Raw genomic sequence first — 144,179 nt, forward strand, 5'->3', positions numbered from 1 at the left:
ATAAAAAATGCAATGCATTTTATTACTATATGCATAGCAAAATACATTCCTGTAGATGGTGCACTGTAAACGCTAAGGCTGAGTCCATCCAACAAAGAGTAACTGCCAGAGAGATAGAAAACATCTTAATAAAAGGACAAGATTGTGTGTCTATGTATCTGTGTGTCCCTCTGGCTGCTGGAGCTACGAAGAAAAATGTAAAAATAAGGAAAGCATGCATAAGGAGGGTCAAAAATCCAAAATGATAAAAATACCAAATAAGGATATACAAATTAAAAATTGGGCATCTTGGCCTATTGTACTGTCTGACATGATATGCAACATGGCAACAACTTACTTGCACCTGCTCAAGCCACATGAACGAGGTCCGTAGCTTAATGCTAATGACTGACAACTTTACGTGAAAGGCATTGGGTGATTGAAAGCAGCGATAAATTGATGTGCGTGTTGGTAAACCAAAGCCTTGACGTTACTAGGCTAGAGTTGCTAAACCAGGAGACCACCGGCACATTTTCCCAGCAAAACACTTGAACTATAAGAGTGGTCAGTTTGATGCCAAAGGGAAGTGGTGAAAACAGGTGGCTCTGCCTGAAGAAGAAAAAGCCGCAGCGAGCGAAGGGAGCTGGGTGTGTGTTATTATACCAGACCAAAGGGACAGCCCGCGTATCACATAAAAACCAAGAGGCGTACGTTTATTACTAAGAATTCAGTCCATCTAAGATGAGTAGCACAGCTAGTCTTTGATAAAGTAACTGACATTACTTGTGCTGACCCACATTAAAGCAGCACAGCACTCAAGTTCTCACGATCCCTAGGATGGAGTATTTCCCAAATTGCCTCCTTTGCATTCAAAGTTTTGTTCCACCTTAGTGCATATATTAGAATTTACTTCTAAATATGTGACTGAAACATGTCATTACATTCATGTACAATATTTTGATCCCCTTTGCAAGTTAGTTATTTCAAAATAGGAACAGTGATGTTTTAAGATAAGGTAGAACTATTCACTTATCAAGGCACTGGATTAGCACATACAAGTAAGAGTGTTACTGTACTTTGTACATTATCTGTAAGAAATTATCAAATTATTATCATTTAAGTATTATTAAAATTATCAAATTATTATTATTAAATTATCTGTACTGTATCTGGACCCTATAAAGCACCTTTTATGGTTAAGAGAACAGCTTTAAAAATATGTAAAAAATGTTAGTATGTGCTGCATGAGACAAATAAGTGTAGTGCCTTGAACGTAAATCATATTTTTCCTTCTTAAACACCCAATTTCTGGACAGTAAGACATCATGTTAGAGGCATGAGCAACTGGAACCTCACTGGGTGTGAGGCAGGAATCATCCTGGGACAAGGACGTATGTCAGGCCCGCCTAACCTGCGTGAGGATGGCTACAGTCAAAGGCCATTGCAGTATGGCTGGGCATTCTGACCCCTGAGGTGCCAGGAGAAGCTGGTTCTGTCATTAGTGTCTGGTGCACAAGCCAAACCACCGACCATATCACAAGTAGTGCAGTAACAACTTACACCTGAGAAGCACAAATCTTTTAATGTTACTTGGACACAACAAATTAGATTTTTGGCAATATGTTGGCAGAATTTAAAATCACTAATGATTTGTGATATTGCAATTAAAAATGACAAAAAATGGGTACCTGAAAGAAATCTTGCAGAAGAGTTTGTGTTGAACAAATGTTAAAGTTTATCTACTTGAAATCATGATGAATAAATAGAGAAGTGAAACCACTTCCCAAACTTGCTGTTTGTTTCTGTTCATTCATACTATCATTTCCGACAGAATGCATTGAAGACGAAGTCACTTTTTCCTTTCTTTTGCCCTTTGACCCTTGTCAAAAGACAATCGAACATCTGACTTTCTTGTGCTTTCTTCTTCCGACTTCTGCTCTTCCAGTTTTGAGAGACTGCTAGGTAGGGCGTGCAGTTTGGGCAGGCACTGAGAACATCTTATAGCAGTCTGGATCTTATCGAGGAGGGTGTGGATCTTGAGAGTTTTCTGCTGTAACACCTTACGTATGACATCAGACCCAGTTACTCGCTCCTGCTTGGGTTCTTTTAGCTGGACGGAAAAAGTAAAGGCAAATTGTAGTTAGCTTTTGTTTCCTTTCATTATGTTGACATTATTTTAATTAAATGGATATTAATATGACTTTGCAATCTCAGATAACAAATCACTCCAGTGGTCCCATACATTTTTTCTTCACCCCTTAGTGACTCTTCCAAATGAATGCACTCAAAAAGTTATACATTGCTGAGTGCTGGTCACTACAAATCAACAGGAGTTGTGTTAATACAGTCATAGGCCTGCTCTTTTCTAACTTCATAACAAAGCTGTATTGTATGAAATAGATCGTATTCACAGTTTAGATATTTAAATTTCACTAACAGGTGCATGCCTGATTGACACTAATATTTTTATCGCATTTCAATATAAAAACAACAGTCATGAAAAACAATTTAATACTGAATAATTCCTGTTATTTTTATTTTAATTGCAGTTTGAAAGGGGCATGATGGTGTCCTGATTAACTTTACAATACATCCATCCTTTCATCCATCCTTTATCCAACCCGCTATATCCTAACTACAGGGTCACGGGGGTCTGCTAGAGCCAATCCCAGCCAACACAGGGCAGGAAACAAACCCCGGGCAGGGCGCCAGCCCACCGCAGGGCACACACACCAAGCACACACTAGGGACAATTTAGGATCGCCATTGTACCTAACCTGCATGTGTTTGGACTGTGGGAGGAAACCGGAGCACCCGGAGGAAACCCATGCAGACACGAGGAGAACTTGCAAACTCTGCGCAGGGTGGACCCGGGAAGTGAACCCGGGTCTCCTAACTGCGAGGCAGCAGCGTTACCCACTGCGCCACTGTGCCACCACTTTACAGTACATAGTTGTCTTAAAAGTTCTACCCATTATTTGATACCTTTTAACTCCCATTACATTCCTCTCTCAGCTTTCCCACTAGACGTTACAAAAAGTCCATTCTTCTCATTGTTCCACCACACCGTATGTAATGTTTTTCTCAGTCAAAGGTAATTGCAACTTAGAAACGGGACTAAGGAGTGTTAACTGCATTTGCCTTTTTCTTTTGACTGTTTTCCTCACAGGGTTTCAGGATGCAAGAGTGTAGAAATGGAGTATGGAGACCATCAGGTAACACAAAGTGAGTTTTTATGAAATAAAATGAAGTTCTGTGTTTTAATGTATTCTTGTCTACCATGGTGCTGAGGAATGGCAGTGTGTTTGCATGTTGGTTGGACATGTGTAGTGTTGTGGATTTAAAATTTTGAACAATGAACAATATCAATTGCTAGATTTTATTTTTTGCCCACACAAAGATGAACTTAATTTTACAAGGAGGTAATTAACATCAAAGCATCTCCTCTTTCCAAATTGTACCTCACTTTCAAAACATCTGTGCAAACAAAATAAAAAAGACCAGGGTGATACCTCAGGCTTTAATGGTTACCCCTAAGATTAGGAATGGCCAGCTTCAGAAAAGTAGAAATGCCAGACATACTTAAAAGATCAAAGACAGTAAGCTAGTCATTTTTCACAATGGTCAGCCAGCCAATCAAATGCGCATAACATCAGAACCCCACGTGGAATTTTAAAATATGCCTTGTCTGAGAGTGACGTCAGAATAAGAAACAGCATAAGAAATGACCAAAGAGCAACGTCAGGAGAAGGCAAGAGACTTGCAACTGTTTTCATCTGATTGTCAGCTAAAGCATCTCATGAACAATATCAATCGCTATATCAAAAGGTGCCCAAGGACACTCATCTTTGACAATTTTTTGTAAGCTTTTTCTAAAGACTATATATACTGTACATCCAGACTTTGCTATTTACATTTTCTTTTGTACTGTCCTCTACTGGTATTATTGTTTTTTTAAATAAATACCAAGTTGCTTTTAACTTTCTATACTTTGTATTTATATCTAGAGTGACTGAAGCAATAAGGTAAATATTTAGAGTACCAGGAGCAGTAAGGGAGTGCCGTATGATCTGAACTGCAAAGTTTATCGGCTGAGGATGAAGAGCTTTGTCCAATAATAAACAGTGCGTTAAAGTAAGATATCAGCGGTTGACAAATGGCCTATAGCCAAGGATATTCAGCTTTTGTATGTTTAAATAAGTAATATATGGTGTGAGATATATCTAAAACATTGTATTTTGTTTGTGCCTATGATAAGTAATTCTATTGAAGTGCTAGCGAGTAACGGGCTATGTATACATCAATCATATTGTACTTTTGTGGTTAGGGTCAGTGTGTATATGTGTATCTGTGTGTGTGTGTGTGTGTGTGTGTGTGCGTGCGTGTGTGTGTGTGTGTGTGTGTGTTAATCTTACAGTGCGAGAGTAGACCAACCTGGTAACAAATCTGATAAGTTCATGTATCCCTAGAGAAAGGAAGGAAGGGGAAGAAGCGGGGAACACCATGATAATACAACGTGCAAGTAAGAATCTCCCTGCACTCTGTACACATGACAATATGGCTTTTACTATCACTACCATCCATCCTTTTATTTTCCTGTTCTCCAAAGCTTATGCCAGCATCAGTGGTCTCAAGGCAGACAACAACCATGAAATGTTTGCCAGGCCGTCACAAGGCAAATAAAACAAGCTTTCTTGTAGGAGGGGGGTACTTGAGTTTAAGTCATGGAAAAACTAAACCCAGTTTCTTAATTAAGAGCCAATCTTTGTTGATAATAGAATTTAATTCAAATTGAGTGTTTTAATAATTTCCTATGATCATTGTTAAATTGTTGATTGGATATATTCCAAAAGATTTGTGGACTAGAGCAGATTAGTAATTCTCTTTCATCTCTTACCAAATATTTTCTTGAAAAAGACGCTTTGTGATCAACATACAGAGAGGGTCAGTGGGACCATGTTAGATGGTTAGCTGCTGGGTCCCTTATCATTTGAATTTCATTGTTAATTGGCAGATGGTTAAGAGAGCAAGAAGCCATGAATGCCAGAGAAAGCAGCTGTTTGAAGACTAAAAGGGTTGGAAATCTTAATACAATTGATTTTCCAGATTATGCTTATTCATGAGCTGGCTGTGAACAATTTAATCTACTAGGGGGCTCTCTTTGCTCGCCCACCAACCATGCACATACTTGTACTCGCTAGCTTTCCCTACCAGAAACCCATTTAGAATCCTTCTCAACCCTCGCCATTCTCGTGCTTGTGGTCACTTGCTCACTTCTCCTTTCTTACCTGCCCCGCTCCTTTTTATACATTGTGCGCTTGCCACACCGCTACACGGCATTCAGCTCATTAAAGCGAGTACACATGCATGCCAATGCCAATTACACAACAAGTTAACACTATGTAATGAATTATTATTATTATTATTGTTGTTAATTACTATTGTTGACTCTGCATGTCGTGGAGTACAAAAGAAACAGCAACATGTGGGGACTGGCAAGATCGGGGAAAAAAAACATGCAGTGTTATGCGAATGAATATGAATAATGTAGCATCTGTGCCACAATGTTTTCCGAAATTTACTATACATGTCATAAAATGAATAATTCCAAATATCATATATACCTGTCTGTTTTTTTTTTTTGTTTTTTTTACATCATAGACCATAAGGTGCACACTAATTCAGCGTAAGCAGGAACACTCAATAAAACTGAATAAAAAAAAAATCAAGTGACGGTGAGATATGAAGAAGGCAAATTCACCAGCGTTTGTGTGTCAGCTTTTATCCCTCCAGTTCAGAGAATGTCCAGTTCCATTGCCTCTAAACACCACTCACATCTACAGTTACTCCCAGTTTCAAATAAAAACTAACAGCGTCAGATCCCTAGGGCGGTAGTATGTATCGTGATCGTGAGTGAGAGAATAAAAGTGAAAAAAAAAACGTTAACTTTCACACGTCTTATAAATGTACACCGTGTGTTACAGACGCAAACCAAATGTATGTGTGAACTGTATAATATTAACAAAAGGAGCAGCTCACTGCTGAAAACGGCAAATATAGGAGGCTTTCGGGATCGAACCGGGGACTCTTGATTACAAGTCAGCAGATCTTACCACTACACCACGGAAGCTGTTGTTTTATCCTTGAACCTTTTGTGAAAGTGTTTATTTGATCTTTGGACTTCAGACTTCCCACATTATATAGGTTATGCCAACATTTTGTCATTTACTACTAAAATATGACAAACAGTTCTGTTTTAACAATGCGTTTACACAGATTATTATAGAAACGGAACACACATGAAATGCATGTGTTCCAAATAACGATCTATTATTTCCACTCTAAAACTCCAGCACTTCACTCCCAGATAATCAATCAAAGCATGAGCTGGGAGAAGTTTGTGAACGTTCTGCGGCAGTGGGGGATGGAATAGCAGGCCGCTTGCTGCTTGTCTTAATTGGCACATTTACAGGACAAAAGACGCTGACGGAGAGGTGCGAACGGATTTAAGGTGGGCCAGATCTACGAGTTTTTTTTGTAGGCTCTGGTAATTCTAGTGTTAAGAAAAAAAAAATAAAATCTTAAAAGTAAGTAAGTAAGTAAAAGTAAGTAAGTTAAACCACAAAAATGTCCTGCCATGACGCACTCCATCAGAGCTAGAGGGGAAGAAGTGTTTTTCGCAAATTTTCTGTCCCTAACTCTTGCAAATGTGTGTGTGAATTAACTAAAATGAAACACACAAAAGTGTTGCTAGAGCAATAATTGGCTTGTTATTATGAAATTGGGTTGGGACAAAAACTTGCAGCCACTGCGGCTCACTAAGACCAAGCTGAAAGACTCTGCTATAAGGTGATCATCATATACAGATTAAAGTTCAACAAGTTAAAGCAACATTTCATATCAGTTTTTACTGAATGTAATAAAATTGGAAAGGATTTTTACCAAACTGCTATTGATTATTTATTGATGGTCCCTTTGAGTATGGGAAACTAACATAGTGAAGCACCCAGTGAGACAGAGCTGTTGGAGTCTTTGTATGGATGTAATTCAAGAAAGTAATCCATATTCTAATATTTGCTGTCATCATGTGAATACAGAAGTTTAAATAAGCCAATTAGAGTAGAGAGGCTTTAAAAGCCTTCACCTTTCTGAAAAAGTGTCAAAATTACTACATTCTCGAGTTACAAAATAAGGAAAGCATCTTTACTGTGCTACACGGCCCCAGAGCTTTGCATTTGCCAAGTCCTTATCAATCTTTCATTTTTCGCCTCATTTAATTGCCGCTCACAAATCCCTGCAGTAAACAAACACGGTCAGAGCTTTTTTTAAAGTCAAACAACTGGGGTGATCACTCTTTATTCGCCCCAAAATGAAGAATTACTTTGATGACTTGCCAAGGACTACAAGCCGTTCCGAGTGCAGGATCAATCTTTGCCGAACTTTGTTATTTTGCACTGACTCGGCTCGGCACTGCCGCTCTCTGGGACAGAACTCTAATTAAATCCCATGCATACGTTGCGAGGTGAGCTTTATCTTTTCAAGACAGCAAGGTATTTCACACCAGGAGGTTGTGGCTTCTTTACATTGGATAACTAATACTTTCCCCTGTGTAGTTTTGTATTTATTCATGAGTTTGGACAGTTTTTATTCAGCACGGTGCAAAATATGTTTTCAATTAACTGACATTCACACATCGGTAATGGTGCTAAATCTGCTTGCATCTAAGCTTATTTCCTTTTTATGTGATTTCAATTGAACGTAATGTATGCTGCTCAATATGCATGCACATAGAAGGCTGTTTTAAGAAATGCTGCCTATTAACAAAACCAATGCTTTTGACAGTCTGGTTACCCAGACAACAAGCTCCATCTTCCTAGTCCCTCACCGATTTCTCGCTATATTCGCATTAGCACTCAGTCTTTGAAACAATACGGTGAGTGGCACATATGTGACAGTGGTGGAAGAAAAAAGAAATCTATTAGCCATCAAACAACAAACGCTAATTTAAAGAAGCAACACACTTAAACGAATCCTGTCTTATAGATGAAATGTCTATTTTTTGAGGAAAAAAAAAATCCTTTCTAAATAACTAAGCTATGCAGTTCAGTGCACACAGCAGTGATCACAATACAGTATTTATCAAATTGCCTCATTTTAAATGCTCCTGTATCATTATTGAAACTGACCAACAAACTTCAGGGACCAACAGCATTACAATTTGAGAAACAGTAAGTACACTCGCATGACATCTTCAAATGATGCTTTTAATTATTATCATAAAAGTGTTCAAATGAATATGAATGGCCTGCAAGGATTATGCTTTCTTTTTTATTTTTAGTTCTTTCATTCTGTCCTGAAAATTGTATACAGAATTCAGGAGATAAAACTGTTACAAGCACACTCCCCATAGGTGACGATGCACACACACTAGAAGTCATTTGTAGTGTGGCACTGAATCCCAGTTCTGAGATGTATGAATGTATTTGTCCATGATGCAGACATTTCTCTCTTCATTTATAAACAAGTGTTAAAAAACAAATCTGCTGAATATTTAATTGGGCAGATCTGTGCTCTTTGCCAACTGTAGAAGGTCATTTTTCACATTTCTGTCTTTTGTTATGGCTGGCCCTTTGACTTCCACTGAACTGCATATGTGGGCACATTCATGCAGATATCTGCTTTAGTTTGCCTTTTGTTTGTTTTTCCAGGTGATGCTTCTTCCTGAAGCTCTAAAGTCTCAGTCTGCTCATCAACTTTCCTGATGCAGCACATCCTGCATGTTTTTTTCAAGGTACTCTGGTTTTCCTTAAATATTTCAAAGAGAAGGACATTTCTTTAACTGGTGATTCTAAACTGTGTGTGTGTAAGCTGGCTGGGATGGTTCCCATCTTGTGCCTAATGCTCCCTGGATGTGCACCGATTCCTGTCACTCTGGAATGGGTAAAGGGGTTCCAGTAACGTATAGATGGATGGGTACTTCAGTTTCGAGCTTCTTGATTGAAACCTGAACTCCATCCCAACGTGTCCAAATCCCGATTACTGTACCCATCCCATCTTTATTTGTAGCATTCTGTGGTTTGTAGCTGTCTTCAAATTTCACTGTTTTTCCAAAGCTGCATACTGCTCCATGTCTGTTTAACCTCCGCAAATTATTGGCCCACTCTGCTTGGGTTCAAAAGCAGCAACCTTCAGCAACAACGGTTCAGTTTTTAGAGTATTCATGCTTGATAGAAGCCAACCAGAAATGGGCATGCATGCAACATTACACACACATTGCCTAACTTCCACTTGCCTGAATCCGAGACAATTTAGATGATTACGATGGATGAACTTGTTGGGATGAATGGCCTGTTCTTGTCACAGTTGTTCCAATGTCTGCATCATGTATACCCCAGCAATCGGATTGAGTTGCCAGTGCATCAGATAAGCTGGTTTGTGTTTTTATTAGTTACTAGGGGGCGTCACCCCCTGTGCTCGTTTAGTTCGACAAAAGGCTTGTGCTGTGCGCCGTTGTGGAAAGGGGGGCTGAACCAAGGAGACGCGGTCGCTCCTCTGGAACCCCCTCTTAAACGGTGATACAATGGGAAACAAGTAGTTTCTTTGATCGATTAGCTGCTGGCTTACTGCTGCTGTCGTGCCACGTAATCTGCATCTTGCTCCCGAGGCACATCCCTATGAAGAGGAAGATTTTCTATTCTTTTAATTGAGAGACGGAACTGTACCCTCCGACTGCACACGGAGCTCGATTCACTCCTGAAAAAGACTTATGTTTGTTTGAAGTGTTCGAATAACATTTCTATCTCTAAAATCTCCTGTGTATCTGTGCAGCTCTGTGACCCAAGTGTGAATGCGTATGTGGATTTCACTTTCACCAAACAACAAATCTTTTAATTCTCATGGATACGCCTCTTCATTGGGAAGAAACACTATTTGATCTCTTTTCGCTGTTCCGTTATTTCACCGAGTAATAATTTCCGTTTGTTTGCGCCAATGTGATCTTTACTTTCAATTTTTTTGAGACTTTCGAATTTTCCTACTTCCATTACAGTATCTCTAACCTGCTGTGCATGTGTATCGCGCCATCGTTTTTGAATTCTTTACGATGTTCTACTTTGTCATCTACTCTTTGTCTTTTATTTCCGGCCCCGGGCGTGGTTAAATCTCTTGGCACAAAGTCTCGTCTCGCGGGACGTGAAAGTGTCTCTCTGAGAAAGTCATGTCTCGTCTCTCTGAACAGGTCTCGTCTCATCCCAAGATTTTTTTTATATAATAGAGAGACACTAAAGTTCTTGTTTATCATGGTGACATGTTGCACTTTGCTCAAACATGCAAGTAAGAATTTCACAGTGCTGGATACGTGAGACAGTACAATTATTACTACTGCTAAGACTACTAAAGGTCCTGAAATGCACAATTAGGAATTTTATCAGCAAGTGCACATCCTAAAAGCATCCCTTACTCTTCCCAACTTCTCTAACTTAGAGAGCCCCATCTGCTTACATTTGGAATTTGTTGAGATCTTACAAAACATCGTCTTCAATACGTCAAATATCATGGAGTTACATGACTCGAAGCTCTACTTCATTGTGATCCCATCCACTCATTGTCATATTATGGACTGTTGTGCCATTGCAGTTTATTATTAATATATTTTGATTCTTAAAAAAAAAAAAAAATGTAACTGTTGCTAGAAATTTGTTTACCTGAGCTTAGAGTTTGATTTTACCTAAAAGGAAGAGTCTACCCCTGAAAACATGCACTCTTAATTTGGGAAGGGTGAAGGGAATAATGCAATAATATCGATAGGCACAAAATGTGTGGGCAGTGCTGCCATGTCTGTAACCCCAAACCTTCGCTATTTTTGTGGTAAAAACAAACACTCCGATGACTCCTGCACTCTTGGATCAAAACTCCCAACCTACTCTCCTCAGCCCCAATCAAGCAACACCCTTGTGATAGATAGATTTTGAATTTCCCCTTGGGATTAATAAAGTATCTATCTATCTATCTATCTATCTATCTATCTATCTATCTATCTATCTATCTATCTATCTATCTATCTATCTATCTATCTATCTAGAATCTCTGTTTGATTTTGTCGAACAAAGTTGTGAACTAATTAGGACATTACAGGCTTCATGGGAGTGCACCACCAACTGCCTCCAACTCGCTAAGATTATTTAAATGAAGACCATGACTGGAAATTGTTGGAAAAGTCGTCAAATGTGACATGGCCTTTAAGGTGTTTTCAAAGTACCATTTCATGTTGGATTTAGACATGTGCTCATCCAAAGTTTTCAAGTTATGTCTTGTTTAGGCAGCATATTTAATAAAGAAACTCTTATTAACGTGTGCAGATTTTTTTTAATTACATTCAGAACTGTCTGTGAATATTCTATAACTTTTCAGGACTAGTTCCCTGGAAATTTCGTAGCAGTCAGTGATGAGAATGTCAAATGGTTTCATCTGGACATTTCTACAATGGAAAAGTGATACCAAAGCAAGCAGAGTCTCTGTACGCTTGCTGACTACTGCTGGACCCATAAGAGGGAAATTCCTGAGGCCAAGTGCAGAAGCAAATCGTACACTTCTGCCTTCTAGTTGAGATGCTTCCTGGATCTGAAACAAACTACTAAGACATGTAGGTGAAGCAGAAACCTTGACAACCCTTAAGAAGTGTTTGGATGAGATACTGGGACAGCTTAGCTAAACAGGTGAGCTCGATTGATTCAATTGTCTCCTCTCGTTTGTCAAATTTCTTATGTATTTGTAGTGTAAATATACATTTATAGTAAATTTTACTCATGTGTAACAAAGAATTCCTGCATGATAGAGAATTGTCTGATTAGATACTTAAATTCAGCACAAAATATACTGTAAGATTCACTGAAACTGATTAATTTGACAAAAAAAGTCAACTTTTGTTACCCAGTGTTGTGAACCAAGCAAAAGTGCACCAAATCTCTCTATTATAAAAAAAAAATCATGGAAGGAGACAGGACGCGATTGTCTCAGAGACACTTTCACGTCCTGCGAGACGAGTCTTCGTGCCAAGCAATGTAACAACGCCTGGGGCCAGAAGCCCCGCGAGATAAGAGCTTAAGCAAAGAGATTTGGAAAAGTCCTGCATGGTTACGTCAGACACATTTCATGTAGAGAGAAAGAAATGATATTCACTCACAGGCAGTTACACGTTTTGTTGTCACGATGTAATTCCAAACACGGAATCAATATTCAATGCGCTATTGATGAAAAGGTAAAAGCGAAAAGAGATTGAATATATGGACATAGGTGATATGACAGAAGTGCGCCACGCAAAATGCAGATCACACGACATGGCAGCAGCAGCAGCAGCAAGCCAGTGGCTGAGGAGGTAAAAAATAACTATGTGTTTCCCATTGTATCACCGTTTAAGATCGGGTGTCGGAAGAGCAGATCGCGTCTCCTTGTGGTGCTTTCAGTCCCCCTCTTCACAACGCGTACAGCAGAGATGCAAAGTGGTTGGTGTGTAGCACACGCCCCCGGCTTTCAAAAAGTAGGATTTGTTTAGGGCAGTGAAAGGCATATTTTAGTACATTCCCAACTTGAGGAGGCGTTCACTTGTAGAGTTAAAATGCATTCATACACAACATACATTCTCAAACCTGTTTATTCTAACTCAGTGTCTTCGCAGCACTGGACGCAGGGCATGAAACACCCCTGTGTAGGCCGGCAGGCCATCACAGTCACAGGGCCCACTGATGCACACACGCAAGGCCAGTTTAGAGTGGCTAGCTAACCTAACACGCATATCTTTCAGGATGAGAGAGGCCAAGTGTAAGCTCTACAAAGATGGTGAGAGGTTAGGATATGGGTGGAAGCAGCACTAATGGCAGGGTGCCACCCCAATTAAAATTTTAAATGTAATGCCATCCATCAAAGTTGATGCTCTGAACCAAGGGCTGGACTGGCACTGTAGGTTAAAGCGTACAAAATTTGCTCTATATGAAGTGTTCAGGTTGCTCCCTCTAACACATTAATGCTCTTATTCCTTTTGTACTCAAACATGTACGTTTTACTGCTGCTGCTTTAGATTTTACATTTAAATGAAGATTCTTGGAAAGTAGTAATTTTCACAGTTTGCAAAATTTCCTCAACAAGTTTTTAAAGGATTGACAATATCCAGTCTCGTAATACTCGATTCAGCAGAGAAAAAAAGAAAGCCTGCACTTAATGTCACATTAAACAACAAAAGAGCTCAAAATAACTGCTTGAGTTGGTGAGCCCCCTGTCAAAATGTCTATAGAATTAACATTTCAAAGGAATTGCGTTGATGAAGTGGCCATAATGTCATTGTTAACATTTATAAGAAAACCTGACAGTATATTTTTGACAAGGTTTCACACTGGTCAATCAAGAAATTATATAAGGTAAAACACATACAAAAAAGAGGGAATTGGGGAAATACAAAAATGTTAACTGCCTTAATCCTGCAGATACATTATTTACAGGACCACCCATTGCTTCTGGCAGATAGGCTCCAGCCCCCAGGAGCTGCAATTGGATTAAGTGAGTTTGAGAACGTTATTGTTTACACTGACATTATATTTTTTCACTTATTTTTCTGTAATTTCAAAGATTATAATACCCTCCCATTTTTCTAAATGTGCCTGTCTCTGCAGGCTAAGACCTCAAGTAGACTTACGCCAAGACATTTTAGAATTGACAGTCATCCTATCGGCATGTCGTGAGAATGATGGAGGCAACTCCCGATGACACAGGAAGAACATTCAGACTTCACAATAGAAAACCCCAGCTGGTGAGCAGCAGAATCCACAACTCTCAATGTGACTCATTATAAAATCATGTCGCGGGTCTCTTTTGAACTTTAAATAGTGGCTGCACTTTAATATTGATTTTTTTTTTCTTTCACTTTGTTTCTGGGATGTAGTATTTTAGACCACTGGCAAATGATTTTGGCAGCAATTGCTTTAGATTTATTTATTTATTTTATTTGTCATGGGATTGCCGAGGTCTCTTTTTGAATTTACCCTTCCCAGTTTCTCCTCCAGCTGCTTCTGCCCCTCATAGCTTTAGTCCACGTTCATTTTTATTTGTGATATTTCAAAAGTAAGCACTTTGAATATAGAAAAGTTGCTATCTAAATACAGTGCATCTGGAAAGTATTTACACCGCATCACTTTTTCCACATTTTGTTATGTTACAGCCTTATTCCAAAATGGATTAAATTCATTTTTTTCATCAGAATTCTACACACAACACCCCATAATGACAACGTGAAAAAAGTTTACTTGAGGTTTTTGCAAATTTATTAAAAATAAAAAACTGAGAAATCCCATGTACATAAGTATTCACAGCCTTTTCTCAATACTTTGTCGATGCACCTTTGGCAGCAATTACAGCCTCAAGTCTTTTTGAATATGATGCCACAAGCTTGGTACACCTATCCTTGGCCAGTTTCGCCCATTCCTCTTTGCAGCACCTCTCAAGCTCCATCAGGTTGGATGGGAAGTGTCAGTGCACAGCCAATATCAGATCTCTCCAGAGATGTTCAATCGGATTCAAGTCTGGGCTCTGGCTGGGCCACTCAAGGACATTCACAGAGTTGTCCTGAAGCCACTCCTTTTGTTATCTTGGCTGTGTGCTTAGGGTCGTTGTCCTGCTGAAAGATGAACCGTCGCCCCAGTCTGAGGTCAAGAGTGCTCTGGAGCAGGTCTTCATCCAGGATGTCTCTGTACATTGCTGCAGTAATTTTTCCATTTATCCTGACTAGTCTTCCAGTTCCTGCCGCTGAAAAACATCCCCACAGCATGATGCTGCCACCACCATGCTTCACTATAGGGATGGTATTGGCCTGGTGATGAACGGTGCCTGGTTTCCTCCAAACGTGACGCCTGGCATTCACACCAAAGAGTTCAATCTTTGTCTCATCAGACCAGAGAGTTTTCTTTCTCATGGTCTGAGAGTCCTTCAGGTGCCTTTTGGCAAACTCCAGGTGGGCTGCCATGTGCCTTTTACTTTTACTAAGGAGTGGCTTCCGTTGCTGCAGAGATGGTTGTCCTTCTGGAAGGTCCTCCTCTCTCCACAGAGGACCTCTGGAGCTCTGACAGAGTGACCATCGGGTTCTTGGTCTCCTTCCTGACTAAGGCCCTTCTCCCCCGATTGCTCAGTTTAGATGGCCAGCCAGCTCTAGGAAGAGTCCTGGTGGTTTCGAACTTTTTCCACTTACAGATGATGGAGGCCACTGTGCTCATTGGGACCTTCAAAGCAGCAGAAATTTTTCTGTAACCTTCCCCAGATTTGTGCCTCGAGACAATCCTGTCTCGGAGGTCTACAGACAATTCCTTTGACTTCATGCTTGGTTTGTGCTCTGACATGAACTGTCAACTGTGAACCTTATATAGACAGGTGTGTGCCTTTCCAAATCATGTCCAATCAACTGAATTTACCACAGGTGGACTCCAATTAAGCTGCAGAAACATCTCAAGGATGATCAGGGGAAACAGGATGCACCTGAGCTCAATTTTGAGCTTCATGGCAAAGACTGTGAATACTTATGTACATGTGCTTTCTCAATTTTTCTATTTTTAATAAATTTGCAAAAACCTCAAGTAAACTTTTTTCACGTTGTCATTATGGGGTGTTGCGTGTAGAATTCTGAGGATAAAAATGAATTTAATCGATTTTGGAATAAGGCTGTAACATAACAAAATGTGGAAAAAGTGATGCGCTGTGAATACTTTCCGGATGCACTGTAATGTAGGTTATTATTTTATTATTATTTAGTCGCACTGAAGTGTCATCATCCCAGTGGAGTGTCCACGTTTAAGCAGCAGCAGTCAGTGCATCACAAGTACTAGAAGAAACCTTAACTGTAACTGTGAGGAGTGTGATGAGTCCAAAACTAGCAGTTAATGTTCCACCTACTCATTTTGTAACATCATTGTTTTCGGGGATCAGTTTTGTTTTGAAGCTACCATATTTATTTAGTAGTGTCTCTCTCTGCCAGGCCAGCAGGAATGCTTACATTAACTGCCCTTTATAGCCAGAATACATTTGTTGCTATCCTTAGCCATAAGAAAATTGTAGAAACAGATTGACATTTATAACTTTGGTATTGGAATAAAATGCATATAATACACCCCACTTTGCAATTGCCATATAAAATATTGATCACTTTGTTTCATTTTTCTGTGACAAACCATTGAAACAACAATATTATGAGCTAAAGCATTACCACAATAGTGTTGTCCAGCACCACACATCCACACGAATGCAGATGAACTCATATTTAGTTATTTTAAACTATCAAGGAGAATTACCACATAATTTTTTTAAGTGGAATTGTTCATGCTTACTCATAAATTTGTATATGATAAATTGGAATACTATTTTCTTGATAGAGTCATACATTAAAGCAATTTAATAAGAAAAGATGAAATTATGCCTTGAAAGCTGGCTACTCATTTTAATCACCTCTCTGATTAGTCTGGTATTTTAGACTTGCTTTCAAAGTAGTAAAATAAATCTCTTCATTCATGGAAATAAATAGCCAAGAATAAATTATATGTTTTGATTTATTCTTTTAGGAATTCATGGTGCAATTGGTCTTGGATTCCTGTGGGACAATCATTATAAAAAAGTGACAATAATTTAAGGGGGTATGTGGTACAGGAAAATTCTAAAAAATGTACTAGATTGGTGGTATACACAGTAGCCCATAATATGGACGTTTACAGGGAGGATGGGACACAGTTTGTCCACATGAGATTTGATCAGCCTTTGCTTTTGACATAGACATATTGCAGATTTTTGAGTACAGAAGCATCCACACATGCTGTGTTGGGGTTCCTAACTGGTGAGTGAGAAGGCAGTGAGTGACATGTGGATAACTCAAGGTGGTGATGCAAATCAAAGCACTGGGTCTCTGTGGATATGCCTATTCACAGTATACAGTAGAACTGCGCTTAGATAAAGTGATCTCCCCCACACCCCTAGTATTTAGTCTTAACTGAACCTTATGGCCAGTTAAGTACAGTGGAGACATACCAGAGAGATGTCTCCCACTCCACAACAGAACTGTCAAGTTCTGGAGTAAAGCACTTGCTGTCTGCATATCCAATTGTGTTGGATTTTAGGGGTAACATAGCAGTCATCTTAAAGAAATAGCATAAAGGCTTAAAAAATTTCAGAAACCTGTTCAGGCACACCAGGAAACCAGATGAAGGTCAAGTGAACAACAAAATGTACACTGAAATGTAAGAATTGGTTTAGGAAAAATACTGAGATGGTCAAGTAAATAAAGAATGTAAAGATTGATGTAATATACAAAATGTACTGAAGGATGACTAAGAAATCAGCAGATGTCCTATAAACGAGAATGGACAGTTGTTATATGCACAGAAATTTCAAGGGTGGTGGCACAACTCAAAGGTATAAGAAGAACCAGAATATAATATAACAGACTTTTATTTTATATAAATTATTTAGGTGTAAACCAATGAACCTACCAGAGTAAAATGTATGCATTGATTGACACTGTATGTAAATTCAACAGTTTATAAAATTAACCTCTATCCTTTGTTTCTCGGACTATGCTGTGACAGACTGTTTTTGCAGACTGCTCCCTCCAAGGCATTTTGCTGAGGAGTAATTAAAAGATACAATGAACAGCTTTTGTCCTGTTAGGGGATGTTTTCTTTCTTTAATCAGATGTTAAATTTCTACCACATTTGTGATCACAGTTTTTGTTCATTTTATTTCTCTTTAAAAATGTTAAAATAGTTTGTCATGGTAATTTCTTCATGGCACTTCTTTGTATTTTGGTATGGCCCTGTTGTTAATGGTCACTGCACACTATTACTACTATATCATTGTTTGGACATCTTAGGTTTGTATGCCACCTTATTTTAGGTGGACGGTGTGCCGTTTCAGGTAGGGCACATATTGAATCAAAGATATATAGTAACTTATTTCTACAAATATTTTTTGCATTAGGCGATAAGGAATAGCTGTTAGACCAGGGACTGGGGAATTTTTAACACTAGAATTCCTGAAGCCTACGATAAAACTTGTAATCCTGGCCCTCCTTAAATCCCTTCATACCTCTCCATCAGTGTCTTTTGTTTTGTAAATATGTTGATCAGCACAAGCAGCCTGCTGTCCCATCCCCTGCCTTGATGGAGCTCAGCTTGTGGGCAAAATGTTCTCCCAGCTCAAGCCAAGGCTCCTTATCTGTGTGTGATGTGCCTGGAGTTGTATTTTCTTTGGTTTTTGAGCCCTACCTGTTATTTGACTAATCTTTTTATCGTCACTTGAAAGAGTTTCCATTTTTCAGTTCTTTCATTTTTAGTTTTCTCTGCATTAAATCATAACATAGTGCATCCACTACCGCTGTTCTAGCACTACTGTACAGTACACTCCCAACAGTCCTAGAGCACCCACGAATTGTGAAAAACCGTGAATTTTAGATGTGGTTAAAAAAATGCCTATTTTTATAGTTTAAACCCTAAATATGCCCCCAAAACACTTTAATTTCAAACTCAGCTTAATACATTACCTAAAAAAAGAATGTAAAGGTAAACCTGCATACTGTACAGTACTGTACTGATATGTCACCCGCAGTGCTAGAATGTGAAATACCAATGTTACTGCTATATGTACTGTAATTCATGCAAGTGTGTTTTCATTGCCAGAAGCCTTAGAAGGTGCAGGGTGTTTCGGCGGCATCTTGGGGCTTCAACTCTTAAACTGCCACATACTTGGGGGTTAATGCATCCCTGGACGCCAAATACTTTTTTGCTGCACTTTAAGTAAACGTCACAATTCACAAAGAAAATAGAACACATTTTTTTCATGCAAAGAGCATCACAATTACTGTAACACTGATCATTTTACACACCGCTAATGAACTGTAAAAACTATTTAAAAAAACTACTGGAACAATATGTACAAGATGCAACTGACGCCATGGATGAAATTCAGTAAATAACCGAGCCAACTGCGCTTGAACTGGCTGCACTCCAGCACAAAGAGGTAAGTGCTGACACTGGCAGGTTAGTCTTAGTGCAGCGGCTCAATCCCAGAGACAGTGAGGCTGCAGGGTGTCAGGCTTGGGTTACAGAATTGCACAGAAACACAGGAGATTGTAGAGACAGGAACTTTATTCAAACACTTCAAACAAACATGTCTCTTTCAGAAGTAAAACAAGCTCAGTATATAGTTAGTTATCGATTTAAAAGAATAGGCAAACATCATAGGAGAGCATAACGGGAGCGGGACCCGCAACAGGAGCAGAGGATGTCTGGAGGAGGAGAGAGAAACAAAGCAATCAGCCAAAAAGGACAGGTGCTGTTCAGGCTTTTAAGTATGTGTAGCGTCTCGCAAGAAGCATATCATGCGACAGAGCAGCCGCAAGTAAGGGAGCAATGTGAAAGCTATCAGCGTTTTTTAAGAGTGATTTTTTGAGGAGCTTCTGTGTCTTCTAGGGGTGCGTTCAGCCCCCCTGCTCACAAGGGGTTGGCAGTGGTCATGAACTGGCTGCTCAACGAATGTACAGCACTGCCTGATCAGCTCCTGCACACTCACAAATGGCACTGGGAAACGACTATAGCTGGTTGTGGTGGTTTAAGGGTTAAGAGGAACAAAACGGAAAACACAAGAACACTCAGCTGGAGATGCATCACAGTCCATCAGCAGCAAGGAGAAATGAATAACGCTGTAGCGGTCCGGTGCCGCTAAGATTCACACCATCGAGAAGACAGCAATTTATTTATTTTTATGGGGGAGATTCCAGGGAGGCACCCAGCCTTGGCCCGACCCGCACGCACACACAAACAGAGGCGAAAACAAAGCAAACCGGTAATCAAACCGCAAATAAAGAATGTAATAAAAACAAATGAAATAAATAAAAACAACGATACCACCCCTGTTCCCCTTATGGCTATTACACATTAAATACAACAAAGCACCAACAAAACACACACAATAAATCATGAAAAACATTCATGAAAAACAGCAACGGATGAAATGTAATGATGAAAATAGATAGTCCAGAGTTCTGCACGTTGAATGGGAATGTAAAGATAGTCCTACCGCTAGTTCCTGAAATGGTGAAGACGGGTGAACAGGTTCAGGAGCGCTTTTTTCTTTGCAGGATGGCCATGAATCCACTTACAGTCCTCATGTACACAGGCAGACGGCAGACAATTCAGACGCCAAACACGAAACGATCCAGGACAAAACGAACAAGTACAGGTAACCCAACAGAAGGCAGGCAGACAGGAACTTGAAACACAAATTACAAAAACTTTTTTTTTTTTGCTTTTGGGCACCGGTCCGCTTTTTAAAAGCCGCGCTGACATCCTTTGACACCAACAGCCCCAGCACCCTCAGCAGAAGACCAATCAGAGCCACTGCAGGGACTACTGGGAGTTGCAGTTTCAAATTCTATTGGCTACTTTCACCATCCCAAGCCGCGTTTCCTCTACAGTTGCTTCCTGGTCTCTCTACAGTGCAGTATTGCCACGAAAAAAGACATAAAAATTGTGGAGGATATTTGTGGTTTCTGCTAACAATTATTAGATAGGTTCTAAGGAAAAATCCGCCAATGACTGCGGCCACGAACTCTGAAGCACGACTTCGCAGGGGTCTACTGTACTCACAAACTTGGATTTTCCACATTTAAGGAAAGATTTGAGCCCTGCAACATTACTATGCAATTAGAATCTTAGAACAACCTTAATGAGAACAGATCATTCAGCCCAACAAGCTAATGAATCTTGTCCTCTAATTTCTCCAAAATAACCTTCCCAATGATCTGGAATTAGATTACATCAACATATGAAGGTCCCCAAAGTCCTACTTGGTAATTTGTTCAGTGTTTATCATTTTTTTTGTTGGGAGAAAATTCTTTCTAATGAATGAAATTAAATTTACCCTTAACAAGTTTCCAACTGTGTCCCCAGGTTCTTGTTTGAAAAACTGTTCTGCAAAAACCTTGTGTATTTTTCAATGAACTTGGCTTCTTGCTGCCTAGACTGACATTTACATGCTATTACAGTGGATTGTCACTCTAACCAGGATTGATTCCTGTCTTGCCTCAAGCGTAGTCAGCCCCTCACAAGCCTTGGATGTTGCAGGTTTGTTTGTGATTTGCTGTCTTGTGCAGCATTGCGTGTGTAGTTACTACAACTGACATAGAATGTTAATATGGAGTGTAGAGGGAAGGAGATGACCTAAAACACTGGCCTTGGTAAACTGTCTTTGCAATTGATGGTCACAACTAATATGTCCCAATAGTCTGCCTTCTTCCCAAATCACTGACTGAGGTCTCAAAATGGATATGTGAAAATGGAATGAATATATACGAGGGACATTCAAAAAGTTTCCACACTTTTTTTTTTTTTCTAAACTCTCTTTATTAAAAATTTCAAAAACAAATTACATCACTCTTCTACATACTGTAGTTACCTTCCTTTGCGATGCAATTTTTCCAGTTTTAATGCCCAATTTCTACTCCTCCTGCCTTCACCATTTCCAATCAAAATATAAAAGTGCAGAAACTTTGTCCCTCGTACAATTAGAACGACAATGAAGGAATTTGGAATGGGTAAACAGAAAACTACAAGGATTAACCTAAATAAGACTCAAGCTTAAAGAGGCGAGTTGTGAAAAAGCTATGTATTTACCAAGAGAGATTGCTCTGCGGCATTGGACTGGGGACACTGAATGTTAGGTTACTTAGAGATAATTACTGTGACATAGAGGAGTGTGGTGATCAGTATATGTAAAAATGTGGCAGACCACTTGAGGTCAGAAGGGTCTGAACAATGGAGGGAACTGAAAATTAAAATGAAGTTGAAAATTCAGCTATGACCCCTTGCAAGAGTTGATGTGCAAGCATGTTCACAGAATCTGGTAAGGATTCTAACAACAGAGTTCAATATGTGCTGTAGTCTATCAAGACCTCAGATTGTCACATCCAGGAAATTAGCATTAGAGTGGCCCTGTCACAAAAAGTTAGGGCTTCTAGGAAAAATGAGCTCATTTAGTGACAGGGTTTTAAGTGAGACTCCAGTGCAAGTGTGTGAAGGTATGAGAGAGAGGGAGTGTGACGGTATGAGTATTTAACATTTGTTGAGGGCAACCTACATCAGTTTTTTCATTGAGGTGCTTAAAATTGTATTTAGAAATCTAATGAGACCAACACGAGAAGTTTGGATATTTATATGTAGTTATCTGTATAACAACGCAGTTTAATCCCAAGATGATGGGTAATTTGTGCCCCTTTTATTAGTAACTAACAGACCCGGTGCTGTTTGGGGTAGAATAAAGTGCAGGTGTGGTCATTAAATAAATTCACGGGGGGGGGTGTGGAAATGTTAGGCCCCAAACCGAAAATATCACTGACTAAACTGACCATGGGGAGCAACTTCGAATACCTGCGGCAAGTCCCAGAAATGCCTCCTAGGGGGACTTGAATAATAAAGTGTGGTTATGGTCACTAAATAAGGGTCCACATGGAGAAAAATATAGTTAAGAAACATAGCCTGAACAAATGGGAAATGTGTGCAAAATTTAGTGGAGATACAGTAGGTTCAATGATGTGGATTTGCCTACTGGACAAACTCGCATTCAGTTCTACGTATATATTAGACAGAGTCGGCAGTGAATCCTGAGGAACATCATGGACTAGTAGGGCAGACGTTTAACTCAAAGTGCCTGATGTTTGCATGTTAATTGTGTAGTTAACTAACTAATCATAACTGTGTGGATTCTCCTGTTTTATTGTAATTTGAGACCTTCATTTACTTAAACATTTATGCAGGTAGTGCCAAAAAAGGTACAATTAGCCTTGTGTTTTTCTCAGTGTGCTGCTCCTCCTGGTGGGCTGGTGCCATGTAGTCTCCTAGTGGAGTCTCCCAAACTAGATGCTGGACAGGATGAGTACCAGAGGCCTGATCACAATAACCCACTGGATCCGAAGGGTGGAGGTTGGACACAAAGCTGACAATCCTGTCCTGTGTAACTTTTCTTGTTACGTTAACAGCAACAGAGGAAATGGCCACAACTGTGTGTGTGGGGGGGCTTTCCAGAGTCATTGCAAAATGCCTGTATGACTGGAAGTGGTAAAAGCCTAAAGGAAGACTCTGATCCTGTGTGGAGATGCAAGTTGTAAATTCCAAGAGCAAGAGCAGAATAGGTTTAACTTGAAATCCTGAACCAAAGCTGGCCCAAGACGGACAGAAGTGGAAGGCCTTTGTTTCTGCCTGACATGCCAGTGGGCACTATGGGCAGTAAGTTAGGATGCTGCGTAGTGTGTCAAGTGCTGTGTTTTTCTGATAATTGCCCTCAGTAAACATGGAGGCTTAAGCCTTGTCTGGGGCGGAGTGGTGGCTCTAAGGCTAAGGATCTGCGCTGGTATCCCGAAGGTTGCTGGTTCGAATCCCCGTCACTGCCAAAAGAGATCCTGCTCTGCTGGGCCCTTGAGCAAGGCCCTTAACCTGTAATTGCTCCAGGGGGTGCTGTACAATGGCTGACCCTGCGCTCTGACCCCAAGGGGTATGCGAAAAAAACTAACAAACACTGTTGTAAGTCGCTCTGGATAAGAGCGTCTGCTAAATGATGTAAATGTAAAAAAATATTCTGTTTAATTTTCTCAGTATATGGGTTTTTAAAAATGTTCTTGATTTTTTTTTTATTACAATTTTGCATTCTTGAAGTCTTAATTTAATCTGCATCACTTCTATAAAAAAATGACCTCTCTCTCTCTCTAATAGACTCAGCAGAAAGTCAGTCATATGAGATGTTAAAATGTGTAATAATACTGTACTTAAAGCAATCTGCCTTAACTGATTATTATATTTTACTCACTGTATTGTGTTAGCATTTACTTCTAATATTTCATGCTGATATAAAGGAAAAAAATAACACTTCAGAGTTCATTTAAACCAGTAAATGAAACCATAAAAATTTCAAATAGATAATCTCTGCCACAGTTTTAAAAGCAATATTATATATATAGCTATATTATTATATAGCTCATTATTTTCTTAATTCATTATCAGAAGGGCTACTCTGTAGACTGAAAACAGAATGAAATACCTAAAATATCTGTCAAAGAGCATAAAAAACATGGACACAGCCTATCGGAAACTGTCAAGCTGAAAAGATGGGAATGGTTTAACATTGCCAGGCCAGTTGATGAAGGTCAACATATTTCAATTTGCTGGGACAATGAGCTTTTGCCCAGGAAGAGTTATTTTTTCTTGGATAATTGACTCCGTCAAATTTTGTGGAAGTTGTGACTTGACAATTCGTGATGTATTTTATAATGAGACATAGTGTTTTCTGAATTTTGTAGCGTTTCTGGATTTACTTGATTACATTTCTGCCCCAAAACATCAAAACTATTGTGTCCGTGTCAAAATGCTTCATACTAGATTAATTCTAGATTGTATAATTACTGTATATAAAAATAATACCAAAAAGGGAGTTTTCTGGTGCATGATGGATATCTTTACAAGCTACACAATTGTGGATACAACATGTAATATTTGTGCATTGATATTACAACTGCAGGCCACAGTAACTAGCTGCAGAAGCTGAATGTTCTGGCAGTCTTTCTTCTTCTTCTTCTTCTTCTTCTTTCAGTCCAGTTTATGAACTGCGGCTGCATATCTGAAGATCTTGATGAGGAAACAGAACACAATAAGTAAGAACAGCTGATGCCATTGCTGTTTTTTGACCATTCTTTGTATTTGAATCTGAAGAACTTCCACTGATACTCCATTATAAGCAGAACTGTGACCATGACAGTTTCCTCCTGCCACTGACTGGCTTATAGCATGTGTGAGCAGAATGGGGACATTTTCACAGGGTTTTGGCATAGATGATCCTGTTATCCACTGTATAAGTCTAGCTAGGTAGTATAACACTTGGTCAGTGGTGTTAATATAAGTGGGTTTAATGGACTGATATATACAGTATAGTGCCTGAATGTGTGCACTCTTTCATTTATTTTGATAATTTGACACTTAGGTAGCGCATGCTGACTGTTATCTGTGAGTCTTGGAAAGCTATGATCAATCCAAGATGGTGTCTGGTGTAGACGTCATCAAACTGGTGTGGGGGATAGGGGCTATGCAGGCTGTAATGGGGGTTATTAGTATACAATAACTACTATGTGATGCTTAGCTCTTTTGTTTTGTTTTTGTTTTTTTTTTCTAATTGTCAGATTCAGATTAGGCTGCCAGTTTATCCTAAAATTTTAAATTTGGGGTATTGTTTTCCACAGCTTCTTTATATTAGGTAGCGTAACTGAATCACTGAAAACCATGGTATATGGTCCCTCATGTAGGCTGATTTGTCTTTTCTATTAAATAAAAAGTTGCAAGGTATTTTGATGTATTCCTGTTCATAGTGCCAGACAGACATGCAAATAAGAATTCAACTGTACCCTGTGCATGAGATAGTGCGACGACGACGACTACTAACACCATAATGCATGTCTTACATCTACATTTTCGCTTGCATGGCTTTGTACTGCTTGATACCTTGATATGCCGTACACAGAAAGAAAACGGCAGTCATATGTCTTTGCCACGTTCCATAGTATATCTTGGTGTCTGGCTTATAGTCAGTATTATTAACTGAGGTATCTTTAATTTTATCCTAAAGCTGTGCATTGTTTAAAAAACTGAGATCTCATGGAAGGATACTGACTTCTTGAGTGAAGCTAGTACCATGCAGGTGGTATGGAAGGCCTGCATGGTACTAGTTTTGCCTTTTAGCCATACATAAAACCAGACTCCTACCCTTTGAATCAACAGTACATCCTGTAGTTGTGGAGCAGTAGCCATGGCTTCTCAACTTTCAAGTTTATGTCAGGAACCTGGGCTATCTCTTGAAACAGAGCCTTGCTGAAGCCAGATGTATATTTGTTGGGAGACAACTGTGAGTGAGTTTTACTTAAAACTGGATGGAACCCATTAAAAGGCTCATTTGAGTGAGTGAGTGACATATGCTGTTTTTAATATCTGGAAAACATTTGGGGTTAAATTGCTTAGAGATCTTTATATAGACAACATCTTTGCATTCTATGAACAATTACATTCCAAATTTAATTTTCCAGCAACACATTTCTTTCACTATCTTCAAATTAGAAACTTTGTCAAACAGAACCTGCCCGATTTTCCTCATCTCCCACCTTCCTCTATGCTGGAAAAAATATTCTTGAGGACTCTGCCAGCATTTCTGCAATATATAAAAATATTTTACAGTCCCTCTCTTTGAAAGATCCAAGAGGACAATGGGAAAAGGATCTCTCACTCAACATATCAGAAAAGGAGTGTAAGGTAGCAATGCAGAGAATTCATTCGAGCTCCATATGCACAAAGCATATAATTATTCAGCTCAAAATGATATATCAAGCACATTTGTCTCGCTTGAAATTGTCCAAAATGTTTCCAGAGCAAGATCCAACCTGCAAATGTTGCAATCAAGTTCCAGCCTCACTGGGTCACATGTTTTGGGCCTGTTCCAAATTAACATCATTCTGGACAAAAAATTTTTAAGTGCCTCTCAGACAGCCTTGGTGTCACAATCCCTCCTAATCCACTGACAGCTGTGTTTGGTGTTCTTCCAGATGGGCTTAAAGTGGAGAAGGATAAACAAACTGTGATTGCCTTCACTACAGTATTGGCACGCAGACTTATTTTGCTAAACTGGAAGAATCCTAACTCTCTCCTCTTTTAAGTCAGTGGGTAACTGATGTTTTATATTATTTGAAATTGTAAAAAATCAAATTCTCACTTGGAGGATCTGTGCCGAACGTTTTCAAAACCTGGCAGGATCTAATTACAGGGGATCCTTGGGTTACAACGTCTCGATATACGACGTTTCGAGTTTACAACACTCACTCCCATAAAAACCTAAAAAAATTGAGATGTGAGAAGGAATAAAGGTAAAGATTTTTTTTTACATTCATTTTATCTACAGTACAGTGTACAGTACAGTATATGTCCTTTTCCCTTTTCTGTGGCTTAGTTGTGTTTTAATGTTCTAGATTATGATTTTGCAAATGTGTTAGGATAGGTAAGTGACTTAGGGTAGGGTGTGTTTCGACTTACACCAAAATTCAGGTTACATCACTGTGGTAGGAACGGAACTGTGTCGTAACCCGAGGACCCCCTGTAATAATATTTTAGAATAAGCTCTTAAAGGACTGAGGAAGTAGATTCTCTCCCAATTTCTTTTTCTTCTCCGTTTATCTGTATCCGTCTCTTAGACTCATCAATTTATTTTATTTTACTATTTTTAAGTTTTATTCTGGTGGCCATGCTCTCTTTCTCAGGGGTGGGGGTTGATTTGTTTTCAATCCTATTTTTTTTTTGTAAAAATTGATCTATTTGTATGGAATGATTACAATAAAATCAATAAAATTTATAAAAAAAAAACCCAGGCTAATTCAGTGTCACATTCCTAAACCAATCCAACTCCTCATGAAGCAGACAGAGGTACTTCTGAAACATGTGGAGCCCAGTAGCTGCGGTGGTCTATTTGTATGTGTGTATCTGTCACTCTCCATTGTCGCTGTGCTCATTACAACGTGCAACTTAATTATTAAGCTTAAATTACCTTGTTCTATTGATGCCCTGAATGGAAACAGCAATTTTAGCTTTTTATTTTCTCTCAGTGTCATTTGTTCAGTATCTCTTGCTGTCTCCCTGAAACCCCGGCAGTGGTTTAAAATGCACGGGCTAGATAAATTCGTTCTACTATTCATTGCACACTTTTTAACAGGTTGTCCCCAGACATGTATTCTCACTTGAGAATCTTGTCTGGCCCCGCGAGTCTCCTTGAAATCTAACCTAAATGAGAAAAAGCAGGAGAGAGCTGCCTGAAACAGGTGCACATTGAGCTGAAATTGTGAGGCAGTAAATAAAACCACTCCAACAAAGAGGAAGGATGGCCACACACTAGAAGAACAACAAATTAAGGAATGAGCAAAAGAGAAAAATGGACAAACATCTAGGTTTGTGGTACATACTGTAAAAGGGGCTCTTGTACCTGAGTAATGTACATAGTACAGTACTGCACTGCTTTGTATTTGCAAAGATATTTATTTTTTATACAGGCACCCTTTCAGGCTTAACTCCTGCCTTGTGCCCAGTGCTGCTAGGAGAGGCATAGGCCCTGCATGACAGTAAACTGGATAAAAAAATAAATGCAAGAATAAATGGATTTTTTTTTAAATTTTAGTTTTCTTTAAAACATGTCCGCTTTAAAATGAATCATTGGGAAAACAGGTGCGGACTGACAACTGAAAACTGTGGCCACTATATAAATACTTGCACTGCTGGATTCATGTCCATCATCTGACAGCTGGTTGCTAAGCAACAGAAAGGGGCTATTTTCTGGCACTACAGTTCTGATCAGCTGACTGTTATTTTGAAAATACTGTATGTAAGTGGCACTTCTATTTATGAATTCATCTCTTTCCTTGGTATGCTCAGAAATAGGAGTTTTTCAGTAGAATAATTTATTACCATATTAAAGAATTATTGCAAACATTGCTTCATGTCATTTCTCAGTGATGCAGTGAATGACACCTAGTACCAGAACTGTTTGTCATCCAACAAAAAGTGTATTACTAGAAAGGTCCAAAATTGGGTACTCTGTAAGTTTGGTATTTTTCAAGTCAATGTTATTTGTTAAAAATCATAGTAGATATTCATTTGCCACAAGAAATTGCATTCTAAAGTGAAGGATGTTTTAAAAAATTATACATTAGACTGCTCTTGTGTTTAAATAAAAAGACTAATGGGTACTATGGTCCTGTTTTGAAAAACAGAAAGCCTTAAAACTTACAGAATATGTCCACTTTGAAGCAGCAAGGGGTTTGATTCAAGAACACTTGCCTTGTTCATTTCTGAGGGTTGCTTATGACAACAAAACTGGAAATAATTAAATTTGTTCCAGATTCTTGGTACTGTTTTCGGGTACTTAATGATACATTTCTTGCTCATTTTTGCGGGTGTTGTGGTGGAGTTATGACAAACAGTCGCCAAGCTCTGTTCTGATTATTATCCTACTTTTATTACTGCATTCTGTTTCTTCAGCAGTTCTCTTTTGTCCTGGCTTGTATTACCAGACAGATGTGCGGTAAAATCACATGACTATTTTTCCTAAACAGTGCCTTATTTTAACCTATTTCGTGCTGTGTTTGTTATTTTACACAGCCTACACAGTGAGATTCACGCCTTGTGGCAGCATACTGAAAAAGGAAACATGAGTTTTATTGTAATTTGGGCAAATAACAATGCACCTAAATTGAACTTATTACACTTTATTGCATTTTTAATAAAATCCTTATATTTTTTTGAAAGGGCAAAGCCACATGCGCAGCATACTTTCTGTGGCACGCTGAACATACACACAAAATAAATATTTTCAGAAAATGGAAGAGGCAGCGTGTGTGACAGAGCAAAGTGAAGCACAACAAATCAGTTACTGAATTTTTTAATGCCTGATGAGGCACTCTTGCTGTAAGTATTGTAATAAAAGAACTGAGGACAGCTTAATAAATTTCAACCTGATTAAACTTAGATGAATTAGCATTGCTAAACTGACTCTAGTGTGTGTTTGGGTGTGTGTCTTCATCCTATGATGGGCTGGCACCCTCACCAGGGATTGTACCCAGTGTTTGCTGGGATAGACTGTAACTGCCCAATGACCCTGCCTTGGATAAGTGGGACAGAAGAATGGATGGATGCCTGTTATGTCTGTCCAGTTCGTGTGAGTTGCATGGCCAATATTCTACCTTACTGAAGCACACTTGTGTAATATTAATATAGCAGCAGCAGGCAGTATGTTCATGAAATCATAAAATAGGCTTTCTTATAATGAAAAAGTGTGATTGATCATTGTGGAAGAAAAAAAATCCACATAGGGGTTACAGAGTCTTTTAGGATATTATTAAAGTGTTTTGATATGCTTTCCATATTAAAATACAGCATCCATCTTAGAAGTATAAAAGGGTTAATAAATGTCAGAAACCTGATCAAGCATATCAAGAAACTGGATAAAAGTCAAGTGGAGAACAGGATGATGTAGTACACCAAATGTATGATTAAGAGATCAGCAGATATCTTGTAAACAATACAACGGGACAGTTGTCACATACACAAAGATTTCAAGGGTAATATCTAAACTAAGAGATATTAAAGAACAAGGATATACTGGAGACTTTTATTTAGGCTGATTGTGCTCTGTGCTGAACGCCTCGTGTCTTTTTAACCAATCAGAATATGAACTGTATGTATTGATTGGCACTGTATGTAAATTCAATAGTTTCTAAAAGAAACCTGCATCCTTTGTTTCTCTGACCTTTCTCATCATGCTGTATCCTCAGCTTGGTGCTTGCAGCGGGTGCAATAAATGACGCTTTTCTCCTGCCTGATTACTGACTAAAAAGGTTTTATCAGACTTGTCTTGTTAGAAGATAAGTTTCTTTCTTTAATTAAGATGTCGATTTCTACCACATCATACAAGTATGACTTTTTTCAGTTATTATTGTCTGGTTGTCTACAGAACAGAGACAGCAATTCACATCTCAGCATCAGTGTTCAGTGTCAATAATAGCGCTTGGTGATGACTTTCCAAGGTAAATTTACCCTGAAGGGTGCCACAGAAGAAGACGAGTGGTGAAGTGAAGTGCTCAGCTGGCCTCCATTTAAACATGGCTGAATCTCACAGTAATGGTTCATTTCTTGCAATGTGTTCTTTTGCAATATGTGTATAATTTCAAGACATGGATCAATATTCTGTAACATTTGTAGCTTGACAAATGGATGTATTTGTTACGTTTTAAGGCTTTTTTCACTGCAGAAGCCCAGCGAGCCATAAGCTCCATTGTGAAACACAAGAATAGGCTAGTTAGTTTTTAAACCTTTAAAATATGCTTCACTTTAGAACACAATTTCCTATGGCAAACTAATATATACAGTACTATGAGTATGAATAAATAACTTCAACTTGAAAAATACCAAAGTTATCCTTTATCTCCTTAGATATTAAGGTTTCTAGAGGTGCACTGCTAACTGACTTGAGTGCCCTGGGTTTAAATCCTGTGCCCAGTCACTATCTGTGTAAAATGTGCATATGGCCTCTGCATTCTCATGGATATTTTTCCAATTAACTTGGTTTTCCTCTTGTATCCCCAAAGATGTGTATGTCAGGCTGATGGGCATTTCTGGTTTGGCTCTGTGTCTGAGCAAGTGTGGGTGAGGCCTGCAGTAGACTGGCAGCTCATTCAGAGTCAGTTTGTCTCGTGCCCAGTGTTGCAAGGACAGATTTCAGTGCCCTGCAAACGTGAGTTGGATTAAGCAAGGCTGACAATGCAATTTGATGTTATGAATGTTTATAAATAGCTGGCTTCCATCTGTTTACTTTTACTTTTCAGTTGAAACTTTGCCATATGTTTATATTAATGTTTATGTAATAACAGAGAATTGTAATCAAAGCATTTTTTATACAATGTTTGAGGTAAATGTATATATTTTGGCAGTGGTATAAGGTCATAGCCCTCTTTTACAGTGTGCTGACCATCTCTCCATCCACCGGAGGTAAACTACATGATGAGTACCACTGCTTTGTGATTTAGTTTCTTTTACACGTTAACCCTATAAATTGGTTACCTCTCTTAGTTATGTATAAATGTAACAGTATCTTCTTTCTTTTGTTGCTAAAGTATAGACGGCCTGTAATAATCAAATAACTTTTTTGACATGGTGAGAGCAGGCCTGCTCATGGCAGTGGTCCTTGTGAGGCCGTTCTGCTTGTCGAAGCCCTTTATTAGCATGCCTGGCTACTAGATGGCAGGTATATGGAGTGCTAGACCAGCTTTTGGTCATCTTAGAGAAAATGTCTCATTGATGCAGTGTGTGCTGGAAAAAAAAATTCTGGCCTCTGTGCGGTTTGCCCGAGTGTCTACTTCACGTGCACACTACTTCACATGAAACAGCAGTTTTATTAATCCCATTATGATTATTGTTTATTTGCAACTCTGGACATATTTCATTTGTTTTTCAAGGTGTTACTTTTTTTTTTTTTTTGTGCCATCACAGTGACACAATTGTGCGGATTATGTTTGGGTTCACACACACCACCCTTTTAGCTGCTGCCACATGGCCATGGCTGCTTCTTTGCTGCCACATGTTTGTAGATGTGCACCACGTGATAGCCTTATGAAAACATGTGTTTATCCTTAGTGGTTCTGTTGACTTCAGGGTTCAGAATTTGTTTCATAAAGACAAGGAGCTTTAAATAACTATTTTGGACTTCTGGGTACTTTGGTATTTGATAGTACTCAGTAAAAAAGACAAAGTGTTTTAGTAAATGTATTGGGTGGTGCAGTGTTAGTGTCGCTGCCTTTGCAGTAAGGAGACCACGGTTCACGTCTCGAGTCCTCCCCGTGTGGAGTTTGCATGTTCTTTCCGTGTTGTGTTGGTTTCCTCCAGGTGTTCAGTTTCCCCCCACAGTCCAAATATATGCAGGTTAGGTAGACTGGCGATGCAGAACTGGCCTCAGTGTATGTGTGGTGTTGGCATTTTCTTTTATAGTATTTGACTGACTGCTGGTATTCACCTCTGCCCTTTTTTGACTGTTTTTTAATTCCTTCTCTACTGATTCTGTGCTTATTTAAAACATTTCTCTACCCTTTTCTAGTCTGACAGAACAAATCACTTTAACTATTACACTTTGACACTCACAAGACTTTTCAGAAACTTTCGGTCAATTATTAAAATTATATATTAAATCCTATTTATGTCACCTTTTCTTAGTGTGAAAAAATATTTTTATGTATAGACATTCATTTTACATATGTTTCTATTCATAAAAATATATATACATTTTTACATAAATAATGTTGACTGTTTTGATTGTTGTGAGGAATTTCTATAGGGATCAGTTTTGAGCATATGCTAATGCTTTATGTGAGCCATACAATAGCATAGTATTGTGCTGTGCTTGTAAAGTCCTCCGTAATCGTCCATCCCCACATCATTTTGTAATAAACTGCTGTCACTTCACCTCAGTTTTGAGATGCAACACTAGGTCACAGCTGTTCACAGACCACAAATGATAAAAACAATTTACAATGATTCATGTAACGTTCTGCAATGAGTTATCTACTGGTGTGTGGAGTGTGGGGGAGAAAAGGCTCAGTTAATGGAACCGTTATAACGGTGTTAGAGGGTGGAAAAGCAATACCTGAGGAAAAAAAATATAAAGCATAGCAATACATATGTGTGTCTGTGTAGCACATGTATAAAACATCACACTACCTGTCCCAGCAATCATCCAAAAATACAATAAATGAATATTTGTAAAACAGAAAGGCATGCCAATCTTTTCCAAAACATTAGTTTTTGTATTTGTTGCCTTCTTGACTTTTAAGAGGTTTAAATAAGTGTAGGATAAAGTTCTGTTCAAGCTTGCAAATTCATTCTTTACACAGCAGTAAAGTCATTACTGTTACGGTGCCGTTCTACTTGTATTCAGCGGGGTTCTTCACTTCTTATTGGCAAGGTCTAGGAGGTGTGATTTTTACTGAGGCATTTACTAATCCCACACTGTGATAAAAAGTCAACATTCAGTCCTTGATATTTTAAAGGAAATAGCTCCAAATCATCCTGCTTGCTGACCTGGTTTTTGATGCACTTTTTACTTTTTTAGTATCTACGAGCTGTATATACCCGGCGTTGCCCGGGGCAGAAGTAACCTAATCGGTCAAACACTTACATATATACCAAAGTAAACCTAATCGGTCAAACAGTTACATATATAAAAAAACCGAACCTAATCGGACAAACAGCTTCATATATACAGAAGCGAACCTAATCGGACAAACAGCTAATCTATATACATAAGCAAACCTAATTGGTCAAACAGTTACATAAATACAAAAGCAAACCTAATCGATCAAACAGCTTCATATATACAGAAGCGAACCTAATTGGTCAAACAGTTATGCATGTGCAGAATGATTTTACAAACATTATGCGTGTTAACAATCATTAAAAAGAAATATATAGCAAAATACCCGCGCTTCGCAGCGGAGAAGTAGTGTGTTAAAGAGGTTATGAAAAAAAAAGGAAACATTTTAAAAATAACGTAACATGATTGTCAATGTAATTGTGTTGTCATTGTTATAACTGTTGCTGTCTTTTATATATATATATATAATATACACACACACATAAACATTTATATACATATACATATATATACATATCTACATATACACATGTACATATATATACACACACATACATAAACACACACATAAGACTTACTGAGTGAAACGGGCTTTCATTGACAATCATGTTACGTTATTTTTAAAATGTTTCTTTTTTTTCATAACCTCTTTAACACACTACTTCTCCGCTGCGAAGCGCGGGTATTTTGCTAGTATATATATATATATATATATATATACATATACACACATACATGCAGTTTTAATAACACAGAAATCAATATAAACATTAACATCATTATCATATGAGAATATGAAGTAATATATAAGAAGCACATTTCATATAAATATAAATTATTAAACAGTAAAATCTTCTTCTGTAATTTGCTACCGTGGCAATTTGTGTGTCTGTCCAGGATTTTAAATGACCTGTAGCTCGCAAACCGTTGCACCTATACACTTGAAATGTGGTACACATATAGTACGTCACGTCTACTATCCGCTTTATGGGTGATGATTGTTTTAGTCTTTTTATCTTTATTTTATTTTATTGTACAATCAAGTCCTATCTGCACACAGCAGGGCAGCCGTGGGCGGATGCGTATGGTGTATTCACTCGATGTTATCGTGCATTGCGCTGTCAGTGGTATTTTGATAAAAGAATTTGAACAACATATAAGAAGCGTATAAATTATTAAACAGTAAAACATTAACATTTAAGAAGTAAAGTTACATTAAGTACTACTGCAGTGCCTTTGGGTATACCTCATTTTTTGTTTGCCCATTACATGCTTAAATGTATACATTTTTTGGTGCACCTACCCGAGAACACGCGACATATAACCGAGCGTGGGAGAAGCATGGATTTTAAACATGCGTTGAGTTGATGTGCTTGTCTCCCTCGTGAAATAACTGGTAATGTTTGACTAAAATCTACAGCGAGTAAAACGACATTAGCTCCTATTTTTTTTTTTTACGATCTCTGAGATGTTGCTTTTTTCGGTTCAAGGCTTCATAAGCTCTTTTATGTTGTATGGTGTACTTATCCCAAACCATCATCTTTGAATGTTGCAAGACTTTCGCCTTGTATGTAGATCGGGGTAATTACATTCATTGCATTCCTAGTCTGAATCACAATCTGATTGTATGGGTGGTTACCTGGCACTGTAGGGTTGCCACCCGTCCTTTAAAATACGGAATCGTGCCGCGTTTGAGAATGAAATTGCACGTCCCGTTTTGAATCAATACTGGATGGGATTTATCCCGTATTTTTTTTATCATTTTTTTTTTAAAGCAGCGTCTCATGCAAATCATCCCACACGCATTTTATGAAGATGCCTCCTTTCCTACTTTTGATTGGGTAATACTTGATGTCATCGTTAGTTTGATTGGTGTTTTTAACTGTCCAGTGAGTAGGGCGTGTCTTTCAACCGTAAGCAGATTTTTTGCACTGGTATCACTGACCTCGACGACGGCGACGTTATACGTCAAAAATAAATTACGATAAATGACGATTTTAGCGATACTTTATTACGACGGCGGCTACATAGACATGATCAAATAAAAACAAAAAAATCAAATAATCATTCTACATTTTCAAAACGTCGAAAAAACGACGGAATGAAAAAAAGGCCCACCCGACGACCCACCCATTCCATTTTTATATATATAGATATACATCTGAAAAAGCACAGTAAATTAATGTCATAGGGACTGTGATGTACAGTAGATAGAGAGGATCTCACAAATGAAGCCCACTACATTATTAGGGCATTTAGCTGCATCACTAGTTAAAGAGGCCAAGAAACTTGTAACCATTGATGTTTTGTAAGTTTTTTTTCTTTTTTAATCATGCAGTACCATTCTACTATAAAGAGATTTGGTAAATTACTTAAATCTAGTCCTCAGTAAGTATGAAAATTACTTGTAAGATTCTGTGATCATCCACTACCCAGTTAACTTGCACTAGAATACAAGCTACAGGTCAATGTTGAGGGTGTCTCGAAAGATTTAAAAATTGAGTTTTTTCAGTTTTGAGATTTATATTAATCTATTAATTGTGTGAGTTTTAAGCCTGACCTATCAAAAGAGACCCCAGCAAAACTAAACAAGTTTTTTTTTTCCCCCAACATAATCGCCATGAACACTTTCTATACTCTTCCCAAAGCATTTGTATGTCACTCAAATACAATGTTTTGTTTTGCTTCTGTGAAATCTCTTCTGAAGTTGACTTCATGTCTGCATCACTGGCACAGTACAGTCCACGAGACAAGCTCTTCAGATTGTGAAACACATGGTAGTCATCCAGGGCCAGGTCTGAAGAACAGGATGGGTGTAACATTTCATCAAGTTTTACACAGCAGCCTTTGCAAACCATGCAGTGTGATGGGTGGTGGTGTGAAGCAGAAGAGATTTGGTCCATGACATTTTTTTTTTTTTTTTTTTTACAGCTTTTCCCTGATGGACTGCTGCAAAATGGCAAGTAAACTGGGGGTAATACTGACTGGTTACGTGGGCCTTTTGTGGTGTAAAATTAATATGGATTACTAACCTTGACTTCGTACAAAAAAATCATACACCCGGGGCCTCATGTATAAACGGTGCCTACGCAAAAAAATGTTGCGTAAGCCCGTTTCCATGCTCAAATTGCGATGTATAAAACTTACACTTGGCGTAAAGCCATCTTACATTTTCACAGTAGCTCAAACCCTGGTGTACGCAAGTTCTCCACTCGGTTTTGCAAACTGGTGGCACCCAGCGTCAAAACACACTGTTCCAGTGTGGTTTCCCTTTCTTTTTCAAATCCACATCCCTGATGTGGCTTTATCAAATACACTGAAATTAACTGCATATTGTTTATTAGTTTAATGCATCTGATTGTAATTAACCTGTAACAATATAATGGTCCACAGAATGGCCAAACTATTCCAAATACCATAGCTGCTTTAGTGTTGTTACTCTCACTCACAGGTGGGTAGTAACGAATTATATTTACTCCGTTACATTTACTTGAGTAACTTTTTAAAAAAATTGTACTTCTAAGAGTAGTTTTACTGCACCATTCTTTTTACGTTTACTTGAATACATTTGTGAAGATGAAACGCTACTCTTACTCCGCTACATTGGGCAACACTCGAATCGTTACTTTTTTCCATTATATACGCTATATTTTTGCCAGAGAGAAGTCGCCAGTGGATCTACTGCATAACTGTTTCACCAATCAGACGTAGCAACAATAATCACATGACTCCGTTTCACCAATCAGACGTAGCCATGCTGTCACATGACCACACACAAACTTCCTGCATCTGCAGCCTGTGAGAGACTTTTATTCATGCGGGGCTCCTGTTCACTGCTAAACGGTCACAGCTTCACTGCAAGAACTTTGAGAGTCAACTCCTGCTGAAGCTTAACCATCACTTCACTGAAGAACAAGCATGTTTTAACCAAACATGCACAGACACAGACAGTCATGGTAAAGTGAGACTTCTTGTATGTGCACAAGCTGCCTTGTTAGTCTGTTATTTTCTATCAGCTGTGCTATTTGGAGGGCAAGTGTGTGACGACGCTGGTTCCCTACAGAGTCTTTTCTTTTCTACTTTGTTTCCCCCGTCTTTTTTTTGTGCCGACCCATATATATACACTCCCGTCTCCATGGGCCTTAATCAAACGCCGCAGAAAGCCAATGAAGCAATTTAGAACGGTCACGCAGTTGTGCAATTGCACCTACAGACACAGCTTTATGGATTTGAAACTGGCCTTTTTTCTTTTTTTTTTTGAAGCTGCAGACCTGCTACACCACAAACTGCATATACAGTATTATATTGTCAGTGTACAGTATATCTTGTCACTGTAAGTAGTTTGCACTGTTCAAACATACATGTTGCCTACTGTAGGTTTTGGCTTCAAAAGCTTTGTTGTAAAAAATTGAGATTTGGAACTTCGTGTTATTTGTGCATCTTTATTTTGTAAAGATGTTATTTATTTTTACTCATTTTTTATTTTATTATTTGGAAATAGCAGAATTTGCACATTATTTTATATTTTTGTCTGTCTTATTACAACATTTCTAAAAAATAAATCATTTATTATGTTCAAACAGTTACTCAGTACTTGAGTAGTCTTTTCACCAAATACTTTTTTACTCTTACTTGAGTAATTTTTTGGATGACTACTTTTTACTTCTACTTGAGTAGTATTATTTTGAAGTAACGCTACTCTTACTAGAGTACAATTTTTGGCTACTCTTCCCACCTCTGTTCTTACTGCACCACTCGGAGCAGCTGATTGGAAAGAGAATTCTCGGTATACAGAATCAAGCACACACTGCCTCAGCCATTCGCTATTTGAACTGCTCGCATGCGGCAAACGTTTCAGAGCTTTTCCTGTATGGACCTCGCAGCTCAGAAACAGTTATATCCCAAGAACTATAAAGGCACACAATCAGTCCATCAAGTGCTCCTTGTAGAACTGTTTGTACTTATAAGTACAATTACCTCACTGTAAACTTGCGATACAGTTATAATACTGCACAACCTGAGCCACTTTATAAAGCGTGTATTTACATATGATGACGATATCATTTTTAAGATGAAATGCAGCAAAATATGTTTATTACATTATACAGATAAAATGTTAACGTCATTTAAATAATCTACATTGTTAATTAAACATGTGAGGACATGGTGTCGGAGTGCTAGCGACGAGCTGGCGCCCCGATTATTCTTGCCACGCACTGTATTCTTGCTGGGGCTGGCGCGACACTGCGGAAAGATAGATGAATAGAATAATTAAACATGTACTACGAAGATATTTCAATGTTCCTTAAAAGTTTTGAAGAATCTGCGTTCTAAGCTTACAGATGGCTTAACGTCTATTACAGAGCTGATTGTGTGGCGATTGGTTACATGGAGAAAGAAAAGGAAAGGCAGGAATTGGGGGTTAGTACGTTTGAAAGAGACAGTACTGCCGCAATAAATTATTTCATCGGAGGTCGCGCACAGCACAGCAAGCATCTTGCAGGAGGCAGGAACAATCTCTGGATGGGGCGCCACCGTGTTCCCATGTTTAATAACATGCTTTAACTCCTATCATCATGAAAATGATATCACGTATACATCTCAGTATTTTAATTATTCTGTAATATTATGAATGTAATGGATTCTGTGTCCTGTCGGAGGAAGAGAAAGCCAGTTTAAGAAGCAGGTAGTGCACATACTGTAGAGCACATAGAAGATTAAATACAAAACAAAGCATTTAATGTGCTACTTTAGTTATGATGGGATTTGAGAAACTACTAAATTAAACAATTTTAAGATGAAGTTTATGATGTTCTACTTTAATGACAAAATAAACTACGTGATTAAAGTGGAAATTTCGAGATTAAAGACATTTTGTGCTTTTTTCCCCACTGTGTGCCTTTTTTTTTCTCTGTACCCTAATAAGCTTTCATATGACACACAGACAATGGGTTACAACTCGCCTTTTCATGGCGACTTTGATATCTGACCGCATCTTTTTCATTTTGGGCACTGTGCGACTTTGTGAACTTGAACTTTTGAGTTTCTCCGACACTCTATGTCACTCGATCAACTTCCTTTTGTTGATTATATCACTGTTTAAACCAACAAATAGTAAGTTTTTCATTGCCTCCACTTAGCATTCACTGAAATTCTTCTGTTTTCCCCCGTGCTTTTGCCATTGTCTTTTCACAGAAGGCTGAGCTTAAGGGCTATTTACATTGATTTACATATTCAAAGAGGCAGAATTCTGGGAGGAGTTGGGGCGGGACAGCAGGTGCGTGCACGTGTCTTACTTTTCACACTGACCAGGATTAATGTAGCAGAAGAACATGAAAGTTGGCGTTCTCACAGATTTATGCATCTGGATTTTTTTTGTGTGTACGCACATTTCCGCTTTTGTTCGTACGCCATGTTATAGTGTGAATTCTACACACGGCGTTATACATGAGGCCCCTGATCTTTCCAGCATGGTCTTTACCTGAGCCACAACCAGTCCTGAATATGTCTGCTACTTCACGTATCAACACCTTTTGATTCTGTATTGTGATTCACTCCATATTAGCAACTTGTTATTTTGTTGTCAGCCTTGAAAGCTTGCCAGACCTTGGGTTAACTTTAAGCAATGTCTGAATGATGGATTCTATGTCCCATTGTTTGGACAGTGGTGAATGAAATGGTGCAAGTTGACTAAACAAGAGTGAAACTCCAGTAATTAATCTGTGACAGAACTGATTTTGCGGTTTTTGGCATTCATGTTGATTTGGTTCTAAAAGAAGTAACATACTTTACACCTGAAATGCTAGTCTTTGGCTACTAACTAAATCAAGCTTGTAGAATCTCCTTTTCAAGTTCGGGCCCAAACTGTTTTCATCACCAGTTATAGATGGTGTTTGTGTTGTAGTGACCATTCAGAAGGATCATATTTCTTATTTAATAAACATTTGATTTTTTCAGTTAATTAAAAAAGATTTCCTCGAAAATAAAACACAGTAATGTTATATTGTCGCCTCTAATGAACAAATTGCCTAAAAGAAAAGATAGTTAGGCACATCTTTGTTGCAGTTTGGATAAATGGCATCCTTTGCAGATCTTCACATCTTCATTAAATGGCATCTGGGGGAAATGTGATCTTTGTTGTGTAAATCCTCCAAATGCTTCCTTGCAAAATAATTTAATTCAATTTATTTTTGTTAAACTCTCCCTCTGAGTGCTCTGAGCACTGTACAGTTTAGGGGTAAATTTACATTTCAAAACATAATACACATAAATACAAATGCAGATTAGTTTAAACATACAGTAAAGCAATGTCACATTGATTCTCACAAATGGATCCTAACATTAGATATCCATTAATATTTTAATTGAGATATGGACACAAAATCAAAAAAGTCCGATACTGGCCCAGAATTGGAGACCAAGGCTAGCTGGCTGCCAACCTCTCCTTGGCCTTCAACAGTACAAGTCAATTTCATTCAATTTCTAATGTAAAGTTACTGAAATATTCTCATCTCTAAAACCTAACCACACCACAATATATATATATATATATATATATATATATATATATATATATATATATATATAATATACAGTACTGTGCAAAAGTTTTAGGCAGGTGTGAAAAAAATGCTGTAAACAAAGAATGCTTTCAGAAATATAAATAATGATTGTTTATTGTTATCAATTAACAAAATGCAAAGTGAGCGAACAAAAGAAAAATCTAAATCAAATCAATATTTGGTGTTACTACCTTTTGCCTTCAAACCAGCATCAATTCTTATAGGTACACTTGCACAAAGTCTGGGATTTTGTAGGATTATAGTCAGGTGTGTGATCAACCAATTATACCAAACAGGTGCTAATGATCATCAATGTCACACGTAGGTTGAAACACAGTCATTAACTGAAACAGAAACAGCTGTGTAGGAGGCATAAAACTGGGTGAGGAACAGCCAAACTCTGCTACCAAGGTGAGGTTGTGGAAGACAGTTTCATGTCATGGCAAGATTGAGCACAGCAACAAGACACAAGGTAGTTATACTGCATCAGCATGGTCTCTCCCAGACAAAGATTTCAAAGCAGACTGGGGTTTCAAGATGTGCTGTTCAAGGTCTTTTGAAGAAGCACAAAGAAACGGGCAACATTGAGGATTGTAGACGCAGTGGTCAGCCAAGGAAACTTAGTGCAGCAGATGAAAGACACATCAAGCTTATTACCCTTCGAAATCGGAAGATGTCCAGCAGTGCCATCAGCTCACAACTGGCAGAAACCAGTGGGACCCAGGTACACCCATCTACTGTCCGGAGAAGTCTGGCCAGAAGTGGTCTTCATGGAAGAGCTGCAGCCAAAAAGCCATACCTCCAACGTAGAAACAAGGCCAAGCGACTCAAGTATGCACGAAAACATAGGAACTGGGGTGCAGAAAAATGGCAGCAGGTGCTCTGGACTGATGAGTCAAAATTTGAAATATTTGGCTGTAGCAGAAGGCAGTTTGTTCTTGAAGGGCTGGAGAGCGGTACAATAATGAGTGTCTGCAGGCAACAGTGAAGCATGGTGGAGGTTCCTTGAACGTTTGGGGCTGCATTTCTGCAAATGGAGTTGGAGATTTGGTCAGGATTAATGGTGTTCTCAATGCTGAGAAATACAGGCAGATACTTCTTCATCATGCAATACCACCAGGGAGGTGTATGATTGGCCCCAAATTTATTCTGCAGCAGGACAACGACCCCAAACATACAGCCAAAGTCATTAAGAACTATCTTTAGCGTAAAGTAGAACAAGAAGTCCTGGAAGTGATGGTATGGCCCCCACAGAGCCCTGATCTCAACATCATTGAGTGTGTCTGGGATTACATGAAGAGACAGAAGGATGTGAGGAAGCCTACATCCACAGAAGATATGTGGTTAGTTCTCCAAGATGTTTGGAACAACCTACCCGCCGAGTTCCTTCAAAAACTGTGTGCAAGTGTACCTAGAAGAATTGATGCTATTTTGAAGGCAAAGGGTGGTCACACCAAATACTGATTTGATTTAGATTTCTCTTTTGTTCATTCACTGCATTTTATTGATTGACGAAAATAAATGATTAACACTTCCATTTTTGAAAGCATTCTTTGTTTACAGCATTTTTTCACACCTGCCTAAAACTTTTGCACAGTACTGTGTGTATATATATATATATATATATATATATATATATATATATATATATATATATATATATATATATATATATTTGTTGTGTTAGCCCGGTGACCTTGTTCATTGAATAATTTCCTGACAAATTGCTGTGCTGCCAACTTAGAGGAACTTTTTTTCCCAGCACCTCATGATGCTTTGTGAGGATAGCATGTGATTAGTAGAGCCTGTAGGTGTTTTATTGAATTAATGTATTAGTGATTTTAACGGGTTTTGGTGTATTTCCCGTGTGCCTTACTCCTGTGTTCAGTTAATCATAGGAGAAGAGGTACAGTGTAATTATCTGGAGTCAGCAGGGTTGGCCATGATATACAGTAAGAAAGGAGTGTTTGTGCTTAGGACGGGATAAAAAACAAGAAGGAAAGAGCGATTGCTCGTGAGAAGATCGGTTTGGCTGAGAGGTATTCAAAGGCAAAAGGACAGACGGTGTAGGCTGTGTTGCCGAACATGACTGATGACTGAGGCAGAGGTTTTCGGGTGCAGCTTTGTTCAAATCTGGTCAGTTTAGTTAAGCGAGCAGAAGAGAATGGACAGCCACTACAGAAGAAAGCAGCCAGGAGGATACTCAGCATAGCAGCATTCATGGCGAGGGGCAAGCTGCCATGGCGAGTTGTGAGTTACTGATGGAGATGGCAGTTTTGGACTGTGGGTTACCAGTTAAGGTGGGAGATTGGAATGCAGCGGGTTATGAGAAGTGAGACCTGTTTTGTCCTGAAGAGAGAAAAGTATACATTCAGTGGACTGTTTGAATTTTATGAGTGTTTCATTTATGTATTTTTCTCAAGAGCACTCAGACACCGGTTTTAATGGACATGATTTGTTTTAAGAAAACTTATTTATTGGAGCCCTGATGCACTGTATCTCTTTAATTCTACATCGTGAATAAACTTATGCTACACTTTATCAATGAAAGTATTTGGTCCATCTCAGCACATGACTACTGATGTCCCAGTAAAATGATGACAGCCATGGCTGTGGGCATGGGACATCACAGATCTGCAGTAGTGGAATAAAAATTGGTGAAAAACTTGCAAATACATGTAAACAGAAAGCATGCATGCAGAAGGATACTGGAAGGGTCAGTGTATTCATTCATGTCTCAAAGGTTATGTTTTTTGTATGTAATAGGTGAACCTGTCCCTTTAATCATATTACTGTGAGTGCTGTGCAGTTGATGGAAGGAATGAAGAATTCCCATGCTTTAGTGGTACCAGCAGCAGTGAACAAGCACAAGTGTCCTGGGGGGACTGTACTGTTTGTAACTGCTATTGAACATCAGACTTGTATGTTTCTACATATAACGATTGATTATTCCAGTCAGTTTAATTGCTCTTCATGCACCCTACAGTTAATTCAAAATTTGGCAGCAAGTCATAACAGGAGCATGTTAATCCAATGCCCGGCCCTTATGCCAGTTCACTGGATTCTAGTTAACATTAATGCACAAACTAAATGTTGAACTTATCATTAAATTGTTGGACCCAGAAGCATTTAAAGTTTATACTCAGTTATTATAGCATGTGAGTTATAACTGGGAAGAAAAGCAAATTTATTGTAAATTTTAGAGCCTCAACATTAAGGGCTCATAGGTTAGCTGGCATTCTGCTTCAAACACTGAGGGTTATCCCCCCTGGAATCTATATTTTAACTTAGGCTCTATAGCTATTAGCTTCCTCCTTCTTGAATTACTGGAGCAGCTAGTCATTTTATTTTATTACTTGTCAGTGTGCTTGCCATATCTACCGACCTTTCCTGAACTTATTCTCTGCTTGGTCTCGTGGGTGTCTCTGCACAACTTTGTGTCCTCATCCAAGAAACCTCTTGACAGCCTCAAGCTCACGGGAGAAGCCATCCTCACCATAAACTGACACCGGTGATTGACCAGCTTTACACATCATCACCTCAGTCATGGGCATTTCACTCAGCAGTTTCTGAACTGTATAATGTTAAGAGTTCCCCCGGAGGGAGGTCTGTCCACCAGTTATTTGGGGTTGGTCTGTAGAAGTGGCACTTTCTAACTGGACCTTAGAGAGTTATTGTCTCTAAATTCTCAACTTTGAATTTCTTTCTTTATCCTCTTTACTTTCAGGCCTCCTGCATACTTTACATGTTTTTTAGTTTATTGCTTTTCTGTTCTTTTTTTTTATATGCTGAGCCAACCTGCTGTTAAGAGTGATGCATTCAAATTAAATTTGATTCCATTTTGCTCTGAATGAGATTATTCAGAATACTAAGAAACACGGGTCAGCACAATCTGTTGGAGTCTTTGGGGGCATATACTGTAAGTGCATTTAAAAGAACCGAGGAGACAAAGCAGGACATAGTGGATGGAACAAAGCTTAATCTCTATATATAATCTTCATTTGGATCTTGATCTTTGTTTGTCCGCGAATGAATTAGAAGAAGAAGCACTAGATGGCAGTAGAGAGACAGCTAAAACATAGGCATTGCATTAAGAATCTCCTCCAGGCTTATACTACTGAAGACTGTAGTACTCCAGTCACACCTCAAAACACAGACATTCAAACTAAACAAATTGTTGTGCTTTAAATTAACTAATCTTAATATATAATCTTCATTTGGATCTTGATCTTTGTTTGTCCGCGAATTCCACGCATGCGTAGACCACCTTTCAGTTTAGTACGTTGTTGTTACTCACGGATGTCAACAATGTGCCGGAATAACGAAAGGGGTGGTGGACAGTGTTACGCTGGTTAGCTCCTGAGGCCTGGTTAGAGAATGAGATTGCCGAAGTTAAAAGGTACGTGCCTACGTAACATATGAATGAAAGAAAGACAGTGGGTAAAATGAATGGCAACGTAACAGCACGTTCTGGAAATTATTATTGTTACGTTGTAGCCGGCGAGTGCTACGCGTCTCTCAGTTGCACTGTGGCTTGCGCACATGTCAGTGAAGTGATCCCTATTTATGCTTTAAAGAGCCTGGATACCTATGTGTCCCCCTTTTATAACCATTGCTCCGTGTATATTGCCTTACTCTTTGGATTGCCACAAAGCAACCAGCAAGATTGGAGAAAGGTTGAGAAGAGATCATGAGAGGAAACGACAGCGTCGTGAAAACGAGACGGACTGTGAACGGAGAGAAGCAGAAATGCTCCTACACCACCACATAATTACTATTCGGACAGTGATTCCGAGTAGGCCGTTCCTATCGAATCAATGTCCAAGGGTTTTCTTTTGTAATTTTGTTTCCCTTATAAAAAATCATAATGCTGTGCGACGAAGGGCCCAGTTCACGACTGGCAGCCGCGTTTAAACAGGGAGCCCTTCACAGACAACTTTAACACGCGCAACGTAGTTGGGCGCACATGGCTAGTAATAATAATAAAAGTCACATTCTAGGATGAAAAAGAACGTATATCAAGAGAAAGGGTGCTTGATGGCATTTGCAACCTGGATATTTACTACACCTCCTTTAAGAACTGAGTGAGCAATGAGCATATTTATTTTTATGACGGTTATTATATAATCCTAATTAGTGCTTTGAAACGTCTTTTGCTATCCATGCATTTACCTGGAAAGCCAAAGTCTGTACTTTTTCAAACAGATACTTCCAGCATGCCATAAAGCATATATCAGCTCTAGCTGATTTCATGAAGATGACACTGACTTCAGCTTACATTAATGGCCTGCATAGCCTGTGGATTTCATTCCAATACAGCACCTTTGGGGGAGTTGCTAGGGGAGGTTTCCAGAAATGGAGTGACACTGTTGAATCAGCATGGACTTAAATTCTTAAGGAATGTCTTTGAATCCATATCTTAGGAGGTTTATATTTGTGTGTATAGGCACACACACACATACATAAATATAAAAAATGATATATGTACTGTATATTTACACAGCAAATATTGCCAACTCACCTCAAAGTACAGATCTTGTGGCCATAGTCTCATACTATGTCTTCTGACTCTTAGCAGTGAAGATATGCATCTGAGATGATATTCTAGAACAGGGGTGGTGAACTCTGGAGGGCTGCAGTGGCTACAGGTTTTCATTCTAACCCTTTTCCTAATCAGTGACCAGTTTTCACTGCTAATTAACTTTTTCCCCATCACTTTAATAGCCCTGTTAGAAGAGTTCAGTCCTCTGAATTGATTCCTTTCTTCATTAAATGACAGCCAAGCAGAAATGAGATGTGAAACAAACTAACAGATGACCAGCTAAACTGGGGCTTCAAACTCCAACCAATTTCACTCCAATCACTTTCTTAATGAGAAGCCAATTCTTGCTGTTAATTAAACCCGTTATTTAATTCCATGGCTTGTTGCTGCTCTCATTCTGCCACAGCACACATTTCGAAACCTGTTGTTTTTCTGTTCTTTCTAAGAGCACCATCAAAATGTTCTGGTGACTTGAGAGAACCTTACCAAGACCATCACCTCTCTTTAATTTCAGATATTCTGTAATGGGCACAGGGGAGCTGGTCATGTGGTGGCTTGTTTTGTGTCTCATTATTGTTTGGCTGCTAATTAAAGAAAAAGAAACAAGTTAAGTCAAGTTAATTAAAAGAAGTAATCAGCGGCAAAAACTGGTCACTAATTAAGAAGATGGTAAGAATGAAAACCTGCAGCCACTGCGGCACTCGAGGCCTGGAGTTAGCCATCCCTGTTCTAGAACATTCTCAAACCCACTAAACCTAACTCTAGATCATAAAAGGCTTCAACCCATCATGGCAGAACTTGTTGCAGGGCTGCTATTGGACCCACTCATGTTCATTCACACCCATACTGAAACTCGTACTTGGATCTATTTGTAGCTGTCATTTAACCTAGCATGAATATTTTGGGGATGTGTGAGGAAAACCTGGGTACCCATAGGAAATCTTGTGCAAACACAGGGAGAACATGTAAACTCAACATGGACAATGACTGGGTGTAGGATTCCAACACATGATATTGGACCTTTAAAGTGAGCGTTATCAACTTGGGACTCTCACAATTAAAAAAAAAAATATCAGCCATGTTAACTGTTGAAGACAGCTAATACAGTAAATGTAAAAATAATTTGCTATCTCTTGCAATATATGTACCTTCAACATCTTTCCTCTGTATCCTAGTGTGTCTGAACCTCTCAAGCATGTTGCCATAAAGCCTGCTTCTCGGATTTTGTAATTTTGAGGTGCCTTGCTGACCTCCTATTATATTTGACATATGTGAGGACACAACTGTGAGAAAATCTGCACAGTAACAGAGGAATATCCAGACTCCACTTAGATGGAGACTGGACAAGGATTTTAGGTTAACAAGGAGTTGTGAAGCAGATAATGTAACACTGTATTGATATTCTATGCTCTTCCGAGCCCACTTATCCAGAGCAGGGATGTAGAGCAGCTGGAGCCTATCCTAGCAAGCAATAGGTGCAAGGCAGGAACAATCCCTGGATGAAGTACCAGCTCTTTGTGGGGTGAACACACACACACACGGGCTAAGTTATTGTAGCAACACAAAATCCATCTAACCTGCATGTCTTTGGATTGTGGGAAGAACCCTGAGCACTTGAGGAGACCCACTTGAACTCAGGCAGAACATGCAAACTCCACATAAGTGTACCCAGGACACGATCCCCCAGTCTCCTTACTGTGGGGCAGCAGCACTATCATTGCACCACTGTGCCACCCTAATAAGAAACCATAATATAAACACTTTGAAATATTATGTAACAATAAATTATAGTGTTAATAGTAAGAAACTTTCAAAAATTATTATTTTGAATGTTGTCTGCCTAAATGCATACTAAATGAGCAGTGGCATCTTTGTATGAAGGGCAAGTCAGCAATGACATCATCCTCCAGCAGTTGCTGCTGTGCCAAAACTGACCATGTAGTTTACTTGCCTTAATAATGTGACATCAAATGAGTAATCATAATCAAGTTTTTCTAATTTTCCATGACAGGTTCAATGCAATTACTTCTCTAGAAAAGTCTTTCTTTTTGGAGTATGTGAAATATTCTTTGTGCCTGGCACTGTTAGCCTGATACTGGGTTGCTCGGGCAAGCCTTTGGACCCTGTAGTGTTTTAATCACACCTTTGCTTAGGTGTGCGCATGTGCAGCTTGAACCTTTTAGTTCTACCTTGGAACTTAAAGGCGAAAGCCATTTTTAAGCAACCAATTGATTTGATTTTTTTGTTATGTGGTTTAAAGGGTGTGTGATCTCGTACCTCCCGCTGTTAAGTAGTTGTCATCTTTATCTTGAATCATGTTGCTTACTTAGGTACAACACTACTTTTCCCATTAAATAAAAAAATGGCATTCATCAATATTAATTAGCATTTGAGTTTTCAGTATTGAGCATTTGATGCTGAGGTATCTTTTAATGCTGTCCTTTTATGGTTGGTTATACTATGTCAAAATAATGTTTCATTTTCTGTGTTTTTTAACAGAATTATCTGCCTGACATTGTATCATCACTTGTGGCGGCACCTTATTACATTGTGAAACAGAACGCCTCTCCTCGTGTGAGATTTACTGGAGGCTGCCTCCTTTCCACCATCACTGCTGCCACTTCAGTCTTTCCATAGCTCCTTCTATCCAGCTTCAATGATGCTCACTCACCTGGGGTCTGAGGCAACACCATATGCACCCTGTGAACCAGTTCAAGTCCGGATTCTTCCTGAGACTTCTTGCCAGCCACATACCCAGGCTGATTAATTTAAGCACAGGAGCGGGTTTCGTGAGTGCTGCTCTTTAAGTGCTTGACCACCTCCCCGACTCTGTTTCAAACGCACACACCATCATCTACATGAGCTTTTTATGATGGCTGTACCATTACTGGTGGTCGGCAGACACCTTTGTAGAGCATCTCTCCCTCTACACTGTGTGGCCCCATCTTAATTTATATTCCAAAAACACCAATAACCATGGACTGTAAATTTTTGTGCAAAATCTTATTGTTTTCTGATTATTATAAAGAAGCTACAAAAATAAGACCAGGCTGTGTTTTAGTGCTTTTGTGTTCTTGGAGTTTTGGGCTGTGCTTTCTGTATTATTACCACCTATGTGGAGGTCTCATGCCCTTCCTGTGTACTTGTGGATTTTCTCATTGCACTGATTTCCAGAAACACAGATATTAAGGAAAATGGAATTTCTAAAGTGGCCTGGCATGTGTGATCACACACTGTGTTGGATTGGGGCTCGACCCGGGGTTGGTTCCTTTCTTGTGCCAAATACTCCGAAATAAAGTAGGTTCAGACATTGGACAGTTACATAATATAACCTTATAAAACTCAGCTGTATAGAAAGTTAGCATTATTAAACAAAAATATTCTTACCCTTAACTTGGAGCCCATGTTGAACCTCACACTGTTTCTTTTATGGGAGAATGTTACATAGACTTCCTGTTGAGAGAGGATACGAATTCCAGTTTGTGGGTTTAGGCCCAGGCAAATAGGTTGAATTGGAGGAGCATGAATGTGCCCGTTGTGGAAATGCCATGCCCATCTCTTTTTCAGTGTTCCTTTTTCCTCATAATGACACCCACCAAAGCCATCCAGATTCACCCTGCAAAAGTAAAATGCTTTTTTTTGTCATTTTTAGTGGTACAATTTACAGATCTTATTACATTTTATGTAATGGAACAGTCAAAATGAATGCTTTTAAAACCAGGCAATTTCTGTAAAATGTGTACATACATTGTCTGGTAAATGTTACAACTTTACTGAAAGAAATAAAATACTTATATAATACTACTTAGGCTGCAAAATGTGGCGTGTTTGCATAAGTTCAGTAAATAGCAGATGCGTTTTGCATCATTGCCATAAATCCAAAACACTAATCAGTTTTAGCTCAGTGATGAAAACAGTGAGAGTGCATATAATTTTAATTTAAGAGCCACTTATCTAGCATAGAAGAAGTAAGTGGTATAATGTGGGATGACTGAATTTATCTTTTTTTTTTGGAACAGAAAGTTTAAAGTCTTGCTGATGAACCATTCTAAAGACTTAATTCTTTCAACTGCTGTATACTTTAGAATTACAAAACAACATAACGCTTTCAATCCTTTTCATCCAATTTAGGGTTTTAGTTTGCTACATGCAGCTTTAGCCTCAAGGCAGGAAACAGCCTTGCACAGGGCACCAGGCCACCACAGGTCCCTTCACAATCATATGGTGACAATTAACCACACACACGCATGACTTTGGGGGAGAAACTCTCAGACTTTAGCCCAAAGGAAAAAAAAAACATGGTGTCTCATTTAAAATGCCAGAAAATGCACGAGTGAGAATCCACTTTATTCCCTCCTGTGACGCATTACATAACACGTGAGGAGAGATCAGAATTTATCTTCATGCTCACAGTAGTTGTACATTGAGATATTTCAGTTAAGTCCATCCTCTTTTATGCACATCATTTTTTCTTTTCAGTGCTTCAGCATGTTTCAACTTTCTTTGTGTGTGCCTTTATTTTTTTTCTCTCTTGCTGTAGTGTAAGTACTTTAAGTTTGATTTCAACCAAAAAAGCTCTGGATACTTGTTCATTTTCAGTCATTGCTGGCAGGGCATAATTGCTGTCTGGCTGTAAACCATGAAAATACATTTGATTAATGGAAAGAGGTTCTGAAATAGTACAAACAGAAACATCTTTTTATTTTTAAATAAAATCGCTTTTGATGAAATGGTATCGTTTAATGAAATGATTTATTGTACACACTACTTGTGTATAACTGGGCTTTGCAGATAAAGTGAACAGAAACAATATCCAGCCCATTAAGTTTCAGATTAACATACTTTACATGATCACTTTTTTCTTACTATATACTGTATAACGAAAAAATTATAGCTAGAAATACATAACATCTGTGTACAATACAGTACGTACACTCAACGGCCACTTTATTTGGTATAACTTGCTAGTATTGGGTTGGACCCCCTTTTGCCTTCAGAACTACTGTAATTTTTCATGGCATAGATTCTGCAAGGTGTTGGAATCATTCCTCAGGGAGTTTGGTCCATATTGACATGATAGTATCATGCAGTTATTGCAGATTTGTCAGCTGGCACATCCATGATCTGAATGTCCTGTTCCACCACATCCCAAAAGTGTTCTGTTGGATTGAGATCTGATGACTGTGAAGGTCATCTGAGTACAGTGAACTCATCGTCTTGTTCAAGAAACCAGTTTGAGATAATTTGTGCCTTGTGACATGGTGAATTATCCTGCTAGGACCATCAGAAGTTGGGTACACTACTCTTATAAAGGGATGAACATGGCCAGCAGCAATAGTCAGGTAGGCTGTGGCATTTAAGTAATGCTTAATTGGTACTAAGGGGCCCAAAGTGTACCAAGATAATATTCCACTCACCATTACACCACCACCACAAGCCTGAACTTTTGATATAAGGCAAGATGGATTCATGCTTTCATGTTGTTGACACCAAATTCTGACCCCACCATCCGAATGTCACAGCAGAAATCGAGACTCGCCAAACCAGGCAACATTTTTCCAATCTTTAATTGTGCAATTCTGGTGAACTGTAGCCTCAGTTTCCTGTTCTTAGCTGATAGGAGTGGCACCCGGTGTGGTCTCCTGTTGCTGTAGTCCATGAGCGATTATTTGAGTTACTGTTGCCTTCCTATCAGCTCAAACCAGTCTGGCCATTCTCCTCAGACTTCTGGCATCAACAAGGCATTTTCACCCAGAGAACTGCCGCTGACTGGATACTTTTTCAGACCATTCTCTGTGAACCCCAGAGATGGTTGTGCGTGAAAATCTCAGTAGATCAGCAGTTTCTAAAATACCCAGACCTCGCACCAACAACCATGCCATGCTCAAAGTCACTTAAATCACCTTTCTTCACCATTCTGATGCTCAGTTTGAACTTAAGCAAGTTGTCTTGACAATGTCTACATGCGTAAATGCATTTAGTTGTTGCCATGTGATTGGCTGATTAGATAATTGTGTTAAGAACCAGTTGAACTGGTGTATCTAATAAAGTGGCCAGTGAGTGTGTGTGTGTGTGTGTGTGTATATATATATATATATATATATATATATATGTATATATATATATATGTATGTATATATTGTAAGAGATGGCCGGCAGCTCAGCCTGGCCAGGACACCACGGATATGGAAAGATGGAGGAAGGCAGCTTTTCTTTTTTAGGGCACTGCCTCCCCCAAGATGCTAGAGGACAGCGCCTGGTTGACTTCACTATATATATATATATATATATATAGTGGCACACAGCTGGGGTTCATACCCGGCCGGGATGCCCAGGAAGACAGGAGGGGGGCTCATGCCTCCTCCATCCACGGGGGGGCGACCGCCCTGGTTGTATTGGGGGCCACGGGTACAGGGCTTGGAAGGTCAACCCTGTAGGGGCCTGTGGTCACTGCCAGGGGGTGTCCCCATGCCTGAAGGACCCTGGACCCCAGCACTTCCGCCACACCAGGAAGTGCTGGGGGGAAGAAGAGAGGGGACACCTGGAGTGCTTCCAGGGAGACAGCCGGCACTTCCGCCACACTGGGGCGTGTCCGTGGGAGATTGCCGGTGCACACCTGGAGCACATCCGGGTGGAGATAAAAGGGGCCGCCTCCTTTCATTCGAGGCTGGAGTCGGGTGGAAGAAGGACAAGGTCAGAGAAGAAAGAGAAGGAGGCGGTCCGAAGAAGTGGCATAGTGTGGTTGGCCTGGACTTTGGGGGAGATTGGGGTTTGTAGCACAAGAATTGTAAATAGGACTGTGTAAATAGACGTGTGGTGGTGCTTAAAAACATGTCTGCCTGTATGTGTCTGGGGCTCGTTCCACAATATTATATATACTATATATACTAGAGGGCATTGCCCCCTGCCGCCCGCGTTGTCAAGGGGTGGGGCTGAATGCATGCTGAGGAGATGCAGTCTGATCAGCTGTGTGTTCTGCTGCACGTCAATCATTTAAAAGCCTGTCCAGCAGCTGTCCTTTTGTCTCACTGCCTTGCCTCGCGGAACGTCTAATTGTCTTCTGAGAAGATCACGTATTGTCTCCTTCCAAACCTTCCAAGATTTTTATAACAGATATATATATATATATACTAGGGGGCTTTGCCCCCTGCGTGCTTAGCTCGCCAAACCCCCTGCCTACGCTACACCCCAGCAACGTCACGTCTCTGCCGCAAACAACTTTTAATTCTCAAAGATAGGCATCTTCATGGGGAGGAAACACTACTTTTCCCTGATGGCAACATGAATTAGACAATCTACAAGTCTCCGACTTAAACTTTAAAGCCAAACAATATCTACATACTTCTTTCATATCACCTATGTCCATATATTTGATCTCTTTTCACGTTTACCTTTTCGTCAGTATCGCATTGAATTTTGATTCCGTGTTTGGAATTACAACGTGACAATGTATAACTGCCTGTGACTGAATATCGTTTCATTCTCTCTACATGAACTGTGTCTGACAATAGCATTCAAACAAATGAGAAATGATTGAACCGTGTGCGTGGTTGTAAATGTTTTAGATGTGGGCAGGACTTTTCCAAATCTCTTTGCATAAAATTTTGTCTTGCGGGACTTGAAATTTTCTCTTGCAGGATTTCACATTCACTAAACAACAAATCTTTTCATTTTCGCGGATACGCCTCTTCATTGGGAAGAAACACTACTTATACCTGATGGAAATACGAATGAGACAATCTACAAGTCTATGACTTAAAGGTTAAATCCGAACAATATATTCGATCTGTTTTCGCTGTTCTGTTATTTCACCGAGTAATAATTTCCATTTGTTTGCGCTAATGCGATCTTTACTATCATTTTTTTGAGACTTTGGAATTTTAGTACTTTCATAATCTCTAATCTGCTCTGCATGTGTATCACGCCAACATTTTTGAATTCTTTACGGCGTTCTATTTTGTCATCTACTCTTTGTCTTTTATTTCCGGCCCCAGGTTTGGTTAAATCTCTTGGCACAAAGTTTCGTCTCACGGGATGTGAAAGTGTCTCTTTGAGAAAGTCATGTCTCGGCTCTCTTCCCAAAATGTTTTTATTATAATATATATATATATATATATATAATACATAAGCCACTACTACAAAAGAATAACTCGCTTCATGACACCTGCACCTGCCTATTTATGAAGAATGCCCTTGCTGGGAGCCACAGGATGTGGTGAGGATGGACATTTTGTGTGGCATTGATGGCCATGTGCAGCAAAAAAAAAAAAAAATCTGAGAGGCCTTTTGCACATGAGTGATACGTGAGATTAAGCAACAACGGGTCTATAATGCCCTTAGATGTCCAGGGCTGCACACACACTACAGTGAATTGATCAGCGTGTGTCTACCCGATGCAGAGAGGTGTGGATAACCCATTGGGCTTCCAAAATCTTAAAACTTTTATTTTCAGTCATTTAGTGCATTTTGTGTGTGTGTGCGTGTGTGTGTGTGCATGGGCACACACACTTGTAGCAAAATGCCTTGATCTGTATTGTGTTTCACCTCAAACGTACATGGCTGTAAGTTCCAAAATTCAATTTTTATCCATGTTTTCATCCATCTTCAATATAACATTACAAATTTGTGAAAATGCTATTCAATCCATGCTTCATTCAGTCAACTTGTCTTTGTTGTACACTAACAGAACAATGGCACCTACCAGATTGCCCCGCTGGGGTAGTAGCATGTTGATCGGCCTTTGGACGTAAAGATGGCTTGAATTTGTGGCCTTATTCCACTGTCTTCCAGAATGAGGTATGTAAAGTCAGCTGGATGCACAAAGGAAATCATGATGGCAATTCTCCCTGTTGGATAGCTGGCATTGTATTAAGGATATGATTATTTACTTATTACCAATTGTTTCCAAAAGTGTGGTTGACAGGAGGGTTTACATTTTTTTTTTGTTTTGCCAGAGTACAAAAGATTGCTGTGTAGTCAGCTTTAGAAATAGCTTTTCATTTATCCCACTCTTGGGTTAAAATGACATTATGTTCACTTTCATTTTTTTTGATTAGTCAGCAGTAGAGGCAGTCATTAACATATGGTGAACTCGTGGACATTTTTGGCCTTCTCTGCCGTACAACTTGGTGTCCTTCACAGTGTTTCACTGGCTTAAAAGTGACTTCCTTTAGCAATTTCATTTTCCATTTCTGCTTTGTCTAAACAGTCAGAAATAATATTTATATTACTTCCACTGCCTCATAATCATTATATCCAGCATTTAATGACCTAATGATTCTATTAAAATCATTCTTGATCTTCATTTTCTTGACTGAAATTAATCTCCTGACTGAAGATCCAAAAAGAGCCCTCTTTGTATCTGTGCTTCATTTCAGTGTGGTACAGGCCAGTTACTGCACACAGGCAGAGGCCATTCAGTCCCTCCAGTTAACTGTATACTGCGGCATTTTGTTTACATGAAATCATTTGGCTTTGTCAATGCAAAGATAGTATGCTCATGAATGGTTAAGATGTTTACCTATATTTGTTTGTTAACATCCCGACTTGTTTCACTGATCACAATTCAGACTGCACTCTAAGCTGTGAATAATACTTGTCTAAAAGGATTCAGTCAACATACTGCATTGCATACTTTTGCAAAGAACTCTGCAGTATATTGTATATCCACACTAATGAAGCTGCTTTGTGTACAAGGCAATATGTTGAGTATAATTATAGTATAAATTTGCCAAATCACTTATTTCTATTGAAGTGGTAAGCAGTAGTGCTACACATATTTCTGGGTCCAGTTAATGGCAATAACTTTTATTGCAAGTCAGTTTTATTCTTTGACAGGTAAACATTTAAACTTCAATTCAGCTTGCCTGTTTTGTTTTTAAATATTGTAAGGTACAGTAGACCCAAAATTTTGAGAAGTCACTTTTGAAATTTTATTTCTGGTCAGTGTAATGCAACTTCATTTATTAAGTATGTTTCCTTAGAGGAAATAAAGAATGCAGATCAGTTTCTGAGCATTCCACATGTACAGTGAATATTGGTGCATGACAAACTGAAGTGAAGAACAGTTGTGCTACTTGGCATTTCAGTTCTACCTCTGTTCCTCAGTATTAAAATATAAACAAGAATAACCAGAATCATTCAGAAGGATACAAAACTTGGCCTGAGCCATCTTTAAAAATGGTAAGAAAGGTCTTTCCATTTGGATAATATTTCCTAATAACTTCATGATATCTCTGTGAAGAAAAGAAATAACATTTAATGTTAATGCAGTCAACAGTATAGAATAAAACGTAAATGGAAAAAAGTAAATTCTCTATATTCTCAGCATGATAAAACAGTTAAGATCTTATTGAAGTTTCTGTATATTTTTCTCAGAAGCTGGGATATAAATCCTGTAAAAGTTTAAAATGGCTTTTTCACCTAAGTGCTTTGCACTGCCTCTCAGTAAGGAGATCATGGGTTGGCATCCTGGGTACTCCCTTTGTGGAGAGTACTTTAAGTAGTGAGAAAAGCGCTATATAAATGTAAAGGAATATTATTATTAGTAGTAGTATTGTTAGGGGCTGGGATATCCAGTAAAATAAACAGTGTTAAGATAGCAAAGTTCAAGCAGTTTGAAACTTGGCTAAATTCCGAGAAAGGTTAACAACTTTTGTGCCATAACAAGAATGGCGGTAGCATTGCAGATGATAGGCACTGTAACACAGTGGTTATTGCTGATCGTCGTATCAGTCCAGTGCCAGTGCCATGACTTTGAATCTCATGCCTGTTTGTTACCTGTGTCAAGTCTACACATTCAAAGATATGTGGAATGGCAGAGTTGGTGATTCCACATTAGCCTTGTGTGAGTTTGAGTTTGTGTGTCAGAGGGAGCCCATGATGGACTGGTGCCCTGTCCTGTGCTGCTTACTGCTTTGTGCCCAAAATTCTGAGACAGGCCATGGCTCCCCGTGAATTGGAACTAAGCAGGTTTGGGGCTGTTGTGTTATGTTGAGATGATCAAGGAGGTATAGAAGGGGATTACTGTAACTTAATCTTTGCCCAGATAATCCAAACTCCCTGCTTATCCATAAATTTGGAAATATGAAAACAGTGGCCTTAGACTTTCTTTTCTAGTTATCTACTGGCCCAGTGGGCATATTTTTGTATGACTAATTTATTTACCATCACTAAAATAAAAAAATAGCTATATAGCTTATAGGTAAAATTAAGCTGAAAGGCCACAGAATGAAGTAAATGTACAAAGAAATTAGTAAATAAACTTGTGATTAAGGTAAACAAATTTACTGCATTCATCATAGGTTGCAAATAAATGGAAACAACAAATAAAATTTGTTTTTCTTCATCCATGAAGAATGTGGGCACTAGCCCTAAAGTACACTGTACATTGTTTGTCTGATTATTTTTCTATTATTGAAAGCTTTTTGCAGTATACAATACAGTATTACATCTTTAGCCAAATCTTATATATAAACGTCTTTGCGTGGAATTCTGTGTGTCCTTCTGTCTGGCCCAGAAGTACGAGGCTACAGCATGAAGCTGAAAGAAAGTGACTCCGTCACCAAAGTGAAACAGCCAACAAAAAACAAACTTGCTTAGCCACTAATACACAAGCGAGGGGAGCACATTGGCAAAACAAAACCTCTGAGGAGAGAGGAACTCGCTTAGCCACCGATAGACAAGGAGGGCGAGCATGTACGAAAAACTAAACCGCCAACTCTGCATTTTAATTTTTTTCTGACAATTTCAATAGTTCCTAAGAGCCCAGGATTTTTATAGCACAGGCTTACACAGCTAGTATTACAGTATATAAGAGCAAATCTGCAACGACAAATGATCATAAATATAGATATTTGTGGTATACTGAAAAAGTTTTATGCCCCAACACATTTTTCATTTTTTTTGGTCTTAAATTTGGAATTTGTCCCATGACTCTGAATTGTTAGAAATGAATGAATGAATGGGAAGCTGAAGTTAAAATTATTCAGGGATTTTGCACTTAGCATACAAATTAAATGAAAAATGTCAAAAAATATTAACAATGTACCCAAAATAAAAAGCAGAAATACTATTCATCCCCTTAAACTATGTCCACACTACCATGTTTTCATTTAAAAGTGGAATTTTTAAATGGAAGCAAACACTGTCCACGCTAGTGTTTTCACATCACCTAAACAAGTATCTGAAAAAGCAAAATGACGTAGCCCTTCGCCTACACTGGGCATACATGCATCAACGGAAAAGGGAAGGGGAAGTGTCGACGCCGGCTAGACATTCATTTACTACACTTTGACCCCAAAGGTCATGCAAAAAGACAATTTACCCTTGGGGATTAATATAGTATATCAAATCAAAAAAATCAAAAGCTTGCATTTTCACATGGAGAACAGCAATGGAGATTATAAACACAATACAATACATTGTTTTGTTTGGACAGAATATGAGATAGAATTGTTATTGAGAGACACAGGAGTGTACAGCAAGTAAAGATGCTGCGAATACCAGCTGGGAGTCATGACAGTTCAGAGCATTATCTGTCCACTTCCAATCAGGGAAGGGCCACGTAATAAGCATGAACCAATCGGAGGGTGATTTAAATCACCATTCTCAAAACACCCCATTTTCACCCATTAGCAATGCTCAGCTGTTGTTTTAAAAAATGCACAGCTCTGTAGAGGGTTTCCAAAAGTCTCCAATGTCGGGGATTAAAAGCATTAGGGTAGTGTGGCCAAAAGGTGAATGTGGAGACTAATGTCTGCAATTTTACACAAAAAAACATGGTAGCCTCATTTTACTCAGATTAAGTTACAGTTATGACAAATAAGTTATGGATGTTGGAAATTAGTAGAGTGTGTGCTTTAAGTTATTCTGTGAGGATAAAATGATTTTCTATGTAATCTTTTAAAAGCTTTCTAAGCAAACCCCACACCTGACTTTTTGAAAACTGTTCTTGGTTTTAAAGGCATTGAACAACATTCAAGGTGCATTTGGCAAAGAATGTGTTCTTATTAGTAAGCAGTGGGTTCCTTCTTGCATGGATCTTTCTTATGGTGGAATCATGAAGCTTGAGTATGTCTGAGGCAAGAAAAAAGCTTGATTTAACTTTTTTGATCCTTTTTGCACCTTAGTAGTGAAAAGATTTTGGCAGGATGGCACAAGAAGATCAACTACTGTCTAAAACTTTTATTATTTGGAAATTATGGCTGGAACTCTGCTCCAGTGGTGCCCCAGAGCCTTAGAAATGCCTTCAGAGACCATTCCAGACTGATAGATTTTTCTTAAAAATGATTGTGGCATGATGCATTTTTAGAATCTGTATGCTGACAACTTGACTGTCACATTAAAAGCCAGAGTTTTTACTGCATGGGGCCAAATCATGCCTGATTGTCAACCAAAATACCCACAGTGCTGGTACAGCTAGATGTTTAATTGTGTCAGGGAAGTAACTATGCAGAAATGTGCAGAATTAGGCTGAGGCAAACACCTTTTCTTTGGCTATGAAAGATTGGTGAGACAAGCCAGGTGAAGGTTTAATACTTCATCTATCAAGTGAGTGCATGCCAACAAAATTAATCATACACCTGGTATTGAGATAATAAAAAACATGTTCACAGCACAGCCCAAGCAACTAAATTAAGATATACATGTACTACATATCAAGAATCCTTCTTTGTAAAGCACCTATCAGCATTAAAAATTAAAAATTATTGGCAAAAAAACTCCAGCAAAACTAACCTGCTACGTAGAAATGTACAGTGCATCTGGAAAGAATTCACAGCGCATCACTTTTTCCACATTTTGTTATGTTACAGCCTTATTCCAAAATGGATTAAATTCATTTTTTTCCTCAGAATTCTACACACAACTCCCCATAATGACAACGTGAAAAAAGTTTACTTGAGATTTTTGCAAATTTATTAAAAATAAAAAAATTGAGAAAGCACATGTACATAAGTATTCACAGCCTTTGCCATGAAGCTCAAAATTGAGCTCAGGTGCATCCTGTTTCCCCTGATCATCCTTGAGATGTTTCTGCAGCTTAATTGGAGTCCACTTGTGGTAAATTCAGTTGATTGGACATGATTTGGAAAGGCACACACCTGTCTATATAAGGTCCCACAGTTGACAGTTCATGTCAGAGCACAAACCAAGCATGAAGTCAAAGGAATTGTCTGTAGACCTCCGTGACAGGATTGTCTCGAGGCACAAATCTGGGGAAGGTTACAGAAAAATTTCTGCTGCCTTGAAGGTCTCAATGAGCATAGTGGCCTCCATCATCCGTAAGTAGAAGAAGTTCCAAACCACCAGGACTCTTCCTAGAGCTGGCCGGCCATCTAAACTGAGCGATCGGGGGAGAAGGGCCTTAGTCAGGTAGGTAACCAAGAACCCGATGGTCACTCTGTCAGAGGTCCTCTGTGGAGAGCGGAGAACCTTCCAGAAGGACAACCATCTCTGCAGCAATCCACCAATCAGGCCTATATGGCAGAGTGGCCAGACGGAAGCCACTCCTTAGTAAAAGGCACATGGCAGCCCGCCTGGAGTTTGCCAAAAGGCACCTGAAGGACTCTCAGACCATGAGAAAGAAAATTCTCTGGTCTGATGAGACAAAGATTGAACTCTTTGGTGTGAATGCCAGGCGTCACGTTTGGAGGAAACCAGGCACCGCTCATCACCAGGCCAATACCATCCCTACAGTGAAGCATGGTGGTGGCAGCATCATGCTGTGGAGATGTTTTTCAGCGGCAGGGACTAGGAGACTAGTCAGGATTAAGGGAAAGATGACTGCAGCAATGTACAGAGACATCCTGGATGAAAACCTGCTCCAGAGCGCTCTTGACCTCAGACTGGGGCAACGGTTCATCTTTCAGCAAGACAACGACCCTAAGCACACAGCCAAGATATCAAAGGAATGGCTTCAGGACAACTCTGTGAATGTCCTTGAGTGGCCCAGCCAGAGCCCAGACTTGAATCCAATTGAACATCTCTGGAGAGATCTTAAAATGGCTGTGCACCGACGCTTCCCATCCAACCTAATGGAGCTTGAGAGGTGCTGCAAAGAGGAATGGGCGAAACTGGCCAAGGATAGGTGTGCCAAGCTTGCGGCATCATATTCAAAAAGACTTGAGGCTGTAATTGCTGCCAAAGGTGCATCGACAAAGTATTGAGCAAAGGCTGTGAATACTTATGTACATGTGATTTCTCAGTTTTTTTATTTTTAATAAATTTGCAAAAACCTCAAGTAAACTTTTTTCACATTGTCATTACTGGGTGTTGTGTGTAGAATTCTGAGGAAAAAAATGAATTTTGGAATAAGGCTGTAACATAACAAAATGTGGAAAAAGTGATGCGCAGTGAATACTTTCCAGATGCACTGTAAGACAGCAATATTAAAAATACACAGCTCTTATATAGAGCAATCCTATCGTTAGTTTTCTAATTGAAAAAGGTGGCCTGTATTAGAAGAACTGAGCAAGTATCTTATACAGGAAAGAACAAAAATGTGAAGCATTTGGAGAGCCTGCTGACTTCATAGCACTGTAAGTGCCACAGAAACAAACAACCTCTCCTTTAGAATAAACAATGCAGACCCCCAGCTTTTGTATCATAATCTTGAATGTATGGCAGAATATAGAATGGGAGGTTAAGGTAGACACGTATTCAAAGGTCCTGAGAATTTTAAAACTAGCAAGACTCTGGTAATACCTATGAATCAGGTTTGTTATTTTAGTGCTTAATTTGCATTCCTATAGCACATTCTGGACTAGCCACACACTACTCAGATTCACAATCAGATTACCGAGTAGTGTTGCAGAGAGCAGGACTTTAGGGATCTTCAAATCCCCACTTGATGTTATTTTGGAGAATTGAAGTAAACAGGATGAATGAGCTTGTTGGTCTTAATAGCATGCTCTCATCACAATCGTTCTAATGAAATAAAATGAAGCCCAATGTAAATTTCATCCTGCTTTTCTGAAATAAATCTGTATTAATTTCATCTCTACACATTTCTGCCATTTCACCCAGACAGATTGCTATTCAGTTCACACTTAACTGTTAACACCGGGCACACAGACAGGCACCCTAACATGGCACTTCCCCAAGCCACTTGAGGATGCTCTCTCTAAACGATCAAATGTCTTCGATATATTGTGAGCCATTTATGTTTGTACATTTCTAGGACATTTTTCTTGTGGCCAGAGTAAAATTCTTTTGGTTGTAATGCCCTCTTCCTGTATTTCCTTCCCTTTTCAACCTCATTTATGATCAGTTATCAATATAGTCAAAGGTGCATAGGTGGCACTTAATATACCTTGAATCCATCAAATAGCCATCAAAAAAAGCCCATCTAGAAAAAGCACCTGCTTAATACATAAAGATTCCCAGAAACATGTAATAATTGTATAAAATGTGCCTAAAATAAATAAAAAGGTGTAAACACTAGAGTGTTGAAATGATCTCATGGTCGATTTACAACAAAGCACTGTTGTATCTTTACATTGGTCTGTACTTTCAATACAATGTAGTCCCTTGATGATGATAAGAGGTGACTGATTTTGTTTTTTTGTTTTTTTAAACACAAAGCACTAGAGAGTGCACATACAGTACATTGATGCAGACATAATGAAGATTAATATCTGACATTTCCAGCTACCCAATATTGGCCATTTATATGCTGTGAAATAATGCATAGCCATTCTGATCATCCTTTTCAATACTCAACTGGTAAGAGCATGAAAACACAGAAAATATCTATTATGAGAGGGATAGGCATTGGTCTGAATATAAGACCAGTGATTCTGAGATAGGTTTATTGGCTAAAAGTGAAGACATAACTGTATTTTATTTTCTCTTTGTCCTTGAATAGATATTTATGTGTCATAGGAGATTGCAGTTATGTGCTCTATGGACTTACTACTGTTAATGCCATTATTCTGGTATAAGGTGTTACCAGAATATGGAGGTCTGGTCTGTTGCTGCATGCCATACAATTCTTGTATTTGCGAGATACGTTCACATACATGACCATTTAGTGTGAGTGCTGGACCTTGCCCAAAGTGCATCTCGTCTCCTCTCCTGTTTGACATTTTCATGGACAGAATATCAATGTGCACTTGAGGTGTGAAGGGTATACAGTTAGAGAACATAAAATTTGAACTTGTGCAGTGTGAATTCGATATTGTCCCCTTGACTTCATCAGACAGTGATCTGTTGTGCATACTGGAATGGCTTGCAGTAGAGTGAGATATGGTTGGGTTAACTATTTGCACTTTCACAGTGTTCTTCTGGGAAAATTGTGGCATGTTACTTGTGGGTATTTAGAATTCTGCTGCCCCAAGAGGAGAAGGTCAAATACCTCAGGGCCCTGTCCATGAGTCAGGGTAGAGGTAATAATCAGATTCCCTAAGAAGTTGGTCCCATGGCAGCAGTTTTTAGATGTGGTAACCAAAACATGATGATGAAGAGAGAGCGGAGTCCCTGGAGAAAGCTTTTAATTTACTAGTTGGTCCATCTCATTATTTTAATTTATGGTAATAAGCTATGGGAAATAATGTAAAACGTGAGATCACAGTTACCTACGGCTGAACCAGTATTCCTGTGTGGCACTGCTGGGCTCACTCTCCATGATAGGATGAGGAGCTCAGAGCAGAACCACTCTGAACCGCTAAAAGAAATGGATGACCTCGAGGTTAGGATGCCTCTTGTGTCCTCCCATTTAAGGATTCAGTTTATAATGAGAAATTGTGAAGAACACTGAAGGGATGACACCTCTCATAGACAGCCTAGGAATTTTCCAGGAGAAGATGGATTAAAAGTTAAGAGAACTGATGATGCTGAAGATCTTTTTCAAATGGTGACTATATATTTCAATCTAGGCAAAGATAGGCAGCTTTATAATGACTTGACTTAGCGTTCCACGACCATTCAAACCCACTGGGTTACATCATGTAAGTTGGATGCAAGATGTGTGTTTGTCTTTGCAAGTGAGGTAGCTGTGTGAAAGTGACCATCAAGCAGGTTTAGACCCATAAACCATGAAGTGCAGCAGTACATTATTCAGGTACGTGAGTTAAGTCTTCATGTCTACAAGGAGAGAATTTCACAAGGCAGTCTTGTTTCACTGATAATTGCACATGGAGAAGGTCACATAACATCATAGCTTTTATTGTTCATGCCAGTATGGAATGATGAGTCATAGTGTGGATGCATCTTTTGAAAATCCCAACTAAGTTCAAAAATCTTAACAGGTTTACTAACTGCTCTAAAGTATCCATGCTAGATGACATGAAGATGGAGTAGGACCATTATAGTAGTGTGGGAAAAGCATGAAAATAATTTCTATGGAAACTGAAATGTTCTTAATGACTTGGGGGAGACAGAATGGGCATTGCAGTATGTGGTCAGCACAGGCACAGAAACATGAATTATATCATAATAAAAAGCTCACTGAGCTACTCGTGCCTGTGTCCTCTCTCCTGCAAAAACAGAATAAATAACGAATGCCTCCGTGAAGGGAGGACGTTTGTAATACTGTATATCAATGGAACACACTTTAGCAAAATAATAAATGTAATTCATTGCTCTTTGTGCAGTAGGCCAAATAAATAAATACAATTCTTTGCAAAAGGTTCTTTGTAATACAAAGATTTCCTGACATAAAGGGCAAAGGGTAATCTTGATATAACAAAGAGAGACACAAAATCTCTGTGGTAATTTAAGCTGTGTTTTGTTGTGTGTACATCCACAGCTTTAATGCTGCAACAGACTGCAAACAAAACATTCTGATACATCAAAGCTTGTGAAAAAGCTGTGTCACTGAGACTGTAGAGTTTGATGAAAAAAAATACAAGGGAAACGGAAGACACAATCTAATACACAAGACTTGTAGAATTTTGCATTTTAAAATCATCCATTAATCCTTGTGCCACCAATGAATGTTGCAGATTTCAAGCTACAAAAAACAATATTTAACAGTAATTTGGAGTGTTTTTTCAGCTACAAAAATTATTAAGGAGCATTAGTCATTCATTATTAGTGTCAATCAGGCACGTGCCTATTACTGTGACAGTTGGACACTGCATGCTGTCAACTCTGTACCATACTCTATATTTATGGATTTAGAAAAGATTAGGTTTATAACTCCAAACTGCTGGGCCTTATTAAAACAGCTCTCGATAACTTATAAAGGCAGTCCTCAGCAAGTAAGAGTTCTTAAAGTGCATGTATCTTACTCTTTAAACCGTAAGAGTTTTTAAAAGAGAAAAAAAAGACTTCACCAAACTGTAATCTTAATCTAGAAAAAAATTAAAAGATTATTATAATAGCATTGCCCCTATCAATGTTCCTCCCACATTTAACCAGAACACTAGAAATATGAGGAAACCACCCAATCCAAGCCTAGAAAAACGTTAAGAAAGGCATATTTAAATAGTTTGAAGATGTAAAATGAGGAATACCAGTGGGGTATAGAAAAATACAACTTCACAGTGTGACAGATTAAGGTCTCCGTGACCCCTTGAACCCTCAGACTAGACGTCAGACACCAGGTAAAAGTCCAAATATGAATATTTATTTAGACAATTATGTGCACAAAGCACCCTCCTCTCCACAATACTCAATAATAATAATAAACAATAATCCTCCACACTCCCAGACGCGTTGCCACCCTTCCACCCAGCTTAGCTCAACGTCTGGGATTTCCCATCGTCCTTTTATACACCCTGACCCGGAGGTGTTCCTGTCCAATCCGTCCACAGTTCCTTATCCCTTCCGGGTCAGGGTAAACAGTCCTTTTCTTCAACCCGGGAGCACATCGTATCTTCCTGTCACGTGACCATGACGTACTCCCGGGTTATAGGGCACATAAGAGCCTCCGAGTCCTCCTACAGCGACTCCTGGTGGCCCCCAAGGTATCCAGCAGGGCTGCGTATAAAAATTACATAGTCCATGAGGCCCTGCTGGAACTCGGGGGACGTTCACGCTGTTGGGAGAGCTCCTCCTGGCGGCCTGGGGGTGAGAACTGGAATCGAAAGCCGGCAATCCACCACAACAGGAAACAGTAGCTACACATCAGTTAAAAACATTGAAAGCTATTAACAATATATATAATACACATAAAATAGTTGCTACTTATGCACGAGATGTCCCGTCCATGGGATACCACCATATTTCCAAGTTGTTTGTGTACTTTGCATCAAACCCACAAGTCATTCAAAAGAAAATAATGGTATTTTTATATACCTTAGATGTCTTCTTTCAAAATAATCAAAGTTTTCATGTTGTCTGCTTTCTTTCGTTATTAAAATGTGGGATTTGCACACGTATATGCCAAGGCAAGCACAGCATCACAGTGAATCTGCTTTTATCAAATATCCCACCTACGTCAAGCCACCTACAGTGAGTGGCTCATTACCATTGGATAGCTGAGGTTCAGGACATTCTAATAGTGCACATTTATTTATGTTTGTAACTGCAATACTTTTTTCGAGAGATTATTTAGGTGCAAGAGACTACATGCTTCCAAAAAAGGGGACACCTTGTGCCAAACAGTATAATGTAGCAGTGCTATGGGATAAGACACAAGGGATAAAACTTGGCACAATGATAACTGATAGATTGTGGTGCAAAGGAAAATTGAATCTAGGGTTGTGTGTCATAAAATTTCTTGGGGTTATGTATTGTAAAATTCAGTGTTTTGGAGAAAATTTCCTAAAATGTTTAATTGTTTGTGTTTTATTTAGTTAATATTAGTATAAAAACTGGTTTTTATCCATAAAGAGACTTTATTGTACAAATTTAAAGAGGTGTACTCACTATTTTTCAGCCATTTGCAGCTGCTTTATTACATAAGCCTAATAATAGCTATTCATTTTTGGGTACGTAATTTAGGTGTAATAATGCTAAAAACCTCTTAGGGCATAAGTGTTTTAATGGTGAAACTCATCCATTTTATTTAAATATGATTAAATATACAAGACGCAAAGTTAATGAGGATGACATTGATAGTATACACAGACTTTGTCAACTAATTTCACAGTAATGACCTTTAAAGTAATATCATGGACAAGGCATGGAATTCTGTTATTCATTCTGTTATTTAGTATTCTTCAATCTGTGCATAGCATAGTCTAATTCATCTTGAAATTCTGCCTCTTGAACTTCAACACTGACATTATCTAAAATCTTTTGAGGAACCTTAACTATGAACAATGCCATCACGCACCAGACTCGCCAGGATCTGGACAGGTAGCAGACAAGTCCATTTTGAGGGAAAACATTTGCATATTTATCAAATAGTGTATGACTCACAGTTGCTCAGATCCCCTGTTAGCATTATTTGGGTTACCACCAATGCAATAATAAATCTATTGTCATCCTATAATGCACTTGTCATGCATTGACTTCAGTTGCTTAAATGGAAGTATCCTAACCCATAACTCAATTGGAATTCAATGTTTTATATTATACACCAATAAGTGCATTCTGCACAATAATGTGCAGTGAATACACTTGACTTATGGGTGTCATACTTTCTCTGTACATTTAGCATTCATTTGCTTATAGGTTGATGCACTTGCTGCTTCGTGAGCAGCTCTTGTTTTCTCCATTCTTGCGGCCCGCTTCTTCTCTTCTTCCATCTGCATCTGTTTGCGTTAAAACTGGTCAAGTCAGCTTTTGTGTTGCAATTACTTAGTAAGTTTTTCTTAATTTTTCACTTAAGCTGGCAGTTAAGTGTTCAATCTGCCACAAGAATGAGTAAGATATGAAGAGGTTGAGGAAGTGACGGCGAAGGTGGTAGGGATGAGAATGGCGCCCATACGCATGCGCCGCACAGCCGCCCTGCTGCACGCTGTCGAGAGTTGATTCTACAATAAAATAAAATAAAAAGAGTAATAAAAATCATCACCCGAAAGCGGGCAGTAGAGGTCACGTAATATATGTGTACCAAATTTCAGGTCAATAGGTCAAACGATTTGCAAGCTACAGGTGATTTAAAATCCTGGACAGACAAACGAACAGCCACGGTAGCGTATTATATAAGAAGATACAAGTATAAGAAAAATCTAATTTTCTCACAAGGGACAGCAAAAACTTTCGTCAAAAATTGGCAAGAATCATGAAGAATAGCCTGCAGGGTCTCTGCCTCATTTTGTTTCCTTTTGATGTTTTAAGGCATATGATGAATTATCTCCTAATAGAATTTTGCTGTATATGGCTCTCTGAAATGGCTAGGGATGGGGCGTACAATTCAAACTATATTTTAACTTATGCAAATTTTCTCAAAGGTTGTAATTTGTATCTTTGATTGAAATGTGACATTATGGGACACTAATCCTTCTCGTGATGTAAAGATGAAGAAATCTTAATGACCAAGAATATGTTCTTTTCTTTGCCCACGTGAAGACCAGAAGCCAGCCAAAGACATTCACACCCAAGAGGCCCAATGCAGACAACCCAGTAAAGGAACCAGGACAGCAGATGGCCCAACCTCTTCATGTCTAATGACCCAGAGACCTAATGCAACAGACATTTTTAGGCAAGTTGTTAATGTAATGTAGTTCTTTCAAAATCTTAGTGATGACATACAAAACAAATTCCTGATAAAAGTCCCCAATGTATTTATGACCTAGTAAGATGTAAAGTATTAAAAACTTATACTGTATCAATCCCCATTCCTCCACCACTAGTGTTGGGCTTTGGAAAATATGAAGCAGGGTTTCAGTTCTTAGTTCAGTCCAGTTCTTGCGAGGAAGTTGGTATTTTCTTTCCAGTATGGCATGGCTGTATATTGTTTTCAAAGGAATGACTGATTGCCTGCTGCTCTTGCTCCTTCACACAGCAGCACCTCTATGCCATTGCACAGATTGACTCTGAGAGTAAGGAGCAGCCAGGAGTGGTACAAGGCATTTCAGTGCTTGAAAGCTACAGTTACTGTAAGTGTTCAAATGTGGACTGATAATTGGAGAGATTCTACACTGTTTAGAAAAAAAGAACTAAGTTTATTTGAAGGTGAGAACCACAGTTGTACTTCGTTTTTCAAGAAGTCTGTATTATTGTAACAGTATGTCAAAATGAATATCACAATTAATCCATCAGATCTTAGGCTTTGCTTTGAACAGACTTAAAAGCACTACATTTTGGGTTTTAGTACTGTTGGGAATTAATACAAAAGCAAAATGTAATTTTCTTTTCCAAGTCTAGGAGTTGTTAAGTTATACATGCTGAATGCATATCAGAGTCACTCTAGAGGCTTCATGCACTTGAGGCCGAGATGTATTTAGATTATTTTTTTGCAAAGTCAGCTAGGCGTGTGAATATAGAAATAACGACGCGTACATGTAATGTACAAACTGCCAGATGTGTACAAAAGCTGTGAGCATGTACAGTGGTGTGAAAAACTATTTGCCCCCTTCCTGATTTCTTATTCTTTTGCATGTTTGTCACACAAAATGTTTCTGATCATCGAACACATTTAACCATTAGTCAAATATAACACAAGTAAACACAAAATGCAGTTTTTAAATGATGGTTTTTAGTACTTAGGGAGAAAAAAAATCCAAACCTATATGGCCCTGTGTGAAAAAGTAATTGCCCCCTTCTTAAAAAATAACCTAACTGTGGTGTATCACACCTGAGTTCAATTTCCGTAGCCACCCCCAGGCCTGATTACTGCCACACCTGTTTCAATCAAGAAATCACTTAAATAGGAGCTGCCTGACACAGAGAAGTAGACCAAAAGCACCTCAAAAGCTAGACATCATGCCAAGATCCAAAGAAATTCAGGAATAAATGAGAACAGAAGTAATTGAGATCTATCAGTCTGGTAAAGGTTATAAAGCCATTTCTAAAGCTTTGGGACTCCAGTGAACCACAGTGAGAGCCATTATCCACAAATGGCAAAAACATGGAACAGTGGTGAACCTTCCCAGGAGTGGCCGGCCGACCAAAATTACCCCAAGAGCGCAGAGACGACTCATCCGAGAGGTCACAAAAGACCCCAGGACAACGTCTAAAGAACTGCAGGCCTCACTTGCCTCAATTAAGGTCAGTGTTCACGACTCCACCATAAGAAAGAGACTGGGCAAAAATGGCCTGCATGGCAGATTTCCAAGACGCAAACCACTGTTAAGCAAAAAGAACATTAGGGCTCGTCTCAATTTTGCTAAGAAACATCTCAATGATTGCCAAGACTTTTGGGAAAATACCTTGTGGACTGATGAGTCAAAAGTTGAACTTTCTGGAAGGCAAATGTCCCGTTTCATCTGGCGTAAAAGGAACACAGCATTTCAGAAAAAGAACATCATACCAACAGTAAAATATGGTGGTGGTAGTGTGATGGTCTGGGGTTGTTTTGCTGCTTCAGGACCTGGAAGGCTTGCTGTGATAGATGGAACCATGAATTCTACTGTCTACCAAAAAATCCTGAAGGAGAATGTCCGGCCATCTGTTCGTCAACTCAAGCTGAAGCGATCTTGGGTGCTGCAACAGGACAATGACCCAAAACACACCAGCAAATCCACCTCTGAATGGCTGAAGAAAAACAAAATGAAGACTTTGGAGTGGCCTAGTCAAAGTCCTGACCTGAATCCAATTGAGATGCTATGGCATGACCTTAAAAAGGCGGTTCATGCTAGAAAACCCTCAAATAAAGCTGAATTACAACAATTTTGCAAAGATGAGTGGGCCAAAATTCCTCCAGAGCGCTGTAAAAGACTCATTGCAAGTTATCGCAAACGCTTGATTGCAGTTATTGCTGCTAAGGGTGGCCCAACCAGTTATTAGGTTCAAGGGGCAATTACTTTTTCACACAGGGCCATGTAGGTTTGGATTTTTTTTTCTCCCTAAATAATAAAAAACACCATTTACAAACTGCATTTTGTGTTTACTTGTGTTATATTTGACTAATGGTTAAATGTGTTTGATGATCAGAAACATTTTGTGTGACAAACATGCAAAAGAATAAGAAATCAGGAAGGGGGCAAATAGTTTTTCACACCACTGTATTTCAAAGTACAAATGTACTGTAATAGTTATTGCTATTTTTTTAATATTAACTAACCTTGTGCTTGTTTCATTAATCTGGTAAGAAAACCCTGTAAGCTGTATTCTGGTGGTTACTTGTGGCTGCATAAGTGTAGTTATTGGTGGCACATCTTGGTTGTTGAGTTTTAGAATATACAGAACCATAAAACTGGAGAAGCACAGGTTTTTGGTGTAATTATTTAACTGGTGGAAGTTGTTAGGTTTAAGTTGATTGTCTTATTTAAAAATGATTATGACTTTAAGAAAAAAATTTTAATTCAAAAAGTTTAAATGCTAAGTGGCAATCTCTGAATTTATATTGTGCCTGACTATAGTATATACTGTAGATAATATAAACCGAAACTGGTTTTACCTGAGGTACCCATGCAGCTTTGATAAAAACAATAGGAAAAATAAGTGACATTGACAAAAACATTGTGTAACTGATGTATGTTTGTGTGCATGCGGTACTAAAAATGGATCATGCCACTTATTCAGCACAGAATGCCTACAGAACCAAGTTAAGCTGCAAGACTCTTTCCGTTTGTCACATCCGATAATACAACACTTCTAATGCACCTGAAATCGCATAGCACTCATCTCTTTCTAAAGATTTTGCCATTATCAACAAGGCAGAATGACAACCAATGGACACTCTGTTCTTTTTGTCTAGGTACTTAGGGTAATGAAGGAAAACTGGTTAAATTGAATTTAAACAAAAATAAAAACTACAAACAGCCTTTATTAAAAAAATCTAAACTTTGTAAAAGCCAAATGGATTTAGAATTTTCACATCACATAGTTTACATAGTCAATTGGGAAGTAGGAAGTGAACTACTTTTGAGTTTTGAGTGATTTAGGAATCACTGAAGTAATATGTCACAACATCAAATAAAAATTTGTAAAGATTAAAAAAAAGTGTTTCTCAAGTCCAACAAATTGGAAGTCATAAAGGACGGCCGGCAGCTCAACCTGGCCAGGACGCCACGAGAATGGAAGGATGGGGGAAAGCAGTTACTTTTGGACACTGCCTTCCCCAAGACGCTAGATAGCAGCTCTCATGAAGTGTAGCGGTGCCCCGGATTCCCACAGGGCATCCTGGAACTTGGAGTTCGGAATCTCAGCCCTATTGGGTGCTGTCAGTATCGCCAGGGGGTGCTGTGGAAGGACCGGGAGAGTCGTGCTTCCCTTATAGCCACGAATTCTCAGTCTGATCTGGACGTGCAGACAAGTCACATGAACGTAAGGGCAGAAGCACTTCCGGGTCAAGAACTATATAAAGAACTGATGAAGACCCAACAAGAGAGCCAGAGTTGGGTGGAGGTGGATGAAGCTTGCTGGGAGGTGTGGAGGAGAAGAGAAAAGAGAGAATTGTGATTATTATTGTATTTCTTGCCTGTTTATTGTGGCTATGGTGCTTAGAGGGCACTGTTGGAGAAGAGAATTATTAAAAATAGGCAACGCCCGCCATAGCATGCGGCGGTGTAAGAATAGAAATGGAAAACGGTGAGAAAGGAATTCAGAAATCAAGAAGAAATAAATACTTCTTGAAAGACGCAGTTGTGAATAGGTGTTTTGGTGGAGATGACGGATAATGAGTCGAAAGATCCACTCGTACTATAATATCAGGTCTGTGCTCTGGTCTTTGGGTATCCGACAGTGCATGTAGAATTTCCGGCCCAGCAGGATTACATGTGAAAGTGATAAATAAATCAGGCTTTCCGAATTTACGTACTATGGCCATGGCATCCTGATAGTTTTGTTGCATGTAACTTGGACTTCCTGGAAATGTGGACGGTAATATGATCATTTTGCCTACACGTACGTTGTTATTTTCAGCCTTTGCTTGCAGTGCGTCTAATAGTCCTTTGTATTGTTCCACGCACAGATCTTGTTGATGTAATCTGAGATAGTTGAGACGCCCACCCTCTGTTTTAACATACGCATCTACAACGTACTGTTGGAATAGTTTGCTGCTGGAGTGCAAAATACTAAATGTATTCCTCATTGATAATCTGTACGCGTAAAATTGGCATTGAGTAAGCCTTATTTGCTTGGCGGTTCTTTTATTGGGAACATGTTGTAAAACTTTGTGCCAGCCAATGTCTCCATAAGGGAATAAAAGTGGGTAAACCATAGGATCACACTTCATATTGAGTGTGGAAATCTGTTTACAGGAGTTGCCTCTGGGATAGATGCAAATGTCCCTTTTGGCAGGGGGTTCGCCATCTTCTCCGACGAAAATTGCTGCAACATCAGTGTGACATGTCGGGGCATTATATCATCGTAAATCCTGCCCAGGGTTTTACTTGAAAACAATTCATATAGATGCTGTTGGATTGGACTGAGCGATTTCAAGCATGTGTTTGTATGATTTAGCGAAGGGGTTGATGATTCTGAGCATGGCATCTAGCTGGAGAAGTAAATTTTCGCTGCATGCAGAGTTTGCTTTATTTTGTAAGCGTACTTCAGTAGCTTGCGCTGTGTCAAAAACATACAACTGTCGATATCCTGGAGAGGTAGAAGTGTTAGCATATAGTGGAGAGATTTGGTGATAAATTTGCCCGTGCATTTTAAAACACTATGGCCTGTGGCCAGGAGGTTGCGCTATCTGTGTACCAATGGAAGCAAATGCTATAGAAGAGTTGCATTCTCGATTGTGTTCAAGATAACTTTTACCTTCTGATGTTTGCTGTGTAAGAAGCTGTTGTAAAGACACAGGTGGCTCCCGCAAAAGTGGTAAAGCTACTTTACTGTTGTGGCAGCACCTCGAGTACTTTTTGGATGTATTACGCTCAGCAGGCCAGTATAGTGATAGGAACAGGCAGTTGCCGGATCCCGGAATAGAGATGACGTTGTACAAAAACCGGTCATCAAAGAAGATACTGTCGTTCATTTTATAACAAAGGCTTAGGAAACAACTATCGCAGTATAACGAAAATAGCAAGGTGTATGGGAGGCTGCAGGCAGCGTGGGGAAGGGTTTGGAAGAGGACGAATGGGAATCGAGAAATGCCGTGTCGGCTGCGTGTGGGCGGGACCGGTTTTGAAGTGGAAGCAGGATGAACCAGATGAGAAATATATATAAGAGATACTTCTTCATACTTTTACCTTGTGTCCCGAGTGTCTGTGTGTTGGGTTTAAAGGGCCAACAGTGCCACCTAGTGTTCACAAAAATTATTTTATTTATGTATTTTTATTTATTTTAAGAAAACATTGACATTGACAAATCAAGTCAAACGTCCACAACAAATGACTCAAAAAAAAAAAAATAACGTTTAAAAAAAAAAAAGCAGGATCATAAAAAGACAAAACCTAACAAGACAAAATTCAATCCCACCTGAAAGAAAGGGAGGAGAGCCATGAGCAAAGGCAAACATTTTTAGGAAAGAAGAACAGAAGAAGTCCTTTTCTCTTGATAAAATGCTTATTCTAAAATTGTGTTAATTAAATCTTGCCATATTTTTAAAAAGTTTTGAACAGATACTTTAAGTGAGAATTTGATTTTTCCAATTTCAAATAGTATAGAACATCAGTTACCCACTGACTTAAAAACAGTGGCCTGGGATTCTTCCAGTTGAACAAGATAAGTCTATGTGCTAGTAGTGTGGTACAGGAAATTACTGTTTGTTCCTCATTAAGCCCCTCTGGGAGTACAGCAAACGCAGCTGTTAATGGATATGGGGTGATTGTGTCACCAAGGCTGTCTGACAGGAATTTAAAGTTTTGGTCCAGAACGATGCTAATTTGGTGCACACACAAAACATGTGGCCCAGTGAGGCAGGAGCTTGATTGCAACGCTTGCAGGTTGGAACTTGCCCTGGACACATTTTGGACAATTTTAAATAAGATAAATGTGATTGATAAAAAGATTATAAGTTGAATTATTAAGGTTTTTTTTTTTTTGTTTTTTTTTAATAGTGTATGAGCTACTCTTAACTGAAGACTTATAGTACAAGCTCACACCTAAATAGGACTCTCCCACTTTAATCCACAAGAATCCAGTGCAACTGAGCTTCTAACCATGAAACACATGCATAACCTGGATGTATTTTGGATGTTGAAAAAATCCAGAGCACCTGGAGGAAAACCATAGGAACATAAGGAGATGTATTGTAGTGTAAATTCCATACTGACAGTATCTGGTCTATAAATTATAATTAGGACCCTAGAGTTGTGAGGCAGCAGCACTAAATACCATATAATAATAATAATAGGTGTCCCCTGGAGGCACATTCACTAATTGAGTCAACTCTTATACATACCTTGGCATTTGGCTGGTGGATAAGATGGCATTTAAATCTTATATTGATGAATTAATTAAGAAACTGAAAATGGAGTTGGATTTCTTGTATAGAAGTATATCATGTCTTACATCAGAGAGCAGGAAATCAATTGTTCAATCAATTTTCTTATCAGCACTTGATTATGGTAATGTCTTTTCTATGAATACCACATCTGGGATGTTGAAGTCTATAAAAACTGTCTAAAATAGTATACTGGGCTTTAATGTAGATGTGTCTGTACACTTTTTAATCTGTATCTGAGTAAGGAATGGACAGCTTTGACCATGTACAACAGAGCCCTACTACAAAACTCTCCACCATTACATATTATTACAGCTTAAGATTATTCCCTAGAGGGAATATCTCACCCTTTTTTTTGGACAAAAATGACATTTTATAGAAATTCTGTGATTAGACAGTATAGATAAATAATTCTTCATGCAGCATGCCTCCATTTGTCTGAACTGCATGATTTCTTCCAGATAGCACTCCTGGTCACACCTGCTACTATCTTCTAATAGCATCCGAGTGAAGGGTGACTATCAAGGAGTTCCTACCTCAAAACCCTCGCACTGTACAAGTCAGTGAAATGACATCTCATAAAATGCATTCATGTGTCCCTTTTTATCATTAAAAGTGCACGTGGGCATGTAGAATGATACCCCAGCAAACGATACACTGTGCAAAGCCATTCATTTTTCTTAACTTAAAATTTAAAGAGGTAAATCAGTAAATTAAATAAAAGAAGTAATGAAAGTCCATCTGTAGCATGCTGAGGTGGTTTAAATTTTTAGTAGCCAGTAATGCCCTTTGATTAACAGGAATGGAGTGGGGGAGTTGACAATCACTCAGTGATGAAGCCCATTATAATAGCTGAAAAAGGTTTACTGAATACCAAATGTCATCATAATCAATTGTGAAATGTCAAGGCTCTTTGGTGCTTTTTTAGGGAAAAAAGAAAAGTAAAAGAGTCAAAAAGAGCTGATATGTCATGTCACAACATCATAAACATTTTTATGTTCTGTTTATGGATTAGTGACTGTACAGTAATTCCTCCTCCATCGCGGGGGTAGCGTTTCAGCGCCACCCGCGAAATAAGAAAATCCGCGAAGTAGAAACCATATATTTATATGGTTATTTTTATATTGTCATGCTTGGGTCACATATTTGCGCAGAAACACAGGAGGTTGTAGAGAGACATGAACGTTATTCAAACACTGCAAACAAACATTTGTCTCTTTTTCAAAAGTTTAAACTGTGCTCCATGACAAGACAGAGATGACAGTTCTGTCTCACAATTAAAAGAATGCAAACATATCTTCCTCTTCAAAGGAAACAGAGAGGAAAGCAAACAAATCAATAGGGCTGTTTGGCTTTTAAGTATGCGAAGCACCGCCGGTACAAAGCTGTTGAAGGCGGCAGCTCACACCCCCTCCGTCAGGAGCAGGGAGAGAGAGAGAGAGAGAGAGAGAGAGAGACAGAGAGAGACAGAGAAAAACAAAGTCAAAAATCAATACGTGCCCTTTGAGCTTTTAAGTATGCGAAGCACCGTGCAGCATGTCGCTTCATGAAGCAGCTGCACACAGAAGGTAGCAACGTGAAGATAATCTTTCAGCATTTTTAGACGAGCGTCTGTATCGTCTAGGTGTGTGAACAGCCCCCCTGCTCACACCCCCTAAGTCAGGATCAGAGAAAGTCAGTGCAAGAGAGAGAGAGAGAGAAAGTAAGCTGGATAGCTTCTCAGCCATCTGCCAATAGCGTCCCTTATATGAAATCAACTGGGCAAACCAACTGAGGAAGCATGTACCAGAAATTAAAAGACCCATTGTCCTTAGAAATCCGCGAACCAGCAAAAAATCCGCGATATATATTTAAATATGCTTACACATAAAATCCGCGATAGAGTGAAGCCGCGAAAGGCGAAGCGCGATATAGCGAGGGATCACTGTACTACTAAATGAGGATAGGGTCAATGGCTAGTTAACATTACCTAATTTCATATATACTGTGACACTAGAGGGCGTTGTCGCTCCTCAAACCCCACAGACAACACGTCCAGACACCAGGTAAAAGTATCAGAAATAATTTTAATTTCTTCAATAATGTGCACAAAGCACCTCCACCTCCACAATACACAATAATCAATACAATAAATCCTCCTCTCCTCCCAGCAGCTCTGTTACACTCCCTCCCAACTCCGGCTCTCCTCACTGGGTTTCCCATAGTCCTTTATATAGTCCTTGACCCGGAAGTGCTTCTGTCCATGTGATTCCATAGCACTTCCGGGTCAGATGAAAACTCTTATTTTTCTTCAGCCTGGAAGTACTTCTGTTCTTCCATCCTCGTGACTTGGAAGTACTTCCGGGCTATAATAGAAACAAAAGTCTTTGTGTCTCCCTGCAGCCTCCCTTGGCGGCACCCACGGTATCCAGCAGGGATGTGAAGCCGAACTCCATGATGCCCTGTGGGCATCCGGGGCACCTCCATGTTGCAGGGAGGACTCCATCTACCGGCCTGGATGTGTTGGCCAGGGTAAACTGCCGGCCATCTCTCACAATACTTAAAAATAATATATTTGAACTTTATCTCAAAATGTCAGCAGGCTACATCAAGCAGGCTAAGCTATAAAATAAGTGGAGTTGCTTTTTCCATCTTGATTAAACAAATTCAGCAGAAGGAATCCTCAGTTTTTATACTGATGTCATTAGGTATGTAGATAATTTAGCTCAAACTCAAAACTAGAGTATTATTCACAAACTTACATTTGCATAATTACATTTTCTCATAATCAAATTGCAAGAAGAAGCAACTATGTTGGCAAAAAAACAGAACAAAATGAACTGCCATTGTCTTTTTATATAAATTCAGAGGCACTTCTATAATAAATATTTTTAGCTCTGCAAATCAATAACTATATTTTTTAGTATAGTGTTGCATTCTTATTTATTTTAAGAATGAACACGGAGACTACTACCTAGCTGGTAAAACATATTACTGCACTGAGAGATTGGTTTTGCTCTAAAAGAATTTGTTACAATAACAGGGTGCTAATGGCCCAGCCACAGCCTTTGAGCGCTCCTTAATTAATATTTGAACTGTGCACTGTAAATTACCTATGGGTATATTGTTAGTTTCCCAGATGTTCAGTGCCTTTGATTCTAATCAGCCATTTTTTATGATCTGGCCTTCATACAATACAGCACTCTACCAAATGAAAACAACAAAACACTTACATGAAGCCTCACCAAAGAAAGACTTATTTTCAGCTTTCTACAAGCTGTCCTCTATCACATACTCATTGATGTTATTTAATGCTTGAGAGGTGCTTGGCTATTGCTGCCAACTGTCTGCTTCACTTATACTCTCAAGTTATTGAATACTTGGGAGCGGCTCAGCAATTACAGCAAGCCGTCCACTTCACTTACTCTCCCGTCTTATATAATAGTTGGCAGCAGCTTGGAAAATGCAAAAAGCTGTCTGTTTCACTTACACTGTAGATGTTCAGAGTCTTGAGCTGACTTCCCAGTGTATGTCTATCTCCTTTCTACTGGTTTTCTTTACAGCTCCATGTCTTACTTCTGTGCTACCCTATTCTGTGCTAAAGAATAAGATATCGTTGTGAATATGTTAAATTTTGATTGTTGCCAGAGATGCATTAAGAATGTATATGATGTCATCATCTATAAGAGATACTGTTAGTTAAGTAATTACAGTATGTCCAGTTGGTGCTTTCTGCATGCTGGTTAGAATCAAGTCTCCGGAATGGCACCAGCTGACTTCATTTAGTGTGGGTAGATCAAGTGTTTGTTGGTCTCCAATATTACTGGGTGTTTCCTTAATAGATTCTTCTCACCATACTCACTCTGTACCTGTGCTTATTGTTTTTAATGGTTTCTCTATACATAAAGCGTTTCAGTTAAGCTCACCCATTCATTCTAGATGACAATATGTGCATTTATAAATGATGCCTTTAACCATTTCCATTTAAAAAGGACTGCACAGTAATAAATAGGCAAGTGCTGCTGCTTCAAGATGAGGAACCATGTGGCACAGTGTCTGTATAGGATTTGTGTACTTCCCCTGGGTCTGTGACAGTTATGATACTTCAGTTTGCTTCCAAATCCCAGTGATGTGCAAATCAAGTTAACTGATGATTCTAAAATGGCCATGTTAGTAAGCTCATATCTGTGAATGTGCCCTGTAATTAGCTCTTAGGAGAAAAGGGGGCATTTACAACTAATAACTTCATAAACAATATAAATTACTTGCCTGTTCATTGGAATAAAAGCACACAGTTTATTTTATTCTTCATGCTATACATTCCTGTATTTTTTGAGCTTAAATAGGTTTTTTTCCCCCAGCATCCCATGACGCTTTGCAAGACCAGTGTGATATGACAAAACTGTAGAAACTAGTGTTTTGGATTAGACAGCCAACTCGAGTATATAATGCTGATCGTAGTAGTGGGCTAAAAATTAGCAAAAAACGTGAATACATTTAAAACACAAAACAGACACGCATGTAGAAGGAAACTGGATATGTGTGGGTGTATTCGTGTCTTAAACATAATGTCTTTTTGTATGAGTTTTTATGTGATCTGTGTGTACTATGTGAGCATACCCCTTCAATAGTATTACCCAGAGTGTTGTGCAGTTGATGCACAGGGAGGAATTAAAAATCCACATGCTTTTTTGTTGCACTTATTTGGTGGTAGTGGCAGTGAATGAGAAAAAGTGTCAGGGGAAAAAACATTTACTTATTGGCTCAAATGATTAGAGTCCCTGCTATTGAATCAGTTGGATTAAGCCTTAGTGAATTCATGCTTCTTATCTCCCATCATCTGCAAGACATTTTAACTTCTGTTATTTAATTCTACTAATTTTATCTCAGAATTAGCACTGTCTGATTTTTGGCCACAATAATCAGTCCACCATAGTTGGCAGTTCCTTCCCTAGACCTCAAGACGGCTGCACCATTATAATCAATTTATTTCTCCTTCCACATTTACTTTAATGCATTTGACAGAGTTTAGTGACGTTCCTGAACATTTCTTTGATTTTGCTGATCTCAAATTCAGAAGGGTTCACTTATCACAATTGCTTACAATATTTTATTTTTTTGATGTGGGTAGCATGATGGCACAGTGGTTTATGCTGCTGCCTCACAAATCTTGGGTTTGAATCCTTTCCATTAGACTCTACATATTTCCCTTCAGATGTACTCAAAATTACACATTAGTTTAATTTGCGATTCCAAATTGGCCACTATGTATATATATAAATATGAATACTTTACCATAAGTAAATGAAAATTTCAATCTTTTCTTGGAAAAACATATGTTTAGTTTGCCTTGCTGAGCTTGTTGACACATGGAGCCTCATCGGGAAGTGTTACTCTACATACAAAGTGGATTAGACAACTGTATAGATGGAATTGAATATCCCTCCTACCTTTCTGTAGATACCTTGTCTAATGCTAAAAGCCTTAAGATGAATTAGATTTTCCAAAAATAGTCATGTGTGGTGATGAACACTGCAAGTTCGATCTCAGTTTACAACACCACCTAAAGAAAGTCTAAAAATAAGCATACTATGTACATTTTCTTAACATGTAAGATGGCATTTCTAAAATGTCAATTTTAGATTATGTTGAATAGATGAGTTTAACAAGAGTTCTTCATATTCATGAGACAGAGTTTCAATTTTCTTAGTTAAATAACAACAAGCTCTACCTTGTTTAATCCAATTTACGGTTGGGACAGACTGGAGAATAACCTGAAAGAATTGTGATTAAAGTGGGGACGAGCTGTGGCATGGCGCACTCTCTCACACACATACTCACAATTACTCCTACTGGGTCTATACTTAATAGATGATATTCATACCATTACATTGTAGTATAAAGGGGTAGCCCGCTGGTCTATACTTAATAGATGATATTCATACCATTAAATTGTAGTATAAAGGGGTAGCCCGCTGGCAACAGAATGCCAAAGGTGCCACCAGAATGACACAGAGCAGGGGAGTCACCCATAAGGGACCTTCCAGACAAAAGACGAATTAGCAGCAGCAAATGGGAAATGTTTGTTATATTTTGGAAATAGTTTTAAATATATTGTTAATTCTAATATTCAGCTGAGCATTATTTGCTATTCTGTATATGTAATGAATGTATGTATAGGAGATCAAGTGGTAGTTTTAGTCAATAACATGCCCCAAAGCAAAGATTACTTGTTGCACTGTCATAAATAATTTCAGTCACTCAATGTTAAATATTGTACATTATAAACTAATCTGTGGTGAAACTATAGGGGGCATAGTGGGGTAAATGGTTAGGTAGAAAATAGTCAATTGGTGTCTGTGGACGGTAAAGTTACTCATGTCCACTCTAGGCTCTGGGATTCTCAAGATATCTATGTTAAAAATTATGAAAAAAACTCCTGTATCTTAGTTTCTGTTTTATAGCTAGAAACACAAGGGCCAATTGTGTGCTGGGAAATAATAACATAAATAAAAGGCCAGTGTATCCTGAGTGATGCTATAAGGGGTTTCATGTATTCATTGAATGCAATATGTGTTCTGCTTACTGATCCATATTAAAAGTTGCCAGGTTCATGTATTCAAGAAAGAAAGGATCAGACCAGATTAAATGCAAAAGTAACATTTTTGAGTTGAGCAAGATCTAGTAAAGCTGGGTTTACAGCTGTAGATTCCATTCAATACAAATCCTGTTGCCCTGGAATTAAAAAGCTACTGCCGACAAAAGGGATTTCTGCTTTACTGTTATTGTTGTTGATAACAGTGAGTTGAAGACTTACAATATAATACATTTAGCATTTTCTTTTTAAAAGAAATGGATATAGATTTGTATTTTAGCTTTACACAGAGGTATTAAACAGGTTTGCACATGGTTTCTTGTACATTCCAGATATATAAGCCGTTTCTCAGGACAGGCTTATTTTTTAGGTGCTCTCCCATAGAGGTGGCAGCTGTGAAATGCTATAGAGATCCTTTGCAAAAGTTCACTAATCATAGGGCATGAAAATCTATATGCCTGTCAAAGAGGTCATTGTTTGTAGGTCCTTCTTCCCCAATTGCTCTGTTTAAGAGTAAGGTCTGCCTTTTGAAAGAGTCTGGGTGATTTTATATGTTTATTTCCCAGTGATGGACTGGACAGTGCTCCTGAGAAAATCTGAGCTGTTTATGATTCCTCACAGTTTTATTACTGACTTGTACAGCTCCTTGGACTTGGTAGACAATTTACTGTGATACAAGTGGAGGGAACACTGTAGCCGCAGTCTTTCATTTACACATTTTTATTCCTGCATTCACTTGAACACCTTGTTCTTTTTCTGCTTGTATTGTGAATTCAGAAAGATTGTGATGTACAAAGCTAAGGCATTCAGAAATGAATGTATTTTTGCCTTAGCTTCAAATACACAAAGGTACAAGTTTCTTTTATATGTGACAATTAAGAAAGCAATATTTACACACATTTGCAAATAAAAATGAATGCTGAAAAGAAGCAGTTTCATCATTGTCATTTCTGCAACTGCAAAAATTAGCAGCCAATGGCTAAAAAAACTCTTCAAAAGAAAAAAAAGAGCAAAATCTTACCAAGCAACAATAATAAAACTTAACCTTGTGTTAAAATAAAAAAAAAAACCACACACGTATTTTTTATTTTTTAACAACTGAAGAAAACCCCGTTGAAAATGTCTACATGGACAAAATAAGGTAGAAGCTGCTAAATGACAGCATATTTATTTATGACAAGCAGCCTGTAAAAAGCAGCAGCTGCTGCGAAAAAACAACCTGAAGCTAAAAGGCTTCCCCCATGATTGGGATAAAGAAGCGGTGAACTACAAAATCTCATAAAGATATCACTCAAATGAAACGACCACATGAGGGCTCCATTAAATATTACAGTGGCCTCATAAAGACACTGTGCACCTCAGGTTACATAAAATTGTAGGAAAGAGGGATGAAAAATGATCCAAACAAGACATGTATAGTTTTATATTATACACTATCACTCATTGAAGGTTATTGTGTGCATTAGAACAAATATTAGATATAGTATGTAATTAAAATAGAACAAAAATCAGTATTTAGCTACATGTTGCACATGTGGGACACACAGTGGAATGGTGGGTAGTGCACAAAAGAAGTGCCATTCATGAGGATCATTCATTCTTTTTTTTGTGTAGTGAATGATTTATAATGTCAAAGGTTATCTTTAAAGATGATTAGCTAAAAATTAATGGCCGTCCTGGATCAGAATCTTTGATGTATGACGACTTTTTTTCCCCATTTCTCCAGAGATGTGTAGCTTAGGTTAATTAGTGATTTTATACTGGTGTGAGTGGGCCCTGTGATAACTAGTACCCTGTGCAGGCCTGTTTCCTAACTTGTGAAAAAGTCTAGCAGAGTTAAGACTGTGGCCTCCTGTGACCCTGAATTCATTAAGTGGGTTTGAGAATGTTGTGTTATGTTTTAATTGCAGCGTGGCATGATGGTGAGCACTGCTGCCTTACTCATCCAGTATTGTGGGTGTGATGCCTTTAGCAGGTTGTTGACTATGTGCAGTTTGCACATTCACACCTTGTCTGTGGATATGATGAACTGTAGATCAGATAAATACAGAAAATAAGTATTTTTCCCTTCTTTAAAGTACTGATAATAAATATCTAAAAAGATAAATATCTAAAAAGATTCAATCACAGCTCTAATACCAATATATATACTTCCTGAGCTATACACTTTATTCATGGCTTAATTTGGAACCTGTCATCTGAGTTGTATGTCTTGAGAAGTGATCAAATATACCGATACTGTAGATGTGGAAATAGACAGCATTAGCAAATATTTTCTTGTCTGCTTAATTGTAATAGGTCTGAGACGTCCTCACAATCATATTTGGGATATTATTATTAACCAGTAACGGCGCACTGCACGATAAGGTGCAGTGAATACACTTGACTTGAGCATTCATAATTTTCATACTCTTTCTCTGTACATTTACCATTCGTTTGCTCAGAGGTTGGTGCGCTTGCTGCTTCCAGAGCAGCTCTTCTTTTATCTACCCTAGCGGCCCACTTCTTCTCTTATTCCGTCGGCATCTTTTCACATTAAAACTGATTAGATCAGTGTTTGTTTTGCAATTACTTGGTACGTTTTCTTTAATTTTTCACTTCAGCTGGCACTTAAGTGTTCAATCTGTCTCAAGAATGATTTAAGATATGAAGAGGTAGGGAAAGTAATGGCGAAGGTGGTAGGGATGAAAAGAGGAATAACCTTGGAGGTCAATCATCACCCCGAAAGCAGATAGTAGACATCACATAGTATATGTGTACCAAATTTCAGGTCAATAGTTCAAACAGTTTGCGAGCTACAGGTGATTTAAAATCCTGGACAGACAAACAGCCAGCCACGGTAGCGTATTATATATAAAGATCACGGTGTTCATTTTTAAAATTTGGATTATTACTACAGCAACATTTATTGATAACAAAAAACTATCCTGGTTCTTGAGATGAATGTTGGTAATTTGTCTTAGGCTTTTTACTTCTCTGAAAGTCAAAACAGTCAGACCATAAAGAAAGTCACAGGCGTCAATGTTTTTAAAATTTAAAATAAGCCAAGCTACAGTGCAAATGGAGAAGTGTAAAATGATACTTTTACTGAACAGCATGCACAGACAACACAAAGTTAAAGTACAGGAACACTCTTTGTTTAGTCCGTATTTCAATAATACTCTGCATTAACAGATGAACAGTCATTGTGTAATATTAAAACAATAATCTGAAAAAATGTAATTTTCAATTTTAAAGAAAGATAATTTAAAAAATCAGAAATCTGAACTTGCATGTTAAATCCCCCTCAACACTACTTGCATTGATTTGATGATGTGGTTTAAATGATGATTTAGCATTAAAAAAATACAGATTATACAATTATATGTGGGGGTGGCACGGTGGCGCAGTAGTAGTGCTGCTGCCTCACAGTAAGGAGACCTGGGTTTGCTTTCCGGGTCCTCCCTGCGTGAAGTTTGCATGTTCTCCCTGTGTCTGCGTGGGTTTCCTACAGGGTGCTCCGGTTTCCTCCCACAGTCCAAAGACATGCAGGTTAGTTGCATTGGCGATCCTAAATTGTCCATAGTGTGTGCTTGGTGTATGGGTGTGTGTGTGTGTGTGCCCTGCGGTGGGCTGGTGCCCTGCCCGGGGTTTGTTCCTGCCTTGTGCCCTGTGCTGGCTGGGAGTGGTTCCAACAGACCCCCGTGACCCTGTGTTAGGATATAGCGGGTTGGATAATGACTGACTGACAATTATATGTAAAATTTAGTATTATGTGGTAAATTGTATGTTTGTTTGTGTTGTAGTATTTTTAACTTAATAACTGAGTGATTAACTATTAGAATGTATGCCAGACTAATGTTTTCCTGTTTTGGTGGTATTTAAGGTTATTTTGTTGAATGTTTCTAGTTAAAGACGTTTTGTTTGGTTATTCATTCCCTCTCCTGCTGTTTATCATTGTGATGGATGCCATAATATGAAAAGCATTACAAAACAGGCACAGAGTCCAGTTTGACGACAACGATTTTATGCCAGATTCAATATTTGCCAATGACAGCACCATACTGGCCGACGACGATGCCAAGGCCATAGATATCCTTTATGATATTTCCATACAGCCTCAGTATCAATGCAGATAAGACAGAAGTGCTGACAATGGATGGATCATCAGCTATCGTTTGCCTCAACGGCACCCAAATCGAGCAAGTTCAAGAATTCAAATACCTGGGCTCGTTGGTACAAGAGAAGAAAGTAGTGTCCACAGCAGAGGTCCACACCTGAACTGACCATGCAACCGCTCCATTTGCTTGCCTCAAGTGGTGCCTGTGGAAGTGAACCAACACCTCCACCAAAACCAAGATTTGAATCTTCCAGACCCTAATCCTGCCGATCCTCCTCTACGGATCAGAAACTTGGGACACTACTCAAATCAGACCTGACCAAACTGGAGGTCTTCCAAATGCACTGCCTATGCCAGATTCTACGAGTCTCTCTTCATGACAATCTTCAAAATAAGGATATTCGACGTAGATGTGAACATCAGCCGATGATCAAAGTGCAGATTCAGAAACGACAATTACGATGGTTCGGACACATTTGGATTGGATAACAGCTGGCTACCACACAAGCTCCTCTGGTGAAAGAGACCCACACAGTGGAGAGTCCAACGATCTGCGCCAAAGAAAACATTGATGAAACAGATTGAAGAAGACATAAAGAATCAACGTATCACTCTTGGTGATACCAGAATATCAGCCATGGATCACCAGGCATGGAAACGCCTTGTAAGTGAAATCCGGCAAGCATCCATTGGCACCCACTGTAGAGTACAGGCTTAGGAAATGACCAAAACAAAGCGCCAGCTAGGGATTATAGAAGAAGAAGAAGAGGAGGAACATTAATCTGTGGCATAATGGGTGCTTGTCAAGGATTTTCTCTTTATTAAATAATCAGTTGAAGCTTTGGATGATTTAAGGTTCCTATATTTATACTAAGGTACCAAGGGAAGCCTGCAGAGTTACCTCAAGCAGCTTTTATGCTGAACTAAAACAGCATTGACATGCATTAGTATTTGTAATTCTTATAGATCTTATGGCATTTGGGTTAATCACTTTTAAGAAAGGTCATTTCTTTTGTTCTATCAGTCTGTCCTGGGTAAACAATTCTAATCTTGCCGAATTCCACAGCATGACTGAACAGTCTACACTTTAGCTTGAAGTAAAATTGTGTTCATGTAAAACTTTTCCTCTTACTGTAAGTACCATCAACACAAGATTATCGATGTTACATTAAGTGGTGATTCCAAATTATAGCCCTGTGCACATTAACTGTGTGTGAGTTGTGCTTGCGATGGACTGGAGCATTTCAGGTCTGTTTCCCACCTTGTGCCTAGTGCTTTCTGAGATAAGCTGTGGCCTCCCATAATTCTAAAGTGAGTCAAGTGGGTGTAGGTAGCCGCGAAGATCAGTAATATTCATTGTGTCACTGTTGTCTGAGTATTTGATAGGTTTTGCACTCATATAACCTGCTTATGAAATTGTGTTCTTTTATGTATCAAAGTATTTGATCATTCTGTTGTATTGCTTGTTTTTTATTATAAATTTTGCTTTTTTATTATTATCCTTTATCTGACTAACAGAAAATATTTCTTGGGATCTGCCAGGAGAAATGTTGATAAAGCTTTTTTTTGATTGGGTCAGTGCTAGTTTTTTTTTTGCTGTGACTTGAACAATTATTTTTTCTTGGTGGAACTTTGTTTCCTACATAAAAGTGGAAATTCCCAGCCATGCCTGCTCAGAAGAACAATGTTATAGCTTATTATGCTTTCAGGTTTTCTCCAAGCATTAACATTTCAAACTATAGGTTATCTTGCATGTTGTATGTGGCTAGCTTTTAATAATAAAAATAAAGATAATCACAGAATAATTTTTATGTCATCTAGAACAGGAAATCAGTAATTTAATTGAAGTATAAGACATGTGGAGGTGGATGTGCTGTGCAATAAGGTGGGGACAGAGTGAGAGAGAGAGCTCAGCTGATGTCACCAGGAACTGCTCTGTTCAGTGTTCAGAAGCACTATCTGCCCGGCCCGAGGTCAGGAAGCCTCCTTTAGCTCAGACTGTGAAGAAACTGCTTCTGTTGACCGTCATTATCCAGATGTTGTGGGTTCTGGGCTGGCCACAGGCAGTTACCACAGTACAAATAAGCAAACTGAGATGACACATAGTGTGTGTGTGTGTTTGTGTCTATAACAAGACACTTGGCGTAGTTGGCAGCCTTTACACTGTGGAGGGGTGGAGTGTGGAGGCAGATGCGCTGTGCTGTGTGGTGGGGGCTGAGTGAGAGAGGGAACTCAGTTCAGAAGAACTATCTACTCAGACTCATAAGAAACTGCTTCTGAAGGTGATTGAAATCCAGACGTTGTAGATTCACACCAGAAGTCACCACAGTGCAAATCTGTAAACTAAGATGGCATGTGGTGTAGGTGAGTCTACAATAAAACATGCCATAAAGTCTACCGTATAGTGGTTGCAAGTAATAAATAAATATTATTAAATGGTGTCAGATGTTCAAGACAAGTCTGCTTGTTATGAGAAGGTATTTTAAGGGGACACCATGGAAATGTTTGGGAGTATCACAGTGACTTACTTGTCTTCCTTTTTAACCCTAGCCAGGAATAGCTCAGCCTGGCAGAACAGTGCCCTATCTTCTGATACCTGTCCTTACCAGTCCTCTCAAGAGTAAAGGAGGAATCTTTTGAAAGGCTACATAACAAAAGGTGCCGAGTTCTGAGTAATACAAATGTGGCACGTGTCTTTCCTTTTTTTTTTTACAGCTGCTATGTTTTAGCCTTGTGGTTCCTGTTGAGCTCGTAACCCTCTGTCAGGTTCTTTGTGATTTTGTTTATAGTACAGCCAGTGGTTATTGCTACTGTCTTTCACTCATGTGTGCAGAATTACTCAAGCATTAGAGGTTACAAAGCAATTAAGCAGGAACACAAATCTATATTAAGCAGAATGTTAAACTCTAATTGTAAAAGATTTAGTAACCTGAAGACCTAAGTATTTGTCAGTCTCATACTATAGGGTACTGTTTCTGAAACTGACTATTCAAGACAAAGAATTAAAAAAAGAGAAAACATAAGCTCATACTGAAACACAGCTTCTAAAACCCAAGCACTGGTGAATTGGAAGTAAACAGCAATTATTCAGAATAAATTCATTATTACCAGTGACAGATTTTTTTTCTTAAGCGAAGAGGCCTACAAATTCTACAAGAAAAAATAAATCAAAATACTGTTTAAGTTTTAAAGGTGTTAAATAATTCAATGTTCTCTTTTGCACGTTAACAAAAAAGAAACAGACAAGAAAATTAACTGTTTACAAGAAGTAGCTTCATTAAATGTACCTTTTTATGCAAATCTTCTGAGCAGATTGTAAAAATGTCATCAAAATTCTGATATGCTGATGGCGGAAAATCAACGTCTTCTCCTCCAGATAAATTTGCAGTTGAAAGTTGGTAAGAGATGGTCTTTATCATATTTTCATTATCCTGGTTGTCTGCCTGCTGTTCTGCTTTTTTGTCTGCTTCATTATATGCCGATAAAGTGTCATTCATAAAATATTAAACAAAATCAGACTTAGACAGTGAAATTATTAATGTGCATAAAATATTTTGTAGTTTTTACCATATCAGATAAAAATAACCAAAAAGAGAATTATGAATTAAACTACAAATGCACTTCAACTTTTGAAGGTATGTCTTACAAAGTTACATAATTCTTTCACTACTTTTCATAATATAATAAAAATGAACATTAGCCAGGATTGCCAAATTTGGTTCTGGTAGACTAAGCAGATAAAAGAGATTTCAACCAACGCCTACAGCTACTGCTGACCTCCCACTGGGGCCCATTATCATGGTTCAAGAGCTTTTTTTTTTTCCCTAATGGAGAGATCTAATAAGTTTCATCACTAATCTATACATGGAATTCAGAATGGGTCACATAGGTTTCAATTTGACTTCAAAATAAAATGTATAGGAAAACAAAATACAGATATTCAGTATAGATTTATTTGTATCTGTAAAATATGGACAGTAATATGTCACGACAGTTATAGCAGAATCATCACTGTCAATAATAAGTTTGATAAGGTGATTAAAAGGCTAAATTACAAAACAGACATAACAGCGTCAGAGATAGTCCAAAGTTACAAAGTGTATTGTATGACAGAATGGAGCTGTATGGAGTTATGTGGAAAACCACTAGAAATAAACTATTTTAAGCCATCACAAATGTAGTCAAAAGACACAGTTACTCCCTTGTAAAGGATTTCCTTCCATCTTGAACAAAACACATTAGTTTAACTTCCCAGCTCTGAGACAGATTAAAGGAAATGCAAGATACTAGCAAGTGTCTTCAGACCCGTCTTATGTGCTATGGTTTTGCCTCTTTCCTTGATACAGGCCATCTTCTAAATATATTTCCCTCATTTGGATATGAAGATGGTGAAATTTCTAGCTTGCTTGACCCTCACTCTACCTAACATTTATTTGAGTGGGGTCCAAAATGGGGAAGAGGAAAATTTGCTGGCTGTAAGTGTAACAAAACTGTCTTCTTCAGACTAAAATGAGTTATGAGTTTTTCAATAGAAAGGTCCATATGGTCAAATTAGGATGTAAGCTGGTTTAATCCAGTTTATGGTGACTGCCTAGAGTCTGCTCACACTGTCCATAGAAAGGCTTGCACTTTATAGTATGTAGGATAATTAGTTTGCATTTAAAAATTCAAAGGAATATTGTAGTTTTTGGAAACTAAAGTACATTACTTTTTGGATATGATAGATAAAAAAATTAGTACTGAGGTCCTTGCCTTCTTTTTGGGGTCAGTATATTAGGCAAGTACTTCTCTTAATTTTAGTCTTTCCTTTCTTTTTCTGATGCAAATGGTGGTAGATCAAGATGTATAAATATGATTACTAACAACAAGTGAAACTCTATGATGATTAAGAAGAAACTTTATGTGTATTTCACACAAAAAATATTTTCTTTTCCCTGCACTTTTAGTTACACATTTATTCTTGTAGACGCTCTAGACAGTAGGTAGGCCGTATGGAGTCTCAGGTGTTTCAGGTATATCAGACTGATATTAAGAAAGAGTGAACGCTGAAGCAGGCTGTTTCATAAAAATTGCTTCAGGTACAATGACACATGAAGAGATTAACACAGATGTTTAAATCACATGATTTGGTTTCTTAAACAAGGATGAAATTAAGTACAGAATTTGTGATCAATCAGCAACAATGACATCAAAGTGAGATATGCTGAGTTTAAGTGTAGTGTATATTTCTTTGTTATGTGAGTTATGTTATGAGTGTCTTATGGTATTTTTGCGTGGCTGAACTGTCATTAGCTGTGGTTACCAGTGAAATGCTGGCATATCTGGTCCTATTAGAATTGTGTCTGCTTGTTCTTCCAGTGTTTTGCATAGCACATGTGCTGGGATTAGGTATGTGTATGCAAAGCAAAAGATGTCTGCTTATCTGATATGTAAACTACAGGAACCAGTGTGGTTTGAAGGAACAGCATACAGCAGGGCATATTTTATTCTTTGGTGAATGCTCATGCTCCCCCAATGCTGCAATATACAGTAGAATTGATGGGGAATTCAGGAATGGTTGAGGCCTGAGCTACTCAAGGAATTGGCAGAGGGGCCCAGGGAGAAGTGACCCTGGAAGACTTGACTTTGGATAAGGACATTTCCTTTACTCACACAACAATTGTGTTCATATCACATGGGTTTCCCATTTGTTAAGTGATCGAAGTTTCAATATTTATTTATTTAATATCATTACTAGCTGTGCCACCCTTCTAAGATGGGTTGAAATCTAAGTAATCAAAGTTTGCTGTGCACCATCTTTTGGAATTTATTGAATGCATTGCATTTTTTATTCCAGCAGATAACACATCACAAACATTATATTTTAGGAATCACTACCAAATGGCATATAAGAACTGGACAGACACATAGATACACAAAGATACATAGACACACATTATATTAATATGGATACGCTGATTTCTGATTTCCTGCAGTTACTCTCTGTTGGACATATTCAGCATTCATGTTTGCAGTGCAACATCTATTGGAATTTATTTTTGTAAAGAATGCAGTAATGGAATTCATTGCATTATTTATTCCAACAGATGGTATATCATAAACATTAGCACTGCTTTTATGGATCCTATACTAAATGGCATATAATATAGACATAGCAACTGAACAGACACATAGTCAGACACTGGTCCTTTTATCAGGGTGGAGATTTTTAAATTGAAGATATGCTGATGTAATCATAGACTCAAGTGATGGCTGGTCTCAACTGCCTTTCACATGAGCTGCAAACTTGAGAGATATTATAGGGAGAGTGGAAAGGATCGGAAGGCTACCTTACATCTACAACATCTGAGAATGTAGGTGACTCTGAGAAGTGTAAAATCAGATATCTATATATATAGGGGCGTGGATTCACTAAACTGCCGACAAGTAAGATGCCAATGGCGCACGCAGAAAGGAGCCACGCCCACCAACTCTAAGACCATTGGATACGACGACAACTCGCAGAGCCAACTCGGACGCGATGACTCGGAAAAAACGCCGTCATTTATGTTCGTTTGTGCTACAGTACACATGCACCTCTGAGCCACGTTGACTTTTCAGTTACGACGCACGACCGCGTTCACCATAGCAAACTGTTTTACATGCTACATACAGCAATTCACATCCACGACAAACATGCGTCTTCTTAGATGGTCCTGCAGGAACACGGAAAACGTTTCCCCGCCCACCAACACTCCTTATTCCCCGACCGGCGTCCACCACATCCGCGACAAACATGCGTCTTCTTAGATGGTCCTGCAGGAACACGGAAGACGTTTCCCTGCCCACCAACACTCCTTTTTCCCCGGCCCGTGTCTACCCTCGCTCTCTAGGCATTCACACTGCCTGCTCATGTGCCGGACGCAAAAACTCACCAACCACCCAGTTAGTCCCTTTCGTTAGTGCTAGGAGTCCACATGCACCTCTGAGCCACGTTGACTTTTCATTATTCTTTTTGGTTACGACACCCGACCGTGTCCACTATCGAAAACCATGGGAAAGGAACAACGAAGCTCCGCCCAGAAACTCTACCCCTCCTCCCACGTGATGGGGAACGCACCTCAGAGCACTGCCCGCCAACTCAAACAGCTCATCAAACACATACTCACTCGCTTTGGTCTGTGCTGCTGTCCAAATCCAGCTGTGAGCCACGTTGACTGTTCTTTTGCACTCCATGGCTACCGCTTCAAATGTATTTCATGGAAACAACACTTCTTTCAATGTCATAGAAATTCCTGCATCAGGTAACTGTTTGTTTCTATCAGTCGGGTTTTTTTGGAAAAATGTCATTGACGAAACTGTTGTTCTCTAACTTCGCAACATGGCTGTTGGCTTTGTTTGCCAACATTGGGATAACTTCGGCGACGTGGTGTCAGTTGTTGTTAGTCACAGAGGCATTGTTATACAGTCTGCTCAACAATACGCTGACTGCATGAATACGTCCGGAGTCTATGGTGGCGAGGCAGAAATTGTGGCAATGTCCCAAATCCTTCCAGCTACTATCAGCATTTAATTCCAAGAATGTCCTCATGCCTCTCCTCGAGTTTACAGTCCGGCCCAGCGTCTCTCCATATCCCTGCTCTTTAGCAGTCCTTTGGATCATGGGCATTATGAGGTTCTCATGCCTCTCAAATACACACGTGATAACCTTCTGGTGACATCTTTTGACGCTGTCGGTATGTGCACACAGGGTGCACACCCACTTGCTCGTCACACTAATGTGACGTCACCTGCCTACTCTCCTCTTCCTGAAAAACATTTCAAGACACACTCCCCTGAACACACGCATTCCACACAGGACTTTCAATGCACCTTTTGTTCCAAAAGCTTCTGAGTGCAGAGATATCTGAACACACATTTAAAAAAACACAACACTAAATGAATTATGCAATGTGAACATTGCCAACAATGCTTCAAAACAACTCGCGCTCTCAAGAAACACTTACGAACTCATTCCACTCTCACCTTCAATTGCACATTTTGTAACGAGGACTTCACAGGTGAGATGGAGCTCCACAACCATATGCAGATCCATTCAACACAAAGATTTGTATGCAAAATTTGCGACAAACACTTTCACGCACGCAGACACCTTACTAACCATCTCAAAACACATTCCTTGATGAATTCTTTTCAGTGTCAACACTGCTCCAAAACCTTCACGCGCCAGAAATTTCTCAAAGCACATTTAAACACCCACTCCACTGAACAAACGCATTCCAAACAGATCTTTCAATGCACGATTTGTTCAAAAACGTTCCGAGTGCAGAGATATCTCAACATGCATTTAAATACACCCAGGCAAACAACACTGAATAATCAATAGCTGCAACTACTTTGCCCGCCCCAACTCCTCACCTGAGTCGGTTTTGTCTGTGTTCAGCAGTGTTTCCCAAACTCGGTCCTGGTGAACCCCTGTGGATGCAGGGTTTTGTTCCAACCAGATTCCTAATCATTAATGCCGGTGAAACTCATCCGGGATAAGTCGGTTTTTTCAAACGCAGCCGTGTAGCAGATTAGTCTAGCAGACTAGCTGGATGTAATAATCCGAGATGAATGCGCGCCCCCGCGCTGAGTGAAAACATGATCAGCAAGTCTTTGATAGGCTGCAACAAAATGACGAAAGAATGGGCGCATTTTTTTCACACAAGCTGGGTGGGTGGGTGTTAGTTAGTTAATTAGTTACTCGAAGGACTTCAAGATTTAATATGCACAAGCGGTAACACTGCAAAAGTAGCCCAAACCAGAAAAGATGGCTGGCAAAAAGTGGCCGACAAATTAAACGCGTGTGCATTGTACTTACTGAAAGCAGCATTACGGATTTTGCAAATGTTCATTTTTATCCCTCTGCTTAAAAAACATTAAAAAAGCGGCGTGATTATGTGGCGTATACTACGCCGCGGGTTGGTATGCAGCGTGTAAAACAGTTTGTTTGTCGCGGATAATTTGCCTTTTACTTTAACACGAAGACAATTGCCTGTTAGATTTGCCTTTGCGATGACAATTAATAAGGCACAGGGCTAAACTTTCAAAAAGATATGCATGTATCTGCCAAAACCAGTGTTCAGTCACGGACAGTTGTATGTAGCTCTCTCCAGAGTTCCATCTTTTCATTCACTTACTGGTATGCCTGCAGGAACATGTGCATCGAACAAGCGAGCGACACACACATACAGGCGCACGCACGTGTGAGAGAGAGAGCGCTGGACACATAAGAATAATAATACTTCATTACATTGATATACCAGTGTTTTCAGTATTCAAAGCGCTATCCACACAGGGAGGAACTGGGAAGCGAACCCAAAATCTTCCACAGTCTCCTTAATGCAAAGCAGCAACACTACCACTGCGCTACAAGGCAGAGAAGGTAGTTAAAGAATGCACCAGGCTTGATTTTGTTTTCACTTCTGTTTGGACAACTGTGTCGTTCAGGAAGTGTTCACCCATCAATACATAATTATGCGGCGTATGCTACACCGCGGGTTGGCTAGCGGGTCATACGCTCGCACTGATTACGTCCCTGCCCTTTGTACACCCCCCCCCCCCCTGCTAACCCCCCCCTCGCTACTACCGTGGTCAGGTGACTTGGTGGATTATATATAGAAAAGCAGCCAAAACCGCAAAGAACAATGAAAAGTCTATGTGACTCACAGGTGCATGTGGACTGTGCAAAGAGGAAAATGACTTAGGTGACGAGTTGGGGGTGGGCACATGAGCAGGCAGTGCATACTGAACGAGAAATCAGCAGACTAGCATGACGGAGGGGGCGGAATGGGCGTCCTTCCCCTCTCCTCCCATTCTGATATCCGCGCCTGAGCGCCGTCCACCCCGATCCCTCGCTCTGGGAGGAGAAGGCGCAATGGCATTTCGCCAGTTTTCAGTCACGGACAATTGTATGTTGGTTCATTCCGTGTATTGTTACAATGTTACTTTTCTTGGTGATTTATTACATTACCGATTTTTCAAATGTTAATTTTCTCCCTGTGCTTAAAAATCATTAAAAAAGCATATGGTACGCCGCGGGTTCGCTAGTATTAAATATTCTCATGACTAGCTCCTAAAAAGGTCTATTATACTACATTAGAAGAGCAATGAGTCTGAAGACGAAAGGGCAAAGAACCGGAACGAGGATAAAAGTAAAGTGGAAAGGTTTTGCAATTGACCTGCCTCCATATAATCAGGAATATTCACTTTTAAATAAGTTGGATGAACTGTTACAGTGAGGTCAGGAACTGTGACGTTTTGGATACTAAGGAGAACCAGGTTAAGTTTCTTATTTCAGACACTATTTTAGAACGGGATGGGTTTCATCTGATATGGTAATATGGAGTGGAAAAGGCAGGAAGGAGACTAGAGATTTATGTGAATGAGCAATGGTTAAAAGTGACATGCTATAATTAAAACTAAAATATGTGATCCAGACATTCAAATGCTGACTGAATTTGTCTGCATTACCGCCTAAGGAGATAAGTTACAACATCCTGGTTAACTCAGCAACAGAAATGATTTGTTCTGTTACTTGATGATAAATCATTCTGAGCTTTCAATGCTGGTGATTTCAACCAGGGGAACAAACGTCTGACTGTCTCTAACACCTGAATTTCCCTATCTTTAATGCTCTCAACATGGTGCTCTTTGACTTCTGCTATTGGCTAGCGTCATTCAGTCTAAAGCAGTTACCAAGCTGAGGAATGAGTCTTTTGTTTCAAAGAATTCTTGGATAATGATGTAGGACCACACCATGATCTTTAAGTTATTTTGCCCATTCTAAAAAATGTTTCAGTGTAGTACGTTAATGTCTACATTTTCAAGGAGCATATTTTTGTCTGGGCGGCACGGTGGCGCAGTGGGTAGCGCTGCTGCCTCGCAGTTGGGAGACCTGGGGACCCGGGTTCGCTTCCCGGGTCCTCCCTGCGTGGAGTTTGCATGTTCTCCCCGTGTCTGCGTGGGTTTCCTCCGGGTGCTCCGGTTTCCTCCCACAGTCCAAAGACTTGCAGGTTAGGTGGATTGGCGATTCTAAATTGGCCCTAGTGTGTGCTTGGTGTGTGGGTGTGCTTGTGTGTGTCCTGCGGTGGGTTGGCACCCTGCCCAGGTTTGTTTCCTGCCTTGTGCCCTGTGTTGGCTGGGATTGGCTCCAGCAGACCCCCGTGACCCTGTGTTCGGATTCAGCGGGTTGGAAAATGGATGGATGGATGGATATTTTTGTCTAGCATCTTTTACTAGTCTTTGCTGCTCACTATAAACATATCCTGGATTAGATTGCTCTTTATGACCAGAGAAATCCAGTTGTCACAGGTAGCCCATAGAGAAAGCATTTAGCACTGGTGACTATATTTTCATAGTCTGAAACCATTTATCATGCCAGATAGCGTGGACAATTAATCTGTTTGGCCATATATTATTTTCGTTGCTGCAGAAAGTTACTGAGTGATGGAGGTAAGCTTAGTTGGATTTTTTATTATTCACTTTCTCATTATAAGCACTGAAAAACGTAACACAATGTATCCACTTTCTTACTTTTTTATAGTTAGTTTCCTGTTGGGCTGGATTAAAAAAAATAAAATATCAAACTATAAATTATTCATCTTGACAATATCTGCAAGATGTTTAGACATATAGTTCACAAATATCTAATTTCCTCATAATGACATGCTCTTTTATTATTACAATGCAGGGTTGCGGACTGGAGACAATAGTGAGTACAAGGAAACCTGCTACTCCCTAAGGAGGGTTGTGAAGAAGGCAAAGAGGTGGTAAAAGGAGAAAGTTTAATTGTCACTTGGGGGACAGCAGGTGAATGTGGCAGGTACCACAGACCATTATGGACTTTACTAAACCCACTGTATGATTTGAATCTTTTCTGGCTGATGACATGAATACTTTCTATGTGCAGTTTGACACTAATGGAGCTAGCATTAAGTTGCCAGTTAGGGAGGATAGCATTAGCACTGCTCAGAACAGTGGAGTTGCGATCTATGTTTCAGAGCTCAATGTTCTTCATGATCTGAGGTGTGTGAACTGCAGAAAAGCACCAGGTCAAGATGGAATTTCTGGATGCATTCTTAAAAAGTGAAGCAAGAAGGGGGCAAAGCCCCCTAGTTATTTTAAATGTTCATCAGGGGAATAAATTTCTCTAACAGTTTAGTTGAAGGGTGTTCACATGGGGATTCATAACACACGAATAGTTTATTGAATAACTAAGAAGCATTATTTGATTATGTTATAATAATATTATTCGCAAGATGATATAAATGCCATTGAATTATATGAAAAACAAGGAGCCACATTACATTAATTTTCTCTATGCTTAGTTAAGTAATTTCTAAAAAAAGCCACCACTTCAAAAATATCAGTCCACGCTAATTCAGTCAAGATAATACTGTATATTGAATCAAATCGGGGCATTGTGAATCGAAATCAGATCGAATTGGGACATCAGTGCTGATACCTGACCCTAATGTCAGGGCTATCCAGAAGAAGAAATGAGTGAATGATGAGAAACTTCTTAGTAGCTACACAAATGGGGCAAATGTCTTGAACATGGCAAGATTATACATAGAACTTTATTTGTCCTCAGGAGGAAATTTGACTTTTAACATAAGCTAAGTGAATACACACACACACATACACACTCTCTATTTGGTCTGAATACACACCAGAAAGCAAGAAAATTCAAAAGAATACAGGCATATTGCTATTGGTATAAAGGAGACCAGGTAGCTTTTCTTGACATACTTCAGCTGAATAATTTGTTGGCAATAAGTACTCAGTATTAGTGGGTCAGAGATAAAATGTGCAGCATTGTTCATAATGGCATTCAGTTTTGTTTTAATTCTCTCCTTCCCTACAACCTCCTGTGGGTCCACAGTGCATCCCATAACTGAGCTTGCACTTTTAATTAGCTTGTTTATCTCCTTTCATCTTTTGAGAGATGAGAAATGCAAATGATGTGAAACTCAATCCAAGGTGTTAAGAAATATTTAAAACATGCTTTAAAAACATGCATTATACTGCCTTCTTGATTTTTGATTGCTAAAATCATGTTAATTTGTTATCAGCTAACATCAATACATAAATTAACAGGCCAAATCAAATAACATGGAATAAAACATTATTTAAAATTTGCCACAATTTATTATCATATTTTTGCTTACCAGTGCTATCTTGTGCCTTGCTAGTGCCCATTCGGGTCTTGGATTGAAACTTCTGTTTAGGTACATCCAGCCTTAAAACAGAAATATATTCATAGTCAGCATCTTTTTGAAAGTAGTAGACAAAAACTAAATATTAAATCCAGGTAATGCTTATTAAATTGGTGGTATATTGCTAGCCATCAGAATCTCATTATGTGCACACTTTACATTCCTACAACTGTAGCATAGGCTCCTTCCTCTAGGCAGTAAAAGCTTAGAATCAGACAGAAAGATCAATCAATTAATTCTATTTTAAGGCTATAACATTTTAAAATTTTTTTAAAGAGGACTCAAATACATTTATGTAAGAATAGCAATACTGTACATAATAAAGTGAAAGTGGAGGAAATCAAAGCCTAGGAGTCTTAATTGAAAAATGAACACAGTCAATTGTTAGTGTAATATTTTATATTTTGATTTATAGGTTATAGGATTATTACTGTTATGCATACATACATTCTTACTTTGTGAGCTAATTAAGTGGCAAATACCAGGTAAAATTATAACTTCATAAGCTGAAAATGATTCAGTTTTTTTTTTTTTTTTTTATTTTATTACATTGAAGAGTTTCACAGTTTGGGAGTATATTTTATATTTTGCAGAGGTTGACTAATATATATACATACAATCTCTGCTATAGGAAAGTATCTTCATGACATGCCACCAATTCTGAATTTCTTTATGGGAAGTGTGACCTGCCTAGGGTTTAATGTTTGATTTGTGACCGAATTACAGAAATGTTTCTAATTACAGCACAAGACCTTAGGCCAAAGATTTAATATATGACCATTCCTTCCCACCCATAAAAGTCTCTTTTTTGAAATGCATTAGGGAGTGTGAATCCATGATTATAATCTATTGACTATCTTACTCAGTCATTTTTTTGCAGTAACTGCCTCAATAAGTGCCAAGATAGGCAGTAAGGAGCAGGCAGGATCTTTGAGGATTTGGGTGGATTTTAATTTTGGCTCCTCCATTTTTTGTCATGCTTTCTTTAGTTTTGTTTTCCTATTTTGGTATTCATAACCATTGTGTATTGATTAAGTCCTTATCATGTACTGTAGGTATGCTATGCCTCGGGCATTTTAGCTCATTTAAGGCGTCACAAGATGCAATAAAACTGTGCTGCAAACACAGTACTGTGCTTCATTTGAAAACAATAGGACAGACTTTTTTTTCAAATATTTGGTTTTGTTTTGGGACAGCAGACACTTGGTGTAGCCTGGCATGTTTCAAAATGGAGATACCGTTTTTTTTTAGAAACCTGATACCTCAGATTGAGTAGGAAATCTATCAATAAAAGTTACCTAGGTATGATGTAACAAAGTTAATTTTCATTTTTTTTGGTCAATTAATATTTTTCTACCATGTAGAATTTATTTATTAGTGTTTTGAAACGATTTTTATATCATCCATTTATTTATATGAAGTGCTGAGACGTGTCACATGCCCATTTGTAGCATGTCCCTCAGTGAATAAACTCTACAACAAAAAGTAGAGTTAGTTTAAAACACAATAGGCCAAGCAATAGGTGCTGTTCCAGTTTCTGAACTCTCATTTTGCTACAACCCTGGTCCGCCCCTCACTATGTCTCTGTCTCGTGTTATATCTCCTGGTTAATTTGTCTCTCATATGTAGTAATTGCCCGAGACTCTGTCTCACAGTGAATTTTCTGTAGTCACTTGTATGGTGAGGTGGCTAAAAATGTTGTTTGTTTGTTCAGTCAAGCCCTTTTAATTGCCTTCTGTTGTTTCTTTTGGTTTGTTTCATTGTCTGTCCGTGAAGTTGTTGAACAAAACAGACTAGCAGCTGCATTGGTGTATGCATGTTCTTTTTTGTCTGCTCATTCTGCAGATCACGTTCAATCCTGGGTTACGCCATCATGAGTCAAATGCCATTGTGGCACAGTGACTGACTAAGGGACAGGTTCTCTATGTGAGGTGTGACAAATGGGTAAACATGCAGCAAAAAGGTTGGAAATACATGCTTCGTCTGTTTGAATGAGAGCAGTGCAACAATCACTCTGTTAAATAAACCTGAAGTGCAGTGGTCTATGTAAATGAGAAACTGTTCATAGGGATCATTCCACGGGGACTGCATTTTAAGACCTGTCATATTAGGTGCTGGAAAATCAACAGTGATATTTCTAGCAACTATGTGTGCTGCATGCATACCACTGCAAAATATGGAAGATGGAGCCCATTCACTGAGGAAAGGTAAGACAATGAAATTGATAAAATAAAGTTCCTTTTGGCCTAGAATAGCCAAGGAGGTTATGCCGTTTCTCGATCTCAGACACTAGCTACAATTACAGCTTCAAGTTGTGCTTGTTTCAGTTGGCTGACCAAGTGATGCTGCTTGTTTCTACTTCGCCTCTCAAGTTTCCCACAGACAGCAAACATATGAGATAAAAGACAGGAAGGGATCTGTTGATTATACGATAAAAGAAATTAACTAAAAATCACCGGAACATTCCTATCTGTTAATCACCTAAAATGTTGGAAGACGAGAGATGGGATTTTACCAAATGGAGATTTATCCCCATCTTTATTTTTAAATGTGATGGAATTAAATATTGAGACCAACTATCCCCTAAACAAAAATACCAATTAATAGCAAACTTTAAAAATGATGCATAGACTAAGAATAAAGCTCTGTTCAAGTCTTGAGCAATGTTACTACAGTGGCAGCAACTCCAGGACCTGGTAGTGGATATTACAGTGATGAAAGCCATTATTTCTGCTGCCATTATTATATGCTTCCACATTACTTATTGATTTAACCAATTTTTCAGTTAGGTCTGATGTTCTCATTCTATTGTTAAAGTAATAATTTAACAAATCTAACAGAACTACTTGTATTTCAAAGTGTAGCCCTGACAGCTTTCCATAGTAGGTATTCACCACATTAGGATAACTAGTCTTATTTGCAAGAGTGTGTTTTATCATTCCTTGATACTTCTTTGACACTTGAAGAATCCTCTAAATGTTCTTTCAATATATAGATGCCACTTTAAGACACTCAATGAATTCACCACTTTGGAATAAAAAATGAGTTTATATGTAATTTGTCTTGTCAGTATCAGTCATGAGCCTTGGCAAAACACATTAACTATAATAATGCTTATAGCAGTATCTAAGAAATACACGTGGGAAGAACAGGTCAAGTCAGCCTATACAGCAAAAAAAAAAAAATATGTGGCAGATATTTAGAATGAAGACTCTTATGTCCCAAAATGTGGAAGATAGCCTAAAGGCATAAATAATCAAATACACACTTGAAATCACTAGTGCAAACTAAAAGGATATGCTGTCATCATTAGGAACATGTTTAACGTACAACAATAAATTATTAATTGGTAACTAACCAATCCATATGAGCTGGATTGAATCATCTCTTGTTGTTTGTTGTTTGAAAACTCCTAGGCTGAAAGCAAGCAAGACCAAAGGCAAGACTGCAGAATATTGTTACCTTGATCAAAAACTGTCAACAAATGAAGGAAAGATTTGTGCTGGACAGGTTTTCAACATAATGACGCTGAAAGTATAGTTAGTGTGCAAGGGTTCAAAGCTTGAGTTATGCAGGTTGTAGAAATTAATTTATAAGAATAGCATGATTGTACAACAATGTTCTCTAATATACAGGAACGGTGTTTCTCCAAATGACAGTACAGCAATGGTCACACACCACCTACTGTTAAAACATATTTTGTAAAATTGCCAGTAGATTTACTCTGTTTAATAAAATTAATTTATTGTATAGTTGTGTTTTAACAATGAATGTACAGTATTAGTGAAATTTGAGATTCAGTTCTGAAGGCAGTGAATAACAGCAACTGAAATTAATAACATGAATTCAAGACTTTACAGAACTCTCACTTTTGGTTTGGTATTTCCATGGAATATTTATCGTTGGTGGGTTCTTGAGATGATACATGAGGAGAAACATCAAATTTCCTCTGTGCAGATTCAGATATTAACGCTTCATCTTCTTCCTCCAGAACATAGTCACACAATCTTTGGTATGATTCACTGCTGAAGAGCTAAATTGAATGCAAGTTTAAAAAGTTTAGTATTGTGTATGTTTTATTTATTAAATAAAACTATTTGGTACATCATTCCTAAGCAGATAATAAAAATACGGCAAAACTGCTTTTAACAACTGGCATGTTTGAAAATACTATTACATCACTTTCCAAAGTCATTTCTATTGTCAGGTTAACAGGCCTTTGAATCATATGGAGATGTCATAATAGATAAGTGTGGTATACATTAAATATATTTTATTTGTACTGTGAAGGAAATTGAATAGATATTTCTAAACAGTCATGAACAAAGAATATATTAATGCAAAGAAAAAGAACGCCCCAATCAGCTTCAAGAGATTATTTGGAATGGCACTCCCATTATACAATGAGAAACGGGTGCAAGATACACAAAGTGCATGCCTTATTTCTGCTTTTTCCATTTTCAGAGTTGTGATGTACCTGTACAACAAGATTACCAAATTTATAAAAGGCTCATGAAATAAAGGATTTAGTAAAGGGATAAGTCATAAAAATGTTTTCTCCTTGAGTAAATTAATTTTATTAATTTTTACTTTTATTGCTCCTGCACTATCCTGCAATAAACAAGTCTCTATACTGTATGTGATTTCTCATCATAGTATAAGGTTCTGCTGAAAGTACTGAATGTAAACTCCAAGTTTAATTCTTAACATGTCACACTTTTCTCATAAAATCATTGTATTATCTAGCTAGTCCTTACTTTTTTAAATAAAAGGGTTTAAACCCAAAAATTTCAATATTTCTTTATTTTTCACCAAAATGTATGCATGGTATAGAAATGTTAAGATTCAGCCTGGGTTTTTTCCCTTGACTTTTATTTATTTGTTGTTTTACTATACTTGTTAAATGCTGTCTCATTATTCATTGTTATTTTTGTTGGTTTTATTTTTTCTGTAATTGTGTACTGTCTCTTTAAAATGTACTTATGCTCTGTGGGTTTAGGTGGTACCCCAAGATTCGGGATTACCCTGATCACTACTCTTGAGACTGCCCTCTGGCTATTTAAGTTCAGGAAGAGAGGATCTCAAGCAGTGGTGCATTGAAGGTCTTGGAGTCTTTTATGAGTATTATTGTTTATTTTAGAATTATTGGTCTTAAAACCATTTTCTGCTCTGGTCTTTTGATTATTCTCTTGGTTTGGTGTTGGGACTTGGTTACCTCGGAGTGCCTTTTAATGTTTTACATTTACATAATAATATTTGATGATAATTTAAAATGTATTTCATCAATCCTTTCATCCAATATTGAACCAGCTTAATGCACTGCATGGTTGCTGGAGTCATAACATATTCTTTCAGCTTTGGATACAAAGCGAGTCCATTGCAAGCATGCTCACTCACAAATATTCACATATGAATAATTTTTATAGTTGTACTTTTAGCTAACATACATGTCTTTGTTATAAGACAGTAAATCCCACACAGACACAAAGAGAGTGTATAAACTCCTCTCTAAAGTCAACAACAAAAGCAGAATTTAGGTTATGGTACCAGTTATGGAAAAATTAATTACCTAGTTTGGGGACCCTTATTACCATGGGTGACTTGACAAGTCTCAGTCTACTTTTATATAAAAGATACATCATGGCACATTGTAAACAATATGCCAGGCAGGCATATTAATGAGTTCAAGTGTTCTTTGCCCAAGCCTCTTTTCTAATACTTTTAATTCAACATTTAAAAATAGCCTTTCTCAGTATTGCTGTTACTGTGCCCATACTGGCAGAACTTTGTATATCGAAGTCTTTCCTTTAATTCATCCTAGACTGTACGTTACTGTGATATAAATTCTTAAAAAAATAGATGTTAGAATTCTACCTTAAAATACTCAGAGGCCTCTGGCTGCTTCTTTCAAATTTATAGGCCAATACACATTTTCTAGCTTCTAAGAGAAAGCAACATTTATACTGAAATAAATATTTGTTTGTTCATCCACATTTTCACAAGTGTACAATCAATACGCTTCAAACTCAATTCTTGTGGAAGAAATTCCATTAAAACAGATCCTTTCAAAATAACTTTCAATCACTGTGAATATGTTGGTACAGCAAATGGAACAATATTTTTGATCTATACTTATTTGAGATGTACAGTTTCAAGGTAGAGAGAATGAAGTTAAAAATAAAGTTTCAAGAGATACATCAGACAAACAAGTAAGACATGCCAATCCAAATACACTCATTATTTCTAAGAATTACACTCAGTATTTTTAAGAATTAATTAACTTTGTAAAAAGACTAAAAGCTAATGTTAAGTTACAATGTACTATACCACGCATTGTGGTGCACCAGTCAAAATAAGTTATATTTAAGTTATTGTGGACAGTAGGGAGTCATTCTGAGCTGTCGTCTAAACCCAGAATAACACTGAAGCCTAGGTAATGCAAAGAGGGCATGTTTATTAAAGAAAATAAAGCACTCAGTTAGGGAAGAATGAACATGTGAGAAAATAAAGTACAAAATGAATATATAAAAAACAGTCTTACAACCTTGTTCTATCTACACTGATGTCAGCCACTGTCCATATTTTGGTTTTGTTTGTCCAGATACCCAGTACAATACTATACCACAAGCTCCTATCCTAGCCCCTACTTACTTACTTTTCAGACTTTGGCTAAACTTACTGCTGTCAGTCAAGTACAGACCAGCTCTCCTCATGACACTAAATTCCCTTAAGCCCTGGCTGTGGAGCAGCTTCATTTTCTAAGTTCGAGTTAGGGGCACCTGGAACAAATACTCTTGATCTCTAGTGGGGTCAATGAACCCCTTAACGTTCTATGAGCCTTTAAAGGTCAGATTTCCATGACCTTTCTGCAGCTACCTGCATTGTCTGAGGGATAGCACGGTCCCACACATTTTCCTGTGGGATCATTTGTCCTGTAGGGATCCTGAGGTGTTGTTACCTCTGCCATATCCTTCACTTCCTCTTATTTATTGACAGTGCCTATGTGTGTACCTTTTTTGAGGTGCCCCAGATACTCATAACACTCTGGGCAGTGTGTCAGTTATTAAAATGCCATGGCATGGATAGGCTGACATTCCATCCGACATAGTGAATCAAAGGAAAGAGTGCAGAAAGACAAAGTTCATCTCATGAGGTGGTGGATGGAGAGATAGAGAGAGAGAGATTGAGAGGTAGAAAAAGCAAAGCATTGTATTGCTTTGTATTGTATTGTGAAGATGAAACTTGTGAAGAGGTATTTCTGGTAAATAAAAGTGTTTGAACTCAGGAATTGTGTAGTGTCTGGGTATGGGGTTTGAGTTGCACCCTAATGTACAGAGTATACACATTACAAAGGCCTTGTATGGTCCTATCTCTGTCCTGTACCATCAACAAAATACTTGCACCTTTGGTCCTGATTGGGCCTACTTTTATACTGCAAACAATGGAATACTATGTGAAATTCTGGTTGCAATGTCATAAAGAGGCCATAACTTTGCTATATGAAATTCTTTGAAGAGCTACAAGACTAACTTCAGGAGTGAGGGGAATGAGCTATAATGAAAGACCACAGGTGCTTGATTTTTTTTTAACCACAAAAGAAACATGATAAAAATGTATTTAATTTTAAAATCAGTTCTTCAAAGAAATCATGGCCTAACTAAAGGAAACTTTTTAAAGGTAAAGTTTTCCCAAATATTTAGAAGTATTTTATTTCACCGCAAACTACAAATACATGAAAACAAACCACTATACCAAGCAGTATATCTGAGAGCATGCTGAGAAGTCAAATGAAGAAAAAGTTGGTCATTCCTTGGATATTACACAGTGGAGATTGCTTTCATATTTCATACTCTATCAAAATTTCTAATACACTTTTATGACAAAGTTACATTATTTAGTTATCTAAGTATCTAATTCAATGAGCTATGTTTCACTCTTGGGAATCTTCTAGTTATTTACATAACCATTTAATGACTTGCTCTTCGTACTAACTATAAACTTGAAAGTTTAAGCAAAATCTTACCTTATGAAATACAATTGAATCCCAATTTTAGGTGAGGTCATGGGCCAGTTTATCATGTACAACTATTTAACAACTCCAACTTTAGACTCTACAATACCTTTCAAATTTTGAGTTTTAGACTCTTGGCTTATTCAATGTATGAAATAGGATCTTGTCTATATAAGTTTCTTTCCACCTCACAGTGCAGTTGCTTAATTAGGCTGGTATCTGATGATTAAGAAGGCCAACTCAATGCCAGAAAAATCATTAAATTAAAATACTAAAGCCCAATACACAAACTAAAAAATCAGAATCAAGAAACACACTCATTGTCTTAATTCCCTAAAATGTTATTGAATAGCTAAATGCACTACAAAGATTGATTCAAATATCCAGAAACATGGGTACAGTAGCATGCATCCACCTTATATACTGTAGGTGTGGAGCAATATCATATTAAGTCATGTGAACCAGAAGTCGTGTGGCTGGCAAAAGACACAGACAACAAAGACAACAGTATGGCACGGCCATGCAAAAAAAGTGCACAAAACAGTAGTGCCTGTTATAAAAACTAAAATTCAAGATGGCAATGAACAAGTTAAATATTTATGATGATTAAAAATTTCCACTAGGTGGAAATGAACAGATGCACAAAAAAATATGACAGAACTGAAATCTATGCTTGTCAGAATTTACAAATAATAACAATGATGATTCTGCTGTTAACTAGAAGTAATCCTTTCTTTGATGAGTAAAGAATGAATGATAGGCCTTGTCTGCACCACTATTCAGGCATATTGTATCCTTTAAATGTAAATGCATTTGTGTCAGGGGCCTAAATAGGTGCTTAGGAAACCCTCTTTTAATCATCATACCATCACAAGTAACTCAGAGCAGAGTCACAAAGTTGAGGTAAAATGACTTTATGGCTTCGTTCAGCTACATTCATAAATTTATCATGGAATCAGAGTGGTCAAGGTGGGGCCAGACTTAATTAGATCAGAACATATTTTAATTGTATGAAAACTGAAACTGTGTTAAGACTGTGTATATTACCAGGAAGTTGCCCGATGACAAATGTTTCTAGTGTATGTTTGTGAGTGTTGAGTGTTAGGTGAAGGGCGCATATATTGTGTCTTACATTCAGAGACATGCCTGGGATCATTTATCAAAATGTATGTTAATTTCAAGCAAAGATGGGGCTTTTGAAACAATATATAGGTAAGAAGGACCCATGTATAAGTTTTTTACTTTAATAATATTAATTTGAGATTTGATAGATTTTGTGAGGGCGGCACGGTGGTGCAGTGGGTAGCGCTGCTGCCTCGCAGTTGGGAGATCTGGGGACCTGGGTTCGATTCCCGGGTCCTCCCTGCGTGGAGTTTGCATGTTCTCCCCGTGTCTGCGTGGGTTTCCTCCGGGTGCTCCGATTTCCTCCCACATTCCAAAGACATGCAGGTTAGGTGGATTGGCGATTCTAAATTGGCCCTAGTGTGTGCTTGGTGTGTGGGTGTGTTTGTGTGTGTCCTGCGGTGGGTTGGCACCCTGCCCAGGATTGTTTCCTGCCTTGTGCCCTGTGTTGGCTGGGATTGGCTCCAGCAGACCCCCGTGACCCTGTGTTCGGATTCAGCGGGTTGGAAAATGGCTGGATGGATGGATAGATTTTGTGAAGTAAAATTATTAAAATACAGGCACATCTTATGGGATAGAATAGTGGTGACACAAAAACAAAAAAAATACTTTAGCAGGGAAGAATTTTGCTTTTCTCTTAGTTGGATTGCTCAACACACTAGGCAAATCTGAACAAAATGGCCTATAAACTACATTTGAAATTAGAACTACTGTATATTTAACACAGCTAATGACTCTTTTCCTGAAAATAATGCAGGATTTTGTGATTTACAATATCTTATGTAAATATGCACATCAACAGAACTGTACATCATTAAATGGTAGTAAATATGAAAATAAGATTTCTTGGATAAGTTGTCTAAAATATCATTGTGTTTGAACAGCGCAACATACAGGATAGTCCCCTACCCATGAAATAATTTTCAGATTCAAATACCAATCAATACAATGAAGTTTACATCGCAAAATAACAAAGGTTTAGAAACACCTTGAAATGGCTTTTCAATAGCTACTGTATGTTTTTGGAAAGCTCCTGTTCAAAGTAATCATTTTATTTCAATTTTATCAATGTAAGGAATAAAAATTTTTGTATAAATCATTTTATTTACTAGTGTCGCCTATTCTGTGACAAATACAAATGCAATCCAAAGTTCTGAAATTTGCAAAAAAAGAAACAAAGAAATAAATGTCCTCTTTTACACTAATCAGAAATATTCCGTGTAAGGTGTAATTGTTCTGTCCTGCAAATTTTATATTATTTTCCTTTTGTATATTCAAAATGAAATGTCTCCTAATTTCACAAAGAAAATTGAGAGCAATCCTTTTTCTGAAAGCTGTCAAAAGACAATGCCTGCTGTCTGACCAAACAGAGAAAGAGGCATGACAGACACTCAGCAGTGAGACGAAAAGAATGGCCTTTTTGTATGCTATTTGTAGCGTGATGCCTTTTACAGAGGCATGTCTTTATGCCAATTGCTGTATTTTAAGTGTCACTGTCTTGAAATACAATTACACAAAATATAAAGATACTGTTGACATTATATGATGGGATTTTCTATTACAGATGCCACTGTATGTGAGACACAGAGTTAAGTGGATTCTTTTACAGCATTTGAAAAGTGTAATAACTTTTTATTTTTTTTTTAATTTTATTGATTTTATTGTAATCATTCCATACAAATAGATCAATTTTTACAAAAAAATTCGATTGAAAACAAATCAAGAGTAAGAGTAAGAGTAAGAGTAAAGAGTAAAGAGTAAAGAGTAAAGAGTAAGAGTAAGAGAGCATGACCAACAGACTGAAACTTAAAAATAGTAAAAATAAATAAATTGATGAGTTTATTAGGCAGATACAGATAAATGGAGAAGAAAAAGAAATGGGGAGAGAATCTACTTCCTCAATGCTTTAAGAGCTTATTCTAAAATATTATTGATTAGATCCTGCCATTATAACTTCTTTTAAATTACACAATTTCAGTGAACCCAACTGATTTTTGTTTGGCACTCTAGTCAACAGTACTCTGATCAGCACTTTCCTCGTATTTTAGCTAGTTTGTTATATAATTCTGACTTAATCTGACTAGGCCTATTAATGTGCCATGTGGTACAAAACAAATTTGTTAAGGTTCTAGTGAGCATGTTTATTTTAATTAAAAATATGGCGTGTAATCTGAGGAATGCTTACCTCTTCAGGACATGGATGTGATACCATTTCCTCCTTTTTGACTAACGGTATAATGTCGGGATCGGAGACCTCACAGGCAATGTCATCAGGTTCTTCAAACTCTACCTCATTCTTTTCAGAAGGCTTGAAATAATTCTGGCAGCCACAATAATGTGGATAGTAAAAATAGATAAGTGAGGATTGAAAATAACAGTGTCTAGGACAAAAATTCAGAACACATTAAAGAATGTCTAATTTCCTTCACGTTATCTGTGTTAAATATAAAACATTAAATTATCATTTTTGACCTATTTTTGCCATTACTTGAATTGCAGTTGATTGGTTACTTACAGTTGCGAATCATTATCTATTCTGTATATGAAATCCTAGAGACAAAATTTTGATTTATTTTTTGTCCTTTCAGCAGTAATATCTGAAAATTGAAAATGTGGCAGCAGCAAGACATTTAAAATGTGCCAGATACAAGATGACAGAGAGCGCCACACCTCATCACTGAGAAACACATTTTCAACGCTGATAAAGAGATGTGCAGCACTGGAATAATGAAACTTACTGTAGTTTGCCACATGCTTTAGAGATGTAACCAAGCTGGCTTACAACCTAAGCCTGTTCTGCAAATTTAATTATATAAGAAAGGCAAAAGCAGTTGAGAGTATGATTCATTAAGTTCATAATGTATAAAATAGTCTCACAGATTTAGCATATGTTATTTTAGGTTAAACAATAACCACATTTAAATAAAATGATCCAATCAGGTTACCTGAAAATATCTGAACCCGAATTGAAACTGAAGGTTAACTTAACAGTAAATTTAATTTTAGTTAGGTCCCAAATACTAGACGTTCTCTTCCCTTACATAAATACATACAAAGCAAGGATAAGAGTAGTGTTGTCAGAATGTATTGTAAAAGTGTTTTAGACAAGGACGGTCAGAAACGGCAGTATTCATAAATTTGCAATGTAAAAGCAAAGCAAATCTACACAAAATTAAATGAGCAGCAGCACTCAAAGATGAACAGAGTGCTGTTGGTTTTCATAGTATACTTCATATTTAGTACTTCTTGCAAGTTCTTGAATTTCCCTTAATATTACCCATGTTATGTTACTTTTAAATTCATTATGAATTATTATTTTAGCCAGTCTTTTTTAAATGTGTCCCTTTATTATTATGTATTTCTAGTGTTTTTATTAAAAAAGGCACTTTCAAATAAAGTGACTTAAAAGGTTTGTTTAGTGACTACACAGAGTGGTCATAGGGTTATATATTTAAATGGTAGGATAATCTAGAAAAGGACAGCAGTATAGTTTGTTTTTAAATTTTCAAAGGCCATGCTAAACAAATACTTAGAACGGGTATCTACAAGATTTCCTGTTGTACACAAGTTTTTACTGTCTTGAGATGTTAGAGTGTCTCTCTTGTAAACTAAGTGGTGGTTCAGCACTCATCATGCAACACTGGTAAGACTTAGAAGTCACACAATTCCTACAGTGTTTAATATCCATTACAATGAATGCATATTCAAAAACCAGAAGAAAAACAAATAACTTGAAATGGGAATTGTTTTGCTTTTATTTTGTAAAGAAATCAGACAATGGGCTAAGCAAAATTTACTTGACAAGAAATCATCAATACAAATTTCTTGATAAGTCAATAAATCTTAAGATTAGGAAAAAAAGATTAAATGGTATGATGTAAAAACGTTTGGCTTGCTTAGATTACATTTTTGTGCATTTTGTAAGTCTGCTTCTATATTTTTCCCATTGTTCTAGTTGATATTATAATAACATATAAACTGCAGAAAGGAAAATAATTATTATACTTTTATTTTGAGTGAATTCACACAATTATTTTAATTTAAGATTCGTTTTTTCATCCATCCATTTCCTGAAACCATTTTTATCCATCACAAAGTTAATACATTTTAAACATAATAAAGCCTCTTGGTTTTTAACTGTTACTCCTAAATTTGGAGTTTTACTAACACTAACAAGAGTCATTATCAAGAATGGATTTCGTTATGCTTGATGGAATAGATGAGATAATTAGTAGGATTTAATCTTTGTATTTTATTACACAATGATTAGCATTTTTTCCATCATGGGTAGTTTTAAAATGATAATTTCCAGATTTCCCCCAGTCTGTATTATTCATCTAAACATGTAGATGCACGTGTAGGTTATATGTATAATTAATTTTTAAAAGTAGTTACAACAGTGTTACGTAAAAAGCCCATAGCAATGCTCTGCTCAATCAGAAGCAAACTAGAAAAACTGCAGAAGGCCAAGTGCATGTCTGATGTTTTGAAGATGCGCTTTCAAAGAGGACTGGCAATCTGTGAAGGATAAACTGTGGCACGTTCAAGCTGCTTGCTGCAATATTATCTTTAATTTGATTATTTTTTTTTTTGCTCACTATCTTCTGTGCATGTATAAATTAAATTCAAGTTAGTTACATTTAACAAAACAATTTTGCTATTGATTATTTTGTAATAATGCTTTAAAGCTTGTAAAGTAGCGTCACATCGATATTTTAAGCATACATGTAAGACACAGAACATTAAAACAAACTGTAAAAGAGATTAAAACAAAATCAAACAATTGGTAGTATTAACAGAAAAGTAGTAGAATTAATGTTAATACCCACACACTTTTGTTACTTCAGGTAAATTATTCTGCAGAATTGAGATTAAGACAATGAAAGATATATAACAAATAAAGAACATATTATGCAAAATTAAAAATATATATTTACAAAATCTGGAGAAGGCTTTTTGGATTCCTGTTTGAATGCAAGAACAGCTGGAGGACCGACATTTGGTAAAAGGTTTGCATGTTCCATCACCTTTCTTTGAAGAACACTATCATCAAACTTGAGGAAAAAGCAAAAAATATCTTCAGTCAAAAACAAACGTGACATTATCAGAAGCTTTGTATCTCCCTTTTATTTCATCCATCCACTCTTCCTCTGAACTATTTTTGTCCATTGGCAAGATTAAGAGGTAAGCAAGGATCTAGCCTGGCAGAACTGGGTGCAAGCAGGAACCAAACATGGAAGGGGTGCCAGTCTATGAGGAAGTAGCAATAACCTTGTGCCACTGTGATTTCCTCCTTTTAAGGAGTTCATGTTAAGTAAATTCATAAAAAAATGCTTTTGTATGGGCGGCACGGTGGCGCAGTGGGTAGCGCTGCTGCCTCGCAGTTGGGAGACCTGGGGACCCGGGTTCGCTTCCCGGGTCCTCCCTGCGTGGAGTTTGCATGTTCTCCCCGTGTCTGCGTGGGTTTCCTCCGGGCGCTCCGGTTTCTTCCCACAGTCCAAAGACATGCAGGTTAGGTGGATTGGCGATTCTAAATTGGCCCTAGTGTGTTTGTGTGTGTCCTGCGGTGGGTTGGCACCCTGCCCGGGATTGGTTCCTGCCTTGTGCCCTGTGTTGGCTGGGATTGGCTCCAGCAGACCCCCGTGACCCTGTGTTCGGATTCAGCGGGTTGGAAAATGGATGGATGGATGGATGTTTTTGTATTTATGCTGATTTCACAGATCATAAAATGTATACTATGCTGTGAAGACAGGACAACAGCACACTGACTCATGTAGAAAACAGAGCAAAAAAAGAAATATAATGCAAAAAATGGGACACACTGTGCTTAAACATATGCATTTCCAAAAGCCAACAATCAGTAAATGTTACTTAAAATATACTTTGTACACCAAACAAAAACACAGCCACTTTGTAAAACCAACATTCATGATAAATTTAGTCAGTATCATATTCTTCAGTGTGTACTATTGAAATAATTTCTAATAAAAAACTAAACTGTAATGTCTCAAAATAATTCTAATTTGATATACATTATTAATAAAGATACAAACCTCCAAACTAGGACTGGTGAAAAGACCATTAAGTGCACTTTGTGATTCACTGTCAAATTGCTTCCCATTTTCTGCAGTTTCCTTTATTTGTTCCTTATTTTCTCCTGTATTAACAATTAAACAATCCATAATCAACAGAGGTTTTAGAATTAGGATTCTGCTGAAGCAGTTAAACCCTGTTGGTTAATGTTTAAATATTACTAGCATTTTCCTGTTTTCAGTTTAACTTTGATTAAAGGACTATGGTAATATATGTTATTGGGAATTAACTACATCCAGTTTGCATGCCTAAAGGAATAAATTAAAAAAATGTAAGCAGCTTAAGTACATAAGGAAATATTTTTAAAAACTCACAGAGATCATTCAAGTATATTAACTAAGGAAATTATATTGAATTTAAAAACACATTTATAGGCAAACCCACCATAATCTATTTCATAACATTCCAAACAGAGAGAATGAATGAATTAATTAACAAAGATGTGATTTCTATTGCTGTTTCACCTAGACAGATGGAAATTGCAACTAATGAAGGTTTGGGCACAGGCTGATCTGAAAAATGATCATTTAAAGACATGCTCTCTGGGGTTAAAGCTGCTGGTATGGCTAGGAATTCATGACAGTTCCTTAAATGTGTAAAAATACAAAGGGAATTATTAAGATCAACTGCATACCATATCTCTATCTATCTATTTGTGTGTATATGTATGTAAGTACTGTACAAAATTATGTGTTACTTAATCTATTTAGAGGGTCATTAGCACATCAAAAAAGGACTCAGTCCACAGTTTTAGCATTTATTGTAGTAATATTCAGTTGCATTACTCACAGTCTTTGTCAATGTTAAAACATCATGTAAATGCATCAAAATCCATCTAATGTACAATTAAACACTAAGCTTTATAGACCAATGCACAACATTTATCTTTATACAACGTAAAAGTCCCACATCACTATTTTTTTGTTGTTTTGAGGAAATTTTATTTCAATTAATATTCATTAAGATGCATTGCAAATTAAATATTTGGCAATAGTCTAATAAATAAGCAGTTTCATCCATGTTTGAACTCCTCAGCTACACTAAATGCTCCAATTCTAAAGAGCAAAACAATGTCCTAAGAAAGTTGTATGTCACAGAAATGTTTTGCTCATTTGTTGTTGAGCTTCTCAATGAGGACAACATCTCACATGCTGGACTGTCCAGTTGTTTTAACAATTAAGTGTTTTAAAAAAGATTATATTAATTCATTTTCTCTAAGACATTATCTTTTTTAGTTTCAAACCAGCACATATTTGGAGCAGCAATGGATTTCAATAGTAAATTTCATTAAGGGATGTAGGGGGATATAGCCTATTGAAACCGCACCAGGTGCAAAAAAGACAAGCTTAAATTTAGTATTAGTGTGAAGGAAGGCAAACATACACACTGAAACTCACTCAGGGCCAAATTACACTCACCAATCAACATATTACAGCATATAACAAATAAAAGTAATTTTGATTCTGATTCGGGAAGTGGGAGGAAAGATCATGTAGAGACATGGAAAATGCCACACAAATAATGGCCAGGCCAGGATTCAGTTCTATTCTTTTTTGATCTGTGAGATGTTCATGCTAATGACTGAGCTGTCCTTTACTATCACTCCAAATGTTCATCTGTCTGCTTGTATTTTCTAACCCACTTAGGTGTAGGATTGCTGACAACAAAGTGGGAACCAAACCTTGAAGAGACTCTAGTCTATTGTATGGCACACTCAAAAACACACATCCATATTTACTGATCTTAGGTCAATATAAAGCCTCAATCAACAAAACATAGACATCTTTAGGATGTGGTAAGAAACAGATACATAGAAAATGTGCAAGCTACACACAGTCAGCAAGCAGACCTCACTTTGCAGTCCTTCTTCTTCTTCATTCGGCAGCTCCCATCAGGGGTTGCCACAGTGGATCACCTTCTTCCATACCTTTCTGTCCTCTGCATCTTGTTCTGTTACACCCGTCACCTGCATGTCCTCTCACACCACCTTCTCTTAGGCCTTCCTCTTTTTCTTTTGCCTGGCAGCTCTATCCTTAGCATCCTTTTCCTAATATACTCAGCATCTCTCCTCTGCACATGTCCAAACCAACGCAATCTCGCCTCTCTGACTTTGTCTCCCAACCTTCCAACTTGAGCTGACCCTCTAATGTACTCATTTCTAATCCTGTCCATCCTCGTCACACCCAATGCAAATCTTAGCATCTTGAACTCTGCCACCTCCAGCTCTGTCTCCAGCTTTCTGGTCAGTGCCACGGTCTCCAACCCATATAACATAGCTGGTCTCACTACCGTCCTGAAGACCTTCCCTTTCACTCTTGCTGATACCCATCTGTCACAAATTACTCCTGACACTCTTCTCCACCCATTCCACCCTGCCTGCACTCTCTTTTTCACCTCTCTTCCACAATCCCCATTACTCTGTACTGTTGATCCCAAAAATATAAACTCATCCACCTTCGCCAACTCTATTCCTTGCATCCTCACCATTCCACTGACCTCCCTCTCATTTACACACATGTATTCTGTCTTGTTCCTACTGACCTTCATTCCTCTCCTCTCTAGAGCATATCTCCACCTCTCTAGGGTCTACTCAACCTGCTCCCTACTATCACTACAGATCACAATGTCATCAGCAAACATCATAGTCCACGGGGACTCCTGTCTAATCTCGTCTGTCAACCTGTCCATCACCATTGCAAATAAGAAAGGGCTCAGAGCTGATCCCTGATGTAATCCCACCTCCACCTTGAATGCATCCGTAACTCCTAGCGCAGACCTCACCACAGTCACACTTCCCTCATACATATCCTGTACAACTCTTACATACTTCTCTACTACTCCCGACTTCCTCATACAATATCACAACTCCTCTCGGGGCACCCTGTCATATGCTTTCTCCAGGTCCACAAAGACGCAATGCTACTCCTTCTGGCCTTCTCTATACTTCTCCATCAACACCCTCAGAGCAAACATTGCATCTGTGGTGCTCTTTCTTGAAAAGAAACCATACTGCTGCTCACTAATCATCACCTCACTTCTTAACCCAGCTTCCACTACTCTTTCCCATAACTTCATGCTGTGGCTCATCAATTTTATTCCCCTGTAGTTACTGCAGTCCTGCACATCCCCCTTATTCTTAAATATCGGCACCAGTACACTTCTTCTCCATTCCTCAGGCCTCCTCTCACTTTCCAAGACTACATTAAACAATATGGTTAAAAACTCCACTGCCATCTTTCCTAAACACCTCCATGCTTCCACAGGTATGTCATCAGGACCAACAGCTTTTCCATTCTTCATCCTCTTCATAGCTGTCCTTACTTCCTCTTTGCTAATCCATTGCACTTCCTGATTCACTATCTCCACATCATCCAACCTCTTCTCTCTCTCTCGTTCTCTTCATTCATAAGCCTCTCAAAGTACTCTTTCCATCTGCTCAACACACTCTCCTCAATTGTGAGTATGTTTCCATCTTTATCCTTTATTACCCTAACCTGCTGCACATCTTTCCCAGCTCGGTCCCTCTGTCTAGCCAATCGGTGCAGGTCCTTTTCTCCCTCCTTAGTGTCCAACCTCTCATACAACTCATCATACGCTTTTTCTTTAGCCTTTGGCACCTCTCTCTTCACCTTGCGCCTTATCTCCTTGTACTCTTGTCTACTTTCTGCATCTCTCTGACTATCCCACTTCTTCTTTACCATCCTCTTCCTCTGTATACTCTCCTGTACTTCCCCATTCCACCACCAGGTTTCCATTTCCTCCTTCCTCTGTCCAGATGTCACACCAATCACCCTTCTTGCTGTCACCCTTACTACATCTGCTGTAGTTTCCCAACTGTCTGGTAATTCTTCACTACCACCCAGTGCCTGTCTCACCTTCTTTCCAAACTCAACCTTGCAGGCTTCCTTTTTCAACTTCCACCATTTGATCCTTGGCGCTGTCCTCATTCTCTTCCTCTTCTTGCTCTCCAACGTCATCCTACAGACCACCATCCTATGCTGCTTAACTACACTTTCCCCTGCCACTACTTTGCAGTCTTCAATCTCCTTCAGATTGACTCTTCTGCATAGAATGTAATCTACCTGTGTGCATCTTCCTCCACTCTTGTACGCCACCCTATGTTCCTCCCTCTTCTTAAAATATGTATTCACCACAGCCATGTCCATCCTTTTGGCAAAATCCTCTATCCTCTGACCTTCTTCATTCCTCTCCTTGACAGCATACCTACCCATTGCCCCCTCGTCTCCTCTGTTCCCTTCATCAACATGTCCATTGAAATCCGCTCCAATCACCACTTTCTGTCCCTTGGGTACACTGTTCATCACTTCATCCAACTCACTCCAAAAATCTTCTTTCTCATCCATTGCACACCCAACTTGTGGGGCATATGCACTAACAACATTCATCATCACAACTCCAATTTCCAGCTTCATAATCATTACTCTGTCTGACACTCTTTTCACATCCAAGACACTCTTGACATACTGTTCCTTCAGAATAACCTCTACTCCATTTCTCCTCCTATCCACACCATGATAGAACAATTTGAATCCACCTCCGATCCACCTGGCCTTACTCTCCTTCCATTTAGTCTCTTGCACGCACCATATATTAACCTTCCTTCTCTCCATCATATCGGCTAACTCTCTCACCTTACCAGTCATACTGATAACATTCAAAGTTCCTACCCTCAGTTCCACTCTCTTTACCTTCCTCCACTCCTACTGCCTTCGGACACATCTACCCCCTCTTCTTCTCCTTCTTCTTCGGCCAACAGTAGCCCAATTTCCGCCAGCACCCTGTTGACTAACAGTATTGGTGGCGGTCAATGTTAACCCAGGACTCGACCGATCCGGAATGGAAATTTGTATTGTTGTCCGCATATTGATTTGGCAAAATTTTACACTGGATGCCCTTCCTGACGTAACCCTCCCCATTTATCCGGGCTTGGGATCTAATCTAACTCATGGATACCAGGTGCTAAAATCCATGTCTACAGCATTGGCCAGAAGGCTGAAAGCACCCTGAATGGGGTGTCAGGTATAACAGGGTACACACACTCTTTCATAGGACCGATTTAAAATGGTAAATTAACCTAGTGTAACATGCACATCTTTAAGGATGTAGGAGGAGATTTTAACTTTCACAGGGCCAATATGTAAATTCCACACTGACACACAGTGAATCTCCATCACTGACCAAGATTCAAAACCCAAGATATTAGCTTTGTGAAGTTGCTTACCTTTCTGCCAGTGTGCCGCCTTAAATGATTAGTTTTTATATAATTTATCATTACTTATTTTGAAAAACAGAAAAAACATTATGATGTAGCCTTCTTATCCTTATATATACCCAAAAGAAAACAAGCCAAAAGATTTTTTTTTTTATAAACAAAAAATGTTATGTATAACAGAAACATGTAAACACCAAAATGTCCACAACCACAGAAGGAAAGGGATGTCTAGTGCCCACTGCTGTGCTGATGCAGATATATTACACGTACCTTATGTGATATGTTTTGAAGCAGTCACCAATGGACACAGGCACTGCTTGAGCAGCTGCCAAGATATTTATTTGTAATATTTTTGCCTGCTGCTTGTACATGACACTCACAATCAACACTGGTCATTGTGTTACAGTAGCCTACCACAGTGCAGGGCACAGTGACTTCACATTTCCACTAATCAGAAGATTGACGGTTGCAGCATTGTAAACAGTGCTTAGGAGGGAAACATCTTTCCCATTGTTCTGCTTGATTGCAATAATTTTGCCTTTCTGACACATTCATATGGCAGGAGTCACCAGGCATATCATAGCAGCTACTGTATGTCAAACAGTGTTGTATGTATCAATTTTCCTTTGAAGTAGAAAATCTCAAGCAGATCAGGTGAGATATTTATCGTTACACAATAACCTTGGCTAATAATAATAATAATAATAATAATAATAATAATAATAATAATAAATAATAAAGGTTTTGCAAATGACGGCACAGATGATGTAGAGATATCATATAGGCTGTACTTGCTATCCCACTTGGTCTACCAGTGTAAAGTATTGAGTTCCAGATGTAGCTAGAGCTTACTTCAAACAGCATGTAGAACTTGAAATTGAATCATGCCCATTTGGATGGAATGTACTGTGTCTATGACAGTATCTGCCCTTGTAACCTATGAGACTTTGCCCACTTGGATGAGATGTACAGTATCCATGACAGCCTATGCTTGTAACTTTTGCGACTTTTGTCAATACTTATGTTACAATGGGGAACATACACCTTTGGCATATTTTTGATGATTGGCAGATACAAATCCAACAGTTAGTACAGTTTAGATGCTGAGTGATTGGCTTTAAAAAGCTATTAATGAAATGCATGTATTTCAGAATGAGTGAATATGACACTCACTCATAACTTTGCTGAAAATAGGTGTCTGCAAAAACTGGTTTGTGGACCAGTACCATCTCTAGAGTTGTTTTCCCACTACACCCTGCAGTATTAGGAAACTGAAAAACACCCACATGTCGTATTCAGTGACAGGCTGCCAGAGGCCTCGACAAGCAAATAGTTTACTGTAACTATTCCATCACTGCTCATCATAGCAGTTCATTTCAACAACTATTTTCTCCATCAGACTATCCACAAATCGTAAATACTCCAGATGACCATGATCAATTGACGTCTTTAGACTGGTGTTACCAATAAATGGGTAACAAGCAGGTGCAGGACTGTCAGCAATATTATTAAGATGATTGGAAGGTTGGAATCTACCAAAATGGTGTCAGTTTCACCGTCTATGTCAATGTTCAATGAACAATCCACATTGTCATCAGTATTTCTTGATTCAAGTAAGGGTTCAATTTCAGTTTGTTCCAAAACTAGCTTTACATTTTTTCGTTTGCTTGATGGCTCCACACTACTCTTTAATATTGATGAGTTACCTTAAAGTGGTAGAACACATAGAAATATTCAGGAGTTTTTGCAGCATGATATTTCATCCACTAGATGGCAACAGAATTTTGTCCTGAGGAATTTTTCAGGCTTAACACTATAATTACATCTCACCCCGCCTCTGACCCGGGCTTAATCATATTTACATAGAATTTCAGGGTTAGCACCAAGGAGGTTAAACAACTAATGTAAAAAAATACAAAATGTTTTGAAAAGAGTACCATGTGACACAATAGAATCAATAACATTTGCTTACTAATTTATTTGCTCATTGCATGTAATACAAAACAAAATTAAGACATGTTATGTGAGTCACAAATAACAGAATGTAAGAGGAAGTGTGATGGCTTAATATATGGTGGAAATCCACCAAAATACAGTGTTCCTATGTTATTTTGTAACAGGATTAGCAAACCAATTGCCAATGAATGTTGCTGTGATGTGCTAAGTGATGATAGTTATTCTGATAAGTTTGACTATTACCTTAGAGGAAAAGGTAAAAATATTATAGTAGGCTTACCAGACCTTCTTGACAGGTTTGGTAGAATAAATTAAAAAAATGTTATCCAGCCATTTAAGCAGTTAAAATTAAGTACAACGGGTTGCATTTCAGCCAGGGTTCCTCCCCTGGCTAAGGTTCAAATTCTTGATTTATGTCCTTTTTGTTTATTGTTGATCTTTCATTAGGGTTAATGTTACTTTGTTTTATTATTTGCTTCATTTCTTATGCTTGTGTTATGTGCCTTGTGTTTTGTGGGCAGTTCCTCAAAAGGCAAGGTCACCTGCCCATCACCGCAAGGGACTGTCCTTAGCCCTGTAAAGGTGGGGGCAACCCACAGTTCCTCGTGGTTCATTTGAATGTGCTTGGGAGTGGGGTATTTCTTAGTTTGCAATTTTTATATGCTTATTGTGAATTTATTGGATTTTTGATCTCTGTGCTCTTTATTTTCGGCTACTCAGTAAATGCCCCCTAGGAAATTTTCAAGACTTGTATGCTTGGGAACTCTTGAACAAATAACTCAGAGAAAATAAAATATGTATTTTATAAAAATAAATGTGTATAATAAATACAATAAAATAAATTTGCATTGAAGGATTGATAGCCTTTATTGTTCACCAGTAAAAATGTATGTTCCACACTTAGAAAATGTAATTATATTCTTAAAGGAGTATTACTGTATGTAATTCACTAGCAGCTGCTACAAGATATTTAATTAATTTCTCTCAGGATATACACACACATCACTGAAAATTTTAATCAACAGTTTATTATCAAATACAATTAGATTTACAAAGGTTTAAAACTTTTTATTATCAAATTCAATTAGATTTACAAAGGTTTAAAACTTAACTTATTATAGTTATGAATTTATCATTTTCTGACTAAAATTGTATTATATTTTAATAAGCACCTGATTCAGTTCCTTAATAAACAAATGCCATTGGCTTGTTTAGATGGTTTAAATGTTTTATTTTATAAAATAAATAGAAAACTTCATTATGAAGAGCTTAACATTATTAAGTTTATTTTTAAATGTATTAAAATTATTTCTAATTTTTCTTTTAATCAACATTCAGTATGAAAGAAATTTACTTTGGCATGTTTGGTTTCATATTAAATCTTTATTTTATACAACAAATCCTAAACTTCATTATGCAGAGCTTAGTATTATCAAGCTTCTGGTTAACTATATTATAATCATTTCTAATTGAGTTAGTCAGAATACAGATTTACCTACAAAAGAGGGTCAGGCAATCCTGCAATATGATTTGCTTACTGCCTCAATACTTCAAATGCTAGAAAGAGAACATGAGCCCAAGACCACGGGATCCTGCCATCAAATCCTAGTCAACTTTGAAAAAGCTTCCCATTGATAGCTGAATTTAAGACTCTATAAAATACCCACAATAAATTTATGCCTTTAAACATTTCTCTCCATGATTACAGTAGTATCTTTGACTATACTATTATAGTATGCAACATTTAAAACTAAAAGAATTTTCTGAGAACTTTTTCAAGGCATGAAAAATTAATCTGAAAAAGGTCCACAAATGCTAGACAAGGAAGGCAAGCAATCGTTGATTAAAAAGAACAGCTAAAAGATCAGCTAGTCTGCATTCTTCCACAGCTAAAATCAATCTCTGAAGGCAGCATGGCATGAGATATCCCACAGTGTTTTAACTTAACAAGAAAGAAAGAAAGAAACTTATTTTGCATGAAGACTTAAACAGGTTTTTTTAATTCTAATGGTCTTGTTTATGAAATGGACTTACATGAACACCGTATATCAATGACATAATTAGTCTGTTCAACTGTAAAACTTATAGCATGAATTGTATAAAATTAAGCCCTTAAGAATTCATCTGAATTTATCAGATGTTACCAGTTAATTCAAAACAATATTATTCAATTCTTAAAACTCTCTCTGAATATTATTAACACATGCAAAATATCTTTATTCCGATAGATACTCTAGCTTATGATAACCCACAAACTTTCATAAAATTAAGATATGACAATTTTAAATACAGTAAAGTTAAAATCAAATATATAAAAATACTTTAATCATTTTGTACAGCTGATGCTAGGCTGAATCTAAGAGGTAAGAAAAGTGGTTTGATCTATGCCTAGAAAGAAATTAACATCAGTTAAGGCAAATCTCATATTATACTACTTTTTTATTCACAATTTATGGGGGTTGGGGGTAAGGGAAGACCACGGAGGAAATTATACCACACAGAAGTTTTTTTATGAGAATTGACATTAAGTGAACTACTGCTTCTGTGAATGCCAACAATCATCAAATACCTTCATTCATCAGATTATCAGCCAGAGGAATAATCTGTTTAATAGTGCTAGTTCTCAGTTTGCCAACCACCTGCTATATGTTATTAGAATAACAAGCATTTAATATACCAGAGTTAACTGTTACAATATTGAAAGCCTTGAGAAATATCTTTTTAAATGCAACTACTTTTACCCTAGTTGGTCCTAAAGCATGAATGGCTGCTATACATCCTTGATGAATTCAGTTGTAGGTAAGGTACAGTATATTCTGCCACTGGAAAAAACAAATGCTTCATGTCCAGAGGCACCAAGCACTTCCTCGAATACCTCGTTCTACCCCACTGATTAACTGTTGTGAGATCATTGAACACTACTGTTATTTATTTTTGCAATTTCCAAATTTAGACACTGCCTCCTGTTGGTTTAACCTGATGGCCTTCAGCCACTCCAGGCATTAAATAAGGGTACTCATTTCACCAAACGTTTGAGGGTACAAGCTAGGCAAATAATTAAAGTCATCAGAATGTTAAAAGACATGGTGGATAAAGACTACAGTATCAACTGTTCGGAGGATTTATCTGTCTGCCTATAATAGAGCAAAAAATTTCTTATCACTTTGAGTATGTCTTCATTTTAAGTTACTTTTGCTTCCTGTACATCCAAAACAGATATTTGGGAACAGTTACCTACCTTTTATTTTGGTGTGGAGTGTATTTTTTGGGGACTGTGAATGAACCATAAATGGGGCTGATTCCTACAGAACATAGGCTCATAAAGGAATAGGACGATAAGCAATGCATGGTCCAAATGTAAAAGACTTATCAGTCCCAGTCCCAGTGAGGCATTTTGCAGGTGTATTACTGCTGATATAAAGGAGCCCCGATAGCGTTTCTTGACACACTTCTGCTGACTAATCCGTTGTGTCAGAGAGAGGATGTGCAGCATTGTTCATAATGGCTCTCAGTTTTGTCTTTATTCTTCAAACCAAACTTTGTAATATATTTTTAAACCATTATCTTTCTGATGAAATCTATAATCACAACAAGATCTCTACAAGGAATCTGATATGGCAGTTACTATAGCTGTCTCACATTTATTGGATTTTTGAGGTACTGCACTCTATACTATGACATTTTGGGTTTGGCTCACCTGGACCTTTAAGTAATTTTAATTCATGATAACTCTGTGTATGAAATTTAAAGAAACCTACTGCCCAAGCATAGCAATATGTTTACAGTTATAATATTCTCCATCCTATTTAATCCAATTCAGGGACACAGGGGGTTGGAGCCTATATCAGCAGCATTGGTACAAAGTAGAAATAACACCAGTCCATTGCAGATTCCATTTACACTCTCACACACACACACACCTATAGTACTACAACAAGGCCAATTTGACATTGCCAATTAACCTAATCAGCACATCTTTATAGTAAATTTGAAAATAAGGGCATATATGCCTTAAGCCATTCAATATTACATTATATAGTTAAGTGATTGAGACTAAAACATAGAATTCTAAGTTCAGAAGTTGATGACGATTTAAAATAGTGATGTTTTGTATCTGGCTATCTTTTTCTTTTTCATATGTCACATCTAATTTTAGAGCCTAAAAATGTATGCAGTGCTTAACAATGGCATCTGTCAAGGAGTCCAGGTATTCATTACGCTCACCTAATTCAGAACCTGAATGTCACCTACTTAAGGGACCATGCCGACATCAATTTTCGGTAAAGTCATCTGCGTCTCATTCTTGTGGATTGCACCACTGTACTAATGGAAACATCTGGCTGGTTCAAGTAAGATTCCACCTTCTGTATTTTGTGCTGTCTCTCTAAACCTGTGAATGAGGGTTAGTTAGTTTAACTGCAGTGACTCGGGATATGAGCTGCTCTTTCATATGAATCAACAAGCTGTTAAGTGTGTACCTGTATTTGTTACCTTTTCTCAGCAGGTGTGGCCAGTCATGTTGATTTAGCAGCTTGCTTAAATGCTGATATGTTCTTCTGGATCCTTGTTAATCATGTGATGATCTGCATTAACAAAGGCAGCTGAGTGCTTTGGAACTTTTGGTTCGGTGATCTTCATCAAATAACGTTGCACCTTGCCATATGTGAGCCTGTGCCCTTATCATAACATCCAAGTCCATACTGAAAGAATCTGTTTTTTCTTGTGATATAAGGAAAATAAAGTAATTGAGTTAAAATTGAAAAAAATCACTTTTCTTTTAGATTGTGTGATATTTAACAAGTCACTAAATGTTTGCTTTAAATGTAAGAATGTTTGTTTTTAACTGATGACATAGTATGTGCAGTAAGTGCTACTTCCTCAATGCACTTGGCTTTTTTCACTCCCTACATGATATGATTTATGAGGGGAGTTTTTATGTTCTTCTCATGGTCAGTCTGCCAGTACCTAATATAAAGCATATTATAATCTAGAATTTCATTAACTGTGGTTCTTGTCTTGTGGTATTTGTTTTGCAGATACATTCTGGTACCCCGTAAAACTACACCAGAAATAATGGATTCAAAGTTATGTAAGGAAGTATTTGCTTATTTTTTGCTAGAAGGAATTTACAAAGTGTAAGAGATTATGTAACCTATAAAAACAACAAAGATAAATGTTAAACTTACAACAAACATCTTGGAAATATAATTTAACATTATATTTGTACACTTAATTTTTTTAATTAAAAAACAAAACATAAAATTTGCGTCATGACAGATTTTCTGTTACTGAGCACTTGATGCTTCATACATATATAAAGTGTGCACAAAATCCTCTTGCTATGTCCAAAATATGCCTTTGCCATAATCTAAGGACATCTGTAGCCTTGCAAAATGTAATGCACTGTAATTAATCACTGCCACATTTGTGTTGGAACATTATGTGCTATAATAAATTATAATGCACCTCTGAAAGTGCACTGTTGAGAAAACTAAAAATAAAAAAGTAAAAGTATTTAAAATATTAGATGTAACATAACAATTACAACATAAAACTTTAAATAGAGACAACAAAGTTATTTTATAATATTACTGTATATACTGTATTTGGTTGACATCTACATACAAGGCAATTTTCAAGATCAAAATCTAATCATAGGTGGGAAATGAACTGGCAGCCATTTGGTTTAAATTCCTGTTGTAGATGACTGTAATAAAATGAGTAATATCTAGAATATAGGTTGATAAATAATTTGTATGTCCTTTTTTTTGTAAAATTAGGTTTATACTTCTATAATGTTTAAAAGGAATAAAGCTGGGTAACCAGTTGTGGCTTTAGCACATTTATGACCCTACTAGATCAGATAACATTTTTGTTGCTTTGTGGTGGAAGGGTGAGTTAACCAAAGTAGACCAGGTATATGTACAGGCAGTTTACATTCTTTTGAGCTTACAAGCCCAGTCCCCCAAGAAGAAAGCCTGGACTGAAATGCAGGTTTGAACCCACTGGCTTGAGTCATTGTGAAAATGGTCTAAATAAACCAAGGGAGCCTCCTTGGACCCTTTGTTCTAGAGGCATACCAAGAAGGTTGGACATAAAGGAATAAAGACAGGGAAACCAAAGAAGTCTCTTCTTTCTTCCGTCACCCTTCTCAGCGTCACCAATGTAGAAGTGCTACAGTCTCTGTCAATCAATTCAGATGCTATGGTAAGACTGAACAAAATAAGACGGTATGCTGTCTGGTAGAATGTCATCCATGTGATATTAATATAATTTTATATGGTCATTTTAACTCTATTATTTTTTGGGAATATTGTCTATAATACATAATTAAAAGTGTAACTTACTCCTGCTTATTCATTTACTCTATCTATTTGCCTGGTGTTATAGATGTAAAAGAAAAGGAGGAGAAAGTGCTAAACTATAGTACTTGACAGTGTGGCGAGAATATAGGGTTTAAGAAATTCTGGTAAAATCTTAATAATAAAGAATATAGACTCACCTAGGACTCCTACAACAAAACAGTACAAACCTTACCAATACATTATGATACATTATGAAGTCTGTATGGATAATATTCCCTTTTTTAATACCAGTTGACCTGTCACTATGACCAAAGCTTACACCAGACTTCAATGCCACTGGATCTACATAAACTATTGTTAATCTGTTGAAGCCCTGGTGCACAGTCACTGTTCAGTTTTGTGAACGGTGTCAGTAATTTATGTAGCTCGATCATTTTTAAGGAATTACTTTAAAAAATTTTGGTATAGTATTGTAAAATAGTTCATGGTTGTGTATATGTATTTCTTTTTTCTTACTATTTATTAAAAGAGCTTAATTTGCTGCAAGCAGCAGCAGTATTGTGAGTTGCTGAGACAATAATCTAATAAAACCCACAAAAATGTTTTGAGCACATATGATATTCAGTTATGCTGAGTTATGTTCATCTACTAACTGCCATGGAAAAAGAATTACAGCAAGGTAATGGTGGTAATGAGCAAGGATTTAAATTACACAGTACAAGAACATGGAATTCCTTATTCAGTAGCACATCAGAAGTATTTTTTGTCATATCTCTTGTTTTTTATGAATGTAAGTGAATTAGCCAGATTTTTTTTCTCAATCAGTCTGCAATGAAATTATTTGGTGTTCTTGTCATTTGAACTGTTCATCCAATCTCCTTTTTTCTTTCCTTTATATATTTTATTCTGTGCTTTTTTACTTATTATTAACCATGCCTTGTGCTTAATAAAAAGTCCTTCAAAAATAAAGATGTGTAATTTGTTATCAATTATGAACAAAAACTGTCAAAGCTTGCAAAAGAAGAAAGAGAAATGTGAATCAAATGGAAGAGAGTGTTGTTTTTCAATACCAGTGCTTGAAGAAGAATAATACTAGACTTAGACACCTAAAAGCAGAAGTTAAGTTAGCTCCCCATAGTTAAGGGGAGAGTCAGGCACAAACTAATGGTAGATAAACCTGCCTTTAAAGCACACTCCTATTAAAATATCCATCCATCCATCCATTTTCCAACCCGCTGAATCCGAACACAGGGTCACGGGGGTCACTTTATATTTACTAAAAAGATGGCAAACACATAGTTATGTTTGTCTATCAAAGGAACTTCATAAATAAAGATTCAGTGATTTGTAAATAGACAGTACAGTATTGACCTAATTAGTGGTGCTGTCTCAGAATCCTTTTAAAATCCTGAATTCAAATCCCAGCATATACAGTGCGCTCTCTGTGTGGAATCTGCATGCTCTCCTTTTGTTCTCTTAGGTTATCTCTGGGTACTTCAGTTGTCTCCTGTACCCCAAAGCAATGCAGGTTAGATTGATTATGAGTGCTCTTTGTGATGGAATAGTGCCCAATGACAGTTGGTCCCTGACTTATACCTATTTCTGCTGGGATAGGGTCTAGCACCGTCACCCTGCCTTGTCAATATTAAAAGGGAAGTAACCTGTCAAAGCTCATATTAAGAGAGAAGAAAACACAACTCATCAAGAGTGACTTATGGTGCCATGCTAACTTGAAAAAAAGAGCACCACCTCGGGGAGAGTTTTGTTTGTTTGATGAGGTAGCATTGCAAGTGGTAATGTGACCCAGGAGGATTCAGGTAATATTCTCCAAGATGCTACAGGGCAAGTAATGCAGTAGGTGCCAGGGATGTCCAAAACTAGTGTAGGATAAGCAATGTAGCCATTGACAGGGATCTTGATTCCTACATCTAAAGTCAGTGTTGGCAGAAACAGGGAACACCTCCTGGCTAACACAAGGAAGCACACATGGACCCAATGACAGGAGTGGGTTTGGGTGTTGCCCCTTATTGCTTCCTTTTGCCTGTACTTTGCCACAGCTGCTCTTGCCAGTATCTCTTGCTACGCTATATTAATCATGCAACAGTTACATTATGGGAGCAGCATTGAAAATAAAAGATGGAGTTATTATAGAGATTTTCAACTTATCATGGTGCTCACTGCACAAACCCTCAATTTAGACCACCAAATTTTTATTTTTTTATTTTTTAGTGTTTTGACTTGACTCTTTCCTTGTTTTTGGACTCTTTATTTCATGTATTTAGATTCCTTGGTCTGATTTCATGCCTTTTTTGTTTTTTGAACCGAACTATATACATAAGTAAAATAAGGTTCTTCTATGTATTTACTCTGGATTTTGTCCTGACTGCATGTCCATTCACAGCAGTGCAGTGTTAGTGCTGACATCTTAAAGAGCCTCAAGGGGGTATTGTGTTTTCTGGAGGACATTTACCACTACAGCCTTCTTTCATCAAACAGTTTCTTGGCCCAAGCTTGGTTTTGCCAATCAATTAACAAAAAAAAAAAACAAAATAAACAAACAAATTCCCCATGATAAAACCTTAATCACTTTTAACTTTCCACACTATTAGGCCTCTGTATTTTCAGTGTGTTTCCATAGTTCATATGGTGGTTGTGGGAAGCCCCAGCAATCAGGGCTGTCTTAACGTATTGGCACAACGGGCACTGGCTGGGGGCCCCAGAGCAAATGGGCCCACAATGTTTCTGTTTTGCTATCAAAACATGAGCCCCAGCACACTACTTTGCCTGGGGGCCTATGATGCTGTTAAGACAGCCATACCTGCAATAGATTATTTTATTAGAATATATGTACACTATAGCTAAACAAACAAAATAAGCAACCAAGGTCATGAACAATTCTTAGAGCGCCATTGTGTTCAACTTTCATTTAGAATGGAGCAGATTTGTATCTTATCTAAGGACTCTAGGAATTCCTATAAATCAAGTACTAAGGACAATTAACGTTTTTTTTATTTATAAATGTTGCTTCAAGTTCTTCATCTGAATCAATTTCAAACTCAGGTGCCTATGATCATGCATGGGGTAAGGTAGATAATACCTATAACTCTTATAAACGGTTTTATTACTTAGTATTCTTGTATGGTTAGAGATGGTCAATCTGCTAAGCTTGATGGAGATGTTTGCAAGACACATCATAGGAGGGCAATCTAGTCCGAGTTTTTGTTCTTTGTCATTTACTTTTTTCCTTTATTTTGTTCGATTGTGTTTGGAGCATCATATGCAAATTACATAACTGGAAGTGCCTCAGGCAGCATATTATTTTGTGCATGATTAATGGGACAGATGTCAGTTTTTATATTAACAAAAGTGTTCACATCTAATTGATTGGTAAATTTGAATTAGCCCAATATGGGTACAGTAGTGAGTGTGCACTGTGTTAGACTAGCACTCTCCACTGTGTAAAAACCTCTCATAGGATAAACAGCATTATGGTTTTATTTATTATAGTGGAGTAATTAAAAATGAAACTGATACATATATCAACATTTTAGTAATTTGCAATATTTAGCAAAAGTTTGAAATTCAGTAAAGGGACACTATAAAATATCTTTCTCTACTAAATGTGTTATTTATATTTAGCACTTCTTAATTATTGTTTAATACTTATTTTTCACTTTATGTCAGTTATTTTAAATTTAGATCTTTCAAGTATCTTGTGAATTTTAAGAGGTTAATAGGTATGAAGTTTAAAATACAAAAGTCCATCACACTAAGATACATTTTTTTTTTTATTGCTGTTGAAATTAGCCCATCTTTGGAGAAATATGCTTTTTCTGATTATGCTGTAAACATCAATGTGACATTTGTAAGGTTTCAGAAATAGAGCAGCAGCTGGTGATTTCTAACGCATTAGTCTTTGAAATGAAAAAAAGAGAAACAAAGAACCTCCAGCGTGATAGTAAATGCCAGGTCAGGGAATAAGTAGGTATTTTAAATGGCATGTATGCTGTGCACTTGACGCCGGAAAATGCAGAGTTATTCACTTGATCGATCAAGGTTGAACTCATCAGCCTGTTTGCAGCAATGGAACAGAAATCTCTGTGAAAACACTACCTTAATTTCTTTGATATTTGTACACTTATTTTTAAAAGTAGTAGCAGATGAATGAAAAACTGGATTCTAGCTGTTACATAACTTGATGTACAACAGGCACCATTCATTGTGCTATGTGGAAGTTTCCAGCAAATACTGCATTATAATTGTTTCACCTCCTCTTTGTTATACACTAATGTGCCCGTTGACTGAAGAATAATATACAAGTGAATTAATGTATAAAGCAAGACAGCCTTATTTATTCACAAACAAATTAAGACAACAACTGTTGTAGGAGGGTTACTGTTATGTTTCATCCAGGGTCCTGAAGGCTAGGGTTCAGATTTGTTATTCATGCCTGTTTTGTTATTTTTTTACGCTAACATTGTTGATTATTTACTGTCTTTACGTCTGTGATTTTTTTCCATTTGTTGTTGCTATGTGGTTGATCCCCCTAGAAGCGAGACCACCTGCCCAGCGCTAATAATGGACTGCCCTCAACTCTATATAGGCTGAGGAAAATCCACTGTCCCATGTGGGTAATTGAATGTGCTGGCGTTTGAGTTTCTCTTATGTTTATTTGGCATTTGTTGTGTATTTAACTGGATTTTTGAACTTATACAGTACTCTGTTTTTGACTTCACCTTCTGGATTTGTGTTTTTGGACTTTATTGTCAAGGATTGCCTTTGCCTTTGCAGGAAACCCCTGCTGTGCCTTTTGTGCTCTCCTGACCGTCACTGTTTTTCTGAGAATTTTTCTGAAAAATAAATCTTTTTATTTATAATGATTCTATGTTTAACCTTTATGTGACAAGCTGGGGATTTACGGTCTCCCACCCCTACCATAAGTAGGCCTTTCAAAGTATTTTTGAGATGTTTATGATTATGAACCCCAAATCCACCAGTTTTCTCTTCTCCAATAAAATATTAATCTTGGTGAAATTTAAATACCATTGTTTTTCTTTCCTAAAGCCATGCTAGGAATGCAGTGTTAGGAAAAAAACCATACAATTTACTAGGGGTCATTAATGAACTGTACTGGCAGCAACACTGTCCAGGGTTTGTGTCCTGGGTACTTCCTCATGCGTTTACATGTTCTGCCTTCAAGTCCTCTGACATCCTTCCACAGTCTAAACACATACAGGTTAAGTGGGCTGGTGATGCTAAATTGTCCCTAATGGGTGAATGGTGTGTGTGTTCCTCTGCCATTGTTCCTGCCATACACCTTGTGCTTGCTGGGATAGGCTCCATCCTCCCATGATCCTGCTTAGGATTAAGTGGGTTTAAAAAATGGTATGGTATGTATAATTCATCACGGAGTTGGAAACTTGTGGAGTAGGTAAGATGTAAATTCAATTTGGTGTATTTAAAAAAATGTTAAATCACTAAAACAAATGAGAAAAAAATCACTGACACTGCTGAAATCCTGCCATTCTATTAAGATTTACATGTGTATTTGAAAATTTGCTTAATTAAAATAACCACCAGCTACAGTAATTCATAAAAGAGTGCCAATTATAATCTTTCATATGCTTCTTTAAATAATAATTTGAAGTTTTTCACAAAAGCAAAACACATGACTAACACCTTTGACACCAGCCCAACTCAGATGGTAATTTGCCTTTGTTCCACTCTGTTCTTAACCTGGAGTGGTGTTTATTTTTACTGTACATTTTATAAATGCTGGTTGAACCATGTTACTGAAAAGTTAACTACCTACTGTTAAGCCACCAACTGATACATAAATCAGGGGAATGCATGTCAAACCAGACATGAGTTTAAAGTAAAGATTTAATGCTTATTGCTGCATCACTTTCAAGAGGTCTTTACTTCTTGTACCATCAGTTTAAATAACTGTAAAGGATAAAAGTACATTATGTGGAATTTAAAAACCCGAGGTCTAGGTCTGTTATGTAATACCATCCACTTGCTTCCTTACTGGTTTTCATTATTACCAATCCAGGTTGACTAATTTTAATAGGGTGTGTTAAGCCATGCTTCAGTCTTTCTAAACCAGAAAGGCACTTCTACTCAAATAAGAATTGTACTCAATTTAGGAAGTAGTGCCATATAAGTCAGTCTAAAGTCCTTATGTGAGAGGGCCTATACAATAGTTTACTCTGACTTCATAAAAGTCCTTTTATAATATTCTTAATAATCTTAAAGAAGGTACTGTCTAATATTAATTTTGATTGCAAGCTAATTAATTGTTAGGGAACACATTAAATAAAAAAGGTAATACTCATTCTGAGTTAGTCATTAATTCTGTGCAAAGCATCAACAGTGAGTAAGATGTGAGAGGTGAGACGAGCAAAAGTGAATGTATGAGTGAAAGGAGCTCCATGTATCCAGTTGCATTCTCATATGAGAATCCCTAAAGAGGTAGTTTCTTCTGTATTCACCTCTTTTATTCCTAAGGGACATCTCTGGTGTACTATCCAGTAATTAATGAATATGCTACTGTATGTCTTCCAAGAGAATTGTACTGCAAAATGTACGGCTAATGATTTCTCAGATATTATTACTAATAGCTTTTAAAAGCAAAACTGCTTGGCAATGAAGCTGACTAGGCATATTTTCTGGGGCTATTGGACTGTACATATTATGTTACTCAATTAAAGCAAGGAAAATCATAATTTAAATTGTTGCTAGAGAAAAATTCATACTGACAAATTACATTTTTAATTTTTAAACTTGTGTTTTGCTGATTACAGGGCTTCAAATTTTGTCTTGCATTTACCAATTCAAGGCATGTCTAATACAGAAAAATGCAAATGGTTATTGATACATGAATGAGTACAGTATAACTAACCTAGCTGAGTTCACAGTTGTAGAAAAAATATTAAAGACTATGTGAGTAACAAAATATACAACTGAGAAAAGGGATGATATTTGTCAAGGTTAAAATTAACTACAGTACTCGTGATTTCCTCTTCCACTTTATTTCTTCCTGCATGCCCTATATCTTTTAATGTCTTAAGAAAAAAATGGATACAGTCAACTAATTTCAATCTACCACCAGATAAGACCAACTTTTATACCCACTTACTGCAAGACAAAGTATTTGGAGGATCATATTATTAGGTGTTGCTGAGACCTAGGTTCGCTTCCCGGGTCCTCCCCGCGTGGAGTTTGCATGTTCTCCCCGTGTCTGCGTGGGTTTCCTCCGGGTGCTCCGATTTCCTCCCACAGTTCAAAGATAGGCAGGTTAGGTGCATTGGTGATCCTAAATTGTCCCTACTGTGTGTTTGGTGTGTGTGTGTGTGTGTGTGTGTGTGTGTGTCCTGCGGTGGGCTGGCGCCCTGCCCGGAATTTGTTCCTGCCTTGCGCCCTGTGTTGGCTAGGATTGCCTCCAGCAGACCCCCGTGACCCTGTGTTAGGATATAGCAGGTTGGATAATGGATGGATAATGGATGGATGGATATTATTAGGCTTCTAGTAAGGCATTAAACAATCTAAAAATCATGTATTATTTTTTGTGGCCCAAGGGTGTCATGTACATTTGTTGATTAGAAGCCAGATATTGCCAATAATTATTGCCTACTTTTTAATTTCTTTTAACTTCTTCTTGTTAAAATACTGTATGAAATCCTGAATGACCTCTTCAGCAGCTTCATTGTGACTAACTCCTTCTTTCTTTCCTTTTCTGCAAATTGATATGTAGATGCAAAGAATATGTCACTTGGTCCCATTTGCACCACTGTGTTCACAATAAAGAATCATTTTCAATAAAATAATTTCAAAAGAAATAAAAGCAAAATGTAGAGGGATCAAAAGGCAGCAACTTACTCTCATCCACAAAACATACTGAAAAGAAAAATTAATCATAGTAATATTTGATGTTGCAGAATGAGAGCACTAGGAAGCCATAGAAGTAAAAGATGTCTTTCATTAACAACAGGGATTAACTTCTGTTTAGAAAGTGGTTGCATCATAAACCTGTAGCCACTGTAACTCTGTAGGAACTTCCTTAGCCATTCAGTAATTTAAAATTTTAATGGAATCATATAAGACTCTATTTCTTCTAGTAAGAATATTTTACTAGAATTATTCAATGTTTTATTACGTGATTCATGCATTTGATTGAGGAACAAGCCCATTAGCCATCCATTCTACCTCAATTTTCCATGCACTAAGTAACAAATAGGTTTTCACAAAAATGTTTCTATATCTGTGACTTTGGTTGTTGACACTGGGATAGATTTTTTCTTTTTGACAGATTTGCCAGATTGAATTCTAAAAATATAGCTAATAAACTATGTACGGCATCATCCAGTCCTTTTATCCTAAAATGTAGGATGCAAACCTTCCCTGTCAAAGATTTTCTTTTTCACAACAACAACAACATCATTTATTTATATAGCACATTTTCATACAAACAATGTAGCTCAAAGTGTTTTACATGATGAAGAAAGAGAAAAACGACAAAATAAATAAGATTGAAAATTAGGGAACACTAATTAACATAGACTAAAAGTAAGGTCCGATGACCAGGAAGGACAGAAAAAACAACAAACAAATAAAAACTCCAGACGGCTGGAGGAAAAGATAAAATCTGCAGGGGTTCCAGGCCATGAGACCGCCCAGCCCCCTCTAGGCATTCTACCTAACATAAATGACCTCAATCACTTCTCATTGTATTCAGGGTTCTCATGGAAGAATTTGAACAAGACGGTCATATGGACTTCATTGACCTAACCAACCATTATAGTTATTCTTACTTTTAATACAAACAAAAAATGTTCCCCAAATAAATGGCTCCAATTATAACTCAGAGAGAGATGTATATACATATAATATTCATATTATCCACTGAGCAAGGCAACCATTGTGTCCTATGCCTATTGTCAAAGCAATTTTGAATGCTCTTCATCAATCTGTATATTATTTAAAACAAAAACTTCACACATAATGAAAAAACATAATTCTTTTAAATTATAATCTCAATTTAAAGATCCTCAAATTCCTAAATCTCATTTAATCTTGCGTCTTATTTTATGATTTAGCTATTGCCTAAATACAGTATATACAGTTTTAAAATATAAGATTTTAATTAGACAGCACGTGTATTTGGAACTTTAAAAAAAAATCTTAATCTATGACTCTGCCTCTCCTAAATGAGTAAAGGACAAACTTGCAAAGACATACACTAGATCTAATAATCCTAATGTGATTCTCATTCCCCTTTTGATGAACCCATTCAAAAATAGCAGTCCATTACTATGCATTACTTTGCCAGGCTTTTTATTTTTCATACTTTTTTACACCACAATGGTATCTATATTCAGGACTCCTGAACTATGATTTTTTAATTCAACATAGCATTTGTGGCATAGAGAAGTGTTTAAATTATTAAACAATGCTGTAGGTATGAGAAACCTTCTGCTCAGTTGTACTAACATGTTGTTATTAAAGTCTAGGTATTATGTCTGTCAAATAGCTAATAGTGGTAAACTGTCAATCCAGTGACTATTCAGCATATACAGTACATAATATGTCAGAGAGTAATACAGACATGATTAATTTATACTACATGCTATAAATCCTACTTTGCCCTGAGTGAGAAAGGATTGTGCATCTCTTTCTGGATAAAATAAAAAAATCCTAATTATAAATAATTGGTCTTATTGACAGTTGGATTGCTGATGTTAATTTGGAGTAGTAATAGATAATTTCGCTAAGTGCTGAACAATTTATATGTATGTGTGCGTGTGTGTGTATATATATTGATATACCTTGTGGCGGTCGGCTGGGGACTGTGCCCAGCTGGGACGACTGGAAGGACCGGGAGAGGGACTATGCCACCCCCAGACCATGAGAGGGCAGGGGGCGCCTGGAGGATTGAGGAGCCCTGGACGTCACCACTTCCACCACACTTGGAAGTGCTGCCAAAAGGATTATCAGGGGCACCCAGAGTGCTTCCGGGAGCTCATGCGGCACTTCCACCACACCAGGAAGTGCCGCAGGAAGATCGTCAGAGGGCACCTGAAGCACATCCGGGTGGATATAAAAGAGGCCACCTTCCTCCAGTCATGCGCTGGAGTCGGGAGGAAGAAGACAAAGCTCGGGAGAGAGGAGCAGAGGCGGTGAAAGGAAGGACTGTTGAGAGGCCTGGACTTAAGGGTGTTTGGTGCGAGGGCAATGTGTGTTGTGCGGAACTTTATTGGTGTAGTGTAAATAAAAATGTGTGTGTTGGACTTATCGGTGTCTGCCTCTCTGTGTCCGGGCTGAACGTCCACAACCTATATATATATATATATAAGAAATACTATTCATGCCAATGTAATCTTTCTTTATTTAAATAATAACTTACAAATGATGACATCAAAACCCTCAGTCAGTTAATCATTATCCTCAAAAGTGAAGGTACTTGCACAAAATAATGCTGTCATAAATCAGGATGAACTTTAGAAAAGCTGGGTAAATACCAAATTTGTTTGCATAATTTACTTAAGTTGTGTGAATAGTGCTTTTACCAAAAACCACCTGTCAACCAAGATGTTTGAGAGACAACCAAGCAGCTGAGCTGCTGACTGGACAGAAAAAGTGATCTTGCTGAATGGTTGGCAAGGCATAAGTAGATAAGGTTGGTTGGTCATATGGACAAAAACATTGTAGCCACCAATCTGCAGGATGGGCAGTTGGATAGAAGGAAGGCAACTGGCTAAGTGTTAACTGACTGGACAGCTTGTTGAAGAAGAACATGATAGCCTGTACCTTGCCGAGAGAGGAAGGTATGTATTTTATCGTACTCTTGCCAAAAGATAAGGCATGTGTTTGCCATCAACTTGTCTTTAGGAATGACATAGACATACAAACTGGACAGACACATTGACACTTATCTTTTTATTAAGGTGTATGTGCCCATTTGCTGTTAACTGAAGTAATTAAAAATTCTGTAGTGCGATTTACTAGCTAATGATGATGCTTGGTCATAATAGCATATTAAGCCAGGGTTAAAATATGAGCAAAACTAATCTTGTAAAGTATGTTACTGCTGTATGTTACTCTACACAAAAGAAAAGTATACTGTAGTCTACGATTAATCTGCTTTTCCCATGCTCTTTATTTCTACTGCACTTTCATAAACAAATTAATATTTCTTTCTCAAAAAAAATATTGCTTGAAGTCATTTAAAATACTGTTTTCATAATTCAATGTTTTTATAAGAAATTGTTTATATAGTCATATTTCCAGTATGCAAGTATAATACACTATTATTATAGTGGTGGTATAAAGTTGTTGATGGCCTGAAAACATTTGAAACTTGTGAAACAAATGTCAAACAGGTCATAGAAAACTGCAATACATTGGTAAGACAAGCTGAAGATATTACTAACCTTAAAGCCAAAGTAGTTAAATATCACACATTTTATTAAATTAAAATGCAAAATTCTAGCAAATTACCATTATAGATGCTGGTTTACCAGTTATAAAGGTCGGACAGCATTAAAAATAAATCAAAGCCTTTTCATTGTTAGTGCTGTTTTTCATAATATTATGGTTTGTTCTACCTTCTTGTGATGGACAGCCTGGGGAAAGGAGAAGAAAGTCTTGATATTTCAGAACTTGTTCTTTTTTCCCAGGTGAAGACAGGAAACAATTCACAGAAAGCCATGGCCCAGAAGGGGAAAATAAACTTAAGGCAGAAGAACACCCCATGAGGTCAGTTGCTTCTGTTCACATCACCTAAAGACAGCCCTTAAAAATAATGGCTGGGCATTCACAAACAGTTTACCTCTAGCCAGCAGGAGATATGGAATGCTGACCTATCACTGCTGTCACTTCAGGATTTAGCTTTTAAACAATTGATAACCCTGCCATTAAACTTAAGATACTGCTTTTGAAAAAAAATCCTCTTTAGAGAAGGAACTTTTAGAGTTTCTTCCTTAAGTGTCTAATCATGCTTTAGTGGTCACAATAAAAAAAAGAAATATGTTTTTTAGAACAATTGATAAGTTGAGAAAAATGTAGACAGCTGTAATTCTTCCTATTATTACTAATGACTTTAGGGATAAAACATATAAATTTAGGACACATAAGATACCAGATTGAGCAATCAAATTCTGGATTTGACAGTACCACTGCAGCTTATTATACTTTTCAAACATTATTTTCTTCAATTATTTAAATGGGTTATTCCAGTGCAGGGTTGTAGGATGCCATAGTGCCAACTATCTGAAAAAAAGGCAGGAGCCAACTCTGCACAGGGCATTATAAATATTTTGTATCTTTATTATATTCTTAACAAATATCATTGCTTTTATATATTATAAAACTTCCTCCTGTGAACAACACTACAAGAAGCTTTACTAAAGTGATATTTTTACAGTTTAAGTAGAGGCAGCACATGGAAAAGTTTTACCACTCAAAGGTTGATCTCTGATGGCTCACAATACTTATGAGATTCTCATTGATGTCTCATTTAGGAATCAACTTTGTCATAGATGTTTCTCCTAAAATTCCTTAGGAGAACTAGTTTTGGACAAAAAGGAGACGTGAGATACAACTGAGGTAAAAGGAGTCCAAATTGAGAATTTGGTATGAAAATTGTGTTATATTTTAGGAGATATTTTTCTAGTGTTTGTTTTAATCTTTTTCAAGACTTCATATTTTTACTTATTATTGGACTAATGCTATTATCTAAGGTGACTTCCAACATTTGGGCTATGATTAGTTACATTTCTTTTTCCAATTGGAACACAGGCAATGCAAGTGACTTTCTTGGGGACAAATGGTGTTAGTAGTGGGATTTGAACTCATAATCTTAACCACTATGACACACTGAATGCCTCTTCTTCCATAATGAGTATGATCTAATTGGAGTGCAGCAATATAAATTAGAGCAACTAATAGTATTATTCAGAAGCAAGGACTACATTTCTGTAATCATTGTAAAATGTTTTACTACCACAAACAGCTGTTCATACATTTTACCAAATATTACTGAGCAGCTAAACTGAAATTTCTTGACTGTGAACTACCTGAGACTACCAGGAGACACTTGTGAGACTACTGTGGTATTTTTTTTGCACGAGAAAAAAAAAGAAGCAGGAGACAAAACAAAATATTTCCATTTTATTTCTTACAATGAGAATTGACACCTTGACCATTAGCATAGGACACATTGGTTGCCTTGATTTTAACTCTCATTCTAATGTAAAGAATATGTTTATCTACTTTTCCATAAAACACAATGATAATGTTCTATTAAATTACAAGTTAAATGGTTTGGTAACATCAAATAGTAGATGGGTGGAAACTATCAGGTTTCAAACTAAGAAAACAGTAGGATAGTAGGTGGAGAAAACCTTGCCATTGGCAACCATGCCAATTGGTTCATCTTTGGGCACACCTTTAATAGTCTACTTTATCTAATACTACCTGGCCTAGTAAAAGTCAAGTCATATAAAATTGTTTCACTCATTTACTAGTGCTGTATGTGTGAACAGGCTTCCAATTTTTATTCACTTTTCAATCCTTCATGTTTTTCGTTGTGTCCTTTTTTTTTTTTTTGAATCCTAGAGCTTTTGACCTTTAGAATCCTTGATTAAACCTTGCCCATCTTTGTCCATGGCGTTCATTTGCTTGAATCTTGGCCTTTAAGACCAAAGTCTCATACACAGTAACTGCCTTCTGCATGTAAAGCTACCACAACATCCTTCACTTCCATCAACCAAGAATAGTATTTAGCTTGTTTGATAAAAGATGTATGAGCTGATAGACACAAAGATGAATCTTACCGTCTTATTTGTGTTTTTGACAATGTGATTGCATGTGCCTTTGTAGTTGTTCTTAGTCATTTTATAGGCTTCTTGCATACTTTGACTTCCTGTGATTAGTATCACTGACACAAGTTTAGTCAGTAGTTAACTGTACAGGAGAGGGTAGAAAATCAATTAATGCTCAAATTAATTCTTTAATAATAATAAGACACAGTATCTTGAAATGATTTTGTGCAGATTTTCAAATACCTCAAACACATTTCAAGGTATCTTAAAATAATTTCCTGAACAATTTCCTATGTTTTCAATGGGACTTCCTGTCATTTTAAGAATCTATGAATGCATAAAGATATTTGGAGATGTTTTGCAGATATCTCAAAATGGTCTTGATGTTACTTAAAGATATCTTAAAATGTACAGTTAGGTCCATAAATATTTGGACAGAGACAACTTTTTTTCTAATTTTGGTTCTGTACATTACCACAATGAATTTTAAACAACTCAGATGCAGTTGAAGTGCAGACTTTCAGCTTTAATTCAGTGGGGTGAACAAAACGATTGCATAAAAATGTGAAGCAACTAAAGCATTTTTTTAACACAATCCCTTCTTTTCAGGGGCTCAAAAGCAATTGGACAATTGACTCAAAGGCTATTTCATGGGCAGGTGTGGGCAAGTCCGTCGTTATGTCATTATCAATTAAGCAGATAAAAGGCCTGGAGTTGATTTGAGATGTGGTGCTTGCATGTGGAAGATTTTGCTGTGAACAGACAACATGCGGTCAAAGGAGCTCTCCATGCAGGTGAAAGAAGCCATTCTTAATCTGCGAAAACAGAAAAAACCCATTCGAGAAATTGCTACAATATTACGAGTGGCAAAGTCTACAGTTTGGTACATCCTGAGAAAGAAAGCATGCACTGGTAAACTCAGCAATGCAAAAAGACCTGGACGTCCACGGAAGACAACAGTGGTGGATGATTGCAAAATCATTTCCATGGTGAAGAGAAACCCCTTCACAACAGCCAACCAAGTGAAGAACACTCTCCAGGGGGTAGGCGTATCAATATCCAAGTCTACCATAAAGAGAAGACTGCATGAAAGTAAATAAAGAGGGTGCACTGCAAGGTGCAAGCCACCCATAAGCCTCAAGAATAGAAAGGCTAGATTGGACTTTGCTAAAGAACATCTAAAAAAGCCAGCACAGTTCTGGAAAAACATTCTTTGGACAGATGAAACCAAGATCAACCTCTACCAGAATGATGGCAAAAAAAGTATGGAGAAGGCGTGGAACAGCTCATTATCCAAGCATACCACATCATTACTACTTTAGATGAACAATGTATTAAAACTATAAAAACATATCATAGATTAAACAAAAAATACACGCAGAGCGGCGCTAATAAAAATAACTTAATTCCTGTTCCATATATCAATAATGCACATAGTATTCATCTCTGCTCCTCCGAAACATTGAATATGGCTCTATTAAATGTTAGAGCTTTAACTAACAAGACGTTTTTTATCAACGATCTTAT

At 37.9% G+C, this 144,179-nt stretch overlaps 1 protein-coding gene across 1 annotated transcript; it reads right to left on the reverse strand.

Annotated features, from left to right (window-relative positions):
- Positions 1–1,542: 1,542 nt before the first annotated feature.
- On the reverse strand, positions 1,543–90,365 carry LOC127527540 (glutamate-rich protein 6-like). Its single transcript, XM_051926609.1, has 5 exons — positions 90,156–90,365; positions 57,019–57,101; positions 55,568–55,723; positions 50,254–50,482; positions 1,543–2,089 (listed from the first exon to the last, which is right to left on the reverse strand). The coding sequence occupies exons 1-5, from the start codon at positions 90,363–90,365 to the stop codon at positions 1,829–1,831; spliced, it is 939 nt and encodes a 312-aa protein (XP_051782569.1). The 3' UTR covers positions 1,543–1,828.
- Between the last annotated feature and the right edge of the window lie 53,814 nt (positions 90,366–144,179).

This window comes from Erpetoichthys calabaricus, chromosome 4 (genome assembly GCF_900747795.2).
Source record: "Erpetoichthys calabaricus chromosome 4, fErpCal1.3, whole genome shotgun sequence".
Classification (NCBI taxonomy): Eukaryota; Metazoa; Chordata; class Cladistia; order Polypteriformes; family Polypteridae; genus Erpetoichthys; species Erpetoichthys calabaricus.

Coding starts and splice junctions, on each gene's coding strand:
- LOC127527540 (XM_051926609.1), bottom strand. CDS start 90,365: ATGAATGACACTTTATCGGCATATAATGAAGCAGACAAAAAAGCAGAA. Junction 57,102..90,155: donor CAGAAGATTTGCATAAAAAG/GTACATTTAATG, acceptor TTTTCTTCACAG/AGATATCATGAAGTTATTAG. Junction 2,090..50,253: donor ACATGGGCTCCAAGTTAAGG/GTAAGAATATTT, acceptor TTTTCCGTCCAG/CTAAAAGAACCCAAGCAGGA.